A 134,535-nucleotide genomic window follows, 5' to 3' on the forward strand; every position below is an offset into this window, starting at 1 on the left:
GGGAGAGAAGGTGAGAGAGCTGGGCAAAAACCACAGAGACAGGGGAAGGCCTATCCTTGCCCTTCTCTTTTCCGCAGACCCCCCTTGGCCCCACACCTTCCTCACTCGGGTCATCAACTTCTCAAGCCGGAAGGCATGTTGACATGTGCCTGGGTCCTGGCACATGAGCCTCACCACATCACTAGTGGCACGGACAAACTGCACAGGGTCCAGGCACCATTGCCAGATACTCTCTGCCACATTCCTCTGGCCCTTGGTCTGGTCTAAGAGGTTGAGGAGGCCTCCATAGCTGGAGGCCTCCTGGGCGGGGTGTTCTCCAGCAGGAGCTGGATGTTGCTGACTGAGAACAGGCAGGGCTGTACTCTGGGAGGGGACCTCCCAGTGAGACCAGTGAAAGTGCCCTTAATGGCCAGGCTCCCTAGCAGGCCCCCTTCAGTATCTGAGTCGAGGACTGTCTCTGGGAGATGAATCCCCACCCGCTTTGGGGGGCAAATGTCATCCTGCTCCCGGGGACCACTTGCGGCGCTCAGAGGGCAGGCACTCCATCTCATCCTCATCAGCCTCGGTGAGCAGAGGAGCGGGTGGGGGGGTGGCAGGACCCTCTGCTGTCTCCTGTGCCTTATGCTGGGGAGGCAGGCACTCTCTCTCTGCCTTGCTGCTCACAAGCCCCATGAGCTAGGATGGGGGCAAAGGGTTGCCAGACGTTGCTAGGACAACCTCAGTCATGGACTGAGGTGGTGGGGTTTCTGGGGGGGCAGGCAGGGTGGGGTCAGGTTCCTTGGCTACATTTTCCCCAGTGCTGTCAGAGGAAGGCCCCAAAGGGGCAGGCGCTCCTTTAGAAGCTCCTTTTTGCCTCTTGCTCTTAGCTTTCTTAGAAGCAGCCGGCACCTCCCCTGAAGGGGACAGGCCAGACTGCTTGGGGTTCGCCACCTCCGGGTCCACCACCTTGACTGAGGCAGGGATAGAGGGAGGTGGAGGGGAGGTCTCAGTTACTCCACCTGATGGGGCCCCAGTGCCTGAGATTCTAGCCACCCCGGGTGGAACTGGGACAGGGAGGGACTGGGAGGACTCCCCAGCCCCTTCACTGGGCGAGGCATCAGTCACGACAGGGGCAGGAGAAACCTGGTTGGACATCCCAGGCCCCCCCCGCTCCGGGTAGCATGCCAATGCCAGAGGGGTCGATCCCCCCGGATGGAGCAGGGGTGGAGGGGGGGCTTGGAGGATCTCCCAACCTCACCCTTTGATGAAGTTCCCACACCAGAGGTGGACGTGCCATCCCCCTGTGCAGGTGCAGCAGCCAGTGCCCTGGCTGGCTGTCCCAGTGGGCACTGTGCAGCCAGGTGGGAGCTGCCACCACAGCGGCGGCATGAATTCCCACCCTTGCAGAAGTACACCGCATAGTGCCTCCCATCCAACACGAAGGTCATGGAGAGAGGCAGTTTCTGGGTGTGACCCGTGAGGAGTGTGAATGCCTACCTCCAAAAGGACAGTACGTGCCTGAGCTTGGGGTCCCTGCTCCCCATGTTCAGCCTACGGCAGGGGCTAGTGAGGACACCATAGCATCCACAGAAAGAAAGAAAGAAAGGCCCACTAAAACAAACTAGGCTGAAATTTAAAGATAGGTCCTAATGCCACAACCCTCGTTGCCTTCCTTGATTGCTTCAGAACTGACATCCTGTGGTTGTCAATATTTTTATGTTTCTAAAGCACATTAGAGAATTCACAATGCAACACCCAAATAGTGGAATGCTATGGACACTTAGGAATTTTGTGACTTTTTCATGATAGGGAATGGGATTCTAACAACTGGTCCTGGATGCTTGAATATTTTCATCAAGCATGATTAAGAAAAAGCAGTCCTATGTAACTGCGCCTACTACATCAAGTAGGCAAACCCTTTCATTCTAGATTTAATATTTTATTTTGTTTAGTAATTCATAGCTTCCTAGACTATATTGAATTTTCTTACACTGGAAGCTTTCAAGATTATCCATTATTACCCACTAGGTGGCACAACAGTGCCTGTTGTGATCACTGAGTTCAACAAACAGAGGCATACATGATTGAGAACTATACGGCAGGTTTTATTCTGGAGCAGTAAGGAATCCTGCAGACCCTATATCTTTCTTTGACCAACTAACTAAATAACAGCTACTACCTAGCTAGCTAGCTGCTGCCTGAGGGACCATCTATCAATCCCAATCCCTATTCTCCTGTTAGGGAGCATCTTTGAATTATAAATTCTATAACAGCAACTTAGCTTGTGTCTGCCTCTTTCTTAGACCTGAGGAAGAATACTTGAAGCCGAAAAGCTTGTTTAACAGCTCTCCCAACTACACAGTTGGTCCAATAAATGATATCCCAAGATATCATGACTATAGCAATGCTGTCACCCTTCATCCACAAAATAAGCATACTATCCAATGCAAAAGTGGGTAATGACATTTAACTCACTAGTTTATGTAAAGTGTATGGACACACTTACCCATACACCCTCACAGTAATAGTAATAGTATATGTGCACAAAATATCTTTAATATCATTGGTGATGCGTAGGGGGTGCACACGGGTGTACATGCAGACCCTGAGCGTGGCGGTGCACCCCCCGTGAAAAGGTCGGAAGCACTTGTGGTGGTCGCTGCTTGCCACCCCCTCCCCCTGTCACCCACCACTGACACTGCTGCGATTCTGCTGAAGCATGGTAATTAGCGTCACATGTATTCAGCATCCCCACATTTCAAAATGGTGGAGCATTTTAAGTGAAGTTTGTCCAATGAGCTTTTGTTAAACCACCCCCGCTGCCATTTTGAAGCACGGTCACTGAATACATGTGATGCTGAATACATGTGATGCTCTCAGAGCTACTCTAATTAAAGCGCCCACAGCATCACATGTATTCAGTATACCGTGGTTCAGAATGGCAGTGTCTGGCCATGGCATGCCAGGGTGAGATGGTTTCTGCTGCTGACAGGATGTGAAGGAAGCACAGAGAGCCAAGTCTGGGAGAGGGTGCCTGCCAATGAATCCCCTCCTGCTGCTGGATCCACTCCTGTTGCTGGACCCTGCCAGTGCCAGGAAGACTGCAAATTTCTTGTATTATCTCTGTGGAGCAGTCTGACAATAACTGAATATTTACTATTTAATATGTCCTGGAGATACACCTCGCATAAAAAGTCATAATTTTACTACAATACTAATGCATTTAGCACATGTTTTACTGCTTGAATATGCAGAGAGTTGTGTTTTAAGTGCAGTCAACATGTCCTAAGTGTAATGTGCAACATGGCCTTCAGTATTCCCTCCAATATTCCTCCAATATTCCCACCAATAGATGAACCTGAATAGAAAACACAGAAGAGAAGAGAACAGAATAGAATATAAAAGAATAAGGGAAAAACGTACTTATCTTCCCAGAGACATGTACGCATGGCACTCTTGACTTCCTTGGGCCTTTTCCAGCCCCAAAATGGAGAGGAATCCACTCAGTATTGTCCACAGTGCCTAAGACGAATGGGTAGATAGGAGCCAGTCAATCTACTCAGTCAGAAGTCCTCCCACACAGAAATCATGAAAAGAGGAATAAGTCTCTGCAATACTGTATTATGGAGCTACACTCACTGCCATTCCAGAGTTTTTTTGCCAGACCTCAGAAATCAAATGAAGTGAGATGGAGGTGAGGGTTACAATCCAGCCTCCCTGGTCTTCATGTAACTTACTCAAAAAGGAGCCTTGGAGGGCAACCTAAAGTATCTAACCTCATAGATAACCATCTCCACAAAGAGACCTAGGCCACGTCCCCACGAGTGGGAATGTGTTTCCCCGGGGCGAAATAGCAGTGGCACACCTTGTGCTGCTGCTACTTGTCTCCAGGGAACGCTTGTGCCATGCGTGCACTAACATGCAGCAGGTTACCCCATGTGGGGTAGGGGAGGCTGGGGCCAGCAACTGCGCTTGCCTCAGCAGCCTTTCCTAGGGTCCTGCGGGCCTTGGGGAGTTGCAGCCACAGTGCTCCTGCAGCTGGGAACCTGGCCGGTAGCCAGCTCCAGCTGGACAGACTCTGGTTTTGGGTGGCACATGCTGCCACCACATGCACCACCTCACTTTTCTTTGGCATGGGTTTTCTGACCCCTGGATTTCCTGGGGTCAAGAATCCACAGGTCTGTGCTTGTCTGGATGTGACTGTAGGATGCAAACAAGCATTTGCAGGACCCAGTTTAGGTTTAGGCAGCTTATTTTAACTTGGGGAGAAAGGACCGGTGGGTCCGGTGGGGGAAAAGGGGTTGGTACGTCTTCAGAGGGGGTGTTTTCCAGTTGAAGGGAGGGTAGCTGGAAGGCTAAAATTATCCTGGGCAGGGTTCAGGGAGATACCAACAACAGCCCTGGGGCTGTGGCAAGTCCTGGACTTTCCCAGCTATGGTTCTGGGCTGTGCTGTGAATACATATAACATTTGTGAAGTCAGATTAACTCATTTTAGATTGGTTTTACCCAAGCCAATCTAACTTTAGTTCACTATTGGGCTGAACTAACTTTAGATAGGGCACACCAATTTTAGGATGACCTAAGCCCTGCAAATGCCTGCATGCTGAGCCATGTATGTCAATCTAACCTTGATTAAGTTGATCTAAATGTAATTCTTATACATACTCCTAGAGGTGAGCTGAAACGTAGCAAGGTAATCCCCTGGCTTCTTAATCATGAGAACAAGTGGTAGTTGAGCAAGTCTTTGTTGCTTAGCAGCTGGGAATGCCCCTGGATCTTGAATTACAACCATAAAGAAAAATTATAGAACCACACTTTGTTCCATTTCCTTCATTCTGTCTGTAGGGAAAAGCCATTTTGGCAGAGAAAATGTTATGTGCTGTAAATCCTCCAAGGCAGATTCAAATCCTTGTACTGGGCAATGTTGCCTTAGAGCCTACCTAGTGCTCTACTCAGCCTATACCCCAGACTGTAGCAGAGGGAAAAACATAGAGGTTTTAGGCTACTTTCTCCCACAACTTATTTAAGAGGCTGCGTAAGACAAAGGAGGTGGGGTATAGGCAGGAAGGGCTAGCATCACCTAGGAGAACCAACACATCGGAGAAAAAGGAAAGAAGATTGAACTCCTCTGCCATCCCAGGGGCTCTTGACAATTTGATAACCCAGTTGGAAGTGACGAAATTATTATATTCACTTTTCTTCCCAGATATCCAAGCCATCCCCACTCCTACCCTGCAGAGCCTCATCATAAGGATAACCCAACCCAGAAAGACTGTGTCCACACACACACATTTTAATTTCCAAATACTAAGAGTCTTGCCCAGTTTCTACTTCCATGTTCTTTGCCTATCCCTAGACTCTGCCCCTAGAGAAAGCCCTGGGAATATTCTGCTTCCCAACCTTGTAAAGGGTTTCCTGGTTTTCAGCCTTTATGCCTTATTATAGAGCAGGGATGGCAGACCAAGAGCCTGGGAACCCTTCAGGCCCTAGACTGACAAGCAGCAGAAGAGTTAAAAACTGCACCCATTTCTAAATTTACAGTCCTTTATGACAGCTGAGTCCACCCATTGGCTTATCTTTTCAGTCATGCCCAGCTTCTCTCTGTATCTCGATTAAAGTTTGCTTAGCAAGCGTAGCCACAACTTTAATATTCCCATCATTTCCTTGTATCTTTTAGAATTGTTAGTATTTCAAGGTCTGAAATGGCAGTCTAATGTTTTGTGCAGTAAAAAAAAAGGTCCCAAAGTTATGTTATTTTTATATAAATATATCAGAATGCCACCAAAATTATATAACCTGTTAGTTCTTCAGGGTAGGGACAGTTGCAGTATTTTTCCTGCGTATTTGTACAGTGCTTAGCAAATGAGGGCATTCTTTTTCCTCAGGATCCTTCAGCTGCCACAAAACAAAAGAAAGAAATAGTAAGAACAAGACAAAAGAAAACAGGGAAAAAAAGGCAAAATAAAACAAATTAAGTTTAAAGATAAGTACTGATTCCACAACACTCATCTTTTTTCTTGATTTAGACCTGACATCATGTGTCCAGTCAATATTTTTATGTTTATAAACAGGGATCCTGGTTTTCTCTGTTTAAAAATCCCAAATTCTCCGATTAAAAATCACAAAATCTGCATTTTTCCATGATTAAAATGAAACACCACTATATATATATAGATAGAGACACACACACACCGGTGGGGAAGCAGGGGGTATCAGTTGGACACCATGTTTTACTGATATATTTACAATTTTGTAACTATTTGGAAGCCTACCCATGAACTGAATAGTTCATTTTGTGTAGGCATTCTTACAATCCTGATGTTTATATTGGTTTGTTATTCTTACTTTGGAAAACTTCAGGATAAGCCAACATTACCCACTAGGTGGCACAGCAGTGCCATTCTACAATATTTCTCTTCTGGCTGTAGACCTTGATTTCACCTTATTTTCTGAGTTCTTACACAGTTGGGTTCCACTGACTCCAGCGTAATCTATCCTGATTGACACAGCCTTAGTGGAAATCAGAATCCATATTCTCTTAAAGAAACAGGCCTCAGAATCTACTTTTGGATTGGTGTTCCTAATCAAAGCAATTTCTTATAAACTGGCTCTTTGTAAAGGAGCACTTTAATGGGTTAAACGAGGATCCTGATTGTGGGGCTTCTCACAGACCAAGTCCAGGCCATGGGGCTTCTTGTGGGTAAGATGACCCATCTCTGAATCCAGCCTATGGGACTTCTTGCTGCAGGTGCCAAAGCCAGCAAGTGAGGATTAATGCTACTGCTGCTTTCTCCTGGCCCTGCAGCCACAGAATTGCATCTTCAGTGAGGACTGCAAACAGGAAATTCAAGTGGGCTGAGCGGTAATGGCATTAACCACCTGGGTGCTGGCCCTAATGACACAGGACCTAGCCCATATGATCCTTCTCTATGGGCTGTATCTGGCCCATGGGTGTATTTTTGATACCCCTCAGCTAAAACCTAGTTTCCCTCTCCATGAATAAGTATCACTTAGGTAGCCAAATAATTACAGGTTTTGGCATAGAATGGAATCACCCAGATATATCCATACCTGCCAGAAGTAAAATGAAGGAGAAAAGACCTCCCAGTTTTTAGCCCAATAGCTTACTAGTTGGGGCAGTTGCTCAGAGAGTAGAGGAACCCAGGTTCTAGGTCTAGAACTCCCTAGCAAAGTGCCATACCCCTAGGCCATGAGGTCAGTACAGCACAGAGGACCCCTTAGCACATCTCTTGAAGCTGACCCAATGGACAGCCATGAAGGGAAAATACAGAGGGCTATTAGATGAGTGAGACTGAGAAAAGGTGGCTCCATGAGATGGATGCCATTCTTAAAAGGAGGGGACCCTGGGTTTGTAGCCTTTCACTGGCTTACTGAAGTTAATATATGATGCAGGTGCTCAGCATTTATGAAAACCATGTTGTGTACTTTATTGTAGCAAAGACTATACTAAAAGCAATGCCTTTAAAAGAGCTTTAAACAAGAATGGTATAAAGTGCTGTATCCATTGTCATGAAGTTGTATTGGAAACAGAATAATGGAACTTTGAAGTGCTTGGACCCTGCTTGGGCTGTTCATGTACAATTCCAGCCAACACTGGCTGGATTCACTGCTTGACTTGATGAAGTGGTCAGGCTTGACCAATGGCAGCCCTCTTTTCAAAGACACTTGGGTATTCTGCAGAACCATATAATAATGTATGGTTTATTGAGTTTACTCCTCCCCTTTGAAATCTTCAGCCAGCCAGGGAAGTGAAGGGTCCTTTCTGTTGTAGACCTGGTGTTCAGAGTCTTATAGGAAAACTGTTACTCAGTAGCCCTCTGTAGCAGTGGTTCTGAACTTTTTTTATACCAGGATCCATTCGTAAACATGAACGGCTAGTCCCAACCCAGTGCCCATCACTCCACTGCTACCCGCTGCTACCTGGCCCCAGGCCCTAGCCCCCCAGTGTGCAGGGGCAGAGGGTGGGTGTGTAGGGCATAGGGGTCCCAGGCAGCCTGCATGGGAAAAGCCATGGTTCCTCATGTTTTTCTTCATTAAAGGAGAACCCAATTTTTAAGTTTGTTGAACTTATTTTTATTTATTTTTATTTAAGCACAAAAAATTGAAAGGAACCAGTGTCTAATAGATTCTGCTACTGTGGATGTGATACTTCCCTGAACTCTGTGCTTATCTACTTCATATATCACAGAATGTATCATACTTCTGAGACAATGGATCTTGCAGGCATTACTTATGGAGCTGCAGAAAACTGATATATCTTGAACTGTAGTACTATGATCTAGAAAGGTGCTGCTTCTGCTTGCAGTCAAAAGAAATATAATGAAGCTACTGCCCCCCTACTCCAATGGAGGTGCCAGGAGAAAAGGATACAGCCAGGCAATCTACTTCAACAGTACTGATAGTAGATCAAAATTATGATATCCTTTGTTAGTTTACTGAACTAATACTCAAAAAGTGGGTTTTTCCTATTCTTATTGCTAACCAGGCTCTAAAATGATGAGTCAGCTGCACATCTATAAAACAGTAGCTGCAGTAAAATCAATGGCATGTCAATATTTCAGGTGTACTCTAGCAAATCAGATGTGAAGCAGTTCCTGTTCTTACACTATACACACTCTAATGGTCCTTGTCCTCCTTACATCTAATGCATGTTTAAAATTCAGTCCCCTTGCCATAAATAAGAAATATCTTAGGGCTTGTCTTCATGGGGAACTGAACTGGAATAACTACTGCAGAATATTAGCTAATACACTTTAAATTTATGGCCAAATCTAAAATAATTGTTAAGTGCCCACAAGCTTTTAGATTGTTGCTGAGACACAAAAGCTCTATTGTCTGGTGAGAAATCCTTGCACACAACAAAAGTAACATCTTTCCATCTAAGCATTCCCTAACAGAAAGGACACACAGCTTGAATTTTCTGAATGTGTGAATGAGCAAGTAAACTAGAAGTTATTTTTTTCTCTTCTATAAAGCCTTTATTGGTTTTGCCACTAGCTGCAAAGACAATAGTACTGAGCCCTTTCTTAGGGGTTTTCAAAGAAGCTGGGCCCAATTTCCTCATCTGTGAAATGATGTATCTATGGCAAAAGGGTGTTGTGAGACTTAACTCACTTGCATGTGTGAATTGTATTTGGGCACTCCTAGACTCACAGTAATATTATAGACGTACAGACTCTTCTTTGTATCACCAGTTTTGTAATTTATACCTCACTGCTTCTTGAAGGAATGAACTAATATGTCTGTTTGCCAGTTTTGTTTCTATTTCTGAGAAAATATTGAACCAAATGTCATTTAAAAGGTATATTTTGATTCCTTTTTGCCTTTCTTTAATTCTTAGCACTGTAGCAAATTGTTGCCACCGAGTTTGCCACCAAAACCAACTGTCATGGCTTTATAGTTTGGTCCAGTCCTTCCTTAAGAATATCTGCAGCAGATAGTCTTTACTTAAGAATAACATGCCGCAAAACCTGTTGCTGAAAATGATAAGAAGGACACAAGTTTATCAACTGGATGTTTATCTTGCTGGGATCCTATGACCACAGCTGACTTCCTGCCTCTGGCGCAGGGGGCTGGACTCGATGATCTGAGGTCCCTTCCAGCTCAAATGTCTATGAAATCTATTAAATCTATGAAGTTATATAATTAAAATGACACTATTTAAATTAGTTAAAAAATAAACACTCAGAAGACTGATTTGTAAAAGGGATAGAGCATGTGAATTTTAGTGTGAGAAGATCTATTCAGGATACAATAGGGTCTCATTTCTGAAGTAAATTCATTGTTGAACAATCCTGCCTCAGGATTTTACAGCTCACAAGCACTTTTACTGCTTTTTGAAATCAAGGATAAAAGAGAGAGTAAATCAAAGGATTCATGGCAGAGTTAGCATAAGTAAACCACACCATAACATCAAAGAAAAGGGGTGGAATTATAAAGTTAAAAAAGACACCTATTATTAGAAACATAAAATAAGGTGACCAGAATATGAAGAAAGCAATCATGGCTATGCCCAGTGTTGTAGCAGCCTTTTCCTCTCTCTTGCTAACTCTATCACTATTATTATCAGAGGACTGTGTTTTGTTGCTCACACTCTCCATCATTCTAGCTTGTCTTTTAGCCACACTGAAGATCCTGCTGTACAGTGCAATCATGGTAAAGAATGGTATGAAACAAAGGAGGGAGGATATAAACACCCAGATCTTGTTGAACACAATTTGACAGCTTCCTATGCAAGTGAAAGCTTGTACTAAATTCTTGTAGTCCTTCATCACTTGCACCAGCAAAGATAACAGAAAAACTGTACATGAATGAAAATGTCCAGGCAGCAGCTGCAAACATTCTTGAAACTGGTATGGTGAACTTCAAGGGGTAAACTAAAAGGCCAGTAACAGCAACATACCGATCAATGGAGATGAAACGTAAATGAAATATTGATGCTAGGCAAAAAGTCACATCTAAACTACTGTGGACTCTGCAGAAAGTTTCCCCAAAGTACCAACAAGTTTCAACAGATCTTATAGTGCTGAAGGGAAGCACTGTCAAACCCAAGCAAAAGTCAGCCCAGGCCAAGGAGGCAACTAGAAATTGTGTAGGAGAATGAAGCTGTTTGAAATAAGCAAATATGATCATGACCATGAAATTCCCACTAAGAGTAAGAAAAGTCAGAAAATTAAGGATAACATACAAAGTAGACCGGATTCCTAAAGGTCATGGACTTTTATGGCAGGATCCATTAATGTTCTCAAAGCCGTACTGTATTTCATTTTGAAGAAGTGCTGAACTCATCTTGTTTTTCTGGAGTGTACTGTGCCTACATTGTTTTAGTATCTGAATATGAAATCAATGGTGATAGCGCAATCCTTCTCTTTTCAAGAGTTTCTGAAAAAGAGAAATAAGATGGACATTGTTGACTATATAAATATTTCCAAGATTTTCATTTTATCTACAGGTTTGTGTGAAAAAAAACCAGAACAAAGCAAATTATCTGTTCTTTCTCCAGTTTTCAAGGTCAGCTAAACATTGGTAAACAAAAAAATAAAGATGCAGAATAACTACAGATTTTTTCCCAATACTTTAATAAATAATTTATTTGTGTTTATTTCTTTTTATTTTGTTTCAGCTTCCTAGATGCCTTGATCCTTCTCTGGTTAAGTCACTTGCAAAACTCCTATTGATTTCACTGTAATTGGATGGACCCTGAATGCTGTACCTTTTGCAGCATTATTCTGAAGTCAACCTGGATTAAAACTTGATCAGATGGAAGGAAGAGACCCACATACTAAAATAGGGTTTTGTCCTGTTTGTTGCTTTCGCAAAGTTACTGGCAAAATACATATGTACTGTTGTCTCAGAAATGGGGATTGGGAAGGACCAGCTAATGCAAGGCAAATTTAATAATCCCATGAGGTGAAGTCCTAGCAGTAAAGGGTGTGATACATTTTTGTGCAGTTTGAAAAAACCCATCATTAGGCAATACAACCCAATTCACCACCACATAGAATGCATATAAGTGTATTCTGTTGTGCACATGGACAAACAGGCCCCAGACAGGCATTTAGTGGTAAGAATTTCTTGAATGCCTATGATAAGGATACAGCATTAGAAATGTTAGAATTGGACAAAATGCATTAGTAGAGCTATGGGAAACTAAGAGCCAGGTTGAGTATGTAACTATGTAAAATGTAGGTGCCTATGCTCCAAAGTGTGATCCACGTCAGCTATCTTCCAGCAGCCACAAAGTCCGATATGTATATATGTCCTGGTGACATTTGGACTCCATTTTGGACTCCAAAATTCCTTGGGTGTCTGCACTTGGTTGTTCAAACATGCTCAGAAATTATCCAGTTTGATCCCTTATTCACCTAAGCACTGCACTGTTGCCTAAGCCCCTCTTCCAATCTTGAATGATTCTGCAGTGTTGCCTAGGTTTCCAGAGGAGCCTGATCTTCTGGGCATGGATGGGACACACCTAATGCACACTGAAAGCATTGAGTGCCGTGGGAAAACACTGGTTGTATTGGTACTTACCTTTTGCCCAGTAGCTTAATGGTTAGCAGTGGGGTTGTCAGCCCAAGGAGACTCAAACCCACATCTCCCACCTCCCTGGAGAATGTCAGAAACTTGAAGCTATCAAATAGTTTGAGTGGGAACCCTGTTGAGGCTGGGTTAGTGGACAGGCAAGATGTCACAGATGTTCCCTCACTCAGAACTTCACTCAGAACCCCAGCTTTGTCTAGTCTCTCAGTAAGTCTTGAAGCCAACCCAGGCATGGTTTCTAGACTGGTTTCCTGAGTCTGAGACCTATGTTTTTCAGTCCTTGACCCTACCTGTAGGTCTTCCTCAGGGAGCTATCTTCCAGTTCAGCCCCTGAGAGAGGGACTTCATCTCTTCAGATGGGAAAGAGTATACACCAGCTTCTAATCAGCACAACAGACAGCTTCTCTTCAATGAAGACTTTTAGAGGAGGCAGAGTCGAGACCATAGAGCAGTAAGATTCTGCCCCTCGCTCCCCAATGGTTAAACAGCCCCTGTATCCCCAGTGCAACCCATATAATCATGAGCACCCTGAGTTCAGCTGATGTTCTCATCTCAATCTGTGCAACACCAAACCTCAAAGTAAACAGAGTTGTTCTCTTTCTTCTGACTCTCCAGCTCCTAGGCCAATACCCTGTTCTTCAGGTTAAGCTATCCATTGACCATTGTAAAGGTTGTCTGTCTGCTTCTCTTGAGGCCTTCTCCACAGGCTATGTACCATGACCACCTGAAGCATCTAATCTAGTAACCCTTCTTTCCCTGTATACAGGCTAGGAAGGGAAACGGAGCCATCCAACTTTATTACAACATCAATATATTTAAATGAGAGACAAACACATAGGCCAGTACACAAGAGTGAGAAGAAAATTGGGACCAGAAGGAGAACAAGCACAAGGAAGTATTTTTCTGCATCTTAGTTGATAGGTCACTTCCCCAAAAGAGGGTAAAGGTTCCAGTCCCTGTTCCTAGGGTTATTTGTTTTTTAATCATTGGCTGTCTAATGCAGCATGTATCAACAGTCCTAACTTTAACAAGAGGGATGAGGAGCCTTCACTCTCTTCTGAAGATCCCATCCACCTACTCCTGTATCTTCAACCCTTAAAAACAGTTGACACCTATTTGCAATTCTTAGTGTAGTTATAATGAGTAGAAGAAGAAGAGTAGAAATCTGCACCTGTGGACAGTCATGATATATTATGCCTGTGACCTCAACGTCTGCTCCTTCATAACCTGGGTTTGGTGCCCAATAGTAGCAATACCAGGACTTCCCTACTCAACCTGGCATATCCTGTACAGGTTGCTCATCATCATCAACAGGACCAGCACACTCTGGTATTTGGTGAACAGGTCACTGACTACTGCCATATTTCTCCTACTTAGACCCAACAGTGTCAGAAGCTTGCCTTTTCTATGAGGAGTGGAAGACCACACTTTCCTGGACTGTCCCCAGCTGTGGTCACTCTTTGCCATCCAATCAGCACCCTCTTTGGTGCATCAGATTTGAACTTCTGTGAGACAACATATATTTTCTCTGTCCTGTACAGAGTGACTGAGAGAAGCATAATCTGCTTGGCCGATTTCCTGTTGGACCAAGCCAATATGGTGACCTGCAGATCTGCAGGGCCACCTTGCAGGAAGTGGTTCTGGTGACACTCTCTTTCAGTTCCTGATCTGGGTGTATCTCTGCATTTTGGCACTTCACCCTGTGAAGAACATGGAAAGTTTCTATTACACTGGGCCATGGAGGGGGCACTACACACAGTAGAAGATGACTGGCTTGTCCTAAAAATGTGACTGTATGAGGCATGTTGGGAAGGGAGACTAGGTTTCAGTCACTGGTTACAATGTTAGTTTTGAGTGACAAATGCTTTCATGCCCAGCCCTGTGTCGGGCTGTGCACTTACTTACTTTTACCTTTTTGAAGCACTAAGATTATAAGTACTAATTCTGCAGCGCACATCCTCTCCCTTGATTCATTCTGGCAGACATGAGCCAAATGGAGGAATAATGTGGATTGTCAAGGATTCTATGACTTTGTTATGCTAGGCAATTGGGTTCTACGAAGCTGGTTATGGATACTGTAATATTTTCATTTACCACAAATAGTTAGGAAAAAGCACACCTATATATCTCTGATGCCATATACTACAGAAAATATACATATCCTCTCATTAATATTTCATTTTGTTTAATAATTATTAGAAGGTCGATTTTTGCATGAGTTTTTCATACTATGGAAAAATTCAGGATAATCTATTGTTGTCCACTTGATGGCACAGCAGTACAATCCTGCCACATTTCATTTATGTCTAAAGAGTTTGGCTTGAGTTTGTTTTCTGATTTTTCATACAGTCCATTGACTTCAGCATAATCACTCCTGATTTACCCAACCTCATAGGAGATAAAAATCTGCCTTTTTCTTAGAGGACCGGACGTCAAAATCTAGTTTTAGACTGGTATTGTAATCAATACAATGTCTTTTGAAATTATACTTTTCTCAGAGAGGACACTACACACTAAATCCGCTTGCACCTTTACATGCCTAAGTGGCATCTATATAGCCACATAACTGCAAGTGCTGGCATTTGCACCAAGGTAGTCAATCACTTAGGTACATGCATCCCTGGCAGAAATTAAATATAAAAGAAGATACCTCTGGATTTTTAATCCAATAGCCTAGAGGTTATAACATTTGCTCAGGGAATAGAGGGATTTAGGTTGCCTTTACACATGCTCTGGAGTGGGGAGGGAGGTGCTTTAATTAAAGCCAGTCTAATTAAATTTCCCATAGCATCTTGTGTATTGAGTGTCCTGTGCTTCAAAATGGTGGTGGAGGCACTTTAACAAAAGCTTGTTCAGTGACCTTTAGTTAATGGGCCCCCACCACCGTTTTGAAGCACAGAGTTGTTGAATGCACATGATGAGAGGCTGTTGGAGTGTGCTAATTAGAGTGTGCACACTCCAGCAGACTCAGTTAATCAAGTCTGCTTCAATGCAATTAGAATGTGTTGGAGCAGGCCTCATGAATGTGTGTAGGTGCCTAAAGTACTGCGGGCCATGGGGTGCTAAACCTATGTCTCCTGCTTCCCAGTAAGCCATCTAAACCCTGGGACACAAACTTATCACTGCCCTCAGAATTCCTTGTTCTCCCTGTCTCCCACATTCTCTTACAGCTGGCCCGGTGGTCAGCCATGAGTTGAAGATACGTGGGGCCAAGAGCTTAGCAAGATAGAGGAAGGGTGGCTCAGTGAGATGTACCTTGCCCTCATCAGGAGCCTGCTCTGGACCTCCAGTGGCTTGTCTACTAGCATTCACTATTCACTGGATAAAACTGATAATTATCAGTGGAATAGTTCCAACTCCATTGGAGTCAGAGGTTCAGTCTTTACTAAAATGGTGTGGGTGCACAACGACTGTGCCCCATTCGGGCTCTTCATGTATGGTGCTGTAATTGACCGAGCACCATAATACAGTATTTTAATTAATACTTGACTTGCTAGAGTGGTCAGGATTGAACAATGACAACACCCTTGTCAATGGACTGCCATTGGCTTATGTGTGCTGCAAAGAGCACACACATAAGAGTACATGCTTAATTACCTTCATGCCTTCCCTCTGCAAGCTCCAGTCACACAGTAAAATGAAGGACCCTTTCTCTTGTATGCATGGAGTTCACAGCCTTTACACACATTCTTACATAACATCCCCTCTATGGTGGTTAACTGTGGGTGAACTTCATTTTCTGCAATGAAACATTTGATTTCTGCTGCTTTTGTTCTTAACAGCAATGAAAATAGTAATTGCAGAAAAAGGCAAATTATGGAACTGATGTATCCAAGGCAGTTCTTATTTGTATTTCTCCTCAGTACAAATCATCATCATTATTATTCTTGTTGTTTGGATTTGCATCATTATTATTCTTGTTGTTGCATCTACTTGATTTAAACTAACACCTACAGCAGTGGTTCCCAGTCTCAGGTCATGACCTAAATGAGGGTTGCAGGGTCAATGCTGGCAGTGCCACACACAACAGATGAGCCATGTCACATTCTGGGAGCTCCTCTGCCCCTGCCCCCGGGCTGCAAAATACTCTTTAGTATATTATTATAGTATAAAATATTATTTAGAATGAGACTTTAACTTCATTAGGAATGGCTAGGCCAATACTGAAAACTTTAGCAAATTCCTCTACCATTCATAGAATCAATGAGTGGGAAGGGACCTAGACAGATCATCTAGTCCGACCCCCTGCCATGGGCAGGAAGGAGCACTGGGGGTGACAGGGGTCATAAGACCCCAGCCAGATGCCTGTCCAGTCTCCTCTTGAAGATCTCCAGGGAAGGTGAGAGCACCACCTCTCTGGGAAGCCTATTGCAGGCTCTGGCCACTCTTACAGTGAAGTAGTTCTTCCTAATATCTAACCTAAACCTATCCTCCCTCAGCTTGTGGCCATTGTTCCTGGTGACTCCAAGGGGGGCCCTGGTGAACAGACTTTCCCCGAGTCCCTGCTGGTGGCCCCTGATAAGGTTGTAGGCAGCCACAAGATCCCCCCTCAGTCTCCTCTTGCGGAGACTGAAGAGATTCAAGTTCCTCAGCCTCTCCTCATAGGGCTGGCCATGGAGGCTCCCAACCATATGAGTGGCCTCCTCTGGACCCTCTCCAGGTTCTCCACAACCTTCTTGAAGTGCAGCGCCCAGAACTGGACACAGTACTCCAGCTGCGGCCTGACCAGCGCCGCATAGAGGGGGAGCAAGACCTCTCTGGACCTGTTAGTGATGCCCCTGTTGATGCATGACAGGGTGCGGTTGGCTCTGCCTGTTGCTTCGTCGCATTGGCAACTCATATTCATCCTGGAGTCGATCCTGACTCCAAGATCCCTCTTTGCCTCTGTGCTGCTGAGAGGGTCAACCCCTAACCTATAACCATAATGCTGGTTCCCTCTCCCCAGGTGCAGCACCCTGCACTTGTCCTTGTTGAACCGCATCCTGTTCAGATCCACCCACTTCTCTAACCTATCCAGGTCTGCCTGGATGCGGTCCCTGCCTGCCGGTGTAGTCACTTTACCCCACAGCTTGGTGTCATCAGAGAACTTGAACAGGGTGCACTCCACACCCTCGTCCAGGTCACTAATGAAGATGTTGAACTACACCAGCTCAAGGACTGAGCCCTGGAGCCATTGTTTTTATCTTTATCCTGTCTTCCTTCCTCACTCACTTTGTTTTCATATCAATCTGTATTGCTTATCTTTAGAAGGCAACTATTTAGGACACTGTTTATCATTTACTATATATTTGTCCTGTAATGGCATGATGGAGTACTGACTTGCCTGAGGCTTCTACATTTATTTAATCTTGCAGGCTATAAAACACTACAACATAGTTTATACTTTCCCTTATTTCAATAGATAAAAGAAAAAAAATGCTATGAAGTTTTTTAGAAAAGATGAAGACTGAAAGATGACCAGTAGGTAAAGGGAAGGAATGGTTTACATGGAGTGCAGTCTCAGTCAGGGTCAAAGGTCTGCTGGAGTGCAGCAGTCCTTTGCACGACATGGTGATGGCTGTCGTTTCCTTAGGCAGTGACTTAAGTGCTCTAGCTAGATCATGGCAAAAATAGCATGCAGACAGGCACCCAACTTCCAGTAATGTTGTTATTTGATTACTGTTATGGTTATTCTTTGTTAACATTATTCTGTACTGAACTGAATCCTTCTGAAAAGGGCTATGGTTAGCCAGGTGAGTTTTTTTACAGTGGTTCTAAATTGGAGAGGCTGTAAAGTGAAGAGTCAGCTGCAGATCTATAAAAGTATTTTATGCTCTTAATTAGGAATTTGGGGGCTATAGATTTCCTGTTTGCCTGTATAGCTGATATGTTGGTGAGCTGTTAGTTTATTTTTCCTTACTCCATGGGGCAGGTGCATTGTGTTAATTTCACCAGTGGTTTAAAGGAGTTTGTAATGATTCTTTAGTGGAATTAATGAAGTGCTGAGGACAGCCTGCCTGTCTGCATTAAGTTACAGCTTAGACTAATATTTTTATTAGTTAAATCAGGCTGTTGGTAGAAGGAATGGCCCCTATACAGTATGAACAAGGTATAACTGCTACTCAACTTGAACTTTAAAAACTAAATCTGCTTTTGGATATTTAAAAGAAACTTTTATAAGCTTCTATTAAAAAAAATCCAGATTTTTAAATCTGATACATAGTTATTTTGACTGCTATAATAAAGTCAGTGATATGTTAATACTTCATTTACACTATAGCAAATCCGCTGTTCATCAGTTATTCTAATTTAGCGATATTATATACATTAACAGTTATTCCCCCTCCTCCTCTCCCCCCCCCCCGACTTATCCCCTGGTTGGTGGAACCAATGTCTAAAATCAGATTCCCTTTCGACCAATAGAAAATACCTTAGGGCTTGTCTTTACAGTGAAATTAGCCAGAATAGCTGCTGCAGAATGCTAGCTATTGAGCTTCCAATTCATGCCATACATTAATATAATTTGCAGATGTCAACAAGCCCTTGGAATGTTCCTGTGAAACAGGTGACCTTATTGTGACTGGATTTTCCTTGAAATGGAAGAAAAAGTTTTCCTGTTGGAAAGCAGAAAATATCACCTTTGTCTCATTTGATTCCAACAGAATTTGATACTGGCTTCAGTGGTGTTAAGATTTCACCCAAGTATGATTTTTATTGGGCTCCATGTCACTAGAACAGTGTCTGGTGAAAAAGTCTTATGCACAAAGAAGAACCTACATTTCCCATCAAAGCTTCCGTGAGAGAAAGACTGCTCCTTGGTAAAGACACAGTGCTGGAAGTTTATGAGCATGTGTGTACGGGCAAGTCATTTTGACTTCATTTTTTATTCCACCAGAAGTCAGCGGTGGTTATACCACCAATTTCAAAGTCACTAAAGCGGGCCTTTAATTATTTTTATTTTGGTGGGGGTTTCAAGGACGCCCAAGTCGTATTTCTCAGATTCCTGAAATAAGGACATTATTAACAAGCACAAGTATGTTGTAAGATTTAACTCACTAGTATCTGAACTATGTGGGCACACAGAGACTCACAGTAATTTTATAGGTGTAAAAAAATGTTATTCTTTGTATCACTAGTTTTGTAATTTAACCTCATCTCTTGTTATAGGAATTAAGTAATATGTCTGTTTTTTAATTTTGTTCAGACACTGAAAAAAATACTAAAACAATTGCCATAGAAAAGTATATTTTGACTCTTTCCTTTTTTACCTTTGTTTAATTCTTAGGACTGTATCAAATTGTTAATCTCATCACTACAACTAATTGTCATGGCTATATACAGCTTTACAGTCTAGTGTAGTGTTTCTTTAAGAATATCTGTAAAAAAATTACTGGATAACATGCAGCAAAACGTGTTACTCAAAAAGATAAAAAGGCACACAAGGTATATAATTCAACTGACAATATTTAATTTGGTTAAAGAAATATAAATATACACAGGAGTGATTTATAAAAAGGATAGAGCCCATGAATTTTAATGTGAGAAATTCTATTCAGGGTATAGTAGGTTATCATTTCTGAAGTAAATTCATTGTTGAACAATCCTGCCTCAGGATCCTACAGCTCACAATCACCTTCACTGCTTTTCGAAACCAAGGATAAAAAAGAGAGTAAATCAAAGGATTCATGGCAGAGTTAGCATAGGTTAACCAAATCATAATATCAAAGACAAGGGTCGGAGTTATGAAGTTAAAGAAGGCATCAATAATTACAGTTACAAAAAAAGGTGACCAGAATAAAAGGAAAGCAATTCCAGCTATGCCCAATGTTGTAGCAGCTTTTCTCTCTCTCCTGCTAACTCTGTCAATATAATTATCAGAGGACTGTGTTTTCTTGCTCACGCTCTCTATCATTCTAGCTTGTCTTTTAGCCACACTAAAGATCCTGCTGTACAGGGCTGTCATGGTAAAGAAAGGTATAAAGTAAAGGAGAGAAGTTATCAACACCCAAGTCTTATTGAAAACAAGCTCACAGCTCCCTACACAGGCTAAAGCTTGCACTAATTCCTGTAGCCCTTCATCATTAGCCCTACTAAAAACTACAGAAAAACTGTACACTATTGAAAATGTCCAGGCAACAGCTATGAACATTCTTGCAACTGGCGCTGTGAATTTCATGGGGTAGACTAAAGGGTCAGTAACAGCAACATACCGATCGATGGACATGAAACATAAATGAAATATTGATGCATAACAAAAAGATGCATCTAAGCAACTGTGGAATCTACAGAAAGTTTCCCCAAAATACCAGCAGGTCTCAACAGATCTTATAGTGCTGAAGGGCAGCACTGTCAAACCCAAGCAAAAGTCAGCACAGGCCAAGGAGGCAACTAGAAAATTTGTAGGAGAGTGAAGCTGTTTGAAATAAGCAATTATTATCATGACCATGAAATTCCCACTCAGAGTAAGAAAAGTAAGAAAACCAAGCACAGCATACAAAGTAGACCGGATTCCCAAAGGCCATGGAGTTTTATGGCAGGATCCATTAATGTTCTCAAAGCAGTACTGTATTTCATTTTGAAGTGCTGAACTCATCTTGTTTTCCTGGTTGTGAATTGCTTCTGAAAGTTCTAGTATTTGAATATGAAAAGCAGTGGTGATGGTGCAGCATTGAGTTTAAACCTTCAGTTTTCAAGTATTTCTGAAAAAAAGTTAAAGTTGACATGGTTGATTGTACTAGTAATTCAAGATTTCTAACTAATCCACTAGATCATAGAGTCCTTTTGTACTGGGAATTACATTTTAGAATAAAGCAAGATATTTCCAAGCTTTTCATTTTATCTACAGATTTGTGTGAAAAATAAAAAACAGAACAAAGCAAAATATCTGTTTTTTCTTTGATTGTCAAAGTCAGCTAACTAGCGGCAAACAAATAGTAAAGTTCCAGTATAACTACAATATCTCCAGTATTCTAATACTTTATTTTTTTGCTTTGTCTTTGTTTCAGTTTTCTAGATGCCTGTTCTTTCTCTGCTTACGTCACCTGCAAAACTGTTGATTTCACAGTCATTGGACGGTCCCTGAATGCCTTACCTTTTGCAAAGCTATTGTTCCAAAGTCACCCTGGATTAAAACATGAATAGATGACTGGAATACACTTGTTGTGTGTTCTTTGAGTTTTCCAGTAACTCAAAGTTACTGGCAAAATAAATATGTGCTGTCCTCTCTGAAATTGGGGGTGGGAAACACTAGCCAATGCTGAACAAATTTAGTCATCCCATGAGGTGAAATCCCAGTAGTAAAGGGGTAACAGTAAAAACATCATTAGGCAAAGCATTCCGATTCACTACAGGACAGATATTCAAATAGGTATATTTCGTTGTGCACACTCTTGAACTCTAGTTTATAATCTATATCTTTAAATCTAAATGCAAACATTGTCCACTGGCTATTAGCTGTTACCACATAAATTGTTTTATACATTTTGCTTGGTCCAGAAATGTTGATTAAGCAAATGGTGGACATTTTTACCCTGTGACCAAGACATCCCCAGAAGCTGTTCATGTCTGACAGAGACCGAGGCCTTCAAAGCACATGCATAAAGGCTCCTCCTTACAATTGGCCACACCAACTTATTTCTAGGTTTGAGTCTAGGTTAGGTCAGTCACTTGATATGTAGGAAGCCAAGCTTAAGTCTCCGCTTAGGTGTTCTGTTTAACTCGACTATGCCCTGCCTCCTGCATATACATTATGATGCATACTTTATTCCCAGGGTCACATATTATATTTTCCACAACCTCTGCCTCACTCAGTGTGCAGGTTGGTGACATATCAGCCATTTATTATTTCGTTGTATCCCCTTTGATCTGTGTATTATTCAGTATTGAATTACAGAATATCAAATAGCACAGTAGACAGACCCCAACCCACAAAAGGAATGATTAATATCCTCACGTTTCCTGTGGTGCTTATTACTAGACGATCACAATACTTTACAAACCATACTCTTCACAGGAATCCTTTGAAATGGGAAACTGAGGCAGAGAGGGACTAAAGTCAAAATCATATGAAAAGTGAGATATCTTGTTTGAATCATCTGGAAAAGATCCCAGGAGGTCATCTTGAATAACTTCTGCATAAGACAGGATAACCCCTATCTGAATGACCCCAGCTAATATTTGGCTATCTTGCACTTAAAAACTTCTAGTGATGAATATTCTACAACTTTTCTAAAAGACATCTTCCCCTTGCTTAACTATCATCATAGAGAGAAAATTCTTACTATCAAAAATAAATCCCCCTTATTGCAATTTATTCCATTCTTTTTTGCCTTGTCCACCATGGACATACAGAACCATTGATTTCTACCCTATTTATAAAAATGCCTTTTGTTTTGTAAATGAAAATTCTTCTCAAATGTCCCCTAAGTATTCTCTTCTCTAGACTAAATAATCACAGTTCTTCCAACCTGTTCTCACATTGTATCTTTTTAAGATGTCTAGTCATATTTGTGCTTTTCCTTTGATTCTTTCCAATTTGTTCATTTCTTGCATTGTGGTGCTCAGCATTGGACATAATACTCCAGATGAAGTTTTTCCATTACTTGAATAGTGGAAGAAACACTTCCCACTCCTTCCTACTATTCATCCTTTTAATACATGGGGTTTTGGAGTACAGATATTTTTCTTTCAATATTATGGCCATGTCCAGACGAGTGCAGCTGTGTGAAGACCTATCTGTGATACCACACATTGCACATTAAGGCATTTCCTACACTGCTACTTTGTAGCATGCGGGGTGGGGTGGGAAGGGGTGTTTTGACCCCAGAAGATCCTGGGGTCAAAAAAAAGTGGGGTGGTGCATGTGGAAGCAGTGCATGCTGCCCAAAACTGGAGCCTGCCTAGCTGGAGCCATGCTCCAGCAGCCGACCAGGCTCCTAACTGCAGGCGTGCCACAGCTGCAGCTCCCAGGATCCCAGGTAAGGCTGCTGGGGCCAGCACAATTGCTGGCCCCAGCCTCCCCTACCTCACCCGGTAATCTGCCACACATCAGAGGGTGCATGGCATGGACATTCCCCAAGGACAACTAGCAGTGGCACAAGCTGTGCCTCTGTTAGTTGTTCCCAGGGAATGAAACATCCATGCTGTCTGGACACAGCCTATTATACAAGTGATTCATATTCAGCTTGCAGCCCATTATAACTTCCACATTCTCTAAATCCTGTGATATGCAGCAGCTAGTTAAAAAGAACTGAGCATTATATTGCTCTTTATCTGGTAGGCATATCCTAACACCCCATGAATTGTACAGGGGGCCTGGAGGCTTCAGGATTCCACAAGGTGGCAGCATGTCTTAAGTTCAGTGCTGTAAAACCTAAGTCACCCATGGGAATTACTGCCCAGAGTTCATTATGGCAGGGATAAGGGTACAACAGAGAATCTCCCTGATCTCAGTTTTTGTTGCCTCTGACTTTTGGGAGAAGCTATTACAAAATAAGTACTGCTCAGCCTTTGATGCACTGTGCTACAGCATGCTCAATCACTCTATGGGAACGGGGCATGGCCAGTCTGGGTAGAGCTGGAAGGGATGGAGCATGTGCACTGTGGATGAATCTCCTGAGAATTTCGCTGCTAAATTCTAAGATGTCTTTACTGGGAATGTGCAAACTGAAGTTTTCAAAGGTTCATGACTTGATTGACTTCAGGCTGGTTTTGAGGATAGAGATGATTGCCCCTCCCTATCCCAATAAAACAAAACAAAAAATAAAACCCTCACAGGCACCATCCTCTTCCATTTGTCAAATTCTTCCTTCAAAATATGGGGGCATTAGAACTTCTTAACTCTTCTTGTCCCTCAGATCCAGCTACTGTTTTCCCATCTTCCAAAAGTTCAGCCTGAAGCCGACACTAGGGAAAACTTCATCCCAATGGTTAAAGTTTGGTAGAGATACAAGCAACAGAGTCTTACCGTGGGAAGAGTCAGGCAGCCCTAACTAAAGGCACTTCTGGTGCACCACCTGTAAGAGAACAAGTTATTTTTAGAATATATCAAACCTACTCATCCTGATTATTCTTCTTTGGGAAGCTGACCTGCCAAGCTGGGATGGGATGGGCTCCACCTTTCCCCTAAAGGTAAGCGTGTGTTCTCTTCCAGGTTGGTGAACCTCCTTCGGCAGGCTTTAAACTAGGCTCGTTGGGGGAGGGGGAAGATGAGGGCGGAGGAGACGATGAACTACCAGGCCCAGCAACAGCCAGCGAGCCCAGACCAATGGTCAAAAGGGAGAAACAGGTAAGCAATGGGGGACGGGGCATTGCTGAGACTAGGGGGTCAGTGGGCACAACCGTTGAAGGCCTCAAATGCCTCTACACGAATGCTCGAAGTATGGGGAAGAAGCAGGAGGAACTCGCCCTCCTCCTAGCTGTCACCAGCCCTGACATAGTAGGGATCACAGAAACGTGGTGGGACTCATCGCATGACTGGGCGGTGAGTGTCAAGGGCTATAGGCTATACAGGAAGGACAGGATAGGAAGGAAAGGTGGAGGAGTAGCACTCTACATCAAGGAGGAATATACTTCCTCGTTAATTAGGAAGAGGGTAGAGGGGGGGCACTCTGAGGTGCTCTGGGTTAGAGTAAAAGGCAGTCCAGGGGAGAGAGACTTAACGGTGGGAGTCTACTATAGACCCCCCAACCAGGGAGAAGAGCTCGACCAGGAATTCTTAGGTCAGCTTACAGAGGCAGTGAGGGCTAAGGATGTGGTCATCATGGGGGACCTGAACTTCCCAGACATCTGCTGGGAGGAGCAGTCAGCCAAGTCTGATCGCTCACGTCGGTTCTTAGCCAGAGTGCAGGACCTCCATCTAACCCAGGAGGTGCACAGTCCCACCAGGGGAGACGCCTTGTTGGACCTGGTGCTGGCCACGGGTGATGACCTGGTGAGGGGGCTGCGGGTGATGGGCCACCTGCGAGACAGCGATCATCGCTTGCTGGAATTCACCATCCAGCGTAAGGTGGCAAAGGGCTGCAGCAAGGCAACAGCCCTAGACTTTAGGAGGGCTGACTTCACCAAGCTGAGGAGGATCGTTGAGGAAGCGCTGAGGACCCAGAGGGGAAGGGAATCGGATGTCAAAGGTGAGTGGTTGATCCTTAAGGAGACGATCCTCCATGCCCAAAGGGAGGTAATCCCAACAAGGGTCAAAGGGAGCAGGAGGGCACATAAACCCCCATGGCTCACTAAGAGCATCCGGGAATGTCTCCTTGCTAAAAGGGAGGCATATACCCAATGGAGAGATGGGGTCATCGCCAAGAAGGACTATGTTACAGTCGCCCGAGGATGTAGGGGGGCAGTCAGGAGGGCCAAGGCAGAGTTGGAGATAGGACTAGCTTCCCGGATTAAGGACAATAAGAAGTCCTTCTTCAAATACATAGGGGGTAAAAAGAGGGTCCCGGGTAATGTGGGGCCCCTGCAGGACACGATGGGCAACTTAGTCATCACGCCAGATGACAAAGCTAACATATTTAACGATTTCTTTGCCTCTGTCTTCCTAAGTAGGGACCAGTTCAGCCACCTCCCTGCTGGGCCCCCCTCGGGCCCCGAGAGAGACACGCCTGGGCCAAGGGTTAGCGAGGAGTTAGTTAGGGTACTTCTGGAGAGGCTGGACGTGTTCAAGTCTGCTGGTCCGGACGATCTTCACCCTAGGGTTCTACAGGAACTGGCCGAGGTCATTGCGGGACCCCTGGCGCGGCTCTATGAGCACTCGTGGTGCTCTGGTGAGGTGCCGGAGGACTGGAAGAGGGCCAATGTGGTCCCTATCTTCAAAAAGGGAAAAAAAGAGGACCCGGGAAATTACAGGCCAGTTAGTCTGACCTCAATCCCGGGTAAGCTCTTTGAAAAAATTATCCTGGCACACATCCAGGAGGTCCTTGCGGGGGAATGCATGCTCAGGGGCAACCAACATGGGTTCATCAGTGGCAGGTCTTGTCAGACCAACCTGGTGGCCTTTTACGATCAGGTCACCAAATCATTAGACGCAGGGGTTGCTGTGGATGTAGTCTTTTTGGACTTCCGGAAGGCTTTCGACACTGTCTCTCACCCTGTCCTCATCAAAAAGCTGGGAGACTGTGGTGTCGATGCCCACACGGTCAAATGGGTCGCTAACTTGTTGGAGGGCCGCACCCAGAGGGTGGTAGTGGATGGGTTCTTCTTGACCTGGAAGGATGTGGGCAGTGGGGTTCCGCAGGGCTCGGTTCTCGGGCCCGCACTGTTCAACATCTTCATCAGTGACTTGGATGAGGGGGTAGAAAGCACCCTGTTCAAGTTTGCTGATGACACTAAGATGTGGGGGGATGTGGGCGCACTAGAAGGGTGCAATAGGCTACAAGCTGACCTTGACAGGTTGCAACGGTGGGCGGATGAGAATAGGATGGGGTTTAACACTGATAAGTGCAAGGTGTTGCACATGGGGAGGAAGAACCGGCACCACACTTACAGGTTGGGGAACTCCCCTCTTGCCAGCACGGAGACGGAAAAGGATCTTGGAGTCGTCATTGACTCCACGATGAACATGGGCCGGCAGTGTGGGGAGGCAGTCAAGAAGGCCAACCGTACCCTGTCATGCATCCACAGATGCATCTCGAGCAGGTCCAGGGAGGTGATCCTCCCCCTCTATGCGGCACTGGTCAGGCCGCAGCTGGAGTACTGCGTCCAGTTCTGGGCGCCACACTTCAAGAGGGACGTGGACAATATGGAAAGAGTTCAGAGGAGGGCCACTCGTATGATCAGGGGTCAGCAGGGCAGGCCTTATGAGGAGAGGCTACGGGACCTGAACCTGTTTAGCCTCCACAAGAGAAGGTTAAGGGGGGACTTTGTGGCCTGCTACAAACTGGTCAGGGGGGATCAGCAGGTATTGGGGGAGTCCCTGTTCCCCCGTGCGCTGCCAGGAGTGACCAGGAATAACGGTCACAAACTGGCGGAGGGTAAGTTTAGATTAGATATTAGGAGGCGCTACTTCACAGTCAGGGCGGCTAGGGCCTGGAACCAGCTTCCAGGGGAAGTGGTGCAGGCTCCTAGCCTGGGGATTTTTAAAAGGAAGTTAGATGAGCACCTTGCCGGGGTCATCTGACTCCGGTGCTCTTTCCTGCTAAGGCAGGGGGTCGGACTGGATGATCTACCTAGGTCCCTTCCGACTCTAGCTACTATGAAACTATGAAACTATAAGACTCAACACCTGTTATTGCCTGGCAGAAAAGCAGTGCTACTTTTGGGAAAATGGGCAGTGCTCTCATATTGACAGGTTACAAAAACTTCTCTGAAAATTGTAAGAAATATGACTAAAAAAGGTATAGCCAATGGAACGTAATCCAATGGACAGAATATAGCTACAGTATGTATTTAAAGTTATTGTGCGGAGAAACAAGAGAAATTGTGTTACAATAAGGGTAAAGAAACACCTTGACCTGTTAATACATGCAAAGAAAATAAATGCCTACAAGCTCATAAAATTCAGGTGTCACCTTGTCATTTAAGTGGCTGGAGAGACAGGAATGCCAGTTTACGGTTGAGAAAGTCCAACCAACTTTCTGTCTTTAGCTACTCCTGTTCTCCTATATGTCCTCCTTCCTTTTCTAGCCAAGTATTAGTTTGATATTGTTTTCAATTCTTTGTGGTGCTCATAAACATCCTTCACCTACAACTCTTCCTGCAGGAGAGGTCCATCTCATTATAAAATTGGCATGAGAAATACACATCTGGGTACATGAAGAAAATTCTTCAATACCATTTGTGTATTAGAGGACAGCAATATATACATCCCCTGAACTATATAATGCCTGATACTGGGTTCGTGCTCCAAGTACACCATTGGCTGTTCATTGTGAAGGATGGTCCCAGTCCATGTTGTATGTGCACCAAGAAAACCTACTTATATTCTTGGATGCCAAGATGTCATGTACGGGGTTTGGAAACTTTTGATTTTGTGGGTTTAAGTTGTTGGTTTGTGTAGATATGATGAACAGCTCTGTGATTTTACCCCTGAGACATTAATTCTCCATTAACACTAATGGTTGAAAAATTGTATCACCAGTGCACCTGGTAAAAATGTCTATGTCATATTAATTTTTGAAATAGTGTCCCAAAGAAATAGATAAGTTTTGTGACCCTCTTCCTGTTCTTAAAGATGGGCACCATGTTAGCCTTCTTCCAGTCATTTGGGACCACTCCTGAGCTCCATGACTCTTTGAACAGCCCCATGAGAGGCACTGCTATGAGTTCGGCCAATTCTTTCAGGACTCTTGGGTGCAGGTTGTCTGGCCCAGCCAACTTGAAAATGTCCAAATGCTCTAAGAGTACTGTAGCAGCACTGGGTCCTAGGGGTGGCTGTGATCTCCCCCAGTGCCCCCTGCTGTGCCCATGTGGTACTAAAGCACCCTCACATCTCACCTGTCACGTTTTTGGTGTTAACAATGTATAAGGGAGGCTATCTTTTGTCCTCTCTGACAGTGCTTTGATGTATCTCGGTCTCGGTTCTATTTTGGGTGACTCAGTGCACCCCAGCCTAATGGGCTATGTGGCTCCAACCACCCCTGTACCATGCCCCAAGCCTTGCAGTTGTACTGGATGTTGTTTGGTCGATTTCCTTCTCCGTGCCCCACAGGCGCTTTCTGGCTTGTCCCGCAGCCTCCGCCCCCACTGACACTCTCTGGCTTGTCCCCTTTTGGGGGCTTCTCGCAACTGCCTACACTGGGGCTTCTCGCAACTGCCCACACTGGGGCTTCTCGGTTTAGGGCTCAGGTGGCCTCGGCCTTACCTGGCCTCCTCCCAATCCTCTGCTCCCCTTCTTAGGGCAGGGGTCAGTGTACCCCTGAATGTTGTGCCCTCGCTGGCACCGGGGTCCCCACACTACCGTGGAGCCCCTACGAGGCCTCCTCCAACCCCTAATAGCCCCACCTGGTCCTGTGGTGTAACAACAACAACAAACAGTAACACAAGCCCTTGGGCTACAACACAAAGTTAAACCCCCTGGCTAAATGTTCTCCAAACCACACCACATCTCTCCCCTGTGTAACCAGCAACATATACATCTAGGCCTTTTTTGTCTTTCCTACATTCAGGGCTGAGCTCTTTCCTCAGTCAAGCAGTACTCCTTTCTGGCTGCCAGTTGAGAGAGAGGGAGAGAGGGCTCACAGCCTCCCGTCTGGGTCTTATAGTGATCATCCCTGCCCCTTCTGGTCATCTGACTCACCAGGTGTGGGCCCTTAGCTCCTCCTGGTCATCCCTAGCAACCAACACCTAAGCCCATACTACTACTTTTCAAGTAGCAGGCACCTTAGTGCCCTGCTACAAGTACCTTCACCTGTTTGGGGCTAATTTTATGTGAACTACTGTCATTGCTGTATTCTTTGGGTCTCTGGACAAGTGACAAGTTCATGCCTGGTTTCAAGAATACTGACATTGGAGTCAGGAGCAGACTGGCCAAGTTCGCCGATGACACCAAACTTTGGGGCAAAGCATCCACACCAGAGGACAGGCAGGTGATCCAGGCTGACCTGGACAGGCTCAGCAAATGGGCGGACGAGAACCTGATGGTGTTTAACACTGAAAAATGTAAGGTTCTCCACCTCGGGAGGAAAAACCTGCAGCATCCTTATAGGCTCGGCAGTGCTATGCTGGCTAGCACTTTGGAAGAAAGGTACTAGGGGGTCATCATTGACCACAAGATGAACATGAGCCTGCAATGCGATGCTGTGGCTAGTAAAGTGACCAAAATGCTGGCTTGCACCCATAGATGTTTCTCAAGCAAATCCCAGGACGTCATTCTCCCCTTGTACTCGGCCTTGGTGAGGCCACAGCTGGAGTACTGCGTCCAGTTTTGTGCTCCACAATTCAAAAAGGATATGGAGAAACTTGAGAGAGTCCAGAGAAGAGCCATGCGCATGATCAGAGATCAGGAAAACAGACCTTATGACAACAGGCTGAGAGCCATGGGGCTCTTTAGCCTGGAAAAGCGCAGGCTCAGGGGTGATCTGATGGCCACCTATAAGTTTATCAGGGGTGACCACCAGGATCTGGGGGGACGTTTGTTCACCAGAGCACCCCAAGGGATGATGAGGTTGAACGGTCATAAACTACTGCGAGACCGTTTCAGGCTGGACATGAGGAGGAATTTCTTTACTGTCCGAGCCCCCAAGGTCTGGAACAGTCTGCCATCGGAGGTGGTTCAAGCACCTACATTGAACACCTTCAAAAGCAAATTGGATGCTTATCTTGCTGGGATCCTATGACCCCAGCTGACTTCCTGCCCTTTGGGTGGGGGGCTGGACTTGATGATCTTCCAAGGTCCCTTCCAGCCCTAATGTCTATGAAATCTATGAAATGATGTGAAGGAAGAATTAAGGAGCTCTGCCTTTTTGTGGGGAACAACTGTGAGCTCCCCCTCTGTGTTCACTAGGGACCCACAGTGGAGCTTGATTTTTTTTTTTTGCTTCCTATGTACCTTGTCAGCATGTCTGCGCAGTGTGCCCCCACCCAAGCCTCTTGATTCTCTCCTGCTATGACTTGGCTCTTAATAGAAATAGGGAGGAAGGGGGTGTTATTTGAGGGAGTACCCATGGGAAGTACCATGCTGGATTGGGTATAATGTAGGTGCTTTTATTCAGCTTTTCTTTCTATTATTTACAGGAACCCCCTTTGGAGGAGGAAGCAGTCTGATAGACTGATCTCAGGAATTCCCCAGGCCTTCTGGCTGGTCCTGGTTCACTAATACAATAGGTAAGTACCATGCAAAGTCCCGGTATCTGCCACTAATTATCTCACTAGTGGCACCTTTAGCGTTTCCTTGCCATGTCTTTCCTGGATTGGGGCCTGCCACGTGCTAGGGGTCTCCTGTATCTGACCCCCTTCTCTTCGGGTGCAGGGTGCTAGATCCCTGCCTCCTCAGGGTCCGATCGGGTGTTCCCTGCTCCCCTTTATTCCCAAGTATCTTCGCTGCGTCCTGGCCCGGAGTTGCAGCTTTTCCTGCATTGCGGCTCCGCTTTTCTCCGACTCACCATCACCAGAATGGATTCCAATTACGTAGAAAGGGTGGGGACAGCTGGTCCTGGAATTCCTTCGCCGTCCTCATCTGGACTCTCGCATTGAGGATCCACCCTCAGGATCCTTTGTAGCCACATCCTCTGTGGCGTCTTCGTGGATTGCTGGGCCTGAAGACAATTTCTCCTTTGCCTTCTCTCCCTCTTATCCTTCAGGTCTGGGCCTCATTGGTTCTCCATGGGCATGATCCACCTCCTCCCCCCAAGTTGTAATTGTCTTCAGCTGTCCTTGTCCCTTTAGTAACAGGGTCTCAGTCAGAGCCCTGTTACATACCTATAGAAGGACTTTTTGTTGTCTTTTATTTCAGTTGCCTTGCATGTCTTGGTCTTCCTTGTCCCACACTTGAATTCACTCCTCTCTGGATGCTGAACTGTTTTTCCATTGCCTGTACACTTCTAATTTCTTTTTGAGAAATTCCCTGATGTGCCTGTTGAGTCAGGCAGGTCTCTTGGCTCCTTTTCCTCCTTTCGACCATGTGGGGATGGCCTCTTTTTGAGCAGTGAAAAGTGCCACCATTCTTGAATTCCCAAGTTATCCAGTCACTGGTTACAAAGGGTCTTTCCAACTAGACTCCTGAGTTTACCTAAGTCTGCCTTTCTGAAGTCAAGGACTTCTGTTCTGCTGGTAGATTCCCAGCCTTACAGTGGATAATGAATCTAATCAACTCATGATCACTGTCACCCAGAGTATCTCCAATCTTCAGGTCGCCTACCATGTCTTCCCTTTTGGTCAGCACCAAGTCCAGAGTGGCTTTACCCCTGGTTGACCCCTCCACAGCCTGTAACCAAAACAGGTCATCTAAAGTTGCCAAGAAGTTGGTTGACCTGCTGGAGCTGGCTGAATGGTCTTCCCAACAGATGTCAGTGTTGCTGAAGTCACCCATGACAATCAAGTCCTTAGTGCTGGCTGCATTGGTCAGTTCCCTGTAAAATGCCTGGTCACTGTCCTCTTCTTGACATGGCACTATGCTGGTAACATAACGCAAATAACATAACCCTAAATAAATTATGTGACTGAAAATAAACTGTGAGCTTTTACTGGGCCCATGAATGTAAGAATTCATGTAAGAGCTCATGCTTCCTATTTGTTTCCTGCTTCTGCAAGGGTTTACAGCAGTCATTCTTAACCAGGATACTGTCCTGGGGTACCTTACGATCCTTTCAAAGGTACCAATGGGGTGTTATACAATTTTAGCAATGTTAGCACATGATTCACACAATAAACTCAGATACTTCAAATACAAATTCATAGTCATAAAAACATTCTTCCCTGGTGTGGGCTTTCTGAGTTCTTTGCAACAGGTGCATTGCTCTGTTATTTTCCTGTAGTCAAAAAATGAATACAAACTAGGAACTGGCATTTCTGAGAGGTGCTTTGAGTCTAACAGGGGGTGCTCTGAGTCTAAAATGAGACTTGAGAACAAGTAGGTTCACAGGATTAGGACCCTGAATTGCCATGAGTTTGAGTTAAATTTGGGTGACAAGGTGATTTCTCATTTTATCATTGGTAGTCCAGAGATAGTGTGGCCTTAACAGTAAATCACTAATATAATATACCAGTAATAATTATATTTACACCTCATTTTCATGTCAGTGTTCCCACCCCTCACCACAGGTACTTTTTATTTGGGAACAAACTTCATCATAGGCTGCACAAGCCAAGCCAAGCCAGAACCTAGAGTATGCGTGTGGAGGCTTAGCCCGCAATGAGATTTGTGTCACTGTGGCTTCACTGTTATCATTACCTGAGGTAGTATAATGAAGCTAGGCCAAGTGTGCCTATATATGCCACAGCTGTGCCAATGTGGAAAGAGGAGAGAATATGTTCTCTCATTAACTCTGCTAGAAGAACTCAAGGGAGGAAGCATTACTATAAATTACAAGCCCCTTCCAGTATTCTGCTTATATCTTAATTCACTCTAATGTTTGTCAGAAGGTAAGTTATTAAGAAATTCAGAACAACTATCATGAAAGAATCTTACCATGGAATACAAAATAATTTGTTAAAGTTTTTTTTCCCAGTTATTTCATTTCTTATTTACTGTTTCAAGTGAAAAGCTACTAATAAGGACATCTGATGCATTAACATCTTTTCTTCCTTCTGAATTCATCACAAATTCTAGGAATTCATGAGCCTATTTAAGTTACTGAGATAAAATGATTGTATTAATAACTGTTTTACTTGTAATTTCTTTTATCACAGGAGTCCTTAGCCTTCTGCTGTTCATTATAAATGTCAGATCCAGAATCCATCAATTGCAGACTTGACATGAAAAAAATGAACTCCACTTTTTATCAAAAGGAAGATGTACAGTACTGCTATGAGAAAATGAATGGATCCTGCTATAAAACACCGTGGTCTTCTGGGATCCAAGGAACTTTGTATGTTGTGCTTGGTTTTCTCACAATTCTTACAGTAGCAGGAAACCTAATGGTAATCATTTCAATTGCCTACTTCAAACAGCTTCACTCTCCTACAAATTTTTTAATTGCCTCCTTGGCTTGTGCTGACTTTTGCTTGGGTCTGACAGTGCTGCCTTTCAGTACTATAAGATCTGTTGAGACCTGCTGGTATTTTGGGGAAACTTTCTGTAGATTCTACAGTTGTTTAGATGTGTCTTTTTGCCTAGCATCTATATTTCATTTATGTGTCATCTCCTTCGATCGGTATGTTGCTGTTACTGATCCTTTAGCTTACCCCTTGAAGTTCACCATGCCTGTTTCAAGAATGTTTGCAGCTGCTGCCTGGACATTTTCATTAATCTACAGTTATTCTGTAATTTTTACTGGAGCTAATGAGGAAGGGCTACAAGAATTAGTGAAATCACTCTCGTGTATAGGAAGCTGTCAGCTTGTTTTCAATAAGACATGGGTATTCATTTCATCCCTCCTTTATTTCATACCTTTCTTTACAATGATAATACTTAACAGCAAGATCTTCAGTGTAGCCAAAAAGCAAGCTAAAATGATAGAGAGTGTGAGCAACAAAACACAGTCCTCAGATAATTACAGTAACCGAGTGGGGAAAAGAGAGAGAAAAGCTGCTAAAACACTGGGCATAGCTGTGATTGCTTTCCTCATATTCTGGTCACCATATTTTATAACAGTCATACTTGATGCCTTTGATTTTCTAATTCCACCTCTTGCCTTTGATATTATGGTTTGGGTTGCTTATTCTAACTCTGCCATTAACCCCTTGATCTACTCTTTCTTTTATCCTTGGTTTCGAAAAGCAATGAAAGTGATTGTGAGTTGCAAAATGTTTATGACTGATTGCTCGACAATGAATTTGTTTTCTGACTGAACATGTAGTCTTGTGCTATTATGTTCTCATTCCAGGTCATAGATCTGCTTTGCATAAATTGTTCTCTCTTGATATTCTTTCATATTTTTTCAACCTGTAATCTTTACATCTTAGTGTTTTTATTATTGATTAAAGTGTCATTCTTTTTCTAACTGTTGTGATTCCAAGTACTCTATGTATATCTCTTTTTATAATTTAAAAGAAGCTGAATAAAATGGTATCTAAATAACTTTCCAGTATTTTTAAAAACGTATTATTATGCAGTCTGTTATTTTGACAGGTTATAAGCTGTTACTCTATAATCACTAGATGTATGCAGCATTGACTGGACAATTCTATTTTGCTTTTTTTTTTCCTTTGCAACTGGTTGATTTTACACACTCTTCTGCCCTGAAATAACCCTATGTACTCATCCATATAATCAAATTGTATGAAAGATCTGTCTAAAAGGAAATAGAGGTGAACTTTCTATAGTCAGAAAATAGTTGCAATCAGGACAGTTTTTCTGCCATTAAAAAGACTGGTAAACTAGAAAAAAGTGTAACCAGGCAGATAGTATGTGCTCTAAAAATGAAGTTCTAAGATTTATTGGCAATCAGCTAGATATTGACTACTGCTGACTAAAGTGCTCATTTATGAATTTTGAGACTCAACCCTACAAGATTTTACAGGTTATTTAAGAGTTCTGAGTTATGACTGGTTGGCCACCATTCCCCTAGTCCAAAGCTGCTATTGATCAGCATAAGTAGTTGATTGGTAAAGAGAAGGAACTGGACTGAGCAGATTGGAGTGAATAAGTACCAAGAATACAACAGAGCATTTCAGGTGCAGGTAAATAAGACAGCCCCCTCCCCCCGCCCTTCCTATTAAGCATGAAAATGTGCCAAACACTCTCCCCTCCATGTCCAGAAGAACATAACAGCATTTGGCTTACAGTCATTATGGCAGAAATAATAGAACTCCTAATCTGGGCTAAATCCTGCTGGGAAATGAAAAGTAAGCATAAAGGTCACTTCTTCCTGTAGTCTATGGGAGATCTGGAAGGAAGCAGATTATGCTAGTATGTCTCTCCAGAAAATTAGAGTCAATTTGAAGCTGGTTTTAAATTTTTTCTTATAATACACTTTGAAGGATAAGCAGAACTGTGCCCTATAGAAGTTATATTTCCTTCCTGTTTGACTTTTAGTAGCTCCCTCCCTGAGCAAGGGAAGTCAGGTAAACTTTTCCAAGAACTTGTTTTTATTTGATGTTCAAAGAGATTTTACTGATATATTTAAAAACAAACAAACAAACAACACAGCTTTAGAAGACTGTAAGTCTAAACCTCCAAACTGTTCTTTCACTTTAATCTGTCCTTCCCTCTTTTACTCTGATAAATTCCTAGCACCCTAAGTACCTATAACCATCTAAGACATCCTATAAGCTATCTTCCTCTTTTGTAGTCTTGATTCCTCTCTCTCTCCCTCCAAATCATTCCTCATCCTTTTAAAAAAAAAATTCCAAAAATATTCCTAGTTCACTATAACTGTCCAGCCTCACTCGCTATCCTTTCACTGTCCTCTCACTCTGGATTCTTTTCTGCATCCTTCATCAGGACACATCCCTCACAGTTTCATATTTTGCTTTTTTTTTTTCACCTCATAGGTTTAGAAAGTTCACTAACCCTGAGAAAGCAATAGGTAAGGTCAGAAGTGCTCACTGAATCCTTAAAGGGAATTAAAGCAATTAAGTTGTTGGTACAGTTGGTTCTAATCTTTTCTGAATCTTCTGAGTGCCTGTACATGTGCAGGGACGCTGCTCTAATGTGCTATAAATATGGCACATTGGAGCAGACTCGGTAAATCAAGTCTCTTGGAGTGTGCTAATTAGTATGCCCTAGCCAGCATCCATGTCTCATGTATCAGCATCCCCAAGCTTCAAAATGGCAGTGGGGGTACTTTTAACTAAAGCTTGTTTGAGCTTTAGTTAAAGAACCCCTGCCACCATTTTGAATCATGGTGACACTGATACATAAGAAGGTGAGGATGCTTTAATTAGAGCAGCTTTCAGAGTGCCCACCCTCTCCTTCAAAGCATGTGTAAAAGTGCTGTCTGAGTCTTTCTGAAATTAAATCCTGTGGGTAGAGTGGCAGGGAGAGCTGTTCTGGGGGTAGAGGGAGCTTCTTTCCATGAGCCAGGGTTTTGACATGACTTGCAAAATTTTTAAAGAAAGAAAGGTCCTAAATCTTTCTCTCTTCTCTTCTCTTCTCCCTGTAAAAGTAATGGAAACCAGATACATTTAATGTGACTGCTGTTCTTGCAGGGCTAGTTTTCTTCTGTTCCTTTTTGGGTCTGAAATTTCCCTATTAGTATTACTTTGATGTTGATTTCTCTGATAATCCCCCAATTCATAGATTGTTAGGGTTTGGAAGGGACCCTGCAGATCAGCGGGTCAAGCCCTGCCCCTACTCTAGGCAGGAAAAGACAATTGGGGTTAGGTGACCCCAGCAAGGTGACTGTCTAGTATCCTCCTGAAAACCTCCAGGGTAGGTGACAAACGCCCTTCACAGGTGGTGTAATTCCACTGTCTGGTCACTCTGACTATAGGAGTTTTTCCTGGGCCTGAAGCGGCCTTCCAGGAGTTTATATCCATTGGTCCTGGTCTTCCCCAGGGGTTCACTGAGTTCCTGATGCACTCCTCTGATATAGCAGTAAATTGCTATCAAGTCCCCTCTCAACCTTCTCTCTTCTTTAGCCTAATGAGGCCCAGGTCCCTCAGCCTTTCCTCATATGGCTTCCTTTGTAAGTCCCTGATCATACAGGTGTCTCTTCTCTGGACCCTCTTAAGTTTTTTCACATCCTTATAGAAGTGAGGCATCCAGAACTGGACTCAATACTCCAACTGCTGTCTCACCAGTGCTAAGTACAGTGGGAGTATCACTTCCTTAGTTGATGCATGCCAGTGTGTTGTTTGTTTGCCTTACTGGCCACCGCATTGCACTATTGGCTCATGTTCACATGATGGTCAGTCATTACCCCTAGGTCCCTTTCAGCCGTGGTGCAGGTCAGGCTATCGCCTCCAAGCCTATATGTATGTTGAGGGTTATTTTCCCCCAGATGGAGCACCGTACATATGTAAGTGTTAAACTTAATTCTGGCTTCAGTCTACCCAACTTTCAAGCCTGCCAGGTCCACCTGTATCAGCAACGTATCATCTGGTGTGGCCACACTGCCCCATAACTTGGCGTCATCTGTGAACTTGGCCAGAGAGCTTTTCACTCCCCCATACAAATCATTGATAAAGATGTTGAAAAGCACCAGTCCAAGCATGGACCCCTGAGGGACACCACTGGCCACTTCATGCTAAGATGACATGGATCCATTCATGAGAATCCTCTGGATCCTACCCTGTAGCCAGTTTCCCACCCACTAAACTGTTGAGCAGCTGAGCCCACAATCTTCCAGTTTTCTCACAAGGATATCGTGGGATACTAGATTAAAAGCCTTTTGGAAGTCTAGGTATATAATGTCTATCTTGTCTCCCATGTCCAGGTGGTGAGAGACCTGGTCATAAAAGGAGATGAGATTGGTATGACAAGACCTACCCATTACAAAGCCATGCTGGCTGTTGTCAGAATCTTACCTTTTGTGAGCGTATTGCACATAGATTCTTTAATGAGATTTTCCAGGATTTTCCCTGGGATTGAGGTTAGGCTGTTTGGTCTATAGTTGCCAAGGTCTTCCCTCTTCCCCTTCTTAAAGATGGACACAATGTTGTCCCCCTTCCAATCCTCAGGGATCTCCCCTGTGCACCACAAATTCTGAAAAAGCTTTGCCAGGGGTTCTGTGATGTCTTTAGCCAGTTCCATCAACACTCTCAGATGGAGTCCATTTGGCCCCTCTGACCTATAAATGTCTAGCTTTTTCAGTTGGTATTGCACCTGCTCAGCATCCACAGTGGGGAAGCTGACAGTTCCAGCATGCCTTCTATGAGCCTTGTCTTGCTTGACTTTCCCCATGGTCCAGTGAAATAGCAAAGCAAAATTAGGGTATATCTATACTGCAGAGAGAGTCTTGAGCTAGCTTTCAACAAGCTTCTCTGGGTACTGGTAGCAAACGGGTTCCTTCAGTTTGGAGCTGAGTTTGGACTATAGTCCAACCTGCCTGAAGAATAAATTAGCTGTCAGAGAGCTCTGTGCTGCCACAATTTGACTGTGTCAGGTACCTAAATTAGCTAATCTAAAGCTAGCTCAAGTCTTTCTACACCACATTGCAATGACATTGATTACAGTCCAACCATAACCTTAGGCCAGGCCCTGGCTACCATGTCAGTGTGTCAAGTGAGCTTACGCAGCAAGTCTGAAAGGCTGAACATGTAGAAACCTTTTTTTGAAGGTTTGGACTTATGCACTCAGTAACCAGACAGCTGTTTTAAACCCAAATGATTATTTATCTAAAATAAACAAAGCATCTTAGAAACCTATTACATGTTTACAGAGGGAGAACCATTCTTTTTCATCCCTATAATTTTTTTTGTGACAGCATTGTATACACCTAGATTAATATTTTCATACTGTAAGCCACCCACTACTGTAGTCAGCCTGCATTCATGTTATTAAACTGTTTAAAATCTATTAACAAAACTGACACCCAAATGAAGATATCTAATAGGTTCCTACTGATTAAACTATGTTGATCAGAGGTAGGCAATTATTTCAGCTGGGGTCCTGCTTAATGAGTTTTGTTGAGTTGTTGAGGGCTGCAAAGGTAGCCCTACCTCTTGACAGATGCCTCCTCCCCACCCCAGTCATCATCGTGGGACCAGAAGCCCCACCCAGATCCCTGACTTTTGCCACCAGAAGTCCCCCCCTTGTTCCCAGAATTACTGCTTTTGGGAGGGGGTTGCCATCTAGGAACCAGAAAAAAACTGAATCATATACTAAAAGTCAAACACCTATTATAGCATATTTTATTACAAAATTTTTTTTGTCATAATTTGTGTTTGTGTACTTTATATTGAGGTGATTGCATACTAGCTTGAAAATAAAGTCTTATACTTGTATATTGTGTGTGGGGTGTGGATGGGGTAGGTGTACATGTATGGTGGGGTGTGTGTGTGTATGTATGGTTTGTGAGAAGGTGTGGCTGTGTGTGGTGGGCGTAGGGTATGTTGTGGGGGGGTTTATATGAGGAGGGGTTGTGGGGGCAGGGTGTGGGTGTTTGGGGTTTGTGGGTTATAAAGGAGAGTAGTGGAGTGTGGGGCCTCCTCCCCACACTCCTCCCCCATGGCACACAGCTCCTGCCACCACAAGCAGCGGTAGCAGCAGCAGCCCCTTGGGGTGCTCGTGGCACATGCAGGCACTACTGCTTGGTGGTATACCACTCTGGTCAGAGCTGTGCATGGAGGCAAGGAGCTCAGCCAAGTTAACATGCCTCTATTGCATGGGGGTCCCCACGGTGCCCATGCAATTTCTGGTACTTGCATGCCACTGGGGAAAGCCCCACTCAGTGGAACTGTCTGCCTTCCCTGCTCTCTGCTGCTATGTGCAGCTTCTGGGACTTGGCTGGGAAACAGAGGTCAGGGCTTCCTGACATTCCTAATGGAGTCCCAGGACATGTATGTGGCAGTAAGGAGTGGGAAAGGCAGCCGGCTCCACTGCACAGGGCTTTCATTTGGTGATGCAAGGTGCCAGGAGCTGCACGTGAGCCCTGTGCAATACAAGTGGGTCAGCTTGGCTTTGCTTCTTGCTGCCATGTGTGGTTCTGGTTGGAGTCACATACCACAGGTTTGGCAGTGCCTGCATACACCATTAGTGCCCCAATGGCCCTTTGCCTGCTGCTGCTGATGATGACAGGGGCTGTGTGCTATGTGGGGGAGTGTGGATGGGTCCCCAAATCCCACCTCATACTTACACCCTGCCCACCCAAGCTCTTCACTTCTGCCACCCCCCAGGCATGAGCTCCGCGCTCCTGCCAGCCCCAGCCCCACCCACATTCCATATCTCACTGATTCCCTACCTGCTTTCCAGAGTGAGTGCTTCAATAGGAAGATGAGGAGTTGCTGCTGGACCCCAGCAAAGCTGACCAGGCTCCCAGTGGCTGCAGCAGTGGCAGCAGCAGTAGCAGTATTCCCATCTGGAAGCTGTGTGTGCTGACTGGGCCAGGTCTTTCCATTCACAAGGGTGGGAGCAAGGTGCATGGTCTGGGAAGGGTACAATTAATTGCTGGGAACCCATGGGCTGGATGACATTGCTTGGTGGGCTGGATCTGATGCATAGGCTATATTTTGCCCACCTCTATGCTAATTCATAAAATAAGCATCCCTGTACCACAGGCTGGGTCCAGTAGTCTCAAACTATCACAGGGCAGCTGCAAATCTGTAACAGATCTCCCTTTTGGTCACAATGGACCATACAAAAAGTTCTCTTGTGCCCTGGCTAGTCCTTGTTCCTTTAGAGCATGCGAGTGCTGAGTCTGCCAATTTTATTTATTTTTTTTTGTGAAGGAGTGAAGACAGCAATCCCTCATTCTTTAATGTACCAGCCCCCAAGGCTGTACCCTGGGGTTTTCTTTGTACTATGGTACTGAATGAAGACCTTCTGAATAAGTAGAATAATCAGGACCTTTGTAGCCCCTGCCATAAGCTTACACATGTAGTCATTCTTGGGCTCAAGTTACCTACTATCAAGTAGAGAAGGCATTCTCCCTCTGCCTTTTCCACAGTTCTAACATGTTGTCTCAGTGCATTTGTCCCTACCTTGGACAGGGTCCCTATGAGGAAACCACTTCCTCCTTGGGAATGATTTTTTGTATCCACCCTAGTGATAGAGGCCTCTCTCTGATCCATTATGATGGGGATCAAGAGCCTTGTAGTCGAACACACACACATACACACATGCAAACACCATTTCTTTGGTAAGGAGAAGCAGTGGGGCCAGGTACAACCCAGTCTAAGGTTTACCCCTCACGCTGCCACCAAAGAGTGAACGGTGAAAGTGTGTTCTTTTTACCACCAATCTAAACTATGCTGTTTACAGAAAACCACATAACTTACATTGATTCCACCTCAGGCTTTTTGAATGTCTGCATCTGGCCTGAATGTTCTGTCCCACCCATTAAATCTTGCCCTTACATCTTTGTATGTGAGATAGCTCGGCTTACACACAGTTCCTCCTCCTCAGATTCATCTGCATTCCACAAATCCAAGAATCATAGAAAATGAGGGATGGAAGGGACCTCAGGAGGTCACCTTGTCCAACCGCCTGCTCAAAGCAGGACCATTACTGATTCGATCATCCCAGCCTATCTGGGCTTTAAAAACTATGCCTACCCAGGTCTTAAAAACCCAGATTCTGCTTCAGGAAGGCAAGTGAGCCAGGGATGTTGCTTGATGAGTGTTTGTTTGGTGGGCAGTATATTTGGGCTTGTGCTCGGAGCAGTTTGAAGTGCTGCTAGCTCAGTGATTGCTGCCTATATCTGACAAAAGCCCTAACAGGCCAGGCCCAGGAGGGTATAAAAGGAAACTCTTTGTGGAACCAGGGAGCAGATGACCTGGGGCAGCAAACAGGGTGGTTTTCAAGCAGTTCACAAGTCAGTTAGCAGGTCAGTTTGCAGCCACACTCTTTGAAGGGGACTTTTAAGGTAAACTCCTTCCTTAAATAAGAATAACTAACCTACATATATTTAGCATAAGTAGTTAAAGCTCATCAGTTAGACCAATACTTAAGCCCCTTGTTTAACTAGAGTCTAGAGCGAGGGAGAACTTGCTAGGGAGTTTGCCTGGAAAATTTTCTCTCTTGCCTCCCTTCACTGTAAGCTTGGTGAGAGGAAGCAGGTTAAGAGGGAAAAGGGGACCTTTAAGGACCAAGGAGCAGTGAACAAGTCAGCTTGCAGGGGCATTTGCTAGTGAAGGTTTGCTTGAAGTCAGAGGCAGGAATAAAGAGGAGGCATATTTAAAGAGACCCAAAGAAATGGATGAAGGATGTTGCAATGCTGGAGCCACTGCACTGCCAGCTCTTCTTCTGCTTGTACCTGCCTGGGACTGTCAGCAGGGATGAGTAGAGTAAGGGAAGGATGGAGCCCCATGAGAGTGGTAGGGGTTAGTTTCATAGTTGCCTACTTGGTAGGGTTGGAAGGGACCTGAGCAGATCATAAAGTTCAACCCTCTGCTATGGGCAGCAAAGGATGCTGGGGTCAAATGACTCCAGCAAGGTGTCTATCTAGCCTCCTTTTGAAGACCTCCAGGGTAGGACTGAGCACCACTTCCCTTGGAAATTGGTTCCAGATCCTAGCCGCCTTGACTGTGAAGTAGTGCCTCCTGATATCTAGCCTGAATCTACTACCATTATTCCTTGTTATTCCCAGTAGTGCTTGGGGGAACAGGGACTCTCCCATTGCCTGCTGGTCCCCCTTGGACAGTTTATAGACGGCCACCAGATCCCCTCTCAGCCTTCTCTTGTGGAGGATGAACAGATTCAGGTCTCATAGCCTCTCCTCGTAGGGTCTGCCCTGATGCCCCCTGATCATGTGAGTGGCCCTCCTCCTCTGGACCCTCTCGATGCTGTCCATCCTGAAGTGCAGGGCCCAGAACTGGACACACTACTCCAACTGCAGCCTGACCAATGTCATATAGAAGGGGAGGATAACTTCCTTGGACCTGCTTGTGATGCATCTGTGGATGCATGACAAGTTGCGGTTAGCCTTCCTGACTGCATCTCCACATTGGCAGCCCATGTTCATCTTGGAGTCTATAATGACTCCAAGATCCTTTTCTGCCTCTGTGCTGACGAGAAGGGAGTTCCCCAGCCAGTAGGTCTGCTGCTGGTTCTTCCTCGTTAGGTGCAGTACCTTCTACTTGTCAATATTGAATCCCATCTTATTCTCATCTGCCCACCCCTGTAACCTCTCCAGATCCAGTTGCAGCCTGTCCCTCCCTTCTAGCATGCCCACTTTTTCAGACATCTTAGTGTCATCTGAAAATTTGAACAAGGTGCTTTCCACCCCCTCCTCCAAGTCGCTGATTAAGATGTTGAACAGTGCAGGCCTGAGGACCAAGCCCTGGGGGAACCCATTGCTCACATTCCTCCAGGTCAAAAATCACCCATCCACCACCACTCTATGGGTGCAGACCTCCAGCCAGTTGGCGACCAATCTGACTGTGTAGGCATCGACACCACAATCCCCTAATTTTTTTTAATGGGAATAGGGTGAGAGACAGTGTTGAAGGCCTTCCTAAAGTCCATAAAGACTACGTCCACCACGACACCTGTATCCAGGGATTTTGTGACCTGGTCATAGAAGGCCACCAGGTTGGTCTGACAGGACCTGCCTCTAATGAATCCATGTTGGTTGCCCCTAAGCATACACTCCCTTGCTTGCCCCTTGCAGATGAGCACCTGGATAATTTTCTCAAAGAGCTTCCCCAGGACCGAGTTAAGACTAACAGGCTTATAATTTCCTGGGTCCTCCTTCCTCCCTTTTTTGAAAATGGGAACCACACTGGCCCTTTTCCAGTCCTCTGGCACCTTGCCAGAGCACCACAAGTGCTCGTAAAGCTGTGCCAGGGGTCCTGCAATGACCTCTGCTAATTCTCTCAGCACTCTGGGGTGGAGATCGTTAGGACCTACTGATTTGCACCTCCCCTGGGACCATCAGGGATCCCAGTGTGGGGGATGACCTGGCCCCTGGTCAGAAAAATGGAGGCAAAGAAATTGTTAAATAAGTTAGCTTTGTCATCTGGTGCAACCACCAGATTTCCAAGCATGTTCTGCAGAGGCCCCACATTACCCAGTACCTTCTTTTTACCAAACTGAGCCAAGCTGAGGTGGGATGAGGCAAAGGAGAGATTTTCCCAGTAAGCACAAGTAGGACAGTGTCAAAGATCAAAGTCTTTGATTTCAGATGCCGATGGCAAAAGGTCAGATGGCAAAAGGTCAGAAGCTAACACAACAAACTCTGCAATTGTAATTTATCCCTCTGTATTAACAGTGCTGCATATATATATATCCCTGTCTGTGCCTCATTTCAAATCGCTTGAGCTTCTCATACAAGAGAGAGAAACTGACCTTGACAGCCCAGCATGAAAGATAAAGTACCTATAGTAACGAGATTAGCTGACTTTAGTAAAGTTGTAAAATTAAATAATATACTATGTGTGCCATCCTGTGACCAAACAGAACCAGTACCACCTAAGTAAAAATAACCCCCCTTTTTTATGAAACCTGAGCAAACAGAGAGCACAAGTGCCAACTTGTTAATTATTCATAATTAGTGTATAGTAATTGGTCACCTGTGAAAAAGTATAACTTTGAAAGAACTTCCACCCAAAGCAGAGAACTGTGTATTCACTCAAGAAGAACAGATCGTGCATCTCTCCACCTGGGTATCTTTCTGGCGTATCCCCAGATATCTCTCTATCTGTGTCGTAATCTTTCGTATCAAGAGCTCTTGGTAATCTGCAGACTGCAACAGTTTATATGAATCGCTTGGAATCTGTAACAAGCAACTCTCTTACCCACCCTGTAAATGCTTGGTAGCATGATATCTGCATGCTGTAACTGAATAAATCAACTCCTCTGCCTATGCTGCAACACATCAGTAGCGTAAGTAAAATAAACCTTTTGTGTAACCAAATACACTGTGTTTAAATTTTCCTGACTCCTGCTCATCGTTATCACCCACCTGTCCGGTTATAAATCCCCCTCCTCGCACCAAGCCGGTCGTGTCAACCCAGGCTCGCAGGTCAAGGGTGCACCAGCATTAGGGGCATGACAGACAGGAGGAAGAGTTATTTTTGGAAAGCCTGAAGTAAAGTGAAGGCAAGGCTGGAAGAATAAGAAATAAGTTGGTCCAAGGACTAGTTAAATGAGTTTCTTAGTTTCAGTTGGGAAGGCATTCAACAAAAGGATAAATAAGTACCAGTGAGCAGCAGACCTCAGTATCCAGAGGAGTTCAGAGAGTGGACCCTGATATGCATGCCCATTCTAGACCAGTGGGAATTTTCTATTGCAGGTGTCACAGGAAAGGGGCAGGGCATAGGGGAGGTGGAGCACTGCAGAAGAACTGTGACCTTGCCAGATGGCCTTTTGCTGGAGAGTCATCCAACATCCCCACAAAGAATCAAACCATCAAGGTGTGGTGGGCAAGCAGGAGAGATTGATGAAGGTCAGTGAGATGTCAGCATCAGTGTGGGGCTAGGCTGAAAGTTCAGGCCCGCTCACAAGGAGGGTGAGCCTTCAATGTGCTGCACCCATGGAAAAGATGAACATGATTCTCGACTGTGTCAAGGAAGTGGTTTCCAGCAGGAGTAAGGATATGTTGTTTTCATTGCTCGAGGCAATACTTGAAATACTGTACACAAATTCAAGTCTTCCATGTGCTATATACTTGAATTCAAATAAGATCAGGTACAGAAAAAGGCCAGTCTGATTATCAAAGTACTATCTCAGAAAAAATGATTTAAAAAGCCCTGTCTTATTCCACCCAGAAAAATGAAAGCTGAGACACACTATGGCTGCTCTCCATAAATACCCTTGCCGTGAAGGAATTTACACTGAAATTTAGAAGGCACTATCTATTCAGCAAGGAGTTCAGTTACAAAACAGCCTCCTAGTAAAGAACCTTAGCAACTTTTAAGAAGGAAATTATTGGATTATGAAAAGGCTTATGTGGCATAGCTGTCATTGATATCAATGAACAGGACATGGTGCCTTTCAGTCTTTCTCAGAATTTTTTATCTTTCTTAGGAGTATGGGAGTGCAGCAGAGAAACTAACCTGCTTGCGAGTGACAGTAAAAAAACAGAGAAAGGGAAGGCAATAGTTAACAGATTCTAACAAAACTACTCTGATTGTGTTTGAAAATCTCTGTGCCCAACTACATCACATTGATTAGATTACACTACAGGTTCTGTGGCTGACAACTGTTGTAAAAGAGCAGGGAAAATGGCCCTCAGACTTGCTACTGGAAAAGACATATGCTCTTAGGACTGATGTGGAAGTACACAGTGTTGAAGTGCTGTTGTAGCTGTGATAATCCAGTGACCTGAAGAAGAATTAATTGCATTAAAAATCTTTTCTAGGTCATAGACTCATAGGGCTGCAAGGGACCCTGAAGGATCATGGGGTCCAGCCCCCTGCATGAGCAGGTCTATCCTTACTATGCAGTTAGTCTAATAAGAACCTGGCCTCTATGATAGTACAGTTATTTTCCAGGAAATAACACCCTAATGTTTCCACTGAGTTGTCATAGACTTTTTTTCCGCTTTCACCAGGTGGCAGTGGGCATTTTATCTGGAGAATTTATTACATCTTTTTCTGATTCACAGTTTGTGCTATTGGAGGAGAGAGAACATGCTTTGTTATCACTGCCCAAAAAACTCAGGGGAGGAAACAGTAGTATAAAATGCATGCCTCCTCCAGTGTTCTCTTCACATCTCCATTTACACTGATATGAGATGTTGTATCTGAGAAGGAGATGCATTAGGAAATTCAAAATAAGTAGGAAAGAATTCTAAGATGGCATCTCAATAAAAAGTGAGTTATTTCTTTTTTCTAGTTACTTTGTTATCTGTGTTCAGCTTGTAAAAGCTGCTGATATAAAGATCTTACCTATTACAACTCCTTTAAGTTTCTGCTACATTTTATTTCTGTACTCAAAATGATACTAGGAATATATTCTATTAACATTGTAATTTTCTTTTTCAGGAGGAGTTGGGAAAAGGAGCACGCACTCTTTTTTTCCCAGACAGAAGACTGTTTAAGAATTCAAAACTAAGAGCTTGAGGAAAATTATGGACTCCGCTTTTCCTGAAAAGGAAGATTTGCAGTACTGTTTTGAGGACATAAATGGATCTTGTTACAAAATAACACGATCTCCTGCACTCCGAGTAGCTTTGTACTTTGTTCTTGGCTTTCTCACAATCCTTACAGTAGGAGGGAACCTGATGGTAATGATTTCAATTACTTACTTCAAACAGCTTCACACTCCTACAAACTTTTTGATTGCATCTTTAGCCTATGCTGATTTTAGCTTAGGTCTGAGTGTACTGCCTTTCAGCACTGTCAGATCCATTGAAACCTGCTGGTTTTTTGGGGAAACATTCTGTAGATTTCACAGTTGCTTAGTTGCATTGTTTTGTTATGCATCAATATTTAACTTGTGTTTCATCTCAGTTGATCGATTTGTTGCTGTCAATGACCCTCTAATTTATCCTTTCAGGTTCACAGTGCCAGTGTCTGGACTGTTCATAGGTGTGACCTGGGCACTCTCCATACTGTACAGTTTTTCAGTCTTCTACACTGGGGCTAATGATGAAGGGGTACAAGAATCAGAGAATGCTCTCCCCTGTGCAGGGAAATGTCAAATTACTTTCAATAAGACCTGGGTGTTCATATCCTCTCTCCTTTATTTCATACCTTTCCTGACAATGATAGTCCTTTACAGCAAAATCTTCCAAGTGGCTAAACAGCAAGCTCGAATGATAGAGAGCATAAGCAACAAAACACAGTCCTCAGATGATTACAGTGACAGAGTGGGAAAAAGAGAAAGAAAGGCTGCTAAAACACTAGGTATAGCTGTGCTTGCTTTCTTGATATTCTGGGCACCTTATTGTATGTGTGTAATAACTGATACTTTCCTTGACTATGCAACTCCACCTTTTGTTGTTGATACTGTAAGTTGGCTTGCTTATTCAAACTCTGTCATTAATCCTTTGATTTACTCTTTCTTTTATGCTTGGTTTCGGAAAGCAATGAAAGTGATTGTGAGCTGTAAAATAATAATGTATGATTGCTCAGAAATGAATTTATTGTCAGAAGGATAATGCAATTTATTTCTCCTTTGTTCCCATTAGAGATTGCAGAAAGTCCTGTAGGTATTGATGAGTCTGGGAATTTTGAATTGTGGTATTTTTGATTTTCAGGTTTACTACATGGATTTTTTTTTATCCGAATGAAGAGAATTCTTAACTATAATTGTGTTGGCTATTTATTTTAAAATATTTTTGCAAGCATTGTAAAGTAATTGTAATTTTTTTGTAACCCTTCTGCCAAGCACAGATCGGCAGTGAGAAGGGCTGGGTTCACATTCCAGGGTATTCAAGAGCTTGAGCCCCTACCATGAGATCTGGGAACACTAAATTTGCTAATGTGTCTGTCTTACATAAACAAAAACCCATCATCACAAGCAGCATAAACACAAAAGAAAAGATTTATTACAGAAAATAAAGGCAAGGAAAACACTAAATACAATTGAAAATACTATTAACTATGAGGCAAAGTCTAAAGGTTGTACCCTTTTGGGGTGGCTTTATCCATGTCCAGGCAGTCTGGCACTTGGGGGGGGGTGTGCTCCCTAAAGGGTAGTTTCAGGGTCTTGCAGCCCTATACCTGCCCTCCAACAATGGGCTGCAGAGGGCGGCCCACACTGGAGAGTCTTCTGAGATGCTCCTTGGGTTTGCTGCATTGCAGGAAGCTGCTCGGAAGTAGGGGTACTTCTGTGTTGCAAGGGGACACGTTGCTCTTGGAGAAGTTGTAGAGTGCCAATGTCTACTTCTGCATGGTGGCTTTGAGGGTTTAACTGTGGCTTTCATCAGCATACTGTATCCCAAAATTCCTCTTTCCATCTCAGCTCTGCTGAGACAGAAAGCTGCAAAAGAATTTGGAGGAAAGGTCAGGCCTATCTGCGCTGGGCTTGGACTGGGCAACAAAAATTAGCCAGGCCTATACCACACTGGTTGCATTTACACATCACTGTATGGTGACCTTGTTATGGGCTTAGCCTTTGAAGTAGTAAAGCATGGTGCAATATGGGTGGGTAGTGCATGTGGTGCACAAGCAAATTTCACTGCTGCGTCGCCATACTATACTCGGGGAACACACCACTATGGCATCACAGGCACCCGTGATCCCTACATGGCTGTAGCTTGCCATATGGCAAGGTAGTGTGTCATTATGTCACCACAGATCAACACATAGATGTGCCCACTGAGGCCTGAATCAACAACAAAATGTGCCAGGTCTCATCCTGGCCCAAATCTGCCAGCCAAACATACAGGGGAAAGAAGAAGGAGGGAATAGGGGTCTCAAACTCTGAGACTGACTTTCTCTCCCTCTACTTTAGGCTTTCCCTTCACAAAGCTTTAACTTACCTCTCCAGTGAAGAGGTGGGGGGACCTCTCCCCACCACCCATGGGAAGCACTTCCTTTGTCTTCCAGTTCAGCTTTGCAGCTCTTAGCAGTCCCAGGAGAAAGAGAGAGAGACTTAGATTACTTGTTCTTATATACCGGAAGTGATGTCACCTAAGCCTTGTTCAATCAGGGAGTACCATGCTCCAGCCTCTCTCTTACTCAATCTGCCTAAAGGACCCTTTGCTTCCCCTGGCCAATCAGACCAGAGGATTTTACATATCTCACCCACATCCAAAGCCCCAGCTTTTCACTGCTGAGCACATAGCCAGAACAACAGGAGCCATTTTGCTCACATGGCCAGACCATATATTTTCTCCTTAAAGCAAAAAGCCAGAGGAAAAAAGGGAAAGAAGAAAAAAACAAGTAAATACAGAAAAAAACCCACACAATGTACAACAACCAAAGGCACACACCTTGCCATACGCAGCACAAGTATGTGTGGCTGTTACTTTTATAATAATTTAAATAATTTATTTAAAATATGCTTGAAGAAAGCTTATGCATTGTTCAATTGGATTTTTAATTTGCAAAAGATGTACAATGTTAATGTACTAGGAAGAAAGTAGAAAAAAGAATTATGGACCTAGGAACTGGTTGAAAAAAGATTTGGAGAATTGAGGGCAAATGTATTCCATGACAAAAGAAGTTATTATTAAACCCAAATTGATGTTATTTCTGAATGTTTTGGTTACTGGTTTTCTAGATTCCAAAAGTTTCCTTTAGAGATGGCTATTTTCAGATACGTTGAGTGTTCTGACACATTCATCGTGGTATTTTCCGTTATTTATATCTGCACAAGGATATTTTTGTATGTCCTTTCCTTCCAAATGAGAAGAATTTAAAATATTTTCTTAGCAGCAATTTATGTTCCTCTCCTGCTTTCTTTGGATAATTATAAAGTAGGACAACACTGTATTGGCATATGACCAAGCTTCTTTCAAACAGTAATATAGGGACATCACAAAGTTTGAGTTTAGTATTAAAGGGGAAGTAGGAAGAAAAGAGGAGGCAAAAAAAAGCAAGGAGGCAAAGATAGCCATAGCTTGGAATGGACTGAGACCAAGGTCCAAAGTAACTTGAGATTTTAAACTGGAACAATTCAGGAAGAAACCCAATTCTCATCCCCGACATGATCAATTCTTCACAGAGAAGTAGTGGCATGGTAGAGTAGAAATGCTGTTGAAAGCAGAAGGATGGCTTATACTGGAATCATCATGAAATCATCATGAAATTGGAGTACAGGCTGTCCTCAGTCTTATGACATAATTGGTTCCCGAAAATTGCATCTTAAATTGAAACATTATAACTCGGAACCAATTTTCTTATAAGAAACAATGTTATAAATGGGGGATTGGTTCCTGAACCAAGGCCGGATACCCTATTTTCACCAAAAATAACCCAGACCTTCTTCACGGTCAGGGTTGCCAATATCTGGAATGGGCTTCCAAGGGAGGTGGTGCTTTCCCCTACCTTGGGGGTCTTTAAGAAGCTAGACATACACCTGGCTGGGGTCATCTGTTCCTAGTGCTCTTTCCTGCCCAGGGTAGGGGGTTGGACTCAGTGATCTGCTAAGGTCCCTTCAGACCCAAACATCTATGAATCTACACAGGTGCAAAAAAGGGCAAATATGTTTTATGAAAAGCTTCTGAAGGAAAATAATACTTTTCATCTCAATGGGAAAAAAAATCTGATTTTGTTTGTTTGTTTTTCATGCAACTTTTTTCTATGGGAAGAGGAGAAAGTCTGGTGAGCAAAACTGGTGATTTCTTTCCTTACCCACCAGAGAAAATATTTTGAAAATTCAGGAGTCAGTGGGGTTAACAGTATAATTAGGTCCTGGTTTAAATTTTTAAATTGCGGGCCCAGCTCACTATTGTGGGCCAGTCATGGCATAGGCCATCATTTTTGCATCCAGATTGTGGCAGCCACTCCCATGCTCCCTGATTGGCTATGGGGCAGGTTTGGTGCCTGATTTAATGGCAGCAGCAGGGACCTTGCTCCTCAGGCCTCTCTGATTGCTGCTGAAAAGACCAGCAGCAAAAGCCTAGCATCTCAGGGGAGTGGGGAAGAGGTCACAAAAGGGAGAGGGGAAGGAGATTGGGGACGGGTAGGGAAGGGCCTGTTTGCTCCTCCAGGTGGGAAAACTGGGTGTGGGGGTTGGGGTGCGTTGAGGCTGTCTTGGCAGATGGCCCTGTGCAATTCTACCATTCCCACAATTAGGTCACTATCCAATACATAGCTGAAACATATTGAAATCTTGGTTGGCATAAGTCAGTGATGCTTAACCAGCATGCCACAGCATTCTGGGATGCCTTGAGATTCTTTCAAAAGAACCATTGGGGTGCAACACAATGATAGTGCCGTTAGATATAAAAACGTGATAGACAAATTAACCTTAGAAGTTTCAAGTAGGAATCTAGGTATTTGGTTGTAGCTGTGTTGGTCTAAGGACATAGGCGGGCAAGGTTCTTTGAAAAGATGCAATATTTTTTTTTGACCAACTGAGTAGTTGGGAAAAAGTTCTTAGCAAGCTTTTGGGTGCAGTCACCCTTCACCAGGCATAGGGAGTCTGTGCGGGTCTGAGACTCCAAGGAAAGAATCTAGAGTGTTAAAACATTCTGCCCATTTGTGGTCTTTCTGAGTTCTTTGCAGCAGAAGAATTGCTCTATTATTTTTCCATCAGCACACAATAACTGCTGCAGCCAAATGTTTTATAACCAAAATACCAATCTGTTGCCAACTCTAGACTATAGAGCCCTTTATGTAGGTGCTAATGTATACAGAAGATGTGTAAGAAAATGTGTAGATAGGCAAATATATTGTATGCTAAAAACTGAGGCTCTAATATGACTTTTAATAAAACCAAGTGAAGTTTATAAAGAAGTCAATATACTTTACTCTGAGTTTATAAGCCCAGTTATATAATGAACTAGAAGTCTGATTTCCTTCCTGTCTTGGCCAGCAATGAAAATTGCTGCTAGCATAGCTATGTTGATAAGAAGTATAAACGTATCAGTGATATACCAGTAAAGGCCCTAAGGTAGACAAAGTTATACAAGCAACAGTACTTGGGATACTATAGTGTCCCGTGTACCATGGGGCACACACCAGTTAAGTCTTGTCAGCATAAGTGGTACTGGCAGAACTTTCATACTGCTATAAAGGCCTTTTCACCAGCAGGTACTGGTGGTCTAGCTCTTCTAGTATAGCTCCATTGGTAAAACATTTCAAATATAGTAAAGTAATTACCGAAGCTGGCTCTTTGTGGCTCAGTTGATTCTCTTTTTTTCCGCCCCCCTCTCTCCTCTTAGTCAGGGCCAGACACAGGTATGAGTGATCCAGGTGGCTGCCCAGGGCTCAGATAGAAAGGGGGTCCACAAATGGTAATTTAAAAATTATTATTATCATTATTTCTGGTGAAGGGGGGGGGGCAGATACTAAAAGTTCACCCAGAGCTGCCAGGAGTCTAGGTACGGTGCTGATCTCAGTCTCTACCTTGTAAAACCTGTGGAGCAGTCAGAGTAGCAGAGGCAGTAGCTTGCTTGCTTGTAGCTAGCATGTTGCAAACAATTATTTATAGAGTGACATCACCGGAGAAAGACCTGAGGAGGGAGGAGGAATTGCTAGCGTTAAAATGAGAAGGGGCATATATAATTGGATTTCTCTCATCTTATTCCAGCAATTTTTTCATTTGCTTCAGGTGCATGTTTCATTGTGGCCCATCAGGGCACATCTGAATCATCAGGAACATATTTTTCCCTGGGGAAAAATAGCAGTGGCACATAGTTGTGCCACTGCTAGTTGTCCCTGGGAATGCCCCTGTAACATGGTAGGATAGGGGAGGCTGTGGTCAGCACTTGGGTTTACCCCAGTAGCCTTACCTGGGGTCTTGGGGGAATCCTGGAGCAGCAGAAGTGGCAATGTGGGTGTACAGAGCCTGGCCAGCTGGTGGATCATAGTTTCATAGTTGGTAGGGTCAGAAGGGACCTGAGCTGATCATCAAGTCTGACCCCCTGCCATGGCAGGAAAGAATGCTGGGGTCAAACGACCCTGGCTAGGTGATCCAGCCTCCTTTTGAAGTTCCCCAGCATAGGAGCCAACAACAGTTCCCTTGGAATTTGGTTCCAGATCCTAGCCGCCCTGACTGTGAAGTAGTGATTCCTGATACCTAGCCTGAATCTACTCTCAGTCAACTTACGGCCGTTATTCCTTGTTCCTCCCAGTAGTGCTTGGGGGAACAGGGACTCTCCCATTGCCTGCTGGTCCACCTTGGACAGTTTATAGATGGCCACCAGATCCCCTCTCAGCCTTCTCTTGTGGAGGCTGAACAGGTTCAGGTCTCATAGCCTCCCATAGCCTGTCCTGCTGCCCCCTGATCATGCAAGTGGCCTTCCTCTGAACCCTCTTGACGCTGTCCACATCCCTCCTAAAGTGCGATGCCCAGAACTGGACACACTACTCTAACTACGGCCTGACCAGTGGCACATAGTGGGGGAGGATCACCTCCTTGGACCTGCTTGTGACCTGCTTGTGATGCATCTGTGGATGCATGACATGGTATGGTTAGCCTTCCAGACTAAAAGAATCCCTGCATTTTTAGGTTTTTATTTATTTTTTATTTTTACAAGTAGAATGGATTGTTCTGATTCTGTAAAAGTTGCTGAAGCAAATGGGAACACAATATTAGATGAATGAAGTAAGGGTGAATATTTTTTAGAATGCAAGCATTAGTTTTCATAGATGTGTTGATGAAGGAAAGCATCTAACCGTGTTTCAAAGTACATTCTTATTTAGAGCAGACTTGTACAATTACATAACTCTCACTGAACGTCCCCCTGAAATTTTCCAAATGTATAATATTTGTATATAATGACCACAGTGCAATTGGGTTTGATGTACATGTAGGAAGGAAGAGAAGAAGAAAGTCTATCACAGTAGCCTTTGATTTTAAAAGGGGAGACTACAACAAAATGAGAAAGCTAGTTAGACAGATGTTAATATGGACCCCTAAAGAGGTGAAGAATTTGCAAGCAGGATGAGACCTGCTTAAGAACACCATACTGGAGGCATGGTGCAAATGCATACCATAAAGAAAAAAAAAGAAAAGAAAAGGAACAAAGAAAGTGAGCAGACCAAAAGAAAGTCAACATGGTTTAATGGCAGAGTTACAGAGACAATAAACAGAAATAAAGCTTCTTTCAAAAGGTGGAAGTCAAATCCTAACAAGGAAATGAGGCATTGCCTAATGAAGAATAAAAAAAAAAAAAAAAAAAGAGTATAAAATATTCATGTGGTTGCAGTAGTAGATCCAAAATGCTGCAAAGTCCCTTGTATATATGGCATCAGGTTCAGTGCTCATGTGTCTGCAGGTTGTGACCAGAACTTTTGGTCACAAAAGTAGGGTGTGATTGTACCCTGAATTCACTCTAGCATGGTCAGGACAGTTTATCCAATAAAAAATATCACACACGAAAATCCTTGCCTTTTGCATATTTCCTGGACCATCATGGTTACAACATTATTCTAGTACTAGTCAAAACTGGATTAGGTTTTCACAAAACATGTGTCTTCCTTTGAAGCACCATTTTGGGTCAAAAGCTGACTTGACATAAAAGTTTTGGAAGAGGAACTCTGATCTTATCTCTTCACAATGTAAACTCCCAGTCTATATACATATGTGTTTCCAACATTAAAAATGCATGTATACATACATACACTAAAGTGCAAATATATATGATATTATGATGACCTAAACACTGTAATTGATGTCACTCATGGTACTGCAACTTATTCTTGGCTTTATAATGATAGCTTCATATGTGAAAATGTGTATTGTTGCAAGAAGACTAACTAGACAGATAAACAGCATAAACTGGGAGCCTGGGCTAAAATCTATTTCACTTTACACACCTACATGGCATATGTACTGATTTTTTTTGTAACTGCTTAGGATATTGCCGGAATAGCAGAAAAGGCAGTTGTGACCAGAATGTGCATATTAACCTGTATATAGTTTAAGGAACATGGAAACAATGTAAAGGTGGTAACGTGGCGTTGTATATTAATGACGCGATAGATGGTAAACAAAGAATTAAGCGTGACATCGGTAAGGAACTATTTGGGGAAAAATTGCACAACAGGCGTAGTAGAATTATCTGCCATAGACTCCCAGAATTACAGCTGAATATTGAAAGAGGGTTATGCTGGCAGGCTTTGGATGGTCAGACCCACTTTGGGAATGTAACAAGGATATAGTGAATATCCTGGGAGGCCTGGCAGGAGGCAAAAAGCACAAACAGACGTTTCGTTTGTGCCTGGAGGAAAAAATCTTTTTCCTGGCAAAAAGAAAGAAGAGTGTTTCAAGGGCTTTCTTGTGGAAGTGAAATGGCTCTGCCTACAAGAAATTAAATTTGTTGCCTAAGAGAAACATCTTCCTGCTCCTGTATAGTTTAAATACGTGAGCTTCTTCCGGGACAGAGACACACCCAGTATTCTACAACTGGGAGAGCACTGGCTCCCTAATGCTCTGTCAAAGGGTGTGCTGTCAGAAAGCCCTGTAGGGACCCTGCCCCCTGGCCTGCAAATCAGCTAATTAGTAAGAGGAGCATACTCCCAGAGCCCTTGAAGGGGTCCAGCTCTGGGAGAATGCCCCGCAACACGTAAATATCTCAGCAATCAGCTCACTGAGGGATGAGCAGGAGACCCTTCTCCTGCGACAGAGGCTTTCTACCATGGGAGAAGAGCCCCACCCTGGCGCACTCCTCCTGTTCCACTGGGAGGCACACAGGTGGAGGACAATTCTCCCCTGGCTGCAAACTTGCCTGAGCCTGCGCAGCTTTGCAGCCATGTCTCAGATGTCTCTCTGGGCTGGGGGCCCACGCCAACGTCACTTCTCTCCCGAGTAACTAAGATCCTTTTCCTGAAGCTAGCCCTTTCCCTGCTGGATTCTCCTGGCTGTAACTCCTGCAGTTCTCATTTGCAGGAAGCGTACTCTGTGGAAAAGGGGCTCTTCTTTTCTTTGTGGTCCAAGCAGGACTGCCCTGCTTTGCTTGGAAGCAGAGTTTATGTCAGGGGTGGGCAAAACACGGCCTAGGAGCTGGAAGCGGCCTACCAGGCCATTCTGTCTGGCCTGCAGGGCCCCTAAAAATTTTAGAAAATTAATATTTATCTGTCCTGGGCTGCCTGTAATGCGGCCTTCAATGGCTTGCCAAAACTCAGTAAGCGGCCCTCTGCCCAAAATAACTGCCCGCCCTTGGTTTATGTAGTCCTGTCCCTGCCCTTCCAAACAACAAAAGTCTGGACCTTAAAAGAATCTCTCTCTTTTTCCCTGTTTTCCTGCCTCTTAATAGTGACAGGACTAAGGGTTCCCTATTACGGTACCTGGACAGTCCTACCTTCTGTCACGGGGACTGACCAGGCAACTTACAATAAATAAAAGCTATTTGGTTTCTAGTTGGTTCTTACTCACTGGCAAAATTGCAGCAGTGGGCCTGAGAAAAGTTTCCCCTGAAGCTGCAACCTTACATGGGATTTTTTAGACAGAGATACAAATACTTGTATGTCCTGGATGCTGGACATACAGCCAAAAGATTTCATTGTCAGCTCATCACTGAAAGCAACAAGAGGTGATGCTAATTTTCAGCTTCTTTGGTAAGTAATTAGGCACGTAAACAACCAGAAAATTTGGAAGCAGGGATTCTATTCCTGGTCACGCAGCCTGCACACACAGCTGGATCCATGTGTAGGTGCAGCAGCTGGGGGCATTTTTGAGTCCCCAAAGAAGGTAGGAATTACCCTCCTTTCCCTTCCATGCTTATAGGCACATCCAAAACCCAGGTTCTCCATCTCTGTGTCTCCCACGGTGAGTGTTTTAGTCACTCAATTATTGGAGGTGAAGGACAGGAAGACCCTCTTCTTTCATTCTGTTGCCAGTGAATGTGTAGAAAACTGTGTATGTGTACAGGCTACAAGGCCAGGAATATACCTCCTACCTGTGAGTAGGTATACTTTTGGCACCTAGACAATGAAAATGTCATGTGGAAGATTAAAACCGGACCCTTGGATGACCAAGAGAGGAGCAGAGTGTCACCCTAACAGGAAAAAAAGACTTAGATTTACCTCAAATCGATGTTGGGAAAATAACCTTGGAGCCTGTGACTCAAACAAAGAGAAAAGCTTCTCTGGAAGGGTGGCAGACCTCATTAGAATAACCACATGAGAAGAAGATATTAGGAATAAGCCTGCAGGAAGCAGAATTTTGTAAAGCTTATAAGGGGGAGAAAAGGAGCAGCAATTGGATGCTGAGTGAAATGGGAAATTATTAGTGAAACTATAGATGATGGAGATCAGGGCCAGAAGTATAAGATGGGTAAGGTACTTGCTAAAGGGAGGACACCAAAGGTTATCTGTGGCTATGGGTTAAAGTTTGGTGTTGAAATTTATGGCTGTCATTAATTTTAGAAGCACAGTCAATAAAGAAGTTGATTGGGATATCATATAGAAAAAACTAAATGATCTTGATGACTGGAGGAATTGAAACTTTAATAACACAGCACAATGTTTAATGCATAGGAAATAATAGCAAGACTTTGTCCTGTAAGCCTTTTTATCTGGAAGTAAGATGAGGAGGAAGACCTATGTCTACCTGTCAATTGCTAGGAGTTGAGTCTATGATGCTGAGGAAAAATTGGAAAAAAAAAATGGAAATGTTATCCTAAAATGCATCAGGCAAAATATTTTCAGAAGATACACAGCATATCAGACCAATTCTAGTAATGACTCCTTTATTGGTACCCAAAACACTGAATCTGCCTATTGCATTGTGAGATCTCTCAGAGTAATGCCACCCCTAGCCAGGGACAATCAGTTCCTATTACCCAGCATATGAGCCACCATTTACCCATAAACAAACCTAGTGTTCTCCCTTGAGCCCCTACCAAAAAACCCCCTTACCTCAGCTTCAGTCACTGTCCTAGTGCTTGGATGCAAAAGCTGCACCAGTTCCACTCCTTTTCTGCCTGGACTCCCTTCACTGAGCATGCTGGGGGCTCTGCCTGGCAAGAAACACCTGGGAACCTTGGAGTGGTCAGATCCCAACTCCCTCTCTATCCCTCTTTTGTTTAAGCCCACTTTCTAAACCTCAGACTTGATTCAATCCCTCTCTCTCCTACTCTGTCTTACTCCAGGCACAACTTTCTGAACCTGACTTTTGCTGTTCAAACTTGAGCTAGACTTCCCCAAGTACCTAATTAAAACTGGGTAATATTGTAACTGTTTTGTTTGTTTTTCCTTGTATGGCTATTACTATTAGTATCATCAGAAGTTTCATATACCTGGCAATTAAATAATTTTTATAGTCAAGCTGGTTGCTATGCTCTCTCTCTGAACCTCATTTACTCTTCCTTCTCCTCTACCTCCACACCTGCTCTGTAGCAGCACTTTTACTTAAGCCAAAGATCCCTGTAAAGCTCAAAGATCTTGTAGGGTTTGCTTATCAAGTGAGTTACTACTAATACGCTTATGACAAGAGATTGGGATGTGCTGAGTTTTGAGGTGCATGAAGGTGTCAGCTAAAAGTGCTGACTGGACCCAGCCTGCTCAGACGCACCCTGTTAGTGTGTGTCTAACTGCATTTATTACTGTCCTGCTGAAATAAGGGGTGTGCTGAGCTGGGTCCCATGAGGGTGTCAGCTTGGAAGTGCTGAGTAACCCTGCCCATTCAAAGCTACCCTATTAACCTTCGGGCATGTGTCTGACTGTTTTATTGTGTGCGTGCTCCTGCTGTGCTGAGCTGTAGTATATGAGGGGGTCAGCCTGTAAATGGTGACTGACCCAGCCGGCTCAGACATACTCTATTCCTGTGCTGAGGTTGGGGTGCATGAGGGTATCAGCCAGGAAATGCTGAGTAACCTGGCCTGACTCAGATGTGCTCTGTTAACCTGTATGTGTTTGATTGATTCGGTAGCTGGAGGAACCCAGCCCCATTGAAACTAAACTCTTCAAGGTAGTTTCACTGGGGGGGTGAGGACTTGCAGAAGGGAGAGATACAGCTCCGTATAGAAACAGAAGTAACACATGCAGTATATTGATAGAATTACAGCAACCCCCGAAACGTAACTCTAATAAATGGGTGTACCCCAAAGGGACGGGCAAATCTGGTAACAGTTCTGATTCCGCGTATTATTCCGGACACCTCTTTTTGGTGCCCGGAAAGGAGTACATGCAAACAGGAACATATACAAAGCTGAGTTGCTCATAGGAATGGAGAAATTATTTTACCTAAATGGTCTGAGAAAGCTTGGATTGTTTAACCTAGAGGAAAAAAAGGTGAAAAGGGATGCTGCTGTTCCTCATAAATTTTAAAGGACACTGGTAAGAAGTTCCAGTCAGTCCATTTATGTTATGACAATCTTAGGACCTGATATTTACTCCATCACATAGGTAAAGTTACATAATTAAAATTGGTATACAACACAGTCCACCGCCAAGTGTTATTACTAAAAAAAGATAATGATTGCACAATTGACACAAATGTAAGCTGTTGTTTTGCAGCACATACTATGTAATATTAATAATATATGCCCAGTGTTAGCAAATAATGCTTATGACCATCACCATAGGAACATTTTTATTTTTAGGAAGATCACTACATTAGCTTCGGATTCACTATTTGTACTTTTCAAGAGGAGGGAATTTGCTTTGTCATTTCCTCTGCCACAAAAACTCTGGGGAGAAAAACTGTATAAATTGTAAGGCTCCTCAAGTGTTCTGTTCACATCTCTGGACACGTAGTCTTGTGAACTGGAGTTTCTCTGGAGGAGCACAAGGAAATTCACAAGTAGGAATGAATTTTACTATGAAATTTAGACCAAATAATTATTTCCCCCCTCCCAAGTGTTTCAGTTCTTCGTTTAAATAACCAGGGGAAAAATGCCTAAGTGGAAATCTTACCTATGAGAATTGTTTTTACATTCTCAATTCATTTCCAATGTTGTATTCAAAATGGTCCTGGGAAATTATCCTATTAACATAAAACATTTTTTTTTCAGGAGGAGTGAGGAGCAATGTATCTCTCATAGGCAGAAGCCTCCCTTCAATAGCTCAAAATCAACACCTTGAAGGAAATAATGGGTACAGCTTTTCCAGAAAGGGAAGATTTGCATTATTGCTTTGAGGACATTAATGGGTCTTGCACTAAAATAGTCTGGCCTTCTGCTTTCCGAGGAACTTTATATTTTGTTCTTGGCTTTCTGACGATTGTTACCATAGGAGGAAACTTAATGGTAATTATTTCTATTACTTATTTTAAACAGCTTCACTCTCCTACAAACTTCTTGATTGCTTCTTTAGCAGGGGCTGATTTTGGTTTGGGTCTGACTGTGCTGCCCTTCAGCGCTATAAGATTAGTTGAAAGCTGCTGGTACTTTGGAGAAACATTTTGTAGATTCAACAGTTGTTTGGATGTATTATTTTGTTATGCATCAATATTTAACTTGTTTTTCATTTCTATTGATCGGTTCATTGCTGTTAATGACCCTCTGATTTACCCCCTCAAGTTCACAGTGCCTGTTTCTAGAGTGTGTATAACTGCTTCGTGGGGACTCTCTTTTGTGTACAGTTTTGCAGTATTCTACACTGGAGCTAATCAAGAAGGGATACAGGATTTAGAGAATATTCTCTCTTGTGTAGGGAGGTGCCAGGTTACTTTCAATAAAACCTGGGTCATTATAACTGGCCTCCTTTATTTCATACCTTTCTTTACAATGATAGCACTTTACAGCAAGATTTTCAGTGTGGCTAAACAGCAAGCTCGAATGATAGAGGGGATGAGCAATAAATCACAGACCTCTGATAATTACAGCAACAGAGTTAGCAAAAGAGAGAGAAAAGCTGCAACAACATTGGGAGTGGCTGTGTTTGCTTTCTTGGTGTTTTGGTTTCCTTATAATACCATGGTAATAATTGATGCTTTCCGTAACTCTATATCGCCTCCTCTTGTTGTGGACATTATGTGTTGGTTTGCTTATTCAAACTCTGCTATTAACCCTTTGATTTATTCTTTCTTTTACCCTTGGTTTCGGAAAGCAATGAAAGTGATTGTAAGTTGCAAAATGATGAAAGATGATTGTTCAACAATGAACTTATTTTCAGAATGAAAACTAATGTTATACTAACATGCTGTAATGAGAGTTCACTTAGGGGCCCTGTACATATTCTTGCTTCTTACTTGTTTAGAACTTCGCAATGTCTACTTAGATCTTAATTGATATAATATTATCTGTAACTGTGATTGTGGATCATTTTAAAGATGTTCAATGACAAATATGAAACTTTAAAAATTTAAAGTAGTATTTTATTAAAAATAAAACTGTGTTTCATTGTAGTTTACCTCATTTTTTATTATACTAGTTTGTGAATGCAGAAGTAATACTTTGCACAAAACTAAATATCCATCTTCTAACACACATTCTTTTTATAACCAGAGTTAAGGATTTAATATCTGTATTACCTGGTTAGTTTCTGAAACTTCATCGCTTGGCTGTAATTTGAAAATCAAGGAGTAGTGATCTTATATTGTTCTTGTTAAAGTGAGTTGGAGCCATTTCACTTTTTGGTAGAGAACTGAACCTCTAATTGCCTGCTATTCCTTACTAACTGAGTAGGGGACAGGGGAAGTGTGGGAAGGGGGAAATCTATATGGATAGAGAAAGAAACAAACAGGATGTTTAGGAAAAGTAAACTAGTATTAAACTGTTTTCTACATTTGTTTGCTTTTATTTGTTTTCCCACTTTTTTGTGCAAATTTAGTGTTGCTAACACTTCATACAGATTAATAAACTCTTTCAACATTTTGTTTGTTATGAAATTGGTAAAAAAAAATGTGCTATATACAGTAGCAGATCCAGGAACTGGGCAACGAGGCCCCTTTCTCCCCCAACTTTGGCTGTACCATGCCTTTTGCCTGAGATCTGAGCCCACTTCCTGTTCAGTGCTGGCTTCTGCTGGAGCTCTGCATGAGCATAAGGATCTGAGCTCACCGGCTGATCAGGATGGGATCTGGCTAGAGGCCCTGCTTTCATGTGGTACCAAAGTCTGGGGATAAATGCTGCTGCTTTTTGCCTCCCGCCCCACACCTTCCACTCCCTTCTGAGTTCTGGCAGAGGAAAGGGGTGGATGAGTGGCAACATCAGCATTCACCCCCTGTGCAGGAAGTGGACCTGTTCCTCCCAAACTTCAACCTCTGAGAATCTGGGGCATACCACATGGCCAGAGATACCTTTTCTTACGCCAGGGCCAAGGGTTTTGCCATGCCCCTTCTACAGATAGCTCATTTTATTAGAACATTAGTATAATGTAACCTAAGCTGGATCTCAATAACAAGAGCCAGGTTCATATTTAGGGGATAAACACACATTTTCTATACTTTTTCAAGTCCCTGTGCCACCCCCCCCCGCAAACATGGGAAAATACATCTTATCTTGATGTTCCAAATTGAATACACTTCCCATTTGCAAGCAACAGTAAACTGTAACAGGGTTTATTAAAGGGAGAGAAGAAGGGACAAACAAGCTGCCTTATGGAAAGCCTTTACACTGAGTAGCTCAACCCACACAGTGAACTCACAGTTTATCAGTCAGAGTTCTTTCCCATTTCCATGCAGGCTGAACTTGGTAGCTAGTGTAACTGCTAGCCCTGACTTTTCTCCTGCCTTCTCAGGATGGTACAATTATCTCTAGTTCTGCCACAGTGGACTTTTTAGGACATTTGAGAAGCAAGTCCAGAAGAGGTCTGACCCCAGCCCAGCCATAACGGTAGGTACTAGGAAGGGAAGGGTCCACATACCACTCAAATGGTCCAATAAATCCTTTCTTCTCATATGTTTCCTGAACTACCACAGCTACTGCAGTCCACCCCTACTACAAACAACATTGTTTGAGAAGATCAAAGATTCATATAAGCCTGATGATCCTTTGGACTAGCATGGTTAAAGTATACCAGAAGTACACCAATATATACAGACAACACTATGTTCAAAAGTGATGTGCAAGGATCCTGGGTTTTTCTGATAAGAATCACAAATTCTCTGATTAAAAATGGGAAATTCTCTTATAAAAGCCCTCAAATCGATGATTAAACTGAAACACTACTATATATATACACACATAGGTATCAATTGAACACAATGTTTTATTGATATATTTACAATTTTAAAGCAATTTGAAGCCTACTAGTGCCCCAGTCACTATAATCAAATAAATTCTAAATACCTATACATTTTGGTATGTGATTTTGGGTTTTTTATCATGGAAAATCAGAGCTGCCCCTAGCCCCTTAGCTCACAGAATGCAGGTCCAAGTCCTTCATTCCCAAGCCACAGCCCCCAGCCCTGCTTGTGCCCCTGACTCCCTGCACAACTCCCCCGGCCCTGGGTAAAAGGGGTAATCCATGGGTTTTTTCATCATTCTGTGGGAAACAGAAAACCCAGATGCCTGCTGATGTGGCTAGCATTACCACTGCTGTGGTAAAGCAAACCGAACTCTGGCTTGCGTCCATAGATGCTTCTCAAGTAAAACTCAGGATGTCATCCTCCCACTGTACTCAGCCTTGGTGAGGCTGCAGCTGGAGTACTGCATTCAATTCTGGGCTCCACAATTCAGGAAGGATGTGGAGAAGCTTGAGAGAGTCCAGAGGAGAGCCATGCACATCATCAGAGGGCAGGAGAATAGGCCTTATGAAAAGAGGCTGAGAGGCATGGGGCTCTTCATCCTGGAAAAGTGCAGGCTCAGGGGTGACCTGGAGGCAGCCTATAAGTACATCAGGGGTGTGCATCAGGACCTGGGGGAACATCTGTTCACCAGAGCACCCTGAGGGATGACAAGGACGGTCACAAATTCCTCTAAGACTGTTTTAGGCTGGACGTAAGGAAAAACTTCTTTACTGTCCAAGCCCCTAAGGCCTGGAATAAGTTCCTTCCAGAGGTGATGCAAGCATCCACTCTGAACTCCTTTAAGAAGCATTTGGATGCTTATCATGCTGGGATCCTTTGACCCCAGCTGACTTTCTGCTCTTGGGGCAGGGGGCTGGACTCGATGATCTCCCGAGGTCCCTTTCAGCCCTAATGTTTATGAAATCTATGAAACAGCCTCAGGGACACCAGGCCAGAAGCCTCTGCTAGCCAGAGGCTTCTGGTTGGGGGCTAGGGGTGAGGCAGGGCTGGGCCGGGCTGGTCTTGCTGCTGTGGCTGCTGGATCCTGCCACCCCTATGTCCTGCTCCCTGGCTCCTCCTGGGTTCTACTGCCACTAGTGCCTTGTCATCTTTGACAGGCAGCCAGGGGCAGATAATAATTTTCTAAATTTTTTTAGGGGTTCCCCAGACTGGATACAATGGTCTAGTAGGTGATATTCAGCCTGTGGACTGTGTTTTGCCTGCCCCTGCTGTAGATCTTAGGGGCTAAAAAAATTCCTGAGAAGGATATTAGTAGGAAACAAAGATATTCAAAGGAAAAGGGAATTGATTAGCAAAGAAAATTAGGTCTGGAATTATAGTTTGAATTGCAAAAAGTCCAGCTAAGATCAACCCTTCAAAATGATGGAATCAAATATAAAATTATTCTTTTGTGCATCCTGACTGCCAGCCACACATATGTGCATTTTATTCAATGACTCCATATAATAATATAGAGGCACTAATTCATCCATCACATGTGTCATAAAAGCAAAGTATGAGCAATTAATCTTTTGTCAGAGAGATGATTTTTAAGCTTGGATCAAAGAGAAGTTTTTGGAATGAGATTACTACTCTTACATAGACCTCCAAGTCTAGTGAGAGGAAGGATTTCAGAGGCTACCTATTGGCTAGCTATAGCCTCCCCCTGCTCAGCACGTTGACTGTTGTGAATCCAATAATTTAGTGCCTACCTCTCCCCATGAACTGCATAAGGAATGTTAGATGTCTAACCTGGTTCTCAGAGGCAGGGGTGTAAAACACAGGCATGGCAATACCTTGCAGTACTGCTACAGGAACTGCTAAGCTGTCTTACTTTAATGTTGAGAGGACAGCACTAGATAGCTGCAAACAGTTGTAGGCAGCTGATTTAGAGCCAGCTATGAAGACTTGGCAGCCTAAGGGAGCCAAGAATAGAAACTACAAAGCTGAAGGTGGGGAGCTTGTATAAGCTGTAGGCATCAGCAAAACTGAGAGGATTGCAGCACAGCTGTAGGGTGCTGATGAGCTAATGAGAAATTTGAGGGAGTCAGACCAAGTGATGGAAAGGGGGTGGAGCTCCAAGTTGCATAAGCATTGTATAAATTGATAGCATTTTGCTCCAGATGCTCCATGGGAGAAGAGCCCCATGGAGGGGTAGACTAGATCGCCGTATAGGAACTCAAACAGGATATGAGGCTGTGTATGTCTGGGATAGCTTTCCACTAGGGACAAGAGGTTTTGCTTGAGTTGTGTGAGTCCCCAGGGGTGGGAGCTTAGTCTTCTTCTTTATAGGCCCTTTTTCTAGTGGTCCCATTTTCTATGTTGCCCTTCAGGCATGGGAGTGGCTAGAAGGGGAGAGTGAAGACCACTGAAGTGAGGAGTGCTGTGCTGGCCACAGCCATTATGGAGCAGTAGTCTTGAGAAGCCATTATAAAGCACCTTGTGAGGGCACTGTTGATTATTGGTATTGTGGGATGAGGAAGGCTAGTGGAAAGAGGTAGAGATAACAAGGGATCTGGAAGGCTGAGGAGGGCTGACAAACAAAAGTCCAGTTAGGCCTAATAAAGTCTTGGATTACAGGGAGTAAAGAAAACCTAGGAGGCTAGGAAGCAGTTACTAGCAAGATTCATTAAAATTTGTGTACATTGGGCCTGATGTGATTTAGGTCCTCAGTCACTGGAATAGCATCTTCATGACTGGCAGAGAGAAGCACCTAAGATGCTATTCCAGTGACTGAGGGCAGCTTCCCAAATTATAATAATGCTTCCCATTAAAGGTCTGGCAGGAAGGGGAAAAATGGGGGGAACTAGCAGATAAGCCAGAGGGTACAACCCTAATCTGATTGCTAGGGGGCATCAGACATGGAGTCAAATCCCTAAACCTGTTATTATACCCATATCAGAGTCCTTCTGTGGATCTGGCTTTTATGGTCTAGTAAAAAGTTGCTGTACAAGTATCCTGCAGCACACAAAAAATGCAATGCAACTATCCAGCAGTACACAAAAGCTTCCTCACCAATACCCAACCTCTTGATGCCACATCCAAGGAGACACTACAGATGTGGAATGAGAGGCTGAAGAAAATACCTGACAGCAGAAAATGCACATTCCAGCAGTGGTGCTTACCACTAGGGGCTGAGAAACCATGGCAAAGGTGGTGATGTCTCAACCGCCTATGTACTGGAGGTGGCAATGTCTCAACCGCCTATGTACATGCCAAGGAACTAATGAAGAAGTGCAGCTGTACCATTGGTTCAAACACCTGTAACTGTGGCCCAGTGCCTCAGACTATGCAACATCTGCTGTATTGCTCACTGCTTGAAGGCACATGTACAATGAAAGGTCTTGCAAAGTATAATTAAAGAGCATAAGCATGTATAACAAAATGGTCAAATGTGGTAGAAACATAAGAAGAAAAAGGTCTAGTGAAAAAGACTATTTACTGTTGTTACCTGGGGACTCTGCACTTGGTAGCAAGATATCTCATTCAATTTCAGCATGACAATGACCCACAAAACTGATACAGGCATGAAAAAGTTGAATCTTAAAAAAAAAAAAAAAAGTAGAAGTACAATCTTAACGTGTAGAAGGAAAGGTATTTCCAGAAGAAATGGAGACATATTAATACTCTTACCAAGGCACTAACAAGACTTTGCCTGAAATTCTGTGACCACTTCCAGCTGTCAATGTTCATGAAATATATATTAAAAGTAAAAATGATGTAGAGTACAGTATGGTGGCCAAAGTAGTGACGAGTCAATCTTATTAGGAGAGACTGAAATGGTTTTGTTTATTCAGCCTAGAAAAATCAAGGCTGAGGAAGGCAGATGGAGGACATGATTGCTCCACATGTATCACACAGGAATTTGTCTAATTTCTGCCTCTCACCTTTGAAGCTAGGGGATAGGGACAGAAATTACACATAAACCAGTATAAATGAGCAGAAACCAGTTCAAATCTGTAATACAGCAGAAGTTCAGTGTATGTAAATGGCTTTCAAAATGGCTGAAACTGGTTTACGATAAAACTGGATGGATGTAGTATTAGGTGTCACTGATTTAGGTTAAATTGGTTTATTAAATGTCTGTCTCAGATGCCCTCCAGATTCAAGTTAACTCACAGACTTCCAGTATCCCAATATGCTTTGCATCTTACCCACAAGCCCCTGCTTGTGGACTAACCTCAGCCTAAGCTGTGTGCTTCAGCTGAGCAGGGAGGCGTGTTCTAGCACTGTCCCTGGCTGCCATCTTGGGTTGCTGCAGGCATTTGGCTGCATTTCCCGAATCAAAAGTGAATGTCTGTTCACTTGCTTATCTGTTCACTCTGTGCAGCTTAGACTAACTTGCATAGAGTGAATCTATTCAGTCTCAGACTGTTTGACTCTCTGTACTTAGCCAACATGGCTAAAACTGGTTAAAAAGAGCAGGGAGGATGGCCTCTAATTTTATTACCAAAAACACCATAAGTGGGACCTTAATAGTAAAGTTTGCTTTTCAGCATGTATGATGTAAAAATGATCTTCACTCTGTATTTTGTGTTAGTCATAACATTCACTGTGGGGGCTTGTTTATTTGGGAAAATAGTTATACCTGCTTCAGATTCACTGTTTCTATTTCAGGAGAAGTGAAAACTTGTCTGTAATTACCTGTTTCAAAAGCACCCAGGGGAGAAAAAGTCACATAAATTGCAAGCCTCCCTCACAGTTATGTTCACATTTCTGTTCACATTGATGTGTGTACTGGAGCTTCTCAAAAGGGAATGCGTAGAAAAGTCATAACAAGTAGGGAACAATTCCAATGCAGAATCAAGATATCCTAAGTATAGTAATTTATTTTGCCAGTTATTAAATGGAGCTCATACATTTAAATTTTTTGTTTTCTGATTTCATTTTAATTGCTGTAACTCAATATGTGCTTGGAAGGTTATTCTATTAACATGCATAGTTACATTTTTCAGGAAGCGTTGGAAGTAGAAGCTCACACTCACTTTCCGAGAAAGAAGTCTTCATTCAAGAACTCAAAATTAAGAGCTTGAGGGAAATAATGGACTCAACTTGTACTGAAAAGGAAGATTTACAGTACTGCTTTGAGCACATTAATGGATCTTGTTATAAAACACTCCGGTCTTTTCCATTCCAAGTAACATTGTACTTTGTCTTTGGATTTCTGGCAATTCTTACCATAGGAGGAAACCTAATGGTAATTATTTCAATTGCTTATTTCAAACAGCTTCACTCTCCTACAAATTTTTTAATTGCCTCCTTGGCTTGTGCTGACTTTGGCTTGGGTTTGACAGTTCTGCCTTTCAGCACTATAAGATCTGTTGAAACCTGCTGGTACTTTGGGGAAATTTTTTGCAGATTCCACAGCTGTTTAGATACATTTTTTTGTTATGCATCAATATTTCACTTATGTGTCATCTCCATCGATCGGTATGTTGCTGTTACTGATCCTTTAATTTATCCCTTAAAGTTCACCATGCCTGTTTCAAGAATGTTTGCAGCTGCTGCCTGGACATTTTCAATAGTGTACAGTTTCTCTGTAGTCTTTACTGGAGCTAATGATGAAGGACTACAAGAATTAGTGACAGCGCTCACCTGTGTAGGAAGCTGTCAGCTTGTATTCAATAAGACATGGGTGTTCATTTCATCTCTTCTTTATTTTATACCTTTCTTTACAATGATAGTACTTAACAGCAAGATCTTCAGTGTAGCTAAAAGACAAGCTAGATTGATAGAGAGTGCGAGCAACAAAACACAGTCCTCAGATAATTACAGTAATAGAGTGGGGAAAAGAGAGAGAAAAGCTGCTAAAACTCTGGGCATAGCTGTGATTGCTTTCCTCATATTCTGGTCACCATATTTTATAACAGTCATAATTGATGCCTTCTTTGATTTTCTAATTCCACCTCTTGCCTTTGATATTATGGTTTGGGTTGCTTATTCTAACTCTGCCATTAACCCTTTGATTTACTCTTTTTTTTATCCTTGGTTTCGCAATGCAATGAAAGTGATTGTGAGTTGTAAAATCTTGAAACTTGACTGTTCAACCATGAACTTATTTTCAGAATGATGAGAACTCAGTATTGTATTTAAATAATCCAATAGGCATCTCAGAGGGTTACCAATGTGTTTAAGAAGGTTTTTTAGGTTGCTGTATTGCTGCCTTTGACAATGAACATTATTGGCTGTTTACGAAAATTGCATTTTGCTCTGATTGTAAAGTCCATGTATTTTTAATATTTCAGTTAATATAAATATTTAATGGAAATAATCAATAATGTGTAATTAAAATGAACAATCTATAGTACTGATGATTGTTTTTGTACTATTGTATTAGTTCTTTTACTTAAGTTTACTGTGCACAAACCTGCACCATCACTTTTTAATGGCCTTCTTTCTGAGGGTTAATGGTTCAGTAACTTTCTTATCTAGATGAATTTTAATTTTTAATCAATTTTACTCTAACTTGAAAAATCCATCAGCTTATTTTGAAGGAAGAAAGAGCTAAGAAAAGATCTTTTTTCTTTTTTTTAAACTAAAAAAATTCTGAGGAAAAAACAAATTTTGGAGCCCAGTGGAAGTACTGCCCAGGTTCTGTGTTCTTTTAAGCAGCAAAAAATAAATAAACGGTGGTTATAAAACTACTCTTTGCAACGTGATTAACCCACAAGGAATTTCTGTCATGCATTTCCCAATAAAAAAGCCATATATGGTCAGACCAATGCTGTCCAACAAAAAGCAGTATGCTTGCTGAAATAGTTAAGGTTAATATATATTTTTCAGTTTTAAATTAATCTCTTAATAAATACTCTTATTTTGGGTTTTGATTACACTTTTTATCTAATAAAAGAATGAGTGCAAAGGGAAAATTGGTCATATGGTGTTTTTCTATGATCAAATCAAATCAAAATATTTTGCAAAGTTTTGAATTGAGTTTTATTTTTTTTTATGAACATATGGCTGAAATATCAAACTGTATAACCACAAAATCTAAGGGCATTTTTACATGTGCTCTGGAACTCAACACCAGGCACTTTAATTAGCAAGTCACACTAATTAAAAGTGCCCATGTGTCATGTGTATCAGCATCCCTGCACTGAAAAATGGCAGAGGGGTGCTTTGAACTAAAATTCATCGATTGTTTTTTCGTTCAAAGTGCCCCACTACCATTTTTTCAGCATGGGGATGCTGCTACGCACGATGCAGAAAGGCTGCCAGAGCACATCAATTTCTGTGCTCCAGTAGAGTTGATTAATCGAGTCTTCTCTGATGTGCTGGATTTCCAGCACATCGAAGCAGCTCCCCACACATCTACAGGAGCTTCAAGTGTCCACTCCCCTGAAATGGCCACTCTACAACCAAGAATGGCACACACACAACACAGGCTAATCATGAAGTTTCCAAAAGTAAAATAAACAGTCTATAGTCTTCCAGCCACAATCAAAATATCCCATCCCCTCACGGCAGGGGCTGTGGAAGAAATCTATTGATGTAGTCATCATATGGGGCAGGAAAAAAAGAAGTATTTGTATTTGTATGGATTGCATACAAATACAGGAGTCAGGGCAGAAGGCAAGACCCCAGCTGACTTTGATTCCCTGGGTAGAACGGCCTGAGTGCCCCAGCTGGTCCCCATGAAAGTGTTTGGGTATGGTTGTTTTATGTAAGCAGCATCTCTGTAGGCTCCCAACAAGACAGATCTTTGTTGTAGCTTCAGTGTGCCTGATGCCGTGCTTCTGGCTCCTAGCTCTGGTTCCAGCCATCTTTCCAGCTTCCAGCCCTGCCTGCCCCCCCACCCCCGGCCCATTCACTGCTCCTGGTTTCCCCAGTCCTCCTCTCTTGCCTAGCTTCTCGACCTCACCTGAACCTTTGCTCAGTTCCTGGTGGAGTCCTTCTGCCAAGCACTTGATGGCAGTAACCAGGTACAGGTTCAATTTTTAGGGTTCAACTTTCAAATTTAGCTGGAGCCCTCACCTGAAATTTGGGAAACCAGATTTTAACCAGATGTTCGAATGTTCAAATTTCCTCACTTGCAATCAAATGTTAAACTAAAACAGGGGTTTATTACAAGGGAAAAGGAGAGTAAGCTTTCATGTTAAGGAAAACTTAACTATTAACTCTGAACTGTAGCTTAAACCAGATCAAAATCACATTCACCAGCAAACCAGCCCAGGAAACTATCACTCAGCCCAGTCAGTTGGGAAGGGAGTATCACCCAAGGCTGCCATCCAGGAACCATACCAGCTACCAGCCAAAACATCAAGGGCTGACTAGTGCCACCACAGAGGCCCTGTTGCTCTCCACTTCTGGGGATGCTCCTCTGTTTGGGGGATTCTACTGCCTACACCATCCAAAGTAGCAAGTGCTGGGTAGGGAGGCCCACACTGGACTTGCTGCCTCTCTGTGGCTGGGGTGCACTGTTAGGGTGTGATTCTAGGAAGCGCTGTTCTGCTTGCCGCTGTTGGGAGTCTCCACTGCTCCTCTTCCAGTTGCCTATCCCAGCTCTTTTAGAACCTGTCCTATATCAGTAGTCTTTACCGGTGTAGAACACAACCATAATCAAACACACACTGAACATAACCAGGGTCATGCTAGCCTCCAGCTTTTGCCTGTATTCCTGCCTAGCCCCTGGTGTATAAATTCCCAGATTATAACCTGCACCTCTTGGACTCCCTGCCTAGCCCCCAGTTTCTGAACTCTTGGTTCAAGACCACTGGCTCTAAACTTCTGACTCTGAGCTGTTACCCCTCATATCCAGGTCATGCCTTTGATAGCTTGAGAGCCCCTAAAGGACAGCATCCCCTGCAGAGCAGTTCCCAATCCCCATAATAGCCCCCTGGTATCAACTGGATTTTCCCTAGGGCCATGACTTGCAACAGGGTGCCTTGAGATCCTTCTAAAGATGCCAGTGAGTGCAAAAATACCCATGGCAATTCTCTCAAATGGAGTTCAATCAGTGGGAGGGGTACTAACAGAGCTCTGGGAGACTTTCCCTGGGCTACTAAGTAACAGAAAGGACAAACAATTGCCTGACACTTCCCTGTGCAGCCCTGGGCAGTCAAACCTCTATGCTCTATGGGTGCAGACAGAAGTGACAAGTTTTGCCTGATCTGACCACAGAAAGCAGTCTATAGCTGTGGCCAAACACAAGTTCATAGCTGCAGACAGCACCAAAAATCATTAGCAATGCATAAGGGGTGCACAAAGGTGCATATGCACCCCCTGAGATTGGCACCCTCTGTGAAAAGCACTGCCGATACTGCTGGCAACACCTGTGGGTGGTTGCCGCTCACTACCCCTGCTTTGCTGCTGGCACTGCCGGTGGCATCTGTGGGCAATCCCTGATCACTGCTGTCCACTGCCACCACCATGGCCAGCAGTGTCTGTGGATGGTCACCGACTGCTGGTCAGAGCTCACCACCCTCCCCACCAGCTGACAACACTACCATGGTTGCCTGCAGGAGCTCCCCACTCACCGCTGCCTCCACCACCGCCACCACTGTGAGTGGTCGCTGTGCCCCCTCCCCCCCCCCCCCCAGCCTACAGGAGCACTCAGCATTCATGTAAAAAATGGCTGATTGGGTAAAAATGTGACCCTTCATTGCATGAGGTATCATATAAAGATATTTCAAAATGTAGCATCTACTGTAATTTGCAAAGCTCCCAGACTTTCACTGTTTTCAGAATGGAAGCAGGGAAAGGGAGCAGAGGGAGTTTAGTCTGGGGGGTTTTCAGTCCCCCTGGAGGGTGGGGCAGGTGTATTGGAAACCTCCTGAGGTGGGGAGGCTCTCATTGACCCACTCCACCTTTCAGCACCAGCTTGGTAGCCCCAAGAATGAGCTCCCTCCACTGCCTTTCCTCCCTCCCATTCTGAAAACACTGAGCACTGGCACAGAGCCGTGGCCATTGCTATGGGAAGCACGCTGCAGGCTCCCAGCCCGCAGCTAGATTGCCCTCCCCCCCTGGAGTCAACAGTGAACTTCTGTTTGGTCCGGGGTAATGCTGTAACTCAGAATGGTTTGCAGAAATTGATCTTAGTTATATCGGGTAGCTGCACTTCCATCTGCACCCTATTTCTTCCCTGTCCACTTTTCCCCTGTCAATTCTGTGAAGAAATTTGTAACAGGTGAGGTGCCTGGGGTTGCCATCACCCCACTTTTAGACCATCCCTATTCTGTCAGGCTCTCACTCCAGCCTCCCAGGGTCTCACCCCATTTCCTCTCATCTGCCGTGCCTTGTTAAAAGCACTTACATTTAGATGGGGCACTCTGCCCTCCAGTCAATACCTGGCTACCCCAGGCCATCGCACACTTGTAAGGGTCTTGGCCTTTCCAGGCTTCACACCTTTCCTCTAGCTGACCTGTTGCTGCCTAAGCTTATTGTGTCAGGCCAGGCTTCTGGGTCCCAACCCTGTTGATCCAGACCTTGGTCTCATAGGTATCTCTGCTGAGTCAGTCTTCTGGGGAGTCCACCCCGGCCTTTTGCTTAGGGCTCCAAGCCCCAGAGTTTGCCCTTCATGGTCTCTGACCTTGTATTGCTTCTCATAGGCATGTTTCTCGACTCAGTCTCTTGGGGTCTCCACCTCTTGCCTCTTGCTTGGTATCCCTGACCCCTGGGTTCACCCCTCGCAGTTAAGGTCCCTGACCCTTCCCTTGCATCTCACAGGCACTTCTTTCTCTAATGGGCTTTGGGCCCCTAGCTCTGGTTCTCATCCCTCTACCAGAATGCTGGGCTTCCTGGACCCTGTCTTTGCCCTGCAAGGGCTCCAGTGCCTCGAGCCTGGTCAGTGCCTTGAGCCTAACCCCTAGCAGGACTTGAGGCAGTCACATGCCCCTCAAGCACTAAGAAGACCTCCAGAAAACCACCCCTCATAGTCCTACCCAAACTACCCAAACTACTTTTCTGCCTAGGCCCAATGCTCTGCAGGGTGCCAGCCCTAGTCTCACCCTCTCAGGCACTGGTTTCTACCCCCTTGGACTTTGGGATCCTGGCCCTGGTTCTGCCTCCCTTGGGCTATGGGCTATGGCCTTCTTGGCCTCAGGTCAGCTATTGCCTCTCTCAGGCTCATGTAAAGCCTGTTAGAATCCTTCCTCCTGGGTTTGTTCCACATCAAACTGGCAAAGGTTGATGATTTCCTCAACATCCAGAGGTTCTTCCAGAGCTTGTGTGTGGGGATCCTCAGCCTCCAGTCCAACTAACCCCTTGGCTGGTCCCATCTGCATTCCCATTTCTTGACCCACAGATGAGCCTTACCCCAACTAGTCTGCAGTATCTCTTGGAAACAGGGTAAGTTGCACTCCAGTATTACCATGCATGACAGTGCTGGAAACAGGCAGGCTGGCATCATATAGGTCTTCCCCAGTATGTAAATTATGACTTACCCTCACTCATAGTAGCAGGTCTGGCCATGTAGGCAAATGAGGGGTCATTGATCTACTATTTTTCTTTCTCTCTAGGATATCACCTCACTCACTATAGTTTGGGTGCAGGCTGATTCCATGACAGTGTTTGTTTTTCTCCCAGCTATCTGAAGGTCTGTTACAGGGTGGGGGGTGCCTGGGGTCAGTCCCTTTTATGTTTCTTTCCATAGCTACAGTCCATCTGCTTCTCTTCTGGAGCCTCCTCAACCCCAGGCCCTCTAAGTCTCTTGCCTTCCGGTACTGATTGTGTTTTTTTCCTAGTTTGGGGCAGACTCTTGAAGTGCCCTGACCTCCTGCACCTGTAATAACAGTCCAACATGTCCCCCTTTTATCCTCTATTTGGAGCCCTTCTCCTGTCCCCTGGGTCGTTATTCCCTTACCTCCTTTGTTTCTGGTTCCTTTTGCCTTCTGGTTTAGCTCTTCCATTAAAAAAAAGCCCAGCCAACAAGGCTAGGTTATTCCAACATCCTGCATCCTAGGTCTCTGGCTGTAAGTCCCACAGAAACTGCTTTCATATGATCTGGTTCAGCAAAGCCAGTTTTGTCCTTCTCCCTAAGACCAAACATTTGTGTGCCATGTCCTGTAGAGACTGTGCCCAGGTAATTGGTATGTCATTCAGCTCATTATGGTTTGTACCTTGCTGATTCTGTATATAACTCTTGCCAGGTGAATTCTTTTGTTGTATTTATACCATAGGGCCTAAGCCCTGAAGTCACTGGAAAATTTCCCACTAACTTGAATAAGCTTTAGAACAGATTCATACTGATTGTCTAATTATTAGCTGCAAACCACTACAAACAACTAAATAAATCATTAACAGCTTTCAACAATTTTTGAACTACTAAGTTATCCAAGTTTCACCCTACGATGCAGATTAGGTATCTTTACTTTCTCTGCTGTTGCTGAAATTCACACTGTAAATCACATGATTATGGAGAGGATTTCACCATCTAGACCAAGCTGCCATTCAGGCAGGTATTTAAGGGTATGTTTAAATCTATAAGATTTCTTATAAAAGCCTGAAATTTGTCATGTGTTTCAGTACCTTGCTAAAAGAGGATCTACGTTTTTCCTTAAGAATATGGCTATTGATTTTACTTACAAAGAAAGATAAAGCACACTAAGTTATTTATATAAAAGTAAGGCACACTAAGTTATTTTTTCTTTAAAATATATCACAGATTTTAGAACATGGGCTAAATAGAAAAATTTTTATTACATTGATGATGTAAAAAAAGGATCAGTTTACCTTTTATTTATATTGTACAGTATTTTCTTCATTAATGGAAATGGGGAGAAAGAGGAAAGCAACCCATCTATTTCAGAAACATACTGATTATTTTTATAGAGCCTAGCAATAAGACTGATGTGTTATTATCCAAAATTACAGTATTAGCACTTTAAAAGTTTACAAACTCTCCAGAACAAAGACAGGGACACTGTACAATGTATAAGCAAATGTAATTTCTCTGAAAATGAAAAACAAGTATGTATTAATTTTGGGCTCTGCCCTATCCACCTGCTTTGAAAATACAGAGATGAAAAACAGCAGCCTACTAAATGTTCAAATCACCATTCAGAGAAATGTTTTGATTATCCAGTATTTCCTGGATATTTTCTGTTGCTGTCTTTCAGGATTTGGATCCAGGTTTTCAAAGCTTTTTAATAATAATTGATGGTACCAACTCACAACTTTTAATACCAGATCCTTCAGTTGTACAAAAAGAATCCAGATTGGTGCCTTTTCCCAGGGACTTTATTATTTACTATACTCTCATTGTTTTTTAATACTTTTAAACATGACTGAAGTGAAAGAGTTCCCATGTTTAGTACCATTTTAAGGCTTATGAGAGACATGTTTAAACTTACAAATAAGAAGCACTAGGTTCATTCCCGATACAAGTCTACTGTAGCTGTCCTAGAATCAAAGATCTTACAAGTTATAACTAGCTTCACTGCCTTCCTAAACCAACGATAGGAAAACACATAAATCAAGGGATTGCAGGCAGAATTAAAGTAAGCAAACCAGATGAGAACATCAAACAAAACTGGGGGAGTAATGAAACCCAGAAAGCTGTCTACCATGGTGTCTATGGTAAAGGGTAGCCAGCAAAGTAGGTAGATTCCTACAGCTATCCCAAGACTCTTTGCTGCCTTCCTTTCTCTCTTTGATGCTCCTAAATTTAGTTGAGACTCAATACTCTTATTCATGATGTTTATCTGTCTGGCTTGCCTGTTTGCAACAATAAATATTTTTATATATAAAGCTATCATTATGAGGCAGGGGAAGAAGAACACTGGGAAATTTATCCAGCCCCAGAGTTTGTTAAAGAGCAGCTGACAGCTCCCAACACAAGGTATGTCTTGTAAAAAATGACCTAGTCCTTCTTCAATGGCCTTAGTGTACAGGAAGATGGATGTGTAAACCACAGGTATGCACCACCCTGTTACTATATAGATGCAAGACACCCTTATGGTAAACTTAGAGGGGTAAAGCAAAGGATCACAGATAGCACAGTGACGATCAATGGAAATGAAACATAGGTGAAGTATTGAGGTCAAGCAAAAAAGTGTGTCCAAAAAGGTATGTAGCCTACAGAAGTAGTCTCCAAAGTACCAGCAGCTCTCCACGGATCGAATAGTACTGAAGGGCAGTACAGTTAGTCCCAGGAGAAGGTCTGCAAAGGCAAGAGAGAGTAGCAAGAAGTTGGTGGGGGTGTGCAAAGCTTTAAAGTGGGAGACAGAGACCACAACCAGCAGGTTCCCCAGTACTGTGACCATCATGCCTATGGCACAGAACAGGTAGATGGTCAGCTGGACCCCGAAGGGGTGTAGTGTTCTGTAACAGGAGCCATTTGTCTCATAGCACAAAGAAGTGATCATCATTTGTCTAATACCAAGCTCCTTGACAGAGTTAATTTCTTTGCCACTTCTTCTGTATGCCTAATGAATAGTCCAGTCTTCAGCTAAGGACCCAGACACTTACCTGAAAAATAAGAAAAGAGAGGGTGGAAGAGTAGAAGACAGAGAGAGAGAGAGAGAGAAAGAGAAAGAGACCTCAGTCTTCCAATTACATGTGCATAAATTCCAAATACCACAGACAGCATTACATCTTTTAAATGACAGGGAAAAATTATTATGAGTATGGACTGGACTAAAGCAGACTGCTGGAAGAAGAGGAGCTCTGAGAGATGGATCATTTATGCAGTTGTGCACTGCATAAATACTCTTCCTTTAACACCCACTTTCTGTTATTGAGACAGACAGGATACTGGATTAGATGGACTTGTAGTTGACCAGTTATGGCATTTCTTATGTTCCTAGCACAGTTACCTTATCAGTACATTTGTTTAATATATTTGTTTACATATTTTTACTTCAAATGAAAGCTCCAGTGGTCAGGGTGGTCATTCTGATCTATTTCCAGCCCTAGAGACATAAGTAGATACCCATTTTAAGGTGCAGTATTCTACATAAGGTGCACCAAATGTCCTGGTTAATACAATTCCCGAAACACTGTCTCTTTTGTCTCTGCCACTATTACTGACTATTTTAAGCTTCAAGTAAACATAATTCAATGGGAAAAGTGATCTGTAAGGCTTCAGGCTTATATACAAAGAGAGTAGAAGAGAGAGAAGTGAGGAAGGGTTCTTGGAAAATAGTAGCAGTTTAAAAATCAAACTGTTTTCCTTGCAATTAGTAGAAAATTACATAGCAGTGGGGAACACCAATGGCAACATTGTCAAATGTATCCATTATTTATGACTACAAAGAAGAATGATGCGGTTCAGTAAATGATCACTGTACACAAAATGGTTTTATTTTGAAATTGCTGTTACTTTCTGAAACACTCTCATAGCTAGGTAAGAAGCTCCCAGTAGTATTTTTAATGAATAAGACAATTAAACAGTTTATTCTAAGACACCAATTGATTATATTTTTAAAAAGCTACTGTCAGAAAATTATAGTTAAATATATGGTATTTATCTTTCCTTTGTTTTTTGACATAAAATCACTAAAGTAGCACCTGGAAATAGTGGGGAAAACTATTTTTTGTACATAATCAACACCATCATCACCATATACCCTGCCATCCTACAACAATGATACTCTCCTCAGTAGAATAACATATAATGATATAATATATACTTTCAAATCAGTGATACTTACAGTAAAACAGGATTACCTATTACTGGTTAAGGTTGTCTGTAGCACAAAACTTTCTAATAACATATCCAAAGACACATCTGGATGGTGTGAGATTAACCAATGCCTTATATATAATCCCAATAGAGAGACCAAACCCTCAAATGAGGATAATACAATGAGGAATGTTTCAGAGGGTGTGCCCAAAGTATTGTTGGCACAACAGATGGGTGTTGTGCAGAAGCTTGCTTTAAAGAGCAAAGATGCTAAACCCGGTTTCTTATTGGCACAGAAATTCAGAAACTCCTTTCCTAAGACCTTCAGCTCACCAGCTCCTGACATCAAATGACCATCTCCTCCAGTGATATCCCTTCACTGTCGCCCTGCACAGATTCTAAGCTTCCTACACCAGGTTCAAACAGATCACTGATGTCCATCCATTTCACCTCTGACACCTCTCCTTCTCTACATCTGTATCCCTCATTAAACAAACCTTAAGTTGCCTACACCCCATCCTCACCAGGATCCATTTCCTCCCCCATCTCCCTTCATGTTTCCCTTTTCTCCAGCCTTCCACGATGTTTTCTGAATGCATTGTGGGCCAAAAAAGCTACTGATGTCCAGAAAAGAGGCAGCTATAACAGTTAGTTCATCTGTTTCTTCAAGGGGGGATTATGCTGAAAGCAGTTCCACTTCTTGTTTTCTAAACCCATTCTACAAATGAACTCATGATACAATTTTTGAACTTTTACCCTAAAGGTTTAGAAACTTTCTTAAATCTGTTCTTTTATCAGGGGCACAAGGCCACTATTTTGGAAACATTTTCCAAATAGGCTGAAGCATTTTACTAACACCACATTTTTAATCTTGTTCTTTGAGGTAAATATTGGGAATGAAAAAAATCAGGTTATGAATAATTTTATGATGCCCTAGACCTAATGTATAGGGTTTTATCATGATAACTTGATTTTGTACAGTAAAGACTACATATTGAGGGCATTTCCATGTGCATTTTACTGTGGAGCTGAGTAATTAGCTCTATAGTAAAACGTCACTGTCTACATGTGAGGTACTATTAGGCCAGAGTAAACTAATTAACTCCACCATAGGATAGTACTGCCCAACAGTTATTTACTCCACTGCAGCGTATGTGTAGAGAGTGACTGGGGCTGGCTGGAGCATGAGGGTGCAACAGTGCAGGGGCTGCCTGCCGGCTAGCCCCACACTATAGCACCAGTGTTTCCCAGCCAGCCCCTTTTCAATATGTTAAGCCAGGCTGGAGCAGCTTCACGCTGGCAGGTTGCACCGTCCCAGGCCCCTGCTAGGTACGGCTGCATCACCCTGGCTCAACATGCTCTGGTCCTGGGCACACATGTAAATCCTGTGCCTGACAGCAATAAACTCAGCCACAAATTGTGCTGGAGTTTATTCAGCCATGCTAATTGCACATATAGGTGTGCCCACTCAATCTAGATAAAATCCTATATTTCCCAAATCAGCCTAGGCTCACCACCCCTAGTTGTTATCTTTTCTCTCCCCTACTTGACACTGTTTCTATTTTGTTCCCTCCATCATTGTTCTCTCATACAAGGGTGTCTCTGATAGCTAGATGAGTGTTGCAGGGCTGGTCCACAGGTCAGATGAATGGTGTGGGGTTGGTCCTACAGGCTGGATCAGGTCCACAGATCCCCCTCTCCCTCCCACATGCCAAACACAGCTCATGCAGTGCTTGCCCAGCTAGCCCAGGACATATTGTGCCTACACTGGCTGATCCAAAACTGCTGCACACAGTACCCATGCAGGGCTGGTCTAGGACACTCTCCATGTCTGGCACTTACTCCAGCCAGTCCAGGATGCATTCTGGTTGTATGCTTTATGCAGCATGGGGCTTGGAAGGGCTGGAACAGGCACTAAATGTGGCCTGTAGTCTGGACCAGCCAGAGTGGGTGCTGCATGTAGCATGGGTCCCGGGTCTGCTGGAGTGGGCCCTGTGCAAAAACCCAGTCTGGCACACACCACATGAAGCATATAAATCAACTATGGACCCAGGTGTAGCACCAAGGATCCAGTCCATGGTCCATATTTTTGACACCCCTGCTCTAGTGAGATAAGAGATTATCTAAAATTGAAAGAAGGCCTTTACAGCCTTGTAGGTGAGCACCATGGTCAAGTGATGAGAAGCTTTGGACTTTCTTTGGTCTTCTGCAGTAAGGAGTTCTCCAACCAAGGTCCCTAGGCCACAGCTCCCAAAAGCTTCAGTATGGCCTCCTTCATCAGCAAAAGGCTCTTGCAAGGCCTCCTTGGTGAACAGCCAATTTCCAAGAAAGCTAGGATCCAGCCCACAATCAAGAATGTGACTCAACCTGTTAATGAATTGAATGATCAAACCATCTATAGCTTATGCCGTAATGTTCTTCACCATCCTCTGGAGCACTGAACAGGAATCATCTTTAGGGATAAAACTGGAACATTTCAGATAACTAGTTCCCTGTAATTTCTGAGAAGACATAGATGAATCTCAGTCCTTGCTGTCTTTGCTATCTTCTGTGTCATAGATGTAACAGATCCAAGCCTGCAGGCCACATCTGGTCTCTGGAGACATTTCATTCAGTCTCTCCTGAGGGGTCTGGGATGAAAATGCTATTCAGATCTCATGTGTGCTATTTTTATTCTTGCATCAGTAGGAGCATCTAATTTCCAGTCTTGTCATTATGGACCATTTTGGATCAGTCCTTCACAGGTGGACTCATCTTTTGTACCCACAAATATTTGTGCATATTAAAAACAGATTTTTTGAACGCATGCTGTGTCAGGGCACTTTTCGTGCCTGCCACTTTAAGGGCTGAGCCAAACAGCTGGCAGGTCCTTGATTGCAGCAGCAATTTTGAGACACTGGCTGTCTATGTAAACAGAGCACATTGCTACAGGTGTCCAGGCAGGAACATTGCCTGGCTGAACTGCTGCATAGAAAGTCTTGCAGGTAGGAACTGGAGGCTCTTGGTCCTGGGCACGACCCTGCTGGGAGTGGGTGGCTTGGTGGGGCTCCCAGTGGTGTGGGAGCCCCCAGGAAAATACCAAACCAGTTACCACCCCGGTGGAAGGTGGTTTGGTGTGCCTCAATAACTCCTAACTCCTACATCACCGTGGGTAGCAGTTGGGGCCAAGCATGGCTACGGCCACCTGAGCCCGCACCAGGGAGGAAAGCCCCATAGCCCCAATGAGGGTAGGCCTCAGTGAAGGGGTAGAGATGTGGAGTCCCAGTGAGGGGGAACCAGAGGGCTGGGAGCCTGGTGTGTGTATGAGAGTTTGTGTAGCGTTGCCCCGGGAGAGGCCAGGGCACACTTGGCCTAGGTCAGGTAATTGGCTGGCTATTACCCTGGTGAGGGTCACGGGAGAGGCCCAAGAGACGGCACATGTGCCACCCAAGGTGTGCACTTGATGAAACTTATAGCTGAAAGGGCCTGCTCCAAGGGGGAGCAAGGCAATGTAAGTTGTTGATGCATGAAAGGCCCTAGTGAGAGAAGGGCAGTATGAATGCATGTGTGTCTGAGGCCTGACAATGAGGGCTAAGCTTGGTCTGACTGTAGGCTGGGAACATTGTTACATGGATGCCGTCTGCAATTCTTGGGCTGTGGTGTGGGAAATGAATGGCGCCGCAGATAGCGTTTCCTGGCATTGGGGCAAGAATGGGAAGCCTCCTGACTTCTTAGAAAAAATTAAGAAACAGCAAGGCGTGGCAGACCAGGAAAGTGGATGGTTAGCTCAGACACAGGTGGCAGGCCAATGGCGGACCGGCTCCAGGAAGACCTCTTGTTACACATGCCAGTGGATACGTCACCTGTAATGGGCATGCAAATCCCCACCTAAGTGTCTACAATGTGGACTTTTATGGATGTAATGTGTCCACATGGAATTTTGGCAGGCGCAGTCAGCGTATCGTCTCTGAATAAGTGGATTAGGCATATTCAAATGGTGTAGTTAAAGTGGGCTCAAAATTTTTTGAGTATTATCATTACCTACTGAAAGAGTGATCAACCCCCAGCCTGCAGACCAGATCCAACCCCCAGTGCTATGTCATCTGGCCCACAGGGTTCCTCGTGGATCTGTGGGAAACCTTGTGGGCTGTGGCCCTGTGTGCTAGATTGGGTACACAGAGTGATATGAGGCTGGGGATAGTGTGGGGCTCTGGGGTCTGATCCCACTGGAGTTACACAAAGGCAGCTCAGATCCTTGGAGCCTGACCTTGTGATGGTCACAAGATCTCGTGATCGGAGCCTGATCTTGTGATGGGCAGCTTGCAGCCCTGGAGCTAAATCCCATACCAGGCATTAAGTGGCCCAGGGCCCTGGAGCCTGATCTCAGTGTGGAGCCCCAGAGCCAATTCTTTCATGCAGGGCCCCAGATCATGTGCTGGGAGGTGGTGGCTTAGGGGCCTGGAACGCAATTCTGGTCAGTGGAGCTGGACAGAGGCAAAGCAGGGCCCTGGGACCTGATCCTGGAATGTGGGGATGGCATGGGGTCTGACCCGGTCTATGGATCAGCCTTGTGCCACTCTAGTGGATGGAAAAAGATAACAGATTTTTCTTATTCAGTTACTGAACTAAATCTTAAGAAATAATATGGCTTGATATCAGCAATTTGAAACATTCCTACTTTGCTTGAAAACAAAGCGGAAGCAATTTAGCTTTGCTTCAGGTTGACTTAAACTTCTGTTTTTTAAAATTTAGCCAAATAAAATTAAAATGTGAAAAACATTATCTTGAAATGAAAGTGGGGTTTTTTTGTATTTCATCAGTTCAGAAAACATTTGCCAATTATATATGTCCAAAACTATTCACTAAATTTGACCTAAACTGCATGTTCCCCCACAGCTCTAATGAAGAGATTTGCATCACACACGAAGGCATCACATGGGAAGGCAAGTGTGTTGCCTACCAAACTCGCTTTTTTCAGGCAGTTATTGCAACACAGGGCTTTACTGGGTAAAAATAAAATATGCACTCTTCGGTAGTTAACAAAGGGTTAATTCTGAAATGTATAAGTGAAGGCATCTTTTCAAGAAGGCTCACATTAATTGATGAAGATTACCAAGATGCTGCTACAAGAATGTTTGTTCAACACAAGGCTGTTATAGCCTCTCCCCAGAGGTCACTGATTCCCCTTACTGTTTGAATGCTGTTTGCCACAAGCAGAACATACTTCTCTCCCTGGGAGCACGGCCACCAAAGGAACCTCCATGTCTCTCCCTGGAGCTCCATCTTCAGTCCTGCTCAGCATTCAGATTTTTTTTTTTTGCTGTATCTGCATATGCATTTCGAATCAAAACTACACTCTTGAATGTATGTCATAAAGGATGCTGGAAATGAAGTCACTTTCCTATACCTAATAGCACTACATTTACCATATAGCTTCAGACTGAGACAAAACTAACAGAACACTCACTGGCTTAGCCAAGAAGTGGGTTCCTTTGTTCTCTTGAAGTGGGGCAGCTGCTTTTGAACTACTAGGCTCTCGGATTTGGATCTGGACTGTGATAAAGTGCATGATGTATAAGCAGTGAGTTCAGGCACCAGAATGAAGGATCCCTTTTCCCAGTTATGACCCCTGTAAGGTTTATGCACTCTTTGACTCCAACCTGGATGTCTGCCAGTGTGCAAAATCTGTAGATTTTCAGTAATATGGCATATGTTAGCCAATTTATGTATTCTCTTTTTAAAATCCAATTTATTCTTGCCTTGGGATGAGTGTACATACTTTTATAATATTAAGAGTGCTTGGCAGAGGTGGTATCTTTTATTAGACCAACTAAATAGTTGCAAAAAGTCTTTTTTTTCCTTACTATTTAGTTGGTCTAATAAAAGAGATCACCTCTGCCAAGAGTTTGGAATATTTTTGCCTGTAGGCCAACATGGCTAAAACCTGTATGCCTGAGACATACTTTTACAAGAAGCACAAAATCAGAATGAATAATGACAAATATTAAATAAGCCCCTAGGCATGTAACAAGGAGGCAAGGAGCTGGATAGATATGGATACTGAGCTTAGATATTTTGGAATAAGGATATAATTGGCTAATGTATTTGGACTGATATAGACAGAACCCCTTAAACAAAAGGCCTGTCCTTTTCCATCTGACATCACCCTGCATAAAAAGGGGCTTTGGATCATGCTGTTAAATATAAGAAAGTAAGGCAATGATACTGCTGTAGTCTGAAACTATCCCACTTGCAGTCCCCAGAGCTTTACAGGGACTACTGAGGACTTACATGATTTCAGTTAATGGGATAGTAAATTGGTGGATGAGGGAGAGAGAGAGAATTTTTCAGGTTCAGTAGCTACCACATGCGCTGTATCTGCTTTATTCTAAATCACTGAACACTCAAAAGGAACAACAAATATAGCCTTTAATTGCTTATTGACTGCTGCATATAAAAATGTTTCGGGTAATTTACAATAAAATAAATATCGACAAGTTTTACTTCGTTTTGAGAAAACAGTGTTCACCATTCTGCATTTTTATTATTGTTTGCAAATAGAAAAGAGCCCTGCTCAGTTTCAGTGATTAAGTCCTAATCAACCAAATCCTCATTTGACAGGGCCAGTTTTAAATATTGACATTTATATAGTAAATGGGTACTTAAAAGCAGAAAACCTGGAGGCTCAAAGTGACACTTGGACACTGATTCTTATCAAACTGATGTAGCACAGTGTGTATGTACACATTTTACCTGTATCTGTACAATAGTATATCTTTTTAAAGGCACTGCATATTTGGCTAGACCACTTCCTACTTGCTAAAATAAATTCAATGAGACAAAGTGCTAAACATTATATATGCCATATAACCAGTGATGTGCTAAACACAAGCTTCTTCAAAAGTATGTGCCTAAATAATATATATTAAGACATATATCCCCATGTGAACTACTCTAAAAGTACTCTACAAGCAGCATAGCCATGTATTAGCTTATTCAACAAACCCTCGCTGATTGATTAAGTATCTGCAGGAAACAGATTGAGAGTAGACGAATCTGGTCTGAAAATCTTACCTGTCACAATCATTTTAAATGCTTGGCGAAACCAAGGATAAAATAAACCATAAATGATTGGATTACAGGCAGAATTGAAGTATCCCAGCCAGAGGAAGGCATTATACAAGTCTTCTGGGGTTGAGAAATTAATGAAAGGGTCAGTTATTGTAAGAGCAAAGAATGGCAGCCAGCAAAAAACAAACACACCTATGACTATACTTAATGTTTTAGTTGCTTTGCTTTCTTTTTTTGTAGAGATTTTGTTCTTGGTGTCTGAAACTGGTTTTAACACATTGGAGGCTTTAGCAATTTGTGTGGCATGTTTCCTTGCCACAGTAAATATGTGGACATAAATGCCCACCATGACTGTGCCTGGAATAAAGAAGGCTATAAGAGAAGCTAACACTCCCCAGAGCTTATTAAATATAAGTGTACATAAACCACTGCAGTGTATTGAAGCCACGTAATCTTCAATGCCATCAGTATTCATCTCTGATAAAACCAGGCCAAAGGCAAATATGAACGGGACACACCAACTCATTAATAAGAAAACCTCTACCACTGGGATAGTTATTTTGGTGACATAATGGAGTGGGTCTGACACAGCATAGTAACGGTCAACAGAGATAAAACACAGGTGGAAAATCGAAGTGGTACACAGCATTATATCACAACAGGTATGGAGTTTACAGAAGACCTCTCCAAAATACCAGCATGACTCAACAGACCTGACCATGCTGTATGGCATAACTATGGTACTAAGCAAAAAGTCTGTAGTTGCCATGGAGCAGATCAGAAAGTTGGTTGGAGAGTGAAGCTGCTTGAAGTGAGAGATGGAAATGATCACAAACATATTTCCACCCAGCGTGAACACTGTTGCTCCTCCCATGAAGATGTACATAGCACAGAGACTGAGTGTAGTCCTTACATTCCTGTGACATGAATTATTAACAAAGTCAAAACAGAATTGCATAGTCTGTGGGCTCCAGAGTTCAGAGGAATTCATGATTTGGGATCATCAGTAAAACATGTTGCAATGCAGCCAGGTCTGGGGAGGAAAATGCACAAAAATAAAATGAGTAGGAAAATTAGTTACATTACTGTGTGCTTCCTGATCTGTGCATAAAATTGAAAAAGATATAAAAAATAAAATTGTGTGCTGCTTTTAGGCTAATTGTCTTTTCCTAATAGAATGATCGATTTCTGATTCTATATGAGAATTTCAAGGGGCAGGTTGGTCATTCCAGTCTATTTACAGCTTTAGGGACATCTGTAAATACCCATTTTAAGGCGCAGTATTCTACATTAAGTGCATCATAAATTATTGTTAACGCACTTCCCAGAACACTGTCCCTATTTTTTGTTTCTGCCATCTTTTTAAGTATGCATAATTCAATAGGAGAAACGACCATGTCATGTTAATGTAAATAGATGACAAGCTTCCAGTCGTATTTCTTATGAATTGAACAATTAAACAATATATTCTAAGTCACCAAGAGATTATGTTTTTAATAAGCTACAGTAAAACAGGGATACTTGAATATATAATTTTTACTTGGGTTCTTCTATGAAATCATTAAAGTAGCTGCTGGTATTAGTGCAGAAAATCAATTTTGGTATATAATCAGCACCACCCTTACACTTCTCCCCACTCCAGTTCCCCAATCTACCACAACTATACTCTTCTCAATAGACTAAAATATAATATGTTTTCAAATATATACTGCAAGTGGCACTTACAGTAAAACACAATCACCCATTACTGGCCAAGGATATTTGTAGCATGGATCCTTCTTCCAACAGCATATCCAAAACACACCTAGGTGGTGTGAGATTAATCAATGCCTTATATATCATCCTGATGGAGAGGCAGTCCCTTCAGTTGAGGATCGTACAATAAGCCACACTGCAGAGGGTGTGCACTAAACATTGTTGGCATAACAGGAGGATGTTGTACAAATGCTTATTTTAAAATGCGAAGAGGATTAAATATACTGTTTCTTATTGGCACATAAATTCAGAAAATCCTTTACTAGGATTGTCCTCTCACCAGGTCCTTAACATGTGATGACCACCTCCTTCTGTGAAATCCCTTTTATTGTTACCCTGCATAGATTCTAGGTTTCCTTTGACCTTCCCTATACTGGGCTCAGACAGACAGCAAGTATCCACCCCTTTCACCTCAAAACTCAAGCCCTGGGTCACATTAATTACCTATGATTGCCTCCGTCTTCTTATAAAATGTCCTGATCCCAACCAAACATAGCTCTGAGCAAAGGTTTTCCTACCATCCAGAAGAGGTGATTATTGCAACATTTCTACCCCTAAATTCTCTGGCAGTCTCTTGATTTGGGCTGATCCAGGGCAGATTTGGGCTGATTTGGGCTGATCCAGGCTGATGTATGGGATTTCGCAATCCATACATGCATGGCTCCCTGTCTGCACACAATTCCTGAAAACACCCTTTCTAACTTGGATTATTCTAAATGACATCAGTTTCCATAATCTGGTCTAAGCTATTTACAACCTCCTAAACATACCTTGGGCTGCTATAGCACTTCCTCCTTACTTAGCATCATAGAATCATAGGAAATTAGGGTTGGAAGGGACATAAGGTGGTCATCTAGGCCCTGTTCAAGACAGGACCATTCAAAACCAGATCATCCCAGCTAAGGCTTTGTCTAGCAGGCAGGGCTATTCCAAGGGTGGGGGTGAATCAGGGAAACCACCTTTGGGTCCTGCACTTTGTGGGGCCCTGCAGAACTGGTAGTTTAGCCCACCTGCCCGCCCAGCAGGTTGGACGGCTCTTTGCCTGTTCCAGCTGGAAGTCCCAGCCGCCATCCGTCCCGTCGTGTACGGGGTGCTGGGGCTTTCACTCCCCAGTGTGAGTGTGCCATGGGATGGGGAGGGGGCCCCACACAGGCTGCTTTTCCCTGGGCCCTGCACCCTGCTGGGAGCATCTCTGCTAGCAGGGTTTGAAAAACCTCTAAGGATGGAGATTCCACCACCTTCCTGGGTAACAGTGCTTTACTGTCCTCCTAGTGAGAAAGATTTCCTAATATCTAGCTTAAACATCCCTTGCTGCAACTAAAGACCATTGCTCCTTATTCTGTCATCTGCCACCACCAAGCACAGTCTAGCTCCATCCTCTTTGGAAACACCCTTTAGGTAGTTGTAGACTGTAATTAAATCCCCCCTCAGTCTTCTTTTCTCCAGACTAAATGAGCCCAGTTTCCTCAACCTCTCCTCATAAGTCATTTGCCTCATTCACCTAACAATTTTCGTTACCCTTCGCTGGACTCTCTCCGTTTTGTCGAAATCCTTTCTGTAGTGGCACCCGCAAAACTGAACACAGTCCTCCAGATGTGGCCTCACCAGGGCAGAAGAGAGGGGTAGAATCACTTCCTTTAGCCTGCTGGCAACTATCCTACCAATGCAACCTAATGTGCCCTTGTTGCCAAAGATGCTAGTGACATACTGTTGGCTCATATTCAACTTATTGTCCACTGTAACCCCCAGGGCCTTTTCTGCAGAGCTGCTACCCAGGCAGTCAGTCCCCAGCCTGTACCAGATTGTTCCATCCTGTGTGTAGGACTTTGCACTTGTCCTTATTGAACATCAGGAGATTTATTTTGGTTTACTCCAATTTATCTAGATCTCTCTGAATCCTATCCCTACACTCCAGCATATCTATTACTCCCCCCAGCTTGGTGTCATCTGCAAACTTGCTGATGGTGCACTTCATCCCATCTTCCCATTGATGAAGACATTGAACAAAACTGGCCCCAGGACCAAGCCCTGGGACACCCCACTTGATACTGGTTGCCAACTAGACTTTGAAACATTGATTACTACCCTTTGGGCCTGACAATGCAGCCAGTTTTCGATCCACTTTACAGTCCATTCATGCATCGCAGATTTCCTTAGCTTGCTTGTCACAATGCTGTAGGAGACCACATCAAAAGCCTTGCTAACGTCAAGGTATTTCACATCCACTCCTCTCCCTGCATCCACAGAGCCAGGCAATCAGGCTGGTCAGGCATGACTTGCCCTTGGTGTTTCCATGCTGACTATTTCTAATCAGGTTTTTCTAATCGAAGTGCTTAGAAATGGATACCTTGAGGACCTGCTCCATCATTTTTCCAGGGACTGAGGGGAGGCTGACTGGTTGGTAGTCCCTGGGATCCTCCTTCTTCCCTTTCTCCTAGATGGGCACTATATTTTTCTTTTTCCAGTCATCTAGGAGTTCTCCCAATGGCCATTACTTTTGAAAAATAATGGCGAGTGACTCTGCAATCATATCGGCCATCTCCCTCAGCAACCTTGGGTGCCCCACAGACTTGCACAGGCCCAGCTTTTTGAAACAGTCCCTAGCCTGATATATTGCCCCTGATGGCTGCTCACCTCCTCCCAAACTGTGCTGCCAGGTGCAGTAGTCTGACCTTGCCTGTGAAGACTGAGCTGAAAAAGGCATTCAGTATTTCAGCATTTTTTGCATCCTCTGTCACTAGGTTGCCGCCCTCATTCAGTAAGAGACCCACTTTTTCCCTGATCCTCCTCTTGTTGATGACATACTTGTAGAAACCCTTGTTACCGTTCACATCCCTTGCTAGTTGCAACTCCAGTTGTGCTCTGGCCTTCCTGACTTCATCCTTGCATGCCTGAGCAATACTCTCACGCACCTCTCTAGTCATTTGTCCAAGATTCCACTTCTTATAAGCGTCCTCTTTATGTTTTAACTTACTGCTATGTCAAGCTGGTCTTCTGCCATACTTGCTCGTCTTCCTTCACATCAGGTTGGTTTGTCCCTGGACTCCTTTCCCTCTCAGACTGGCTTCGCAGGGGATTCTGCCCATCACTTCCCTTCTATACTTGTATCCTCCCTCCTTAAACTATCCTCCAGGTACCCATAACGCCTCCTAACGCTCCATCCATATTATCCCATGTCTCTTTCTTTCCTGGCTTTCAAAGTATTTTCCAAATGCATTATGGGCCGAAAACTATAGCGGCCCAGAACAGAAGCTGCTAGAGCAATTCCTTTATCCTATTCATCAGGCGGTGTTTAGTCTGAAAGTAGTTGAACTTTTTGGCTTTCTAAACCCATTCTACAATAGAGAGTGATATAGGGTATAACTTTCCCAAAATCATGTTTCATAAGATTCACAAGTCTGCGACTTTGGGCATTTTTTCCAGTTATGTTGAAGTTTTCCAGTTTCACTATCACAGCATTTTACATTTTCTTCCTTGATATATACATTCAAAGTGGAAAAATACTGAATTATTCATAATATTACAAAGGCCTTGATCTAATGGAAAGTATACTGCCAGGAAAATTCAAAGCAGTAAATCAGGAGTTATCAACAAGTGGCATGGGCAGCTTCATGTGGGGTGCAATAGACTAGGAAGAGGAGAGACAGCACTATAGTAGACAGGGCAGGAAGCAAAATGCAGAGCAGGGCAGGAAGCAAAAAGCAGAGCAGCAGATTAGGCTGGAAGCACAGGGCAGGAAGAAGAAAGCATAGAAGCAGGTGAGGAAGGGCATTTGAGCAGCACATGAAGAGGGCACAAAGCTAATTTGTGACATACCTGCCAAAATGTTGGCCTCCACTGCACTAGATATTGGTTTAATACTGTAATGGACATGGCACCCAAGATTGCACTTCCCTACTTTGCAGTACATCAGGCCACTGGGGAAAGGAGAATGTAGTGAAAGGGATGGTAAGGTTTTTGCAACACAAGGTAAAGAAAGGGAGTGTGCATAGCAGTGGCAGCGACTGCAGCTGGTGAGACATGTAGCAAAGATCCAGGTGCTGCAGCGGGACAGATTCTACAAGGCTGCAGCTGGCAAGATGCACGGCCAAGAACTGGCAGCTGCGGTGGGGTGATCCTGAGAGGCTGCACCTGGGGAGATGTGTGGCAGAAGCCACAGTGGCAAATGACAATGGTGGGGCTTAAGTGTGTGGCCCATGTGCACAATGGGCCACGGCTCAGGCATAGTGCCTGTGTGCACAGTACCCAGGTGCACAGTGGGACTGGAGACTGGTTTGAGGGTTCTTCATTGTTGAAGGAGAGCTCAAATTTCCTCACTGTAAATAGTCCGGGGTTAGTGTTTCTTACTGGTTACCTTGTTATCTGTTACTGAAAAGTTCTACCACTGGGTGGATGCCTGGGTGTTATGCTTTTTCCAAGTGTACATACCTTAATGCTTGCTCACCTGTTAAGTATAACTTATGTGTATGTATCCTAATGTACTCACCTATGTGTTCCCAATCTGCTAAGCCCATTGGCCTGTGACTTGAACCCTTAGTAACCTTACATAAATGTATAAGAAACCCCCTTTTGGCTCCTGTGCAGTTTTCAGGATTTGGTACAATATGCTTACAAATGTCTACTTCTTAAAATTATGTGCACCTAGTTCTCTTTCTGCACCTAAATGGTGGTTTTCTAGCCACATAAGTGAGTTTGTTTTTTTTTACAATTAAACACAAATAATGATTCTATTTGCCCTGCAATGTGAACAGGTTCACACACAGACTGATCATAAACTCAGTAGATATGAGCTTGCCAGGCAGGTACACATTCACATACATGCACCCTATTCTGGTGCTTACATAGATCCAAATCACAAAATGTCACCAGCCAGAAGCCCACAATTAATGGGTCTTGGATGCCAGAGGAAAAGGAGGGGAGTTCTCTCCTGTTTTAGCCTAAAGAAATGAGTGGCTGGGGCACTTGCCCAGGAAGGAGGAAAAATAGTTATAGTTAAAGCTGGAGTGGGCTCGAGAGCCACATAGGGAGCTTTGATGGGGGCAAGAGTGCTCAAAGGCCTCCATGGCTCACAAAAGGCATTCAGGAACACCTGAAAGCCAAAAAGAAGGTGTACGTCCAGTGGAAGGGAGCGGCCATCACCATACCTCCATCGCTCAGGTCTATAGGGAGGCTGTTAGGAAAGCTAAGGCACATACAGAACTAGGGCTAGCATCAAGGATTAAGGACAACAAAATATCCTTTTTTAAATACATAGGGAATATGAAGAAGGCACCGGGTAACGAAGGGCCCATGCAGGAAACGCTTGGCAATCTGGTGGTTGCAACAGAGGAAAAGGCAAACATTTTTAACAATTTCTTTGCCTCCATTTTTTGTGCAGGGACTGGGACTGGGATTCAGGATGGACTCAGGAGTGACTCTGCCAGGCGTTGCATCAGGGAAGACCGAGTTAGGAAACTTCTGGAGGGGCTGGATGTGTTTAAATCAGCAGATCCAGATGCCCTCCACCCGAGAGTGCTGAGGGAATTGGCAGGGGTCATTGTGTGCCCCCTGGCACAGCTTTACGAGCACTTGTGGTGCTCTGGCCAGGTGCCAGATGACTGAAAGAAGGCTAATGTGGTCCCCATTTTGAAAAAAGGGAGGAGGGAGGACCCAGGCAACTATAGGCCCATTAGTCTTACTTTGATCCTGGGGAAGCTCTTTGAGAAGATTATCCAGAAGCAGATCTGTGAAGGACCAGCAGGGGGGATGATGCTCAGGGGCAACCAGCATGGATTCATTAGGGGCAGGTCCTGTCAGACCAACCTGATTGCCTTCTATGATCAGGTCAAAAATCATTGGATGCAGGTGTCGCAGTGTTTGCCCATCTCTGTTTGATGACACGATCCTATGCTGCCTTTGCCCAGGCAACTGGGCTTACTAGCCTGGGACTCTCATGTAGACCCTGGAGGACTCCTTGATGACTCTCAAGGTGACCCCCAAACTCACCTGCCATGACTTTGGATGGTTTTTCATTGGAGGGGGTCCACTCGGAAGATGCCGCCATAGTTGTCAAGGGTCGCGGTGGATGCCTATGGGGCTCCAACCTCTCCTATACCCTGGCCATGCACCACCCAATGAGATGGGCCTCAGGATCTTTTTGGATGTCCCCTTAGGATGTTTTCCTCGGTTCCTTCATCCTGCTCTGCAGACCTAGACCTTGGACTCTAGCCAAAGCCACAGGGCCTGGTGATGCTCAGTCTTTGGCACTACCCCTCTCGACACTCCACATGTTCCACGGTGGACGTTGTTGGTTGTTGCCACCTTCTCGTATGGTCTCCCGTCTCTTAGTGGTGTCTCTAATCCCTTAGCCTGGTATAGGGTGCCAAGCTACCCTGCTCTAGACCAGGACCAAAATGAAATCTAACTGCAAAAGAAAAGCATGAACTGACTGCTCACCCCCAGAGAAGCCCTGCACTGCGGGAGCCTAACAAAAACCAAAAGAAACTATGACAAAAAAAAAGGAACGCAACAAGTGAGAGACAAAAGAAAAAGGAAAATAAAGAGGGGCACCTATGGGGGGGGGAGCCCCGTGCCCTCTTCACCTCTAGGCTGGTGTGTCCCCTGGGTTGGGGTCCACACCTTTGCCCTGGCTGGGGTCTCTCTGATCCCCTTCGGGATCACCTCTTCCCTAACCTGCGGCACCTGAAGCCCCCCTGCTGGCTCACTTGATCCCCACCAGTCTTTCCCGGCATGGGGATTTCCACCAACGCCTATGGCCGCTGCCACTGCTGGCTTTGCTACCAGCTCCTTTGATTTTCACCGGTCTTCCCCGGCACAAAGATCCTCTGCAGCTCCCTCTGCCACTGCTGCTGCTGGCCTCCCTGCCAGCTTGTTTGATCTTCACCAGTTTTCCCCAGCATGAAGATCCTCCATAGCTCCTTCTGCCGCTGCTGCAGCTGTTGGACGTGGAGGCTGGGTGTGCCTCACACAGCAGTTCCCCCCACTCCTATGCTCCACATTTCCCCAATCATGCTTACAGGGCCAGTTTTTATTTTTGCCAGGTGATGTCTCTTCCTGATGTCACCTGGCTCCAGCTGGAGATAAGCGCGGCTGATAAACTGCATGGGTGGTTTTGCCTGGCGCGCCTCCTTGTTACCCTGGACTCCTGCTACAGGTAGGTTTTTTCTGTTTTTACTTCCCATGGGGTCTGCCTCTGACTGAGGCTTCCCCTTTGGTCATCCCTGCATCCCTGGGACATGGTGGATGTAGTCTTTATGGACTTCAGGAAGGCCTTTATCTCTGTCTCCCACCCCATTCTCATTAAAAAGCTAGGCAACTGTGGCATTGATGCCTACACAGTCATATGGGTTGCAAATTGGCTGAGGGGCCACACTCAGACAGTGGTGGTGGATGGGTCATATTCAACCTGGAGGAATGTGGGCAGTAGAGTCCCCCAGGGCTCAGTTTTTGGGCCCACATTGTTCAATTTCTTTATTAGCAACTTGGATGAGGGGGTGAAAAGCACCCTTTTCAAATTTTCTGACAACACCAAGATTTGGGGACAGGTGGGCATGCTAGAAGGGAGGGACAGGGTACAACTGGACCTGGACAGGTTACAGGGGTGGGCAAATGAGAATAGGATGGGATTCAATACTGACAAGTGCAGGGTACTGCACTTGGGCAGTAAGAACCAGCAGCATACCTGTAAACTGAGGAACTCCCTTCTTGAAAGCACAGTGGCAGAAAGAGATCTTAGAGTCATTATTGACACTGGTCAGGCCACATTTGGAGTACTGCATCCAGTTCTGGGCGTTGCACTTTAGGAGGGATGTGGCCAGCATTGAGAGGGTCCAGAGGAGGGCCACTCCCATAATCCGGGGGCAGCAGGGCAGGCCCTAAAAGGAGAGGCTACAGGACATGAACCTGTTCACCCTTCACAAGAGAAAGCTGAGAGGGGACTTGGTGTCCATCTATAAACTTACCAGGGGGGACCAGCGGGGTTTGGGAGAGACCCTGTTCCCCTGAGCACCTCCCAGACTAACAAGAAATAACAGCCATAAGGCGTTTGAAAGTAGGTTCAGGTTGGGCATCAGAAGGCACTACTGCACAGTCAGGGCAGCTAGGATCTGGAACCAATTCCAAGGGAAGTGGTGCTGGCTCCTACCTTGGGGGTCTTTAAGAGGAGGCTTGATAATTACCTATCTGGGATCATAAAAGCCCAGTATTCTCTCCTGCCCATGGCATGGGGTCAGAGTTGATGATCTACTTAGGTCCCTTCAGACCCTACATCTATGAATCTATGAATCTATGAAGAGTTGTTGAGGGCCAGGTCAACATCACTGCAACAACTCACTTAAACTCCCTATGTGGAACGGGGAAGGGGAGGACAGAGAGCTGTGGTTGGAAGCAAGACAGGTGGGTGAAGCTGGGCTAATGGGGTGGAGTTGCAGGGCAGCACCTGCTCTGTGGAAAGGTGCATTAGAGAAGTGGTGGTGAGAGGTGTGCTCATGTGTGTGTGTATGTAGGTGTGGAGCTGGCCAGTGGTGAGGGGAGGGAAGAGGTGGCAGAGGCTGTGTGTGTGTGTAGTAGAGCTTGCCCAAGCAATGTGGTGTGCAGCTGCCCCTGCAACACTCTGCATGGGGCTGAGCCCAACCTGGGGCAGTCTGTACTGTGCTCCAGCCCACTCCTACTGGCCCAGCCCCAGCCAGCATGAACAACTTACTGGTGAGGCTGCTGCCAGTATGGCTGCAGTTACCTTGGTGCAGCTGCCTGTGTGTGGTGTGTGTTTTAGGCCCTGTGCTGCATGTAGCATGGGTCCCGGGTCTGCTGGAGTGGGCCCTGTGCACAAACCCAGTCTAGAACACACCACATGAAGCATGTAAATCAACTATGGACCCAGGTATAGCACCAAGAATCCAGCCCATGGTCCATATTTTTGACACCCCTGCTCTAGTGAGATAAGAGATTATCTAAAAATTGAAAGAAGGCCTTTACAGCCTTGTAGGTGAGCACCATGGTCAAGTGATGAGGAGCTTTGGACTTTCTTTGGTCTTCTGCAGTAAGGAGTTCTCCAACCAAGGTCCCTAGGCCACAGCTCCCAAAAGCTGCAATGTGGCCTCCTTCATCAGCAAAAAGCTCTTGCAAGGCCTCCTTGGTGAACAGCCAGTTTCCAAGAAAGCTTGGATCCAGCCCACAATCAAGAATGTGACTCAACCTGTTAGTGAATTGAATGATCAAACCATCTATAGCTTATGCCATGGTGTTATTCACCATCCTCTGGAGCACTGAACAGGAATCATCTTTAGGGATAAAACTGGAACATCCTAAATAACCAGTTCCCTGTAATTTCTGAGAAGACATAGATGACTCTCAGTCCTTGCTGTCTTTGCTATCTTCTAAGTCAGAGGTGTAATAGATCCAAGCCTGCAGGCCACATCTGGCCTCTGGAGACATTTCATTCAGTCTCTCCTGAGGGGTTTGGGAATTTGGGAGTAGATGAATAAGAGGTGGGGCCTGCTAACAAATTCTGTGTCACAGGACCTTGCTGGGGATATGTCAGCAGTGGGGGAGGGTGAAAAATGGCTTTGCTAACCTCTGTGGCAATACTGCTGTCTTTGCCACTGTCATGGTGTCTAAATTCAGCTTCTGAGGAAACTAATGGTATGGATCCAGCCCAGTGGGCAAGTAGAGGTTGACGATGTTATTCTGGGTTAACATGCCATTCTGTTCACTTTCACAAGCATTTGTATGAAAATACTATTCATGTCTCATGTGGGCTATTTTTATTCTTGAATCAATAGAAGCATCTAATTTCCAGCCTTGTCATTATGGACCATTTCCACTTCACAGGTGGACTCATCTGTTGTACCTACAAATATTTGCACATGTTAAAAACAGATTATCTGAATGCATGCTGTGGCAGAGCACTTTTGGCGCCTGGCACTTTAAGGGCTGAGCCAAACAGCCAGCAAGTGCTTGATTGCGGCAGCAATTTTGAGAAGGCTGTCTATGTAAACAGAGTAGATTGCTACTGGGGTCTGGCAGTAATGGTGCCTGGGTGGGTTGGGGTGCCTCAATAACTCCTAACTCCCACAACACCGTGGGTAGCAGTTGCAGCCAAGCATGGCTATGGCCACCTGAGCCCCCACCAGGGAGGAAAGCTCCATAGCCCCAGTGGGGGTAGGCCTCAGTGAAGGGGTAGAGATGTGGAGTCCCAGTGAGGGGGAAACCAGAATTCTGGGAGCCTGGTGTGTGTGTGAGAGTTTGTGTAGGGTCTCCCTGGTCAGGTAATTGGCTGGCCACTACCCTGGTGAGGGTCACAGAAGAGGCCCAAAACGTGATACATCTGCCACCCAAAGTGTGCACTAGATAAAGCTCATAGCTGAAGGGGCCTGCTCCAAGAGGGAGTAAGGCAGTATACGTCGTTGATGCATGAAAGGCCTTAGTGAGAGAAGGGCAGCATGAATGCATGTGTGTCTGAGGTCTGACAATAAGGGCTAAGCTTGGTCTGGCTGTAGGCCAGGAGCATTGTCATCTGGATGCCATCTGAAATTCTTGGGCTGTGGTGCGGGAGACGAATAGAGCTACAGACAGCGCCCCATGGCATCAGGGCAAGAATGGGCAGCCCCCTGACTTCATAGAACCAATTAAGAAACAACAAGGCGTAGCAGACCGGAGAGGTGGACGGTTAGCTCAGAAACAGGTGGGCGGGCCAATGGCGGACTGGCTCCAGGAGGGCCTCCTGTTATACATGCGGATGGATACGTCACCTGTCATGAACATGCAAATCCCCACCTCAGTGTGTGGATGTAATATATCCACATGGAATTTTGGCAGGCCCAGTCAGTGTAACTTCTCTCAATAAGTGGATTGGGCATGTTCAAATGGTGTAGTTAAAGTGGGTTCAAAAGTCTTTGGGTACTACCACTACCTTCTGAAAGAGTGCTCAGTCCCCAGCCTGCAGGTCAGATCCAACCCCCAGTGCTATGTCATCTGGCCCACAGGGCTCCTCATGGATCTGTGGGAAACCTTGTGGGCTGTGGCCCTGTGTGCTAGATTGGGTGCAGAGAGTGATGTGAGGCTGGGGATAGTGTGGGGCTCTGGGGTCTGATCCCACTGGAGTTACACAGAGACAGCTCAGATCCTTGGAGCCTGACCTTGTGATGGTCACAAGATCTTGTGATCGGAGCCTGATCTTGTGATGGGCAGCTTGCAGCCCTGGAGCTAAATCCCATACCAGGCATAAGTGGCTCAGGGCCCTGGAGCCCGATCTCAGTGTGTCGAGGTTCCTTGGAGCCCCAGAGCCAATTCTTTCATGCAGGGCCCCAGATCATATACTGGGAGGGGATGGCTTAGGGCCCTGGAATCCAGTTCTGGTCATTGGAGCTGGACAGAGGCAAAGCAGGGCCCTGGGACCTGATCCTGGAATGTGGGGATGGCATGGGGTCTGACCTGGTCTATGGATCAGCCTTGTGCCACTCTAGTGGATGGAAAAAGATAACAGATTTTTCTTATTCAGTTACTGAACTAAATCTTAAGAAATAATATGGCTTGATATCAGCAAATTGAAACATTCCTACTTTGCTTGAAAACAAAGCGGAAGCAATTTAGCTTTGCTTCAGGTTGACTTAAACTTCTGTTTTTTTAAATTTAGCCAATTAAAATAAAAATGTCAATGTCACAAGGACATATGGTCAGCCAAGGGGAAAGCCTCGGTCAGAAGCTGACCCCTGATCAAAGAAAAAGAAAAAAAAAAAACTTGCCACAGGGGTCTGGGAGAGTGAAAAGGCACCTGCAGAAACCTGTCCAAGCAGTTTATCAGCAGTTCATCAGCCATGCCCGTGTCCAGCTGGGGCTGGGTGATGCAATGAGGAGGCGTCACCCAGTGAAGATAAAGTTCAGCCCGGAAAGCGTGGGAAGTGGGACACTGAGGGCCATAGGACTGGTGGGGAACTGCTGGATGGAAGGCACGTTGCTGATGCACTTAGCAGCGGCTGCAGGGGCTGTAAAGTATCTCTGAGCCGGGGAAGCCTGGCAGGGGTTGAAGACACTGGCAGGGAGGTTGGCAGCAGCAGTGGCAGCGGTGGAGGCAACAGGTGCTGCAAGGGATCCCTGTGCTGGAGAAGAGCGATGGGGATCGAAAACACCAGGAGGGAAGCTGACGGTAGCAGCAGCGGTGGCGGCGCAGGAGCTGTGGGGAATCCCTGTGCTGGAGAAGCCCAGCCAAGATCAAAAGAGCCAACAGGGAGAGCTGACATGGGAGCACTCACAAGAGGCAATGGGGGCTGCAGCCACAGGGCCAACGCTGGTCCCAGAGGGGTAGAAGGGGACCCCAGCTGGGGTGGAAGTGTGGACCCTGACCCTGAGGGTGCGCTTGCTTAAAGGTGATAGGGGACCAAGGGAGTACAGGATGCTTCCTGTGATTCCCCCTTCTCCATTTGGGCCTTCCCCATCTTGTTGTTCGTGTAGTTGGGGTATCAGTTTTGTTTTTCATGTTGGGTTGCTTCTGGGGCCCGGGACTTTATGTTGGTGAAGGTATTTTGATTGTGTTTCCCTTTTTCAGGCTGTTCTATTTTAGTTCTTTGTCTAGTACAGGTTAGTGTAGCCCTCCATCCCAGGCTGGGTAGCAGTGACCCCGGTCGAAGGCAGGAAAGAGACCACAAGAGAGCGCAAAGAGGAACAGTGACATCTCCCATAGATAGCGCTGGGCGTCGGAAGCGACAGCTCCAAAGGCAGCGAGCCACCAGACCCTCTGGGTATAATCAGAGCCCTAGGCACCCGTTGGCAAGGAAGGACATGGGGACCAGGAAGATATCAACAGGGAATAGCCGCTAAAGATCTTGAGGATCATCTAGAGGGTTGGCATATGGCCAGAGTGTAGGGGAGATTGGAGCCTCAGAGACATCCGCTAGGACATGCGTCCACTCTGGAGGCATCCTCAAAGGGGACCCCCTTCACTGAGAGACCATCCAAAGTTGGGCCGGCGAGTTTGGGAGACTCCCCAAAGGTAATCAAGGTACCCTCTAGGGTCTACGCAAGGTTTCCTGGTGAACAAGGTCAGCTGCTCGGGCAAAGGCGGCTCGGGAGCAAGCCTTCGAGCAAAGACAGGCACAGGGAAAAACATTATTTTGAAATGAGAGTTTGAGTATTTCACCAATTATGTATGCCCAAAACTATTCACTAAATGTGACCTAAACTACATGTTTCAGTGAACTGACTTTTGAGAAAAATGTTCCCCCACAGCTCTAGTGAAGAGAGATGCATCACATGGGAAGGCAAGCATGCTGCCTGCCAATCTTGTTTTTCAGGTTATTGCAACACAGGGCCTTATTGGGTAAGAAAAAAATCTTTAATAGTTAACAAAGGGTTAATTCTGAAATGTATTAATGAAGGTATCCTTTCAAGAAGGCTTACATTAATTAATGAAGATTACCAAGATGCTGCTGTAAGACTGTTTGTTCAACATAAGGCTGTTATAGCCTCTCCCCAGAGTTCACTGATTCCCCTTACTGTTTGAATGCTGGTTGTAACAAGCAGAACATACTTCTCTCCCTGGGAGCACTGGCGCCAAAAAAAACTCCATGTTTCTCCCTGGAGCTTCAGTCCTTCTCAGCATACAGATTTTTTTTTTTGCTATATATGCATATGCATTTCAAAGCAAAGCCAAACTCTTGAATTTATGTCATATAGGATGCTGGAAATAAAGTCACTTTCCTATACCTAATAGCACTACATTTACCAAATAGCTTCAGACTGAGACAAAACTAACAGAACACTCACTGGCTTAGCCATGTAGTGGGTTCCTTTGTTCTCTTGAAATGGGGACGCTGCTTTTGAACCACTAGACTCTCGGCCCTGGATTTTAGGAGGGCAGACTTCAACGATCTAAGGAGGATAGCTGGAGAAGCGCTGAGGTCCCGGGGGGGGGGGGGGGGGAGCCAGGTGTCCAAGGAGAGTGGTCGCTCCTTAAGGAGACGATCCTCCAAGCCCAAAGGAAGGTAATCCCAACGAAGATCAAAGGGAGCAGGAGAGCACACAAGCCTCTGTGGCTCACCAAAAGAATCCGGGAAGGTCTCCTTGCTAAAAAGGAGGCTTATACCCAGTGGAAAGAAGGGGTCATCACCAGGGAGGGCTATTCTGTAGTTGCTCGGGGATGTAGGGGGTTAGTTAGGAAGGCCAAGGCAGAGATGGAACTGGGACTGGCTTCCCAGATTAAGGACAATAAAAAGTCTTTTTTTAAATACGTAGGGGGTAAAAAGAAGGTCCTGGGTAATGTGGGGCCCTTGCAGGATGACATGGGTAACGTGGTCGTCACACCAGACGGCAAAGCTAACATGTTTAAAGATTTCTTTGCCTCCGTCTTCCTAAGTAGGGACCAAAACAGCCACCTCCCTGCTGGCCCCCCTCGGGCCCCGGGCCAGGCACACCTGGGCCACAGGTTAGCAAGGATTTAGTTAGGGAGCTTCTGGAGGGGTTGGATGTATTCAAGTCAGCCGGCCCGGATGATCTCCACCCTAGAGTTCTAAAGGAACTGGCCGAGGTCATTGCAAGTCCCCTGGCACAACTTTACGAGCACTCGTGGTGCTCTGGTGAGGTACCGGAGGACTGGAAGAGGGCCAACGTGGTCCCCATCTTCAAAAAAGGCAGGAAGGAAGACCCGGGAAGCTATAGGCCGGTTAGTCTTACCTCGATCCTAGGCAAGCTGTTCGAAAAAATTATACTGGCACATATCCATGAGGGGCCAACAGGAGACTGCATGCTTAGGGGCAACCAACATGGGTTCATCAGTGGCAGGTCCTGTCAGACCAACCTGGTGGCCTTTTACGATCAGATCACCAGATCATTAGATGCAGGGGTAGCAGTGGATATAGTCTTCCTGGACTTCCGGAAGGCTTTTGACACTGTCTCTCACCCTGTTCTCATTAAGAAACTGGGGGGGGGGGGCGGTGTAGACACCCACACAGTCAAATGGGTTGCCAACTGGCTGGCGGGCCGCACCCAGAGGGTGGTAGTAGATGGGTCCTTCTCAACCTGGTAGGACGTGGGCAGTGGGGTTCCACAGGGCTCGGTCCTCTGGCCCGCACTGTTCAACATCTTCATCAGCGATTTGGACGAGGGGGTAAAAAGCACCCTGTTCAAATTTGGTGATGACACTAAGATGTGGGGGGACGTGGGCATGCTAGAAGGGAGGAATAGGCTACAATCAGACCTAGACAGGTTACAAGGGTGGGCGGACGAGAATAGGATGGGTTTCAACACAGACAAGTGCAAGGTGATGCACCTCGGTAGGAACAACCGGCACCATACCTACAGGTTGGGGAACTCCCCTCTTGTCAGCACGGAGGCAGAAAGGGATCTGGGAGTGATCATTGACTCCAAGATGAACATGGGCCGGCAGTGTGGAGAGGCAGTAAGGAAGGCCAACCGCACCTTGGCATGCATCCACAGATGCATCTCGAGCAGGTCCAAGGAGGTGATCCTTCCCCTCTATGCGGCATTGTACAGGCCGCAGCTGGAGTACTGCATCCAGTTCTGGGCACCGCACTTCAAGAGGGATGTCGACAGCATGGAGAGGGTCCAGAGGAGGGCCACTCGTATGATCAGGGGACAACAGGGCAGGCCCTATGAGGACAGGCTGTGGGACCTGAACCTGTTCAGCCTCCAAAAGAGAAGGCTGAGGTGGGATCTTGTGGGCTGTTATAAACTAGTCAGGGGGGATCAGCAGGCATTGGGGAAGTCACTGTTTCCCCGAGCACCGCCAGGAGTGACCAGGAATAATGGTCACAAGCTGGCAGAGGGTAGGTTTAGGTTAGATATCAGGAAGTGCTACTTCACGGTCAGGGCGGCTAGGGTCTGGAACCAGCTTCCAAGGGAAGTGGTGCAGGCTCCTACCCTGGGGGTGTTTAAGAGGAGGTTAGATGAACATCTAGCTGGGGTCATTTGACCCCAGTACTCTTTCCTGCCATGGCAGGGTGTCAGACTAGATGATCTGCTCAGGTCCCTTCCGACCCTACAAACTATGAAACTATGAAACTATGGATTTGGATCTGGACTTTGATAAGATGCATGATGTTTAAGCAGTGAGTTTAGGCACCAGAATGAAGGATCCCTTTTCCCAGTTATGACCCCTGTAAGGCTTATGCACTCTTGAACTCTTTTGCCAGTGTGCAAAATCTTAGAATTTCAGTAATATAGTATATGCTATCCATTTCATGTATTCTCTATTCTTAAAATTCAATTTATTCTTGCCTTAGGCTGAACGCACATACTTTTATAATGTTTAGAACTCTTGGCAGAGGTGGTATCTTTCATTAGACCAACTAAACGGTTGCAAAAAGCTTTTTTTTTTCCCAACTATTTAGTTGGTCCAATAAAAGAGATCACCTCTGCCAAGAGTTTGGAATATTTTTGCCTGTAGGCCAACATGACTAAAATCTGTATGCCTGAGACATACTTTTACAAGCACAAAATCAGAATTAATATTGACAAATATCAAATAAGCCCCTAGGCATGTAACAAGGAGGCAAGGAGCTGGATAGTTATGGATACTGAGCTTAGATATTTTGAAATAAGGATATAATTGGCTAGTGTATTTGGACTGATATAGACAGAACCCCTTAAACAAAAAGCCTGTACTTTTCCCTCTGACATCACCCTGCATAAAAAGGGGACTTCGGATCATGCTTTTAAATATAACCAAGTCAGGCAATGATACTTACTGCTTTACTCTGAAAATACCCCACTTGCAGTCCACAGAGCTTCATAGTTTCATAGTTGGTAGGGTCAGAAGGGACCTGAGCAGATCATCAAGTCTGACCCCTTGCTATGGGCAGGAAAGAGTACTGGGGTCAAACGACCCCAGCAAGGTGTTCATCTAACCTCCTCTTAAAGACCCCCAGGGTAGGAGCCAGCACCGCTTCTCTTGGAAGTTGGTTCCAGATCCTAGCCGCCCTGACCGTGAAGTAGCGCCTCCTGATATCTAGTCTGAATCTACCCTCTGCCAGCTTGTTACCGTTATTTTTAGTCACTCCTGGTAGTACTCAGGGGAACAGGGACTCCCCCAATGCCTGCTGGTTCCCTCTGACCAGTTTGTAACAGGCCACTAGATCCCCCCTCAGCCTTCTCTTGTGGAGGCTGAACAGTTTCAGGTCCCGTAGCCTCTCTGCGTACGGCCTCCCTTGTTGACTCCTGATCATTGAGTGGCCCTCGTCTGGACCCTCTCCATGTTGCTGACATCCCTCTTGAAGTGCAGCGCCCAGAACTGGACGCAGTACTCCAGCTGCGGCCTGACCAATGCCACATAGAGGGGCAGGATCACCGCCTTGGACCTGCTTGAGATGCATCTGTAGATGCATGGCAAGGTACGGTTGGCCTTTGTGACAACATCCCTACACTGCTGGCCCATGTTCATCTTGGCATCAATGATGACTCCAAGATCCTTTTCTGCCTCTGTACTGATGAGAAGGGAGTTCCCCAATCTGTAGGTATGGTGCTGGTTCTTCCTCCTCAGGTGCAGCACCTTGCACTTGTCAGTGTTGAAACCCATGCTGTTCTTGTCCGCCCATCCTTGTAACCTGTCCAGGTCTGATTGCAGCCTATTCCTCCCTTCCAGAGTGCCCACTTCCCCCCAAATCTGTGAATATGAACAGATGGCACCTGTGAATTTGAACAGGGTGCTTTTTACCCCCTCGTCCAAGTCGCTGCTGAAGATGCTGAACAGTGCGGGCCCAAGGACTGAGCCCTCGGGGGACCCCACTGCTCACATCCCTCCAGGTCTAATAAGACCCATCCACCACCACTCTCTGGGTGCGGCCCTTCAGCCAGTTGGCGACCCATTGGACTCTTTAGGTGTCGACACCACAGTCCCCTAGTTTTTAATGAGAATGGGGTGAGAGACAGTGTCAAAGGCCTTCCTAAAGTCCAGGAAGACTATATCCACTGCTGCACCTGTGTATAGGGATTTGGTGACGTGGTCATAGAAGGCCACCCGTGTTGGTTGCCCCTAAGCATAATCTCCCCTGCTGGCCCCTCGTGGACATGCGCCAGGATAAGTTTCTCAAAAAGCCTAATCAGGATCGAGGTAAAACTAACTGGCCTATAGGGTCAGTTATTGAAAGAGGAAAGAATGGCAGCCAGGAAAAAACAAACACACCTATGACTATACTTAATGTTTTATTTGCTTTGCTTTCTTTTTTGTAGAGATTTTGTTCTTGGTGTCTGAAACTGGTTTTAACACATTGGAGGCTTTAGCAATTTGTAAAAACAATTTTACATGTTTCCTTGCCACAGTAAATATGTGGACATAAATGCCCACCATGACTGTGTCTGGAATAAAGAAGGCTATAAGAGAAGCTAACACTCCTCAGAGCTTATTAACTATGAGTACATACAAACCACTGCAGTCAACTGAAGCCACATAATCCCCAATGCCATCAGTATTCATCTCTGATAAAACCAGGCCAAAGGCAAATATGAACGGGACACACCAACTCATTAATAAGAAAACCTCTACCACTGGGATAGTTATTTTGGTGACATAATGCAGTGGGTCCAACACAGCATAGTGACGGTCAACAGAGATAAAACACAGGTGGAAAATCGAAGTGGTACACAGCATTATATCACAACAGGTATGGAGTTTACAGAAGACCTCTCCAAAATACCAGCATGACTCAACAGACCTGACCATGCTGTATGGCATAACTATGGTACTAAGCAAAAAGTCTGTAGTTGCCATGGAGCAGATCAGAAAGTTGGTTGGAGAGCGAAGCTGCTTGAAGTGAGAGATGGAAATGATCACAAACATATTTCCACCCAGCGTGAACACTGGTTCTCCTCCCATGAATATGTACATAGCACAGAGACTGAGTGTAGTCCTTACGTTCCTGTGACCCGAATTATTGACAAAGTCAAAACAGAATTGCATAGTCTGTGGGCTCCAGAGTTCAGAGGAATTCATCATCTGGGTTAATCAGCAAAAATCTTTCCAAAAGTGTTTTTATGCAGCCAGTCTTGGGAAGGGAAAATATGTAAACAAAACTACCTGAAAATTTGAAACATCTACAGACATTGTATTAAGTTAATATCTGAGGTTTGAGGTAATGGGCAAAATTCTGCCCTCAGCTAGCATTAATTCAGAATGATCCTCACTTATTGCAATGAATTTACTCCAGAGTCAGTGACAGTATATCTTAGCTTGACCCAACAGAACTAGATGAAATAATTTATTAAATACATATGACTTTTAAAATGTTTAAAGATCCTTAGGTAACTTGATACTTTTTCTGTGGAGTTTACGCTCAACCCCATAACCCATACACAAAAGGATACCTTCAATCCATGTGAAACTGAACTGTTCATACAGTTCTGACCATTTTCTAAAAGATCTCTTTTCCTAGAGATTATGATAGAGGTATTTTCAAGCAAAACAAAGCAGCATCAGAGAATTCAGAGTGGTCAATGCTAAAATAAGTCTAACAGATCCATTGGATGTTTCCCTAGATCAGTGAACGGCAACCCCTGGCATGTGTCCCAGAACATGGCAGGTGAGGCCATTTTCTTCAGCACATTAGAGATGGCCTAGGCTTTGGGCAGTTGTGGCAGGCAGCCAGGAGGCTGCAAACATCTGCACGGGGCTTTGCGGCTCTGGCACTGGCTCTGTGGTGGCAGCGGCTACATGCATGCCTCCAGGCGGAAGTGGCCACGGTTGCATTGCCCCAGCCCCTTCCTGGCCATGCGCCAAGGTGCTGCACAGCCACCACTACCATAGAGCCATTGCCAAAGCTGCAGAGACCCGCACAGCCCTTTGGAGCCTCCTGGCTGCCTGCCAGAGCTGGCTTAGTCTCTAGGCAGCTGCTGCAGGCAGCAGGCAGGCTGCAAACCACTGCACCAGGGCCCAGAGCCCTGGTACCAGCTATGCGGTGGCGGTGGCTGTACATGCACCTCAGGGTACATGGCAGGAAAGGGGCTGGGGCAACACAACCCGGGCCCCCCCTCATACGATCTTCCCAGAAGCATACATGGAACTAGCAATGAGGATTGTGCCTCTTACTTCTCCCCTGCCTATGGCACACTTAGTCAAGGCACAGGTGGAGGTTGGCGTGTTTTTGGCACACTGGGCAAAAACATTTCTGACCCCCTGCCCTTGATCATTTAAGAGTAAAAAAGCAAATTATTTTAGTTTGCCTTTAGATGGGTTGTTCTGTGTATACCTGAAAATTGATTTTTTTTCGTAATATATGTCTAATGAGTGGCATTCTTGCATTACAAACTTGGCTAGGTTTAAGAGAAATATAATATCAAAGTGCTAAGCAGTCAGTATTGCTTACTGAACCACCTTTACCTGAAAAGCACAAAAAAGTTTTGCAACACAGGTAAAAGAATACCAGTTCTATGGACTCTATATATAATCCTTTTACTGTGGAATCATAATGGATCTACACTGCCTATTATGTAAGACTTTTTTTTTTTTGCTTTTTACCTGTATTTACTATTAGAAACCTATATTTTTAAGAAGAAAAATGCATTTGTGATATTACAATTTGCACGCTTTCAGCTATGTGCATCTCACTTGTGCCAACGTGCTTATACATTACAATGGGCAGCATAGTTAAAGAAGTGGAATTTGGAGGTTACCAGAAACTTCACGCTGCATTCCAGGGCATATATGCTTAAGCACACAAACATATGCTATGTGCAGACCCCAGTATTTGCTATATAATTATCATTATTTCATCATAAACTACAAGGCTCAAGCTAAGATGCTTTTTTATGTTACTTGTTCCCCAAATGAGCCATACTCTAAGATAAAGTAGTTCAGGGGCTTTTGAAGGATGCATTCGTCAATACAATGTAGATTTTAAAATCTATTAGCCCATCTCCCAATGAAATTCCTTCTTCCAGCTCTGTAGTTCCATCGGGGCCAGCCTTAGAAAAATAGTGCCCTGGGATAACTTGTATTTTGGTGCCCTTTCTTTGAGTTTAAGTATGTAGTAGTATTAGCGAACGTTTCAGAAATAAAGCCCTGGTGGGAGCTGCTGGGCTGGATTGGAAGACTTGCTCCCCTGTGGCATCCTCTGTGGCCAAGCAGGGCAAGGGGAGAAGGAGAGGGGAATGATGGGGCTCATTTCTTACCAGGCCCAAGGTGAAGAAGATAGCGAGCAGCACCAGGCAGATGCACATAGAGATGAACAGTCAGAACACAAGGGGCTGGTGCTGCTGGCTCATGCAGTAGAAGGACTCATAGAGCCAGTCACAGTGCCAGGCAGTGTGTGCTGCTCGCAGGCCACCTGCTCTGCCCTGTCCAGCAAGTAGCAGCACGTCCTCATCATTGTCGAGCCCCACAGCCAGCCAACTTCCACCCCGTCCCCCAAGTCAGCAGCACTGCTGCAGGCAGAGGCACGACACAATCCAGCATATAGCGTGTGTGTGTGTATGTGTGTAGGCCCCCCTGACCATGGTACCTTGGGTGTAGCCTCCGTCACCCACCCATAAGGCTGGCCCTGAGTTCCACATCCCTTTTTTCTCTCCCAGCTTTCAAGTGCACATATACATACCTACTTTTGTGCCATAAAGTACATTAGACATTTGTAGCTTCCTTTTCTAAAATCCATTTAAAACTCTCTTGTATGAGATGATATAAACACTTACCATTATAAGCATATCATGGTTTTACCAGAGGTATTCCAAGTTGATGCTAAAATGTATAGTCATTATTGTAGGGTTCAGTATCTGATAAGCCTCTATGCTGACCTTTGCTGAGTACAAGTAGACTTGACTAAGGCCTACTGCCACAACTTTGCATGTGCCTGTATTTCCATGAGTGGTTGCTTTGAAATCAGTGAGATTATTTTTGTGTCTAAAGCTGTATGAATGTGGAAGATAGGGTATGAGTATGTCATCTTCCTAAAGTAGTATTTTGAAAAAATCTATTGCATTAATATGAATGAGAAATAGTGTGTACTTGGTACCAGATTTTTGAATTCTATATAGATAAATATTCAAGCTACTTTTTACCAATCACAGCAGCCCTCTGGCTCTCCAGGGATCTAGCAGACCTCCTAAGGCTAAAAAGAAAAGCCTACAAAGGATGGAGGACGGGATTAATCCCCAGGGAGGATTATTCTGCACTGGTCCAGTCCTGCAGGGAGCAAACCAGGAAAGCCAAAGCTGCAACTGAACTCCAACTAGCTTCGAGCATCAAGGACAATAAAAAGTCCTTTTTCAGATATGTGGAGAGCTGGAGGAAAAGCAAGGGCAACATTAGACCCCGGCTGAACCAGATGGGGCAACTGACAACTGACGCCCAGGAAAAAGCCAAACTATTAAATAGGTACTTTGCGTCAGTCTTTCATCAGTCCCATGGGACGCCCATGCCTGCTATGGGACAGGGAGGTCCAGGTGGGGGAGATCCCCTACCCTCCATAAATGCTGACCTCGTGAAGGAACACCTTGAGAAGCTGGATACCTTCAAGTCAGCCAGCCCTGACAATCTGCACCCCAGGGTACTCAAGGAGCTGGCGAGAGTCATAGCCCAGCCCCTGGCACGGACCTTTAAAAAATCCTGGTGCTCTGGTGTAGTGCCCGAAGACTGGAAGAAGGCCAATGTGGTGCCTATCTTCAAGAAAAGGAGGAAAGTGGATCTGGCTAACTATAGGCCCATTAGCCTGACTTCTATACTGGGGAAGATCTTAGGAAAGTTTATTAAAGAGGCCATCCTTAATGGACTGGCAGAAGCCAACATCCTAAGGGATAGCCAGCATGGGTTTGTTGTGGGTAGGTCTTGCTTGACCAATCTCACTTCCTTCTATGGCCAGGTGACTTATCACCTGGACAAGGGAGATGAGATTGATGTCATATATCTTGACTTCAAAAAAGCTTTCCATCTGGTATCCCATGATCACCTCTTGGCGAAACTAGCCAACTGTGGCCTTGGATCCACCATGATCCGCTGGCTGGGAAATTGGATCCGCGGTCGGACCCAGAGGGTTGTAATTGATGGCAGTCACTCATCATGGTGTCCTGTGACCAGTGGGGTCCCCCAAGGCTCTGTCCTTAGACCCATATTGTTCAACATCTTCATTAATGATGTGGACATTGGAGTCAGGAGCGGACTGGCCAAGTTCGCCGATGACACCAAACTTTGGGGCAAAGCATCCACGCCAGATGAAAGGCGGGTGATCCAGACTGACCTGGACAGGCTCAGCAAATGGGCGGATGAGAACCTGATGGTGTTGAACACTGAAAAATGCAAGGTTCTCCACCTTATAGGCTCAGCAGTGCTACGGTGGCTAGCACTATGGAAGAAAGAGACTTGGGGGTCATCATTGACCACAAGATGAACATGAGCTTGCAATGTGATGCTGCGGCTAGTAAAGTGACCAAAATGCTGACTTGCAACCATAGATGCTTCTCAAGCAAACCCGGGATGTCATTCTCCCCTTGTACTCGGCCTTGGTGAGGCCGCAGCTGGAGTACTGCATCCAGTTTTGGGCTCCACAAGTCAAAAATGATATGGAAAAGTTTGAGAGAGTCCAGAGAAGAGCCACACGCATGATCAGAGATCAGGAAAACAGACTTACAATGACAGGCTGAGAGCTATGGGATGCTTTAGCCTCGAAAAGCATAGGCTCAGGGGTGATCTGATGGCCACCTAAAAGTTTATCAGGGGTGTTCACCAGGATTTGGGGGAACGTTTGTTCACCAGAGCGCCCCAAGGGATGACAAGGTTGAACAGTCATAAACTACTACAAGACCATTTCAGGCTGGACGTAAGGAAGAATTTCTTTACTGTCTGAGCCCCCAAGGTCTGGAACAGCCTGCCTTCGGAGGTGGTTCAAGCATCTACACTGAACACCTTCAAGAGCAAATTGGATGCTTATCTTGCTGGGATCCTGTGACCCCAGCTGACTTCCTGCCCTTTGGGTGGGGGGCTGGACTGAATGATCTTCTGACATCCCTTCCAGCCCTAATGTCTATGAAATCTGTGAAATCTAAGAGGAGGGATGAGTTATTCTCTCCTCTTGCCCAAACACACATACATACAAATGTGCACACAGACTTGCCAATAGCCTAGTGGTTAGACTGACCTTCTGGAAGATCAGGAGATGTGGGCTGAAACTCTTTTGGGTTTGAGGCAGACAAGGTTTTTTGAGTAAATGTGATATCTTTTATTAGACCAACTTTGAGGTTTGAGCACTCCTAATACAAAAATAGTAGGGTGAGAACTCTAATCAGTAGGATTCATAGATTCATAGATTGTAAGGCCGGAAGGGACCTTGGAAGATCACCACGTCCAGTTCCCTGCACCAGGCAGGAAAGACAACCAGGGGTCAAGGGACTGTGTAGTCTCCTCTTGAAGCTTTCCACAGTAGGTGACTGCACCACTCCTGGAGGGAGCTTATTCCACAGGCTGGACACCCTGACTGTGAAGAGGTTTTTCCTGATGTTGAGCCTGAATTGATCTTCCAGGAGTTTGTAGCCATTACTCCTGGTTTTCCCCTCAGCTTCCCTGGTGAACAGTACTCCCCTAGTGTAGCAGTAAGCTGCTACCAGGTCCTCTCTCAGCCTTCTTTTATTCAGGCTGAGGAATCCCAGATTCCTCAGCCTTTCCTCATATGGCTTGCCATGTAAGACTCTAATCATATGGGTGGCTTTTCTTTGGACTCTCTCAAGCTTGTCCATGTCCTTGCTACAGTGGGGCACCTGGAACTGGATGCAGTACTCCAGCTTCAGTCTCACCAGGTCTGAGTAGAGTGGAAGAATCACCTCCTTGGTTTTGCTGGAGATGCATTGACTGGTCACAACAGCATTCATTGCACTGAGCCACAAGCCCTCCAGCTTTCATGTTTTGTATTGGTCGCACATATCTCACTCCCTTCATTGTTCAGAAGGAGCACTGGGGAGGGTATTCAAAAATGTGGACTGCTGGTTACAGCACTGTGATGGAAACAGATTCAAACCCCCTCCGGGTGATGGAGGTACAAAAATCTGGGTCTGTTGCCTCCTGGAGAAACACCCTAACTACTGGACCATTAAGCAAAAGATAGATGGGCCTTGTACCATCTCCTCCTCTAGCATCTAACACCCAGTAGCAATGGGATTTTGTTAGCAATGGGATTTTGTCAGGCAATTGTTTTTGGACTTAAGAGTTCCCCACATATGTGTGTTTAACTGCAATACAAGTTTTCAGGTTTTCCATGGGGGAAAAAAAAAACAGTCATGCAGCTGTGACAAGCATAGAGGGGGAGGATCACCTCCTTGGCCCTGCTTGAGATGGTCCTGTGGATGCACGACAAAGTCCAGTTAGCCCTGCCAACCATGACCTCGCATTGTCGGCCCATGTTCATCTTGGAGTCAATAATGACTCCAAGATCCCTTTCTGCCTCCATGCTCACAAGAAGGGAGTCTCCCACCTTATAAGTGTGCTGCTGGTTGCTACTGCCCAAGTACAGCACCCTGCACTTGTTAGTATTGAAGCGCATCCTGTTTTTGCTAGCCCACCCCTGCAACCTATCCAAGTCTTGCTGCAGTCTTTCCCTCCCTACTAGCGTGCTCACCTCACCCCAAATTTTGGTATCATCTGCAAATTTAAACAGGTTGCTTTTCACCCCGTTGTCCGAATCGCTGATAAAGAAATTGAACAGCACAGGCCCAAGGACCGAGTCCTGGGGGACTCCACTGCCCACTTCCCCCCAGGTCGAATATGACCCATCTACCACCACCCTCTGAGTACGACCCTTCAGCCAATCTGCAATCCATCTGACTGTGTAGGCATCAATGCCACAGTTGCCCAATTTTTTTATGAGGATGGGGTGGGAGACAGTGTCAAAGGCCTTGCTGAAGTCCAGAAAGACTACATCCACAGTGACACCTGCATCCAATGTTTTTGTGACCTGATCATAAAAGACAATCAGGTTGGTCTGACATGACCTGCCCCTAATGAAACCATGCTGGTTGCCCTTGAGCATCATTTCTGAGGCCAGCCCATTGCAGATGTGCTCCATGATGATCTTCTCAAAGAGTTTCCCTAGGATTGAGGTAAGTCTATAGTTGCCCGGGTCCTCCCTGCTCCCTTTTTTAAAGATGGGGACCACATTGGCTATCTTCAAATCATCTGGCACCTGGCCTGAGCACCACAAGAGCTCATAAAGCTGTGCCAAGGGCCCTGTAATACCCTCTGCTAGCTCCCTGGGGTGGACACCATCTGGACCCACTGATCTGAACACATCCAGCCCCTCCAGAAGCCTTGTTAAAGTCAGTGGCCACATCTACATGAGACACTGACTGAGCAGTAGCTTGAGACTACTGTAGTAGTGTTGCATGACAGAAATCATGACATGACATTACTTTGCATTATTCTCAAGCTACTGCACAGTCAGCATCACAGAAAAAGCCATTCACCAGCGCTATGCACAGTAAAGTGCATTTATCTGTAAACAACTACTAAATGACTGTGCAGTAACACACTGTCAGCATCTCACGGAGATGCTGTTACCAGATTTGCCCATTACTTTGGGGTGTGGAGAAGTAGAGAAGGAAAAATATACCAAGTTACCACCAGTTTGACTATAAAAGTTATTTATTGCTAAGTATATGAAATATATAATGGCACTAGTAGTAATTGACATGCAAAGGAAAACAAATACAAACAATCACAGTATAACCTTGGTTTCACTAAGTATTTGGGGAAACTTAGCTCAAGCTTAATTAATACAGTTCAGGTTCAGAAATCTATGCTTAGAGAGAAAAGAGAAAAGAGAGAGAGCTGGGATCTCACCAGTCCAAGGCACTTGGGTTATAAAGCTGACACGTTAAAGTTCTCAGCACGATCCTTGAAGGGAAATGATCTGCCTCCTTCAGCCTCTTGAGAAGAAAGCGGCTGGTGTCAGCACACACACTGCTGCTTTTTATAGATTTTTATACCCTCAGTTCAGCTACATTCAAGCATTCTCAATAGTGTAAATCAAATTGTCTTTTCTATTGACAAGGGGTTATCTGGTTTGGAACATCTCAGGAAACTGATTGATACTCAGGAAACACTTGGTTAGGGAGTAACCAGATACTTAGGAGCCAGCTTGAAATTCCTATGGATAGCAGATATACTGATGGGATATCTCCTGGTTTCTTCAGAAACAATAGATAGCTTGCAGCATCAGGGTTTTGGATTGTTACTTGTTGTGAACAAGCCTCAGCTTAGCATGACCTTTCCAGATCTTACTATAGTTTTTTAACAGACTTAAGGCAATTATTGGAGTGTTCATAACTTTGGGAGAGGAGGACTTCCACCAGTCATCGCAGGAAAAGTATGACAACACTTGTGGTCAGGGCTCCAATGGGCTGGATGCTGTGATGAACCCTTTACCATTGTTCAAATGTTGCCCATACCCCTGACTCAGTGTCTTGCCTCAGCATTCCCTAACCCAGCAACTGAGTTTTAGCCAATTAAGTTTAAATAGGCCTCCCATAGTGGGGCCGGGGAACGTATGGCCCAAGATTCCTATTAAACTTACTTCTGCTTAGAGGTGTGTGTGTGGGGGGGGAAGTCCTTTGTAAATCCAGATTAGAACTGGTCTGATAAATGCTGAGCTGGGTGTGTAGGTTGATTAGCATTTGGAGCACAGATTCCCCACCATTCAGTGCTCCCCTGCTTCTCTGATCCCAGAATTCACTGTGGTCTCTGCTTCGGGCTTTCTGTTCTCCATCTCTCATGTAAATGAGTTGTCATCCGGTTCCATCTTGAATGCAAATGAGACCTAGGGCAGTTGTTTCACTCTTGCCACCCTTACCTGGAGGGTTTTAAGTGCGTCTCTCACTGCATCTTAATCAGTTTCTGTTTAGGTGGGGGGGATTCTTTGTGAGTCAGACAGTCTGCGTTCGGTGTCAGGGTCCCCCAAGAACATGGAGCTGAGAGGTAACAATGCGGCCAGTATTTCCCTTTTTTTATTCTCATACACTACTTTCAGTGATGAATTTAGAAGCTGTGTGAGTTTTCCTGAGGCAAAAAAATATTACTAGTTTTTAAAAAACAACGTTTTACAAATAAGTCCAACTGAATCAGGCGAACACACCTGCTTCTAGCTTAAGAAGTTCAGAGAAGAGGCAACCAAAAGAAACAGTAAATGGCATAGCTTTATTAGGCTTTACAAGTCAATGTGAATGACTTCAATGTGCAACTTAGGAATGGTAAGATATATTGTATAATTTGGATGCACTATGATCTCCAAAGATGATTCATATTTTAATCTTTTTACCTATGCATTTTTCCTCTCCCCGCCTCCTGACTGCCTTCTCTTACCTGCCCTTGTTCAGTTGTGCTTTTGATAGACTATGGGGTGGCTCTAAAAAAAATCTCTTCTTTTTTTCATCCACTTAGGCAAAGTGCACAACTAGAGTTGAATTTTAAGGATGGATTCCCACAGTACAACTGTCTAGAATACCTGCAGAATACCATATGCTGCATATTTTATGAATTTGCAGAAGACCTCAAGAGATTTAGAGCCAAGCAGGAAAAAAACTAAGACCTGCTAGTCTTTATTGGGTAAATGAGGCTTGAACTGAAGCTACTAGACACACACAGCTACTGAATTTGGGGCAACTGGGATTGCCAAATAAACAGTGAGGTTCTATTTTCATGTTGAATAGAGTGAAGTATCTGTAATCTTTTCCTTTTCTTCCTTCTCCATAGCTAGTAGGTAATCACTTTTACTTCTCGACACTCCACAGAATATATCCAGAGCCATTTCCACTACAGCTATTTGAGTTGGTAACTTTACCGTCACCCTTATTTCAAGGAGCACTGTGTTATTTAGAAGGTAGCAGTGCAACAGAGCGATAGCCAGCATCCCCAGAGTTGTAATTCAAACTCTGACTTTTTCTGTGTTTACATGGATCACTCATCATCTCCCTAGCCACAATAATAGCATAGTATAGTCCATGTCAGAAAGCTTTAATAATAACAAACTGCTTTGAAAGGGAATTATACTCCATTACATGCAGTGACATAACTGGCCAGTGCTGGGTACTAAGTAGAACTTAAACTTTTTCATTTAAAAGTAAAAAAGTGAATGCAATGCTCTTGATAGTGAGAGTCCCAAGGGAGATTCTTACAGCTTCATACAGCAACAAATAATGTAAATCAGCAGCCCTCATACAAAAAGAAAGGAGGGTTTTTTTGGTGATACCTTTTAGTGGACTATCCATCCTGGTGATGAAAGTGCCCAAGAAATGGGAGACTTGAGTTCAGTGACATTCTTAGTCTAAGAGGACTGAAGCCAACAACTTTCACCTTCCAAGGGAGCATCCTAAGCACTAGGTTATGGGCAATTCTATATGGAGGTTGGAGGTTGTAGGACACTACCCAGCCCCCTGGGTGATGTTTGAAACTGGAACTTTCTGTTGCAGTGATAGATAGTACACCAACAGGTGTTTGTCTGTCTAGCATAGGGTGGAATTCTATTTCCTTTTGTGCATCTAAATCGTAACTTTTTAGCCACAAAAGTGGCAAGACTGCCACTTACACACAGAGAGCCATTTTATTTCCCTAGCAGTGTGCATGTGTAAGTGTGCATGTATAGATTGGTCATACAAGTAGGTTGCACACTGCCCAAACTTATCTGTGGCTCTATACATGCATCCATTGCAGATGCTTACTGGTGTCCACTGGCAAAAAATGAGGCAGCCATGATTGAAAGAGAACAAGGGCCTCCCCAGTAGACAAGTGGTTAGGCCTTTCAACCATGAAGCCAGAGTCACATGTTTTAGGGCCCTCCCACATAAAGTGGGTATGAATCTGCAACTTTCTGATACAGTTCTCTAATCCCTACACCACAGATAAGACACTATGCAGGCCACTCTTCAGTACTCCTTTTGAAGTTGGCCCCCTGAACAGCCAAGAGGAAGAGAACAAACTGGAGGATATATGATCGATAAGTACTATCCTGCAAAGGAGTAGGGCCTGGGCTGTAGCCTTCCTGATGGGACCTTCCCTATTGTATCTCCCTCCATCAATTCTCTATCAAATGCAAGGGACAGTCATTCAACCTCAAAAGGAGTGCTGGAGATATGAGTGGGTAAAGAATCATTCTAACCACTAGCACAGTGGTTAGACCTCTCGACTGGGACAAGTCAGAAGACAAAAATTCAAACCCTCTCTGGGAAAGGGGGATAAGGACCCAGGTCTCCAGCAGGCTAAGTGATCTAGCCTAATCACTAAGCTACTTGGCTTAAAACATGGAAGGCACCTGCCAGTTTTTTTGAAGGTGTATTCTGGGTCTACATACTTGCATGGGCTTGCACAATGAAAGCATACAGTGAAGGCCAGAAATGGCTTGGTAGGCAACTAGAAAACTGCTTTTTAGATGTGTAAAGTAAATAAGATCCCACCTCAGTGGTTATGGCACTCTCTGGTGAAGTAGAAATACTGGGGTTCCAGTCCCTGCTTCCAGGACTGTTTATCTGTTTCACATTAAACAGACTTGTGATACAATACAGAAACAGCCCTGGGAGCAGAGACTAGAACCTGAGGTTTCCCTTTCCCAGGATAGTGACCTCAGTGAGGAATTTAAAGATTACAATCACAGGGTTGTGTGGCCCACCCACTGTATGAATACAGGAATGCTATTCCCAAATCATCTCTAGTCAATGCTTATCCAGTCTCCTTTTGTAAACTTCTAGTAAAGGGGATTCCACAAATTCCCTGGCAGTTTAACAGTAAGGAAGTTTATCTTAAGATCTAAACTAAACCTACTTTGCTGCAAATTAAACTCATTTCTTCCCATCTTAACCTCTGCAGCAAAGGGGAATCATTGTTCACGGCCTTATTTCTGGTGGCCTTTCAAATATTGGAAAACTGCTATCATGTCTCAGAAACAGGGCCCCTAACCCCATTACAGAGAAGAGGCTGAGTTCAAGATGCAGAGCCATAAGATGTATGTTTAAAATCTGTAAGCTGCAAGGCCACTGGCCATAAACCACAAGCCACAAGGTTGTAAACTTCAGGGGCATACGCATCAAGCTACAGGAATCCTGATTACATAATTGGGAATCTTTGCCATATTAATCCCAGGGAAAAGGGAGAGGTCCCTTTTAAGCCAAGAGTGCTGTGGCCAGAGGGGGCAGAGCCAAGGAAGGTATAAGATGAACTCCAGAGCAGAGCAAGGCAGCTTGGCCCAGGCTGTGCTCTGGGAAGGAACTCCCTGAAGAACTGCAGGCCTGGTGACTGTGCAGATCCTGGGGAGTGCCTGAAGAGTGAAGGAGATAAGAGGAGAGAGAACAAGGAGACATTAATTGGATTATATTTATTGCTAACTCTGGGCAAAGATGTTGTGAGGTATGGGATGGTTATCAGGGGAGAAGGGAAGCCATTGGAGGTATTCAGGGAAGAGGGAGAGATGTGTTTCTGTTTACAAGTTCTTGTGGGAAGCCCAGCTATGTGGGAGAACTGAGTGGATTAACTGAGGGACAACAAGCCCTGAAAGTAAATTGAGGGGCTAGTCCCAATATGAAGTCCTTGGATGTGTTCCCGGGGTGTGTATGTTTCATAGTTTCATAGTCTGTAGGTTTGGAAGGGACCTGAACAGATCATTCAGTCTGACCCCCTGCCATGGCAGGAAAGAGTACTGGGGTCAAACAACCCCAGCAAGGTGTACATCTAGCCTCCTCTTAAAGACCCCCAGGGTAGGAGCCTGCACCACTTCTCTTGGAAGTTGGTTCCAGACCCTAGCCGCCCTGACGATGAAGTAGCGCCTCCTGATATCTAACCTAAACCTACCCTCTGCCAGCTTGTGACCATTATTCCTGGTCACTCCTGGTAGTACTCGGGGGAAGAGGGATACGCCCAATGCCTGCTGGTCCCCTCTAATTAGTTTGTAACATGCCACTAGATCCCCCCTCAGCCTTCTCCTGTGGAGGCTGAATCGATTCAGGTCCCATAAGCCTCTCCTCGTAGGGCCTGCCCTGCTGACCCCGATCATGCAAGTGGCTCTCCTCTGGACCCTCTCCATATTGTCCACATCCCTCCTGAAGTGCAGCACCCAGAACTGGATGCAGTACTCCAGCTGCGGCCTGACCAGTGCCACATAGAGGGGGAGTATCACCTTGGATCTTCTTGAGATACATCTGTGGATGCATGGCAAGGTGTGGTTAGCCTTCCTGACTGCATCCCCACACTGCCAGCCCATGTTCATCTTGGCATCAATGATGACTCCAAGATCTTTTTCTGCCTCTGTACTGATGAGAAGGGAGTTCCCCAGCCTGTAGGTATGGTGCTGGTTCTTCCTCCCCAGGTCCATCACCTTGCACTTGTCTGTGTTGAATCACAACCCATTCTCATCCGCCCACCCCTATAACCTGTCTAGGTCTGATTGTAACCTATTCCTTCCTTCTAGCATGCCCACATCCCCCCACATCTTAGTGTTATCAGCAAATTTGAACAGGGTGCTTTTTACTCCCTCATCCAAGTCACTGATGAAGATGTTGAACAGTGCGGGCCCGAGGACCGAGCCCTGCAGAACCCACTGCCCACGTCCTTCCAGGTCGAAAATGACCCATCCACTATCACTCTCTGGCTGCGGCCTTCCAGCCAGTTGGTGACCCATTTGACTGTGTAGGTGTTGACACCACAGTTCCCCAGTTTCTTAATGAGAATGGGGTGAGAGACAGTGTCAAAGGCCTTCCTAAAGTCCAGGAAGACTATGTCCACTGCCACCCCTGCATCTAAGGATTTGGTGATCTGGTTGTAGAAGGCCGCCAGGTTGGTCTGACAGGACCTGCCTCTTATGAACCTGTGTTGGTTGCCCCTAAGCATAATCTCCCCCACTGGCCCCTCATGGACATGTGCCAGAATAATTCTTTCAAAAAGCTTACCCAGGATCGAGGTAAGGCTAACTGGCCTATATGTGCAAGAATGCATGGCCCCAATGGGATTCCCACTACTATTTGCCCTTTGGCAAGCCTGCTATTTGTGCTGTTGCTGTTTGTCCCCTGGCATACCTCTGCACACACGCTCTAGCATGTGCCTTGGTTAGGGTAGGGGAAACTGGGGGCCAGCACCTGGGCTGGCCCCAGCAGTCTTACTTGGGGTCCAGGAAGCCTCCCAGGGCAGCAGTGACATTAAGCCAGCTGCCTGGAGCCTGCCCAGCAGCCAGAGCATGGCTATGGCCAACCAGGCTCCCTTTTTGGTAGTGCATGATCCTGCCATGTGCGCTGCACCCAGGTGCGGCTGGTGAACTCAGACTGGTGGGGTGGGTGGCATGGCAAATGGGAGCAGGGGGGTGCTTGCAGCTGGCCAGGAGTGGGGGGGAGGGGGTTTATAGCTAGCTGGGAGCGGGGCGGGGAGGGTTGCAGCCTCCTCGCTCCTGGTCAGAATGCTTGACTGGCTGCAAGTCCCCTCCCATCCCCCCAGCCAGCTAGAAACCCTGCCCCCTCGCGTGTGATGCTCCACCTGCCCCGAGTTCACCAGCCATGCCTGACTGCACTGATTTTTTTAGCGGGGACTTTTTTTGACACTGGGATCTCCTGCAAATTAGCCGTGTGGCAAATATGTCTACGTGTGGTTTCCAGCACTGCAAACCACACATGTGTCTTCTTGGGGATGTGCCCCTTGAGGTGCTGGAAACCCTGGAGAAGCAGATCACAACTCAGACTGGGCCAGAACAAGGAAGCCCTGTGATGAGTAGAGCAGAGAATGGCACCTGAGATGTCACTCCAGAGATCTAAGGGCTGCACCCCAAATGATAGTTAAGACTAAAGCTGTGGCAGGAAAGGAAAAATAAAGTTATCAAGGAGCTGGAGGGCCAGGGCAAGTCTCAACTGACTGCCAGGGAGTGCCAGTGCCACAGCTGAGGCATGAGACTTGAGGCATGAGGGCTTTAAACTAGGCTTCGTGGGGGATGATGATCAAAACCTTCCAGCAATACAGCATGTAGCCTAAGGAGGAAAGGGCTCAAAGAGGCAACTCAACTGGGAAAGGCCCAGAGAGTTACAGGACTGCAACAAGTGGCACAAAAGGGAAGTTAGAAGATCAAAATGCAAAATGGTGCACATATACAAATGTGAGAAGTACGGGGAATAAATAAGATGAGCTGGAAGCTGCAGCCTGTAAAAAGAACTGTAATCTGATAGGTATCACAAGACCTAGTGGGACAGCCTTTATAACTGGAATGAGAACATCAAAGGTGTAGCAGGAGTATAGAATTCCTGCACGGAAGTGTGTGTGTGGGTGGGTGGGGGGGCCCCAGTGTGCTTAGCAGAAGACCGGAAGTGGACCAGAAGCACTGGTCGTTCACTTCTGGGTCCACCAGGGAGCAAGTGAGGGACCTCTCCCCCACCATCCCGGCACCCTGGCTCAACAAATGATGCCAACCTGGCTCGGGGTGGGGGGGGCACCCGGGGTTCCCCTGCAGCCAATCACCCAGCTGGAGAGGGCGTGGGGGGGGGTTCCCTCATGTACTCAGTGACAGACCCGTAAGTGGACCAGAAGTACTTCCAGATTCACTGCCAAGCATGCAGCGGGGGCCTGGACTCTTGTGGGACACTCTATCTCCCCAGCATCACAGCCTTCACGAGCCACACCTGGTACCTCGAGGTATGTAGAAAAAAAATTTAAAAAATCTAAAGCTGTGTCTATGGCCAAATTACTGATTCTCCGGATCTAATCATTTTCCTCGATTCAGGCTGAATCTGAATCGAATATGGCCCTTTTGCACACCTCCCTCTACTGTTTTCCTGCCTGAGTCTAACTGCCAACCAGTAGCCACAGTCTTTCCCTCAACTGGGACATGCACACCCAAACAATGTCCCTCCATCAGTTCAGAGCTCTGCTCCTTACTCAGTTCAAAAGGCCTCTTTCTTGCTCTCTCTTCTTTGCAGGTCCAGGCTATCTTCAGCTCCTTGACATCACAATAAATACTAGGGCTGTGTGACGCTTCAGTTGCTGATTCGATTCAGAGGGGATTCGGCCTGATTCAGTGGCTGAATCTCTGAATCCAAATTGAATCAGGAGACCAAAAAGAGGTCTGAATTGATTTGAAGCTCTCTGAATTGATTTGGAAAAGTTTTGGAGAGCTTCCGAGAGATTTGGAGATTTGAGCAGTCCATGTTCACCGTCACAGGGAGCTGGACCCGGACTTGGTGCCGGTAAGGGGGGGGGGGGGGGGGACTGAAGGACCGGGGAGGGGACCAGGAGATGACGCCCCATCCCCTGCCCACTCCCCCAGCACCTCTGAGTGTCCCCTGACCCCTGCCCACTCTCCCAGCCTGTCAATGGCTGCCCCGCCCAGCCCCAGCATCCCAGCGTCCCAGCGCTTTGAATCTCTCTGTCATGTCTCTGGTGTAAGCTCATCTATAGGTGAGCGTAGCAGGGTCCAACTCCCTGCTACGAAGGGTTAAACTGTATTTCAGAAGGATAGGTTAGGGAGAATAGATGGTGCTGTTTCCTTGTATGTCAGAAACACACACACACTTGTTCCCTGGTTCAGGAGGAAGAAGAATGCATTTGGGTAAAGATGAAATGTGAAAGACATGGCACCAATATAATAGTGGGGATTTATTACAGGCCACCTAATCAAGGCAAGGAGGTGGATAAAACATTCTTCAAGCAGGTGACAAATCTATCCTTCATTATTCTTCACCAGGGGCAGCACCTTACATTGGTCTGTGTTGAACTTCATTCTGTTGTGTTCAGTCCTGCCCTCCAATATCAGGACTCTTCTGAATTCTAGGCCTATTCTCCAAAGTCTCTGCATTCCTTACCAGTTTCATATAATCTGCAAATATATTCCAGCATCCATATCATTAATAAACACGTTACACAGCACTTGACCTAGGACAGGCCTCTGGAAAACCTCACTTGAAACCTTTTGTCATTCTGCAAAACATTTTGACCTTAATGAAACAGCTTATTTTGATGAAAAAAATGTCATTTCAAAAATTCCAAATAGCTGTAATTCTAGGTGGAAGATTACAATTGTAGTTAGAAAATTTCTAGTTGAAAACCCCTTTCATGGACTTCCAAGGGACCTTCCCGATACAGGAAAGGCTATATGTTGTATTGCACATGACCTTCTCCAGACTGGGAGCTCTGTACACTGTATTTTTGTTTAGCTGCCTTTTGCAGATGCTTCATTACAAATTAGTTTAATACAGTTACCTATAGGCTAACAAAATTAATTTCTCTATGAAGAACAGCCCTTAAATCAGTGTTTTCAAATTGGGGCATTTGAAGCACACAGTGCTTTGCACAGGGCTACACGACAATTTAAACAATGTCAACAGAGCTTCTCATTAGTCACTGCATGTCGATGCTGATGTAGACACTCCTCGTAAGGAGTGAATGTGCATAGACACATCAAGTATAGGAATTATGGGCTAAAATTATGTGATATAGAATCTTAGAATTATAGAAATTAGGGACCTTAGGAGGTCATCCAGTCCAACCCTCTGCTCAAGGCAGGACTATTCCCAACTAGATCATCCCAGCTAGGGCTTTGTTGAGCTGGGCCTTGAAAACCTCCAAGGATGAAGATTCCACCATCTCTCTAGGTAATCTGATCCAGTGCTTCAGCACCCTCCTAGTGAGAACGTTTTTTTCCTAATATCCAACCTAAATCTCCCTTGCTGCAACTTGAGACCATTGCTCCTCGTTCTGTCATCTGCCACCACTGAGAACAGTCTAGCTTCATCCTCTTTAGAAGCCCCCTTCAGGTAGTTGAAGGCTGCTATTAGATGGAAAACAGACATCTCTATTCCCATGTATTTATTAGAGTGACTGAATGAATTAACATTTAATTAGTGGAGAAATTAATTTTGGGCAGTGTTTTGTCAGTAAAGGTGTTTATGTGCAAAAAAAGTTTGAAAACCGCTACTACTGGGTGCTTGAGAAATGAAAAAAGAGAAAAGGAATACAGGAATAAAAGAGTGATAGATCTAAAACAAATACAAAAGGGAAAGAAGAGAAGGAACAACATTGTTGGGGGAGTCCAATTATACTAGAACTAAAATAATGAAAAGAAAATACAGCTTGTAACGTTTGAAGTTTTCCTTTGTGTTCTGTAAAATCTACTCAGTTGCTCATTCTGGGTGCAATTTGAGAAGATTTGCTTCAGGAATGACTTCAATGGAGCCTGGGTTTATAAATCTTTATAAGCTCTGTGTTGCCAAGTTCCCAACAATAAATCTCTTTTGTATGATGTTTAACATGTATGATTGATGTTGTACCAACTTTTCCTAATCCATTTTTCTGTTATAGGTGCTGTCCTACTTCATCAACCTCTTGTTACCATTGTCCATACAGACTGATTGATAATTTTTTGAAAATAAATATTTTTATTGAATTAAGAAGGCGTATACTGACACTTGCTACATATAATTTGGAGCAAAACAACCTATTCACTGTCTTTACTTTGGCCTTTTTGCAAGTTAATCAGGAAAGAAGTATTAAATGAGAGTGTTTAAGTATGAATGGATGAATAAAGCAGCTTTCATTTTACAGGCATTGCTTTATATGCAGAATTAATATTCATGAGTTTTCCAAATGACTCCAACCCCTGAAATTAAAATACAATATAAAATTAATAGGAAGTTACCATTAGGCATTGTTTAAAGTAATTTTGGGAGAATTACTGCCCCAACTTAAGTAAAAGGCAAAAATCCTGTTGACTTCATTCATCCCATATTTTCAGTCATTTCTCTAAGAGATGGTAAGGAAATATACCTTCATATAATGAAAATTGATTTAAAATATCATATTTTAATTAAAATTTTAAAACCCCTGTATTTTTTTTCAAATTAAATGTTTTAATTAACATTTTTTCAACTGTTAAAGCAGTAATATTTTTCTTTTTTTGCAATCTATTGCTTGTCTCACCCAGAGATTCCTTCCATGTGAACCTTGCATTTCCTAAAGAGATTGGTATCAGGTAACATATTTACTCAAATACAAAATGAGGTTTTGTTCCCCAATCAGTATGGCGAAAAAACCCCCTTTTCTTATAAATATATACAAGAAAGCCACATTAAATGATATTATCTATCATTAAGCTGCTGCTGAAAGTAGCATGTGCTCTGTAATGGAAACCAACTACAGAGCTGGTTAAATGTAGCCAGCATTGACCACAAGTACAAAACACATGGCTCATATTGGACAAACATACTAATAGGAACCCTTTTTTTGTGTTGCCCTTAAAAAAACAAGGCAGCTGCTCCCCCAGCATGGGATGAGCACCGGACCTAGTGGCTCGCATGATGCTCGGCATTTACAAAGGCTGATACCTCCCACCCCCAGCTCAGTCATATCAGCCAATGGGAGCCTACCATAAGGATAGGCCTGTGCAGCCCTTCTGAATAGGATACTTGTTAGTGCCCATTGTATGCGGTCTCCCTTAGCACCAACGCTTTTTCAGGTCAATGTGAGCTACTACAGTGAATGCATTTTGACTTCCTCATCACTCCCACAACTGAGCTGTATCTTTCCCATTTCCAATTATTCCTGTTTTTTCACCAGCCTTAAATGACTGGCAAACATCACCAAGCAGGGCTCCAAACAGTTCACCCAGAATCTCTCTGTCTCCCCTTCTCTCAACCTGTCACATATGATTAGTGTGGCCCCTTCCTCCACAAGGTGAAGCCGGAGCAGGTTGCCCTGCGCCTCATCTGCATATAAACTTTTGGTTTCCACAAACCTCAACATGACTCCTGTTACTCTAAGAAGCTGATTATGTCAACCCCTTCTTCACTATCATCCTTGATACCTGAAACATGACATTTACATTTCTCTTAAGATTATTAAAATAATAATCTTCTATGTGAGGGGAGATTTTTTGTCCAGTTTATGCTTTCCTGGATTTCTTTCAGCAGCCAGCTAATGTGCTGCATATGCCTAATAGGCCTGTGTGAGTATGCAGCTATTTGATCCAGCTTCAGATATGGCCACTTCAGATGCCAGGGATCCGATCTGGAGCTCTGGATTGGTTTCCAGCTTCAATCTAGCTGAAGCAGCTCCGAAGCTTCGGAGCCACCTCGGAGATCCGGCCATAGGATATAATGGGAAATCAATGAAAGCTGTCAAGGGGATAGGTGCAGGGGGGTTCTGGGGCCCTGCAGCCCTAGCTGCTGACAGAAAAAACTCTTGACATGGGTGCTTGTGCAACTGACTGTGTCTGTCTTGGGGCAGTTGATTGTCTGTATTGATTCTTTCCTCTCCTTAGTCTGTGCTTTATTAGGTGTTAACCCATGCCCGTTAACTCATTATATAGTAGCTAGGTGCTGTGCATTGAGCTGGTCCCTGAGTGAATCATGATTAATTGGTAACTGGTAGCACAGTAGTTCAGCAGCCAGGCCTGCAGTAGCCCCACCCTCACCACCCCTCTGCCCCAAGACAGACACTGTTACACAAACACCCATGTCATGGGTTTTGCCTGTCAGCAGCTAAAGGTGCAGGGCCTCAGAACCCAGAAGCCCTGCACCTATCTCCTTGACAGCTGGCAGGCTTTGTGGCCACATCAGGGGCTACCATCCCTGCAGCTTTCACCCTGCTGCACCCTAAGGCACAGTGTCACCCATGTCATGCGTTTTGCTTATCTACAGCTTGAGTTGCAGTTTTCCTCAAACTCCTGCACTTATTTCCTTGAAACTTGGCAGGCTTTGTGGCCACTGCAGTTTTCAGCCTGCAGCACCTTAATACACACAGGGTCATCTATGTCACGAGTTCTGCCAGTCAGCATCTTGAGGTGCAGTTCCCCACAAACTCCTTCACCTATTATCTTGAAACTTGACAGGCATTGTGTCCTCAGCAGGGGTTTTGACTCCACTTTGGCTTAATACATACACATGACATGAGTTTCAAGAATTTGGTGTGCATTTCCCCCCAAACTCCTGCACCTATCTTCTTGAAATTTGGCAGGCTTCATGCTCACAGCAGAGGCTATCACCCCTGCATGTTTCATGCAAATCAGACATAAAACAACAAAGTTATAGATATAACTTTGTTACCCATGTCATGCATTTTGCTTGTCTACAGCTTGAGTTGCAGTTTTCCCCAAACCCCTGCACTTATTTCCTTGAAACGTGGCAGGCTTTGTGGCCACTGCAGTTTTCAGCCCACTGTGCCGTAACACGGACAGGGTCATCTATGTCATGAGTTTTGCCTGTGTGCAGCGTGAAGTTCCCCCCAACCCCCTGCATCTATCTTCTTGAAATTTGGCAGGCTTTGTGACCTCATTTTGGGCTACCACCCCTGCAGTTTTCACCCCCCCCCCCGTAGTATGACACATGCACTCAATAGGAGTTTTGCTTTCAAGAATTTGGGTTGCAGCTCCCCCCAAACCTCTGCACTGAACTTCTTGTAACTTGGCAGACTTCATGCTCTCAGCAATGGCTACTACCCCTGCAAGTTCCATTCAAATAAGACAAAAAACCCCACAAAATTACAGATATTTCATTGATTCCCTATTATACCATATGGATGGATATCTGAAGCAGCTCAGAAGTGGCTCTGAAGCAGTTTGGAAGCTCCAAACCACTTCAGAAAGCCTAACAAAGCCAGTGCTTTGATCCAGATGTGCTGCTTTAGGCACCAAAATGTCCAAAGCTTGTCCAGATCTGAAGCACAGTCCAAAGCTTTGCACAGCCATAATGCCTAACACTGATTCCACAAGGGTCACTAATTCACCTTTCAAAATTCTACTCTTGCCTTTCAGCCAGTCCTCTGATGCTAAGCCCACAGATTCTGGATGGTAAAAAACCAGAATGGTTATTTGTAACTGTAAAATGTTGCAGGGAAAAACAGTAGAAATATGGAACTGTTGTTCCCCTTCGCATACATCAATTTTATACTGTGCTAACTTGATTGACTAAAAGGGAGTTACTCACCTTTTATGTCTTCAAGACTGAACGGATAAACAGCGCATATATACTGAGCATTTCAGAACACAGTACTTTGGACAAAATGCATATAAAAATACTAATAATGTCTGTTCTCCCCCTTTTATGTTTATCCTATTTTAAGCTTTCATTTTTAATTCTGGAGAATGTCAACCAAATAAATGTTGAGGAGGATACATTATAATCTGTTCATAATATACAAAGATTTTTTCTAATATTTTATAAACTTTTCTTTAACAAAAGAATATTATTTTCTGCCTTGAAGATCCTTGGCTTTGCAGCAAGTGATAAATTCTTTCTTATATTATATGAACCAACTCCCTTGAAAATGAATGAAAAGTTAAATTGATTTAGGAGGGAGTTGAGTAAGTTCTTTAGCTTATTTGTGGAAAAAAATCCAAACCCATAACTTCCTTCTCATTTATTTCTGCATGCCTTGATTTAGGTCATCCTATCTATCTGTGTATCTACCTGTACATGGAAAAAAAGAGAAACAGAAGAATTATCAGCTTAATATCAATTCAACCAATATGTAGAAGGGAATGAAACAGTAGTTCTTCCCCGCTGTTCCTGTTTTCACAGAACAGCATGCCTTAAAATAGTAACAGACAAAAATAAAGCAATAAAAGATACAAAAAATTAATGTCCACACTTCTTTAGCCTATCCTTACCTGTGTCTGCTTGGATAAAGTATCGATAGATTCTTGGTGTGAAGAGGTTTGTTTTTCTTTTATTGACCTTCTTAGGTGAAACATCAGTGTTGAACTTGAGGAGTCAGTCCCCTTAGCGCTCATGCCCAGACTGAGCAAGGGGATTCAAGTTGCTGCCTTTTTATAATGCTGTGATCATGTCTCGAGAGAATTTGAACCAAAAGCAAACATAATATACAGGTTTACAGCTACAAAAGAAAAAAGCTTGATCCCTGGGAAGAATTCACCCAACTTTCCAAGAAATATTTATTGTGTCTGCATTATCAGTACTTACACACTCATGGTAAGATACCTATTTTGGTTGTTTGTGGTAGATAAAAGCCATAATGAAACAGATTTTTCAGAAGGGAATTGAGGGAAAAATTGAGGCATCATTGTAGGTGATGCACGCACTGTATATTTTGGTGGGCAACACAGTATAAAATTTTTGGATTTGCAATAGTTATCAGTTCTAAGGAACATAGTAAACTTAAATTACTCTTTTATCATCAGGACAGGATGGCATATCCTACCGTTTCACCTGACTCTCTCCTTATCATTTTTCCTTGGGAGGTTTCTGCATCTCATGGTTGCATATGAAAACACTGGAATTCACAATGACTATGGAAATTCCATTGTCACCGTTCTGAGCTGCTTCTCCCTTTCTATATGTTACTAACCAACTGTGGACTGATAAAAATGTGTTATTTCAGGGAAAACTATTAAGTATAATAACAGTAAAGAAAGAAACCTCCTCCCCCACTATTTATTATTCCATGAGGAAAAAAAACATGTTTATGTCTTATTAAAGACAACTCTAGTGTTTACAAATCAAGAGATTCAGAATTAAAACGGAATGCTCAAGGTTGACTCTACACATGCACCTTAAAACTTGGCATCAATACCATTACCAATTAATATCAATCAAGTCATATAAAAATGATGCAAATGGACAGAGATATAATTAGGAATTTTGACCTGGGCAGACATGCTGCTGAATGTTGTAAAGTATGTGCATATACTTGTGTGGGGGTTGAGGAAGATGGGTGCCAAGTGCTAGAAAACATAGGATCAGGGGTAGAATACCAAAACTTGTGGGGTGGGGGTTCAGAGTGCTGCTGGATGCTTCTGGCACCTCGTCTACATTGGTGTCCATAGTTCTTGACCTGTGTTCCCTGCCCTAGTTACGTTATTGAGAATGGAGATTATCAGTAATGTAACTAGAGCAATCTCAGTAATATAACTAGTGGCAAACTGGTGGTTGCACCAGATGATAAAGCTGACCTCTTTAACAAATTCTTTACCTCCATTTTTCTGAGCAGGGACTAAGACATTCCCCTGCACCAGGATTCTGGACAGACTCAGGATACGCGCAGCTAGGCCTAGGGTCAGAGAAGACCTATTTAGGGAACTTCTGGTGAGGCTGGATGTGTTCAAATCAGCAGGTCCAGATGATCTCCACCCCAGGGTGCTGAGGGAATTGGCAGAGGTCATTGTGGGACCCCTGGCATGGCTTTATGAGTGCTTATGGTGCTATGGCCAGGTGCCAGAGGACTAGAAAGGGCCAAAGTTGTCCCCATTTTCAATAAGGAGAGGGAGGAGGGTCCAGGAAACTATAGGCCCATTAGTCTTACCTCTGTCCTGAGGAAGCTCTTTGAGAAAATTATCCAGGAGCACATCTGTGAGGGACCAGCAGGGGAGATTATGCTTAAGGACAACCAACATGGGTTCATTAGGGGCAGGTCCTGTCAGACCAACCTGGTGGCCTTCTACGACCAGGTCACAAAATCCTTTAATGCAGGTGTCACGGTGGACATAGTCTTTTTGGACTTTAGGAAGGTCTTCAACATTGTCTCTCACCCCATTCTTATTAAAAAATTAGGCAACGGTGGCATCAATGCCTAAACAGTCAGATGGGTTGCAAATTGGCTGGAGGGTCACACCCAGAGAGTGGTGGTGGATGGGAAATTTTTGACCTGGAGGGATGTCGGCAGTGGGGTCCCCCAGGGCTCGATCCTCAGGCCCGCACTGTTTAACATCTTCATCAGTGACTTGGACGAGGGGGTGAAAATATCTTGTTCAAATTCACAGATGACACTAAGATGTGGGGAGAGGTGGGCATGCTAGAAGGGAGGGACAGGCTACAACTAGATCTGGACAGGTTACAGGGGTAGGTGGATGAGAATAGGTTGGGATTCAATACTGACAAGTACAAGGTACTGCACCTAGGGAGAAAGAACCAGCAGCATACCTACAGGCTGGGGAACTCCCTTCTTGTCAGCACAGAGGCAGAAAAGAATCTTGGAGTCATTATTGATTCCAAGATGAACATGGGCCACCAATTTGAGGATGCAGTCTGTAAGGATAATTGCACCTTGTCATTCATCCACAGATGCGTCATGAGCAGGTCCAAGGAGGTGATCTATGTGACATTGGTCAGGTCACATTTGGAGTACTGTGTCCAGTTCTGGGCACTGCACTTCAGAAGGGATGTGGACAGCATTGAGAGGGTCAAAAAGAGGGCCATTCACATGGTCAGGGGGCAGCAGAGCAGGCCCTACGAGGAGAAGATATGGGACCTGAACCTGTTCAGTCTCTACAAGAGATCTGGTGGCCATCTATAAACTTACTAGGGGGGACCAGTGGGGAATGGGAGAGTCCCTGTTCCCCTGAGCACTACCAGGAGTAACTAGGAATAAGGGCCATAAGTTGACTGAGAGTAGGTTCAGGCTGGACATCAGGAAGCACTACTTCACAGTCATGGTGGCTAGCATCTGCAACCAACTTCCAAGGGAAGTGGTGCTCTCTCTTAACCTCGGGGTTTTCAAAAGGAGGCTAAATAATCACCTAGCCAGGGTCATTTGACCCCAGCATTCTTTCCTGCCATGGCAGGGTTTTGGACTTGATGATCTGCTTAGGTCCCTTCCAAGCCTACCAACTATGAAACAAGATTCCTACTGAAGCATATTTCAGTGCAATATATATACATTTTAAACTCAGAGCCCCTCTACATTTATGCTGCAATTAACATATTAATCATGGCATAATTGGCGAGGTTGCTACAGGTGCCAGGAAAAGGAAAACCAACCATAATAGTCTTCCACATATAATATAGAACATTTTTATGCTTGGTTTGCATGGTACCTTAATTTGAAACTGTAGCATGTCCATACAGCGAGGTTGTCAACAGCTAATGCTCAACAATCATCTGATTGTTGTAATTAGACCTGGAGAGTCTTCAGCCTGCATGTGAACAATGTTGTCAGCCTGGGACAGCTTCAGTTTCCAACTGGCTGAAGATTGCCTCAGGGCAGCCCTGTTTCTCCAATGGGGCCCAGGCCAGCCCTGTGCGGAGGTTGGGGTGGTGTGTAAATCAGAGTGCAAGGGCTTCTCTCTCTGTGGGCTTTAACTCCTACACACAGCAACTCAGTTGGGCTGTAGGGTGCAGGAGATCAGAGGCTCCCTACAGTTTAAAGTCCCATGTGGAAGAAGCCTTTCAGCTCTCCCTGCTGGGAGTCTCTCATCCCCCATGCCCCACAGCCTTACTGAAGCTGCCAGTATTTAAAGTCCTTGATGGGGGAAACTGTTTGTCTCCCTCTGCCAGAGCTGGCAATTAGCTGAACATCAGCCTGGATAACACCAGGTGAACCAGACTTGGGACTATCAGAGTTGGGACCGAAAATCAGCTGATTGCCAGCACCAGCTTATGTCATGTGTGGCATGACTGTGACTGCTGAGATTGGGGATCAGATCCCCTCCATGCAGCATTGGTTGGAGTACTGTTTCCAGTTTTGGGCATTGTACTTCAAGAAGGATATTGATAGACTTGAGAGGGTCCAAAGGAGGGCCACTCATATGGTTAGGGGACTACAGGACAAGCCCTGTGAGGAGAGACTGAGGGACCTGGACCTCTTCAGCCTCCTCAAGAGAAGGCTGAGAGGTGATCTTGTGGCCTCCTAAAAATTCATTAGGGGGACACAGCAAAGGATCAGAGGTGCTCTGTTCACCAGGGCGCCTCTTGAGGTAACAAGGAACAATGGTCACAAACTGAGAGAGCGTAGATTTAGGTTAGATATCAGGAAAAACTTCTTCACAGTGAGGGTGGCCAAAATATGGAATGGGCTTCCAAGGGAGGTGGTGCTCTCCCCTACCTTGGGGGTCCATAAGAGGAGGCTGGATAGGCATCTGGCTGGGGTCATCTGACCCCAGCACTCTTTCCTGCCCAGGCAGGGGGTTGGACTCAATGATCTGTTGAGGTCCTTTCCAACCCTAGCATCTATGAATCTATGACTCCTTTCTTATCCTAGCACATTTAACTATATATGTGCCGGGGCTCAGGTTTAGATTTTAGGTTTCAATGAGATTTACAGAATAGGCAATTTTGAAGAATATCAGTCTGATGGGTGTAAAGTAAGGGTATTAAAAGAAACTTACATATAGAGAAACATTGATAAAGACAAATGAAAGAAATTCTGCTGGAAAAAATATACCAAGAGTCACCAAAATTCTATGACACAGGAATATAGAATCATAAAATGATGGAATCATAGAAAAGTAGGGGTAAAAAGGACCTTCAGAGGCCAGTCCTGACCAGAGGTAGGTTCATCCCTATACAAATCATATTATGCAAACCATTGTCACTTACTATCTTCCAAGAACAGCAACTGGAAGCAAAATGAATGACATGCACTAGGAATATTTTATCTTTGAGAACACTGAGAAATGTTTCTGATCACACACATCTCTTATATAATCAGGGAAAAGACAAAAATGTCAAAAATCCTCTTAAAAGATTAATTGATATAGAAAACAGACATAATACTTTATTCAAAGTTTAGTTACAAACAAC

General features: G+C 44.5%; 7 protein-coding genes, 1 long non-coding RNA gene and 2 pseudogenes across 9 annotated transcripts; 4 read left to right on the forward strand and 6 right to left on the reverse strand.

Annotated features, from left to right (window-relative positions):
* Positions 1-9,762: 9,762 nt before the first annotated feature.
* Positions 9,763-10,789, reverse strand: LOC149873129 (trace amine-associated receptor 9-like; annotated as a pseudogene).
* An 8,800-nt stretch (positions 10,790-19,589) lies between these two features.
* Positions 19,590-26,293, reverse strand: LOC149873130 (trace amine-associated receptor 7a-like). Of its 2 annotated transcripts, none has more exons than XM_090031447.1 (2): positions 26,263-26,293; positions 19,590-20,596 (listed from the first exon to the last, which is right to left on the reverse strand). In XM_090031447.1, exons 1-2 carry the CDS (start codon positions 26,291-26,293, stop codon positions 19,590-19,592), a joined length of 1,038 nt encoding a protein of 345 aa, XP_089887573.1. The 2 variants fall into 2 exon arrangements, with proteins under 2 accessions (XP_089887573.1, XP_089887572.1); XM_090031446.1 differs by lacking the exon at positions 26,263-26,293 and adding an exon at positions 21,549-21,564 and having other exon boundaries at positions 19,590-20,638.
* Positions 26,294-30,717: 4,424 nt separating this feature from the next.
* On the forward strand, positions 30,718-34,405 carry LOC149873131 (trace amine-associated receptor 9-like). The gene is made up of 2 exons (XM_090031448.1): positions 30,718-30,781; positions 33,305-34,405. The coding sequence occupies exon 2, from the start codon at positions 33,335-33,337 to the stop codon at positions 34,403-34,405; it is 1,071 nt and encodes a 356-aa protein (XP_089887574.1). The 5' UTR covers positions 30,718-30,781; positions 33,305-33,334.
* A 12,700-nt stretch (positions 34,406-47,105) lies between these two features.
* On the forward strand, positions 47,106-48,317 carry LOC149873132 (trace amine-associated receptor 7a-like). Its single transcript, XM_090031449.1, has one exon. It carries the CDS (start codon positions 47,173-47,175, stop codon positions 48,202-48,204), a length of 1,032 nt encoding a protein of 343 aa, XP_089887575.1. The 5' UTR covers positions 47,106-47,172; the 3' UTR covers positions 48,205-48,317.
* A 343-nt stretch (positions 48,318-48,660) lies between these two features.
* Positions 48,661-75,685, reverse strand: LOC149873133 (uncharacterized). The gene is made up of 3 exons (XR_016439842.1): positions 75,577-75,685; positions 49,531-49,612; positions 48,661-49,028 (listed from the first exon to the last, which is right to left on the reverse strand). It is a non-coding gene; the product is annotated as an uncharacterized LOC149873133 (long non-coding RNA).
* LOC149873134 (trace amine-associated receptor 9-like) lies at positions 60,630-61,758 on the forward strand. Its single transcript, XM_090031450.1, has one exon. The coding sequence runs from the start codon at positions 60,697-60,699 to the stop codon at positions 61,723-61,725; it is 1,029 nt and encodes a 342-aa protein (XP_089887576.1). The 5' UTR covers positions 60,630-60,696; the 3' UTR covers positions 61,726-61,758.
* On the forward strand, positions 68,803-69,937 carry LOC149873135 (trace amine-associated receptor 9-like). Its single transcript, XM_090031451.1, has one exon. It carries the CDS (start codon positions 68,818-68,820, stop codon positions 69,844-69,846), a length of 1,029 nt encoding a protein of 342 aa, XP_089887577.1. The 5' UTR covers positions 68,803-68,817; the 3' UTR covers positions 69,847-69,937.
* Positions 75,686-77,083: 1,398 nt separating the features above from the next.
* Positions 77,084-78,109, reverse strand: TAAR5 (trace amine associated receptor 5). Its single transcript, XM_090031452.1, has one exon. It carries the CDS (start codon positions 78,080-78,082, stop codon positions 77,084-77,086), a length of 999 nt encoding a protein of 332 aa, XP_089887578.1. The 5' UTR covers positions 78,083-78,109.
* Positions 78,110-86,335: 8,226 nt separating this feature from the next.
* LOC149873137 (trace amine-associated receptor 4-like) lies at positions 86,336-87,379 on the reverse strand. The gene has a single exon (XM_090031454.1). The coding sequence runs from the start codon at positions 87,377-87,379 to the stop codon at positions 86,336-86,338; it is 1,044 nt and encodes a 347-aa protein (XP_089887580.1).
* Positions 87,380-106,190: 18,811 nt separating this feature from the next.
* LOC149873138 (trace amine-associated receptor 4-like) lies at positions 106,191-107,083 on the reverse strand (annotated as a pseudogene).
* Between the last annotated feature and the right edge of the window lie 27,452 nt (positions 107,084-134,535).

The sequence above is a fragment of the Crocodylus siamensis genome, chromosome 1 (assembly GCF_052110815.1).
Source record: "Crocodylus siamensis isolate JL-2025a chromosome 1, ASM5211081v1, whole genome shotgun sequence".
Lineage (NCBI taxonomy): Eukaryota > Metazoa > Chordata > Crocodylia > Crocodylidae > Crocodylus > Crocodylus siamensis.

Bases quoted from the DNA above. Each gene is read 5' to 3' on its own strand.
- LOC149873131 (XM_090031448.1), top strand. From the start codon at position 33,335: ATGTCAGATCCAGAATCCATCAATTGCAGACTTGACATGAAAAAAATG.
- LOC149873132 (XM_090031449.1), top strand. From the start codon at position 47,173: ATGGACTCCGCTTTTCCTGAAAAGGAAGATTTGCAGTACTGTTTTGAG.
- LOC149873134 (XM_090031450.1), top strand. From the start codon at position 60,697: ATGGGTACAGCTTTTCCAGAAAGGGAAGATTTGCATTATTGCTTTGAG.
- LOC149873135 (XM_090031451.1), top strand. From the start codon at position 68,818: ATGGACTCAACTTGTACTGAAAAGGAAGATTTACAGTACTGCTTTGAG.
- TAAR5 (XM_090031452.1), bottom strand. From the start codon at position 78,082: ATGATGATCACTTCTTTGTGCTATGAGACAAATGGCTCCTGTTACAGA.
- LOC149873137 (XM_090031454.1), bottom strand. From the start codon at position 87,379: ATGAATTCCTCTGAACTCTGGAGCCCACAGACTATGCAATTCTGTTTT.